This window comes from Dendropsophus ebraccatus, chromosome 14 (genome assembly GCF_027789765.1).
Source record: "Dendropsophus ebraccatus isolate aDenEbr1 chromosome 14, aDenEbr1.pat, whole genome shotgun sequence".
Lineage (NCBI taxonomy): Eukaryota > Metazoa > Chordata > Amphibia > Anura > Hylidae > Dendropsophus > Dendropsophus ebraccatus.
In genome coordinates this window covers 52256510-52400688 of record NC_091467.1, presented here as the reverse complement: position 1 = coordinate 52400688, position 144179 = coordinate 52256510, and the positions used below count along the sequence as shown (strand labels likewise).

Sequence of the window (144179 nt, the reverse complement as noted above, 5' to 3'; positions counted from 1 at the left end):
CTGAATAATGCTGCCTTCTTTGCATTAACATTAGCATTTACGAAGACACGGGGGGGAGAGGGGGGGCGGTGACTGCAGGATTTCTGACAACATGATCTGTCAGCTTCTGACGGGCAATGGTTATAGAAACCAGCACTGAAGTAATTAAGAGATGTGAAGTCTCCATAAATACCCTGTGTGTGAAAAGGCAACCCTCCCATTGCCCATTGAGATTATTGCCACAAATCCTTAAATGTATCACCTTCTGTATTATGTGTCATGAACAGACAGACACTGGGTAACTGTAAAACAGTGGCCTTTATTTGGCAGTCTCTTAAAGGCCCAGTACACTGTTTAATATCTGCATGAGATACCTTGGCACCTGATCAGAACTGGAGTGAACTTTTATAGGGCTGTGATAAGCCCAGAGGTAGGGAGGTGGTTGGAAAACTTCCTCTCAAGCAAGTCACATATACACTTAACCCCTGTGTCAACATTTGCTCACTATGGAAGAAAACAGATAGTGACATCTAGGGGCCAAAATGCAGTATAGCAATTATACCCACAGATACATCAGTGCCAACCTACATACATGTATATGCAGCAGTGGCACACGGGATCTGAGACACTGCAGTTATAAACATCTTTAGAATAGAAGACAGGAAGCCTAAAGCGACTCTGTACCCATAATCTGACCCCCCCCCCCCTCCCCAAACCACTTGTACCTTCGTATAGCTGCTTTTACTCCAAGATCTGTCCTGGGGTCCGTTCGGCAGGTGATGCAGTTATTGTCATAAAAACAACTTTTAATCCTGCAGCGCTGTGTTTAACGGCCGTAGCTTACATTTGTATATGTATTAGGCTGGCATCACCTCTCTGTACTTCCTCCCCACCTCCTCATCATTAGGAATGATCCAGGAACATTTACTGCTGTTTGAGCTTTGCACAGGTGTATTAACGATCCAGCCCATGTTCATTATACACACAGGTGGGGAATAAGAAGCAATCTGCCTGGAGCATTCCTAATGATGAGGAGGGTGGGGAGGAAGGACAGAGAGGTGGTGCCAGCTTAATGCATATACAAATGTAAGCCCCGGCCGTTAGACACAGCGCTTCCGGATTAAAAGTTGTTTTTATGACAATAACTGCATCCCCTGCTGAACGGACCCCAGGACAGATCTTGAATTAAAAGCAGCTATCTGAAGGTACAAGTGGTTTGGGGGGGGAGTCAGATTGTGGGTACAGAGTCGCTTTAACCCCTTAACGACCGCGGGCGTATATTTACGCCCTGCGGTCGGTAAGGACGTTCAGAGCGGGGCCGCGCGGCGGCCGCGCTCTGGACCGCGGCGGTCCCGGGTGCTGCTTGTAGCCCGGGACCGCAGGTATTAGCGGGCACGGTCAGATCGCCGTGCCCGCTAATACAGTAATCGGATGCAGCTGTCAAAGTTGACAGCTGCATCCGATTACCGTTTGCAGCGTCATCCCTGGTGTCTAGTGGGGAGATCGCTCCTCCCGATCTCCGTTTCTGAAGCCGGCCGGGGACCGCTCCAAGATGGCGCCGTCCCCGGCTCGGCACTCGTTTACTTCCGGCTGCAGCAGCCGGAAGTAAACGAGTGCCTATCTCATGGATCTCTGCAGCATATCTATGCTGCAGAGATCTCTATGAGAGATTAAAGCACTTATACTAGAAGTCCCCTAGGGGGGCTTCTAGTATAAGTGTAAAAGTAAAAAAAAAAGTGTCATTATTAGTAAAAAGCCCCCTCCCCTAATAAAAGTCTGAATCACCCCCCTTTTCCCAGGTTATTAATAAAAGTAAATAAACAAATAAATAAACAAACATGTTTGGTATCGCCGCGTGCGTAATCGCCCGTACTATTAATTAATCACATTCCTGATCTCATACGGTAAACTGCGTAAGCGCTAAAAAATCTCAAAGTGCAAAATTGCGCATTTTTGGTCGCATCAAATCCAGAAAAATGTTAATAAAAAGTGATCAAAAAGTCGTATATGCGCAATCAAGGTACCAATAGAAAGAACACATCATGGCGCAAAAAATTGCACCTCACACAGCCCCATAGACCAAAGGATAAAAGCGCTATAAGCCTGGGAATGGAGCGATTTTAAGGAACGTATATTTGTAAACAATGGTTTTAATTTTTTACAGGCCATCAGATACAAGAAAAGTTATACATGTTATATATCGTTTTAATCGTAACGACTTGTGGAACATATATAACAAGTCAGTTTTGCCCCAGGGCGAACGGTGTAAAACACATATCCACTAAAAACACAAAATGTGTTTTTTTTTTCAATTTCCCCACACATTGAATTTTTTCCTGCTTTTGCAGTGTACTTTATGCAAAATTCAGCCTGTCATTGCAAAGTACAATTAGTGGCGCAAAAAATAAGGGCTTATGTGGGTTTCTAGGTGAAAAAATGCAACTGCTATGGCCTTTTATGCACAAGGAGGAAAAAACAAAATCGCAAAAATCTAAATTGCCCCGGTCCTTAAAGGGTTAATGATGGGGGTCTAAGTGCTGGGGTCCCTCTATATGAAGCTACAGAAACTGCTGCCTTCCTTCCTAATGTGGGTAAAAATAAGATTGCTATATTGTTCCTTCCTGATTTAGGTACAGATAGTACTGCTTCCTTGTCTCTCCATGTATATGATGTGGATGCTAATAGTTCCATCTCTGTATATGAATTAGGTACATATATTGCTCTCTCTCTGAATCAGGACTTAACATCTCATAAACAGTTCAATAGCCCAGTCTTCTTTGCTTGCTATTAATCTTTGTTTGTGCTACGTTTCCATCTGGCATAGGAAGGGGCCGTCGCCAAGTTGTCCTCTACGGCTTAGGGTAGCTGAGACAAGTAGGTAGAGACATCGTGGTGGGCCAAGCATTAGGGCTCACTGTCCTTGTCTCCCCTTCCTCCCAGGTTTCCAGCAGTAGCTATTGGGGTGATCTATGATAAGCTATAGGGACCCATATACAATGTTTGTCCAAGGGGCCCTCTTTAGTCCACCGCTACCACCAAGAACTCCTTTCTCAGTCCTCCAAAATAAAAACAACCCCCTCCTATCTTCTTTACAGATATTAACATGCGTCTTCTGCTAACCACACAGAGATGTTCTTTGGGAAGTGACTTCTGCCAGTTATAAGTGGATTTTAATGTGGGGATAATGGTCAATCCAGCAATTTCAGGCAGAAGGTTATCACATATCTATGGCCATTCCTAATGACAACTAGTAAAAAGTCTCCCAGGTTGACTTGTTCTCCAGCTCTGAGCTGAGAGCTATCACCGGTCACCTCTCTAGTCAAGTAATTGCCATAGGATTTGATGTTGTTTTACAGATTACAAGTCCATTGTTCAGAGGTCTGTATGACAAAGGGTTAGGTAAACATTTTGGATAGATAAGGTGCCCCTGCTGACAACTTCTAGACCCCAGTGCTTCAAGCAGGGTCTCTTCAGCTCAATGATAAATTAGGAGAGTTTCAAAAGAAAACCAGAAGACGCCAAGGAGGACAGGAGGAGGAGGGAGAGACTGTCAGGAAGAGTCTAGTGAACACACACACAGGGGCTGTTATCTGCACTCTCTGCTGTGTAAGAGACACTGAGGTGTCAGTGAAAGTAGAATGGCAGGGCTACATTGAGTGCCAGCGCTCAGTGCACTCTGCTACATACACAGCTCAGCTCCCACTCCTCTTATGCTACACATGTATAAAAGACTGTATAACAGGATAATGTATCCAATCACTGTAGACTGAAATAAAGAGGATACAATGGACAGCAAACAGCAGCTTCAATGCTTAGGAAGAAGCTGGAAAAACATACAAAGGTATCAAGTAAAGAAATGCCAAAAATACTGAACAATATGATACACATACGCATTTCATTTTCTTTCCTTATTTTATATACACAACAAGAGAGTCTTAAAAAAAGGAATAAGGGAAACTGAAGGTTATTGGAGGAAAAATCAAAAGCAACATGAGAAAATATTACTTTACTGAAAAAGTAGTAGATGCTGGGAACAAACTTCCAGCAGATGTGGTTGGTAAATCTATAACAAATGAATGTTAACCTGCCTGGGATAAACATATATGTATCCTAAGATAATAAGGAGGGAAATGATATACGGGTGGTCTAGAAGTCTATGGAAAAGCAGCCGTCTGTGAACACATTGTGAAATATATATATATTAACAATCCATAGACTTCACTCTTGCATATTATTAGATTCAAAATATGGCTGCATTTTTTACCTATATTACTATATTATTTTTATTTTATTTTACTGCTTGTGAACATAACTATAACTGCTCATGGCTCCTTCACATACTTTCTTTCTGCCTTTTTGCCCTTAAATAATTATTTGGATTTCAACAATTTTTCATAGCCTTTTAATTTTTGGTGGCAATTTGTTACGTCTTGATATCGTAGCATACTTTTTTTTTTTTGATGTTTTTACAATCATGTTGGACTTTAGGGGGGAAAAAAAACACCAAAAGAACAAAAATATATATATTTTTTTAACAAATGTGTTTGGAGAAAATAAAAAAAGCAACCAACACCACCCAGAATGGGTAAAGGAAAAGCCACCAAAACACCATATAAAAGCAGTTTGTACTAGATTTTATATTTCTGTTTATTTATGTTCTTTTATAAAAAAAAATATTTTATAAAATATATAGATTGGCTTTTTTGGGGATATTTTTTATTATTCGTAATTAAACAGTAATAATATAAATAACAATAATAGAAAAAGTAGCTTAGAAAAACTAATATTTATAATGCTTTAAAAACCAGCGCTGTCTATTTTAGTAAAGTAAATAAATGTAAGTTATGTGCATTTAGTTTTTCTGGAGTGTATGTTGAGGAGAAAAATGGTTGTTAAAATACATTGAATTTAATGGGAAAACACTTGACAGTTCACATTTTTTCTTTAATAGCCATAATTATAACCGCTATAAAAAAAAAAGTGCATCGTACTTATTATGGACATAACACAGCCGTTTAATGCATTAAAAAATGCATTTTGACTTGTTTTTGGTGCATTGTACTTTTTTTTTTTTTTTTTTGCAAATTAACACTTAAAAAATTGCAAGCAAAGATATGATTTTCATAAATTTCCCTGTAATGTGCCAAAAAGTATACAAGAATCAGTAAAACAAAAAAGTGCATAAAAGCACTTGAAAGAAAAAGTTTTTTTTTAACTATTCGGTATTTAAAAGGAATCATACTGTATCTAAGCCGTATGCAATTGAATAAAAGTTATATTTTCAAACATGTTTCAGACTCTGAATAAATCATAATTCATTTCTTTTATTGCTCTCACACATTTAGGCTATGCTCCCACTCCAGGATCTCATTGGGAAAAGGCGGCCGTCTATTGGTAATGATGGTCACAAATAATGCTCATTGTCTGCAGCCGTCATTGTGAATAGACGGACGGCTTCTCAGCTAAATGACAGAATGTAGCCTCAAGATGTAGATAGAAAATATAAGGATGGAGTAAAAAAATAATCCATCAGTATCATTTTTAAAAAACTATTTTTTCTGCCTTTTAGCTGAGTATTTACCACTGTGGGTTTATATTGCAGATTTCATAGAAAATTTTACAATAACTTAGAAATTATGCAACCAAAATCCACACCTTACAGGAACAGAATAATTTTCTATTTTCCAAATTTATACCATTACTGTTGAAGAATTTGGTTATGTTCAAACACGATAAAATAAAAGCCAAATATGACAGTAAAATAGATATAGGCTATGTATTCTCTTCAGGAACATATCGTTAAAAGGTGGCTGTCTCATAATAAAAACGGACGCTAATACTGATCATGATTACTATACAACAAGACGGCCGCCTTTGCCTGGTATGTTTCAGAAGAGCAGTAAAATACGACAGTAAAATAGATATAAAACGTGGACATTTTATATCTAATAACGTGCTACATTATCGTCTATGGGAAAAGAGTGTAAAAAAGTTATTAAAAAACAACACCTTTTTTACACTATGGGCACAGATTACTGTTTTTCTATAGCCTTTAAGGTAGCACATTATTAGATTCCAAATATGTCCACATTTTATATCTATTTTACAGTCGTATTTGGCTTTTATTTTACTATGTGTGAACATAGCCTTAGATGTAATAGAATATCTGAAGCAGATTCTTTTCATGTTTTCTTCTATGTTTGAATTCACCCTTTACCATCAGCACTTTATATCATAGCAGATAACATAGTAATAATACTGGATAATAAGACCGGATGCCTATAAGAATGTACACAAAAGCTGTGCTGTCTTATGTGAATAGGACGCAGAAAAAAGAAACATTTTCTTTCTGTAAAACAATTATTTATTAAAACTTATATCAATATAAACATGGCGGGTAAGTATAGGTTGGGTATAGGTTTTTTATTTAAAACAAATGCAACACAATATATTTTTGCACATATGAAGTTTTATACCAATAATAATGTTTTTTTTAAATTAATTTAAGATTTCTTTTTTTTTTACCTCCTTAGGCTATGTTCACACAACGTCTTTTCATCTCTGTTTAAAATGACATCTGTCATTTAGAGTCTAAAATAACGGACGTTATTTAGCTGCCTGACCTCCCCTTAGTGCACTGATGGGTGTTTGTACATTATACTAGTTTGGGATTACTAATTGGACTTTGGATGCGGCTTAATTGAAAAGTCCATTGAATTTAATAGTAAAAATGCAGACAGAACTGTGACAAAAGGAAAACTGTGTGTGAACTACAAATAAAAAACGTCTGCTGTTTGCAAAAGACGCCCGAAAATAATGATCATGTTCATTATTTTGGTGCCCGCAGCAAAAACAACCATTATTCAATACGCGGTGTGCATTGGACGTCCGTCTTCCCATTGACTTCAATGCATTGCATTGCAGTCAGTTAAATCTCGGCAAAAACGGATGTCATTTTATATATGAAAATCGGACACCTTTTTAATATTATTGATGTTGGGTGAACATAGCCTTAAAGGGTTTTGAAGTAAAGAACGGACGCTGATTGCAATTGCCTCAGCGTCCGTTCTTTACTGCAGGGGCGGCATTGCATTGAAGTCAATGCAATGCCGCCCGCTGTGTTCAGACATCGTTATCCTAACGCCCGATCTTTAGATCGGGCATCAGAATAATGTGCCTATACATTATTTCCGGACGCTGCTCACTGAACAGCGTCCGGAAACATCAGCTGTTCACACAACGCAATGTGCAGCGCATATTGCCGCACATTGCATTGGTTAATTGATTTGCGGGCACAGCCACGGGTGCCCGCAAATCAATGGAGAAAAAAGAACGTGCCTGCAGCCGATACGGAGGTATCGACTGCAGGAACGGCTGAGTGCAGCCCGGCAGCCGACTGTTTAACAGCGTCCGTTGTTATGCAACGGATGCTGTTAAACGGTGTGTGAACATAGTCTGATACAGTGTTCTCTGCTGCCACCTCTGTCCATGTCAGGAACTGTCCAGAGCAGTTACAAATCCCCATAGAAAACCTCTTTGCCCTCCAGACTTGAAATAATACACCACTTCCTGCAGGACATACAGCTGCTGATAAGTACTGGAAGATGTGAGATTTTTTTTAATAGAGGTAAATTAAAAATCTCAGACACCAGTTGATTTCAAAGAATTTTTGGGGGTGAACTACCCCTTTTAAAAAATAAATAAGTAAACAAAACAATATTATTCCTGTACAGGTGAATTTATTCCAATCAATGTCATCATTGATATCACACAAGAGATCCTATTATCTAGATTTGAATGATTGATGATCAGCTAGTAAAATATAAAGGAGAATTAAAAGGGTTATCCAGTGAAATTTTCTTTCTTTCAAATTAACTGGTTTCAGAAAGTTATATAGGTTTGTAATTTACTTCTATTTAAAAATCTCCAGTACTTATCAGCTGTTGTATGCTCTGCAGGAAATTTTGTTTTGTTTTCAGTCTGACACAGTGCTCTCTGCTGCCACTCCTGTCCGAGACATGAACTTTCCATAGCAGGAGAGGTTTCCTATGGGGATTCGCTACAGCTCTGGACATTTCCTTTCTCGGACTGAGATGTCAGCAGAGAGCACTGTGTCAGACTGAAAAGAATACACCACTTCCTGCAGGACATACGGCAGTTGATAAGTATGGAAGGACTTGAGTTTTTAAATAGAAGGAAATTACAAATGTATATAACTTTCTGAAACCAGATGATTTGAAAGAAAAAGATTTTCGCTGGACAACCCCTTTAAAGGGGTAGTGCGGCGCTATAAGAAATTATTTACAGAATAACACACATTACAAAGTTATACAACTTTGTAATGTATGTTATGTCTGTGAATCGCCCCCTTCCCCGTGTCCCACCACCCACGCACGCGTACCCGGAAGTGTGTGGTGCATTATACATTACCTGATCCATGTCGCACATGTCCGCCATCTTGTGCCAAACGTCATCTTCGGACGGACGGCCGAATCGCTGCCGCCGTCCCCCCTCCGCCGCGTCATCAGCCGCTCAGCCGCGATTGGCTGAGCACAGTTATGACGTGGCAGAGGAGGGACGGCGGCAACGATTCGGCCGCCCGTCCGAAGATGACGTTTGGCACAAGATGGCGGACATGTGCGACACGGATCAGGTAATGTATAAAGCACCAACACTTCCGGGTACACGTGCGGGGGTGGTGGGACACGGGGAAGGGTGCGATTCACAGACATAACATACATTACAAAGTTGTATAACTTTGTAATGTGTGTTATTCTGTGAATAATTTCTTAGCGCCACACTACCCCTTTAAGGAAGATAAAATGGCAAAGAAAAAGTAGCAATGATTCCTTAGTAACCAGGCTGTGTATTTCCTTTACTGTTAAATCACAGAGAGTCCACGCAGCTCCTTGTTTTTGCATATAATTCTCTGTAAGGCTCCATATATCAAAAACATATTCCCCCATAGATGCAATGCTTGTCAAGGTGCACCTTCCTTTTCATGCAGTTTTATCCCAATATGTCAGTTATTCTGATTTCTATGAAAAATTCAATATGCTACTTCCTCCCTCACTGATGTCACTAGTGACCTACACTTCCCAGCAATTCACCGTTCTTAGCATTGATGAGGGTGATGTGATGGGTCTCACTATCCGTGATCAACAAACAAATAGCGACTAAAATAAGAGAAGAGAAGTATAGACCCTGTGACCGGGTGATAGTAAACATGGCCCCATAAGACTCAGTATGGCTGGCAGTGGTATCTATCAGAGAGCAGCAGTTCTGGCATTGTCACTGGCTGTCGAAAGGAAAGAGATTGGCCCAATGACTAGGTGTCAGTAAACACAAAACCAATATGGCTGCCAATAGTATCTGAGAGGGAATAGTTCTCATACTGTTATTGACTACCAAGAGTAGGGAGGACAGTTCTCTGGGTAACAGTTTATACAGCCCCATGAGGGCCAATATGGCTGACAATGGGAGATATGAGGCCGGAATTGGTTCAAACATTGTGATTGCTAAGGAGAGATAGGCCGACCCTCTGACTGGGTGACAGTAAACACAGCCCTATGAGGGACAATATGGCCGACAATGGTAGATATCAGACAGCTACTTCCTATAGTAGAATTTGAGGGCAGGAGTACAGTATTAAAAATCCATAATTTCCATGTGATTTTGGGGGTTACTGTGTTGCATATGATGATCATGAAGGGAAATGATGATGAACTGACCCACCATGATAAAACATGGGGAAGATGTAGTGACTCTGTGCCTCAGCTCACACCATTAGCGTCTCTCCCTATATTAGGCACCTAATATGATGGGGGCTGCGGGTCTGTAATAAGGAGATAAAGAAGGGAGTAAAAGGAAGGGTGAGTTGGGTTGGAACGTGAAATGAACTAAAACCGGGGGAGGAGATGAGGTTTTTATGTACTAAATTCCAGGACTGGTGAAACGATACAAAGAAAGTTCTTATTCCAGGTCATACTAGAGAAAGGGAGAAGAGCGCAAGCTACAAAACAGCAATTGTGCTACATCCGTATAATCTGCATTCTGTCATAGGGATCACCCAGCTTTTCTAGGCTCCTGAATGATAACATTTTCTACAATTTTCCATTGTTTTTATTTAAAGAGTAGTCTGGGCAAAGCTATTTTTTAAGTGATGGAGAGGATAAAAGAAGTAACATGCTCTTACCTCCCCAGCTCCAGCGCTGGTGACCCTGTACTGCCGCTCTGGTCCCTTATCGCTTACTAGTCTGAGCCGAAACTCGGGTCGTAATGTGTGTTGTCTGCTCAGTTTGGACCCAACTACGGCCGCTGAAAGACTGATCGACCTGAGCGGACCGCAACGTCGCGATCCGGGTCCTGGCTCGGACCAGGAAGTGGCCGGGGACTGGAGCGACGGTACACTGCCACCAGCACTGGAGTGGGGGAGGAAGAGCACGTTATTACTTTTATCCTCCCCGGCACTAAAAAAAAATAACTTTGCCCGGATGTTTCCTTTAAGGATATACATACCAGAGTATAAGTATAGCATTCTCATGTCCAATACACAAAGGCACAAACGATACTCTGCAGAAGTCATGTACAGAATGCGAACCAAACAATAGCAAATAGAACATGTAGAACCGAACCAGTGGTCAACTTAAACCAAGGACTAAGCTTCCATTTTAACCAAACATTGTAGTGATAAGCCAGGGATAAGGCACTAGTAAGAAACCTAAGAGACCATTTAACTAGCGGCTGTATCTGTTCCTTAATATCTCAGCACCCATGAGTCTATGTGGGGCCCGTGTCTGGGGGAAGTGTCATGGTAAAATTTTTAGGGCATTTTCGATGCAAATAAGAACTAAGTATCGGCATTTCGAACATGTAGGGGCAGGAATACGGCCCATACAGTGCAAGTGCAAATGCGTTTAATATGCCTGGTGGGTGTAATAAAGCTGTTAACAGCTTTTTGTGGGACTCCAGTAGGGATTCACAGTCTTCATCATCCAACTCAGGGATGGGAGACTTCCATTTGTCTAGTGCTGGAAGAGGATTGGACGCCACCATCGCTGTATGGAAGCCAAGTCCCCTGGGCCCTGCAATCCTATTACCCTATCAAGGGATATAAGGAGATATCATTAGACAGGGAGGGAAACTGCACATTTAGGGGGGCATTTATTAAGTCCAGCGTTTTTTACGCCGGACTTAAAAATGCCCCCGCAGCTCCGGCGCTACGGAGATTTATGTAGAGGCGGATTGCCTCTACATAAATCCTGTGTGCGCCGGTGCGCACCCCCGAAAACCTACGCCAGCTGAGGACTGGAGTAGGTTTTCGGCGTATATTTGGGCGGAACGGATGGTAAATCGCGCGGACTATGAGTCCGCACCCTCCGTTCCGCCCACTACACGCCCCCTTTCCGCCCCCCTGGCGTACTCGGCGGAAAGTGCCGATTTGCGAATTTTTTATTCGCAAATCGGCCATTTGCGTATAAAAAAATACGCAAATCGGCACTTTCCGCCAAAAATCATCCGTACGCCGGATGATACATGTGGCCCTTAGAGTATGTCGCAGCCGCAGGTATCGATAGAAGGTTCGCAGTGCACCAAAGCTATCTCTCAGAGAATAATAGGTGGGGAAGGAATTTTTTCCATATAAATCTGAGACTTACAAGACTCCCGTCTGGAGACAGTACTTAGATAGTCTTGAAAGTTTGCTAGTTCCAGTAGAGTTTGGTTTAACCATAGAGAAGCCTTTAGTGGTGTACCCTGAAATCCTAGGGTGCATTTAGTAGTCTCCCACACCACTCGAGCAACAATGTTAAAAGACAAACAACTGCAGCGATCAGCCGACATCGTTCATGTCGGCTGATCGTTGCCTTCTATTACACGGAACGATTTTATCGGCCGTAAAGGCCGATATCGGCCAAATATGGCCTATAATCGTTCTATGTAATAGGGCCTTTACATCTGGGATACTTTAAAGAGTCCTCAGAGACTGGGAAGTATTCCCAGTAATGTGAGCAGCCAGACACCCCATGGTTCCTGTCACTGTGCAATTAACTTAGCATGTGGCGGATTATCAGATATTCTGCATTACAGGACAGTCACTGAAGAGTATGGGACACTCATCTGTAATGGTGTAATGCTGCCCTGTCCTTTTGTTCTCAGATAGATAATCCACATCTGAAAAGTCAGCCATCAGCTTTCTCTTCTCTCCCCATTAATATGAAAAGCATGCATGGAGGGATCAGGAGATATAGGTGTTGGAAAAAAAAAATGTCAGTGCCCATAAACTTTGGATCTAGGCTATCAGCTACTCCTCCCCTTACACATACCAGCTGGGTTTACCTTAGATATTACTGGGGAGAAGGGCAGACACCCCTGCTAGACCCCTTTAAAGTGTACCTGTTGTTTCATAGAGACATGTCAAAAGTTTTGATCGGTCCAGGTCCGAGTGTTCAGACCCATACCGATCAGGAGATAGAGCCGGGAGAAGACCAAGCTATCCTCTCCCAGCTCTGTGTTATGTAATCAGTCAGACTTATAATGGAGCCCGACTGATGACGTGACACAGAGCTGGGAGAGGACCGCACTTAGCACGGTCTTCTCCTGGCTCAATCTCCCGATCGGTATAGGTTGGAACACTCAGACCCGGACCGATCAAAACTTTTCTCTATGACATATCAAAAGTTTTTTGAAACGACAGTGACACTTTAACTCTGGCTTTTCTCCTGTTAAAAGACAAAATGGCTGATCCTTATTTCACCACTTATGCCACAACACCCCATTACATATTTGCTTGAACCCCACAATCAGACTCTCCTTGATTGTATATCCTCTTCATAACATAATATTCTAGAAGAAAGTTTTTTGTTTTTCTTTTACTAGTAATTAGCATTAGAATTTACTAATTTCCCATCACACTTCATTGCAATTTTTTGCAGAAAAAAGTGCCGGATTATCAAATTTTCTGGATTATCCAAAGCAGGATTAAAAGGATGTCATTTTCCCTCATATAACTACATATTTAAAGGCTGTTTATTGCCGTTTTTATGGCTGTCTCCGACTCTTTGACACGGCAGCGCCTTCTCCCAAGGTGAAATGAACATGCCCCCACCTAACGTTCCACAAGTATCTCGTCTTCTTCCCATGTGACGTCCATTGTAAAGTATCTGAGTGGGCCTGGCTTTCCCTCAGCAGCCCTGGTCAGTGTCCCCCTGTCAAAGTGTAAAGTAATTTATGTCAGGGAAGCTTATCTTTCTCCAGTTAGCAGATCTTGCTGCAGTCAGACTGGCTCCTCCATAGTCCACCAGCTCTTTCCTGCTGGTTGGGAAAATTGGGAGCTGAAGGGGCCTGTTACGAGCCTGACCCCCCCTTCCCCTCGTGTCTCGGAAAAAACAACACCAGTTCTGTGTGATGTGGTGCCACAGAGAACAGGGAAAGTTCTGGTGTGTAACCTCAACTTGACATGGGAACACTGATAGCTGTTGGTATTTAGAGCCGCAGCCGCACCAGCTCTGATTGTTTTCCTGAACAAATTGTCTGAGATCATTGGCTATTAAAAACTGTCCAGAGCCCTTCAAGTGTCTTTGGTTTGTCCAGAGCCCTTCAAGTGTCTTTGGTCTCCTCAAGATATTTATCAGATGGGATGGTACATCCAAGCAAAGCACAAGAACGGGTGTTTAATGGGTTAATAGAAAAGGTTACCTGAAATGCACATAAGGACTAGACCCCAGGGACCCTGCGTCCATAGTGAGGTGACTTCCAGTCTCTGCATGACATGTAGACACTGGCAATACCTGGTGCAGCAGAAATTTGGCTCCACAAGTGGCAAAATTGTTGCAATAGACTGGAGACACATCCATTACACTGTGTGCCTCCTCAAGAGGCCTACAGACAAATGGGTGTGGCATATGTGGGAGGGGCGTGGTCTAAATACCATGTGCCAAGATAATACACCAAGGTTTTGGACCAACTAATAGTTGGTCTAAGATAGAATTCAGCAGTGCAAGCTTAGACTAGACAATCTACAGATGCGTCCGATTCATCAATCAGCCTGACACATTGTGTAAATCTGGGGTATTTGAAGTTTCTGGTGACATTTGCACATTTGTTTAAAGGTTTTAGTAAATGTCCCCCATTGTGTTCATAGTGAAATCCCACCACAGAGACTGGAGCACATGGACACCTGATGTTACTATAAAGCTTGGTCCATGCACTGGCCCACCAGGGACCACAAGAAATCATATACAATAAATGGTTTTGTTTTATAATCTACTAGGCTAAAATTTGTACATTTTTGTATCCCCCATTGTGAGCCCTCCCACACATTCATACAGAATTGAGTCCTGCTCCCCCATCCACTTACAGAAAAATCCTGTGAGTCCTGCCCCCTCACTCATAGAGAAAGCCTGTGAGTCCTGCCCCCTCACTCATAGAGAAAGCCTGTAAGTCCTGCCCCCTCACTCATAGAGAAAGCCTGTAAGTCCTGCCACTTCACTCATAGAGAAAGCCTGTGAGTCCTGCCCCCTCACTCATAGAGAAAGCCTGTGAGTCCTGCCCCCTCACTTATAGAGAAAGCCTGTGAGTCCTGCCCCCTCATTCATAGAGAAAGCCTGTGAGTCCTGCCCCCTCACTCATAGAGAAAGCCTGTGAGTCCTGCCCCCTCACTCATAGAGAAAGCCTGTGAGTCCTGCCCCCTCACTCATAGAGAAAGCCTGTGAGTCCTGCCCCCTCACTCATAGAGAAAGCCTGTGAGTCCTGCCCCCTCACTCATAGAGAAAGCCTGTAAGTCCTGCCCCCTCACTCATAGAGAAAGCCTGTAAGTCCTGCCACTTCACTCATAGAGAAAGCCTGTGAGTCCTGCCCCCTCACTCATAGAGAAAGCCTGTGAGTCCTGCCCCCTCACTTATAGAGAAAGCCTGTGAGTCCTGCCCCCTCATTCATAGAGAAAGCCTGTGAGTCCTGCCCCCTCACTCATAGAGAAAGCCTGTGAGTCCTGCCCCCTCACTCATAGAGAAAGCCTGTGAGTCCTGCCCCCTCACTCATAGAGAAAGCCTGTGAGTCCTGCCCCCTCATTCATAGAGAAAGCCTGTGAGTCCTGCCCCTTCACTCATAGAGAAAGCCTGTGAGTCCTGCCCCCTCATTCATAGAGAAAGCCTGTGAAGCCTGCCCCCTCACTCATAGAGAAAGCCTGTGAGTCCTGCCCCCTCATTCATAGAGAAAGCCTGTGAGTCCTGCTCTCCCTCCAACTCATAGAGAAAGCCTGTAAGTCCTGCGCTCCCTCCAACTCATAGAGAAAGCCTGTGAGTCCTGCTCCCCCTCCCATACACTTATAGAGAAAGCCTGTGATTGCTCATCCCCCCACACACTCTTAGGGAAAGACTTTTAGTCCTGCTGTGCCACCCATTCATAAAGGAAGCCTGTGAGTCCTGCTCTCCCTCCCACTCATAGAGAAAGTCTGTGACTGTCCTTCCCATACACTCATAGAGAAAGCCTGTGAGTCCTCCTCCCCCTACCACTCATAGAGAAAGCCTGTCACTTCTCCACCGAAAAAATCTTACAGAGAAAGGCTGTGAGTCCTCCCCCCCCCTTTTCCCTCATAAAGAACGCCTGTGAATCCTGTTCCCCCTCCCATTCATAAAGAAAGCATGTGGTGAGTCCTGCTCCCCTTGTTTCCTCATGGAGAAAGCCTCAGAGTCCTTTTTCCTTTATCTACACACAGTAATTAATACTAGTTTTCTACATGAATAACCTACAACCTAGGACAAGTAACCTCAAACAATGTCTAGAAAGCTTTATTAATTGATTCATAGATAAAAAAGAAATTGAAAGAGAAGTGATACACAATTCAGAAAAACATATGCTGTTTGCTAAAACATATATTGCAGACAGGATCACAACATGTAGTACAAAAACTACAAGAGGCTACAGGGTAATTAATGACAAACACAATTTCATGGAAATAGGAAAGAAACTGTGAGTTAATCGAATAAACAGAACCTAAAAATAAGTACAAGTGCAGATAATATGCGAGTTTCTTATAAAGCTTCTTCAGGGGGACCTGCATCTATCAGACATGTACCACAAATCAAGAGTCCGTTAACTTTGATTGTCGGCTATTACACATCATGTATATAACTAAGTTTTTCATGGGGCCTCTGTACCCCTTCTAGTTTCGACCCCGGTACTAGCAGTGGACAAGTCTGTTCCAATAAACATAACCTAAAAAATAACGCACAAGTGCAGATAATATGCGAGTTTCGTATAAACCTTCTTCAGGGGGACCTGCATCTATTAGACTCGTACCACAAATCAATAGTCTGTTAACTTTAATTGTCAGTTATTACACATCATGTATATAACTCATACGGCCTCTGTACCCCTTCTAGTTTCGACCCTGGTACTAGTAGTGGACATGTCTGTTCCTATGGGCCCCTGCCACCCAATATTGCGTGTGATACCTCTGGCCTCCCATCCCCTTTGTGAGGAATCTCCCTCTTTATGCCAAGTATTCTCGGAATGATAGAATCTCCTAGACCACCTCAGTCTCCAAAATATTTATAACGGTTGAAAGAGAAATGTATTATTTTATTGTTTGTATTAATCTCATCATTGCAACAGAATGTTTCCAGCCCACCCTCTCCCCAAACATACATTGCATCTCTATCTGCCCTATTCTTTGATGTACAGTACAGTCCAAACTCTTCCAGCTCCGTCATACATCCTCCATGTCCTGGGCAGATGTTTGTTAGCTGAAGAATAACTCAAAAGCATGTCAAACACTGCACCGATAGAACAATGTTTATTAAGTGTTATCGTGGTTTACTGAACGCTGCGTGTTTAGGAAACAGGGAAATATATGTAAGTGGACCACACACCGAATGTACCGCATGCTTACTTATACCAAGTGATTGCAGTACATCGCCTGCAACAGGACTGCAGAGACAAAAGCCACTGCGGAGTGTGCACAGAGACAGGAGACAGGTGCCAATAGGAGCAGGAGGAGTGCAGGTGGTTTATATGTAAAGGAATTACATCTACTATGTATGGAGGTATCAACAGCTCTTTGCCCACTGCCCCAAAACCCAAGACCATGATTCCTTGCAACTATGTTTATATTCAAATAAATAGAGAGCAGTATTATAGTTGTTATATTCTTGGACATAGTAGTTATATTTTTGTACAAAGGTGGCAGTATTATAGTAGTTATATTCTTGTATATAGGGGGCAGTATTATAGTAGTTATATTCGTGTATATAGGAGACAGTATCATAGTAGTTATATTCTTGTACATAGAGAGCAGTATTATAGTAGTTATATTCTTGTACATAGGAGCAGTATTATAGTAGTCAAATTATATACAGACACCCTGGTGCTGGCCGGGTTCTGGTGGGGCATTTTGGGTTTGGTCCTGTGACATTGGGGTTGCAGGGCCATTCCATGGCCTCCCTTCCCTGCATGTGCACGTTTTCCGGGGTTGGCAATCACTGACCGACACGGTGTGGAGTTAGCGTAGGGACCTATGTGAACGAGGGGACCTGCACGTGGTACACGGGGCTATTATGGTTTGATCAAATTATATACAGACACCCTGGTGTTGAATTTTAAAATAGGCCTAGCGGCATTAGTATCACCCATAGATGGGATGTGCAGCCGTTCCTTTCTCTCCATGTCATGTTTTACAGTTCTCCCTTTTCTGAACAGCTCACACTCCTTTATAAGACCCACATGACCAAAATTAGCAGGATATGCCTGTGCTCACATGTCTGTACCTTATGTCTTCCCCATTCTGTGAGAGCAGCAATGGTAAGTGTAATACCATATCCATACTTGTGTTGTTTGGGGGCAGCCTTCCCCGCCGGTGGTGCAGGCTGGGTTCTGGTGGGGCATTTTGGGTTTGGTCCTGTGACATTGGGATTTGCGGGGTTGGCAGTCACTGACCGACACGGTGTGGAGTTAGCGTAGGGACCCGTGTGAACCAGGGGACCTGCACGTGGTAAACGGGGCTATTATGGTTTGATCAAATTATATACAGACACCCTGGTGTTGAATTTTAAAATAGGCCTAGCGGCATTAGTATCAGCCATAGATGGGATGTGCCGTTCCTTTCTCTTCATGTCGTATTATAGTAGTTATATTGTTGTACATAGGGGGCAGTATTTTAGTAGTTATATTCTTGTACATAGGAGCAGTATTATAGTAGTTATATTCTTGTACATAGGAGTAGTATTATAGTAGTTGTATTCTTGTACATACAGAGCAGTATTATAGTAGTTATATTCTTGTACATAGGGAACAGTATGATAGTAGTTATATGGCAGGTGATGCTGTGGTGTCCCACCACAGGTGTTCCTTGTATGGCACCTGTTGCAAAAGCCTTGTACTCAAAAGAGAAGTGGTGATGAAGATATTTATTAGTTCGCCACTAGATGTCAGTATTTTATGTATGAGCGTTTATGTATATGTTGCACAGCTGTAGCTGTTACTGTTTTTCCTTTGTATTCTGTGATCCTGTGGTCCAGTGGAGATACTTCTTTTCTTCTACCCATTGCTGTACCTCTTTCTTTGCGCACTCTCTACTTCACCACTTACAGGAGCTTTTACATACCCTGGTAGGAAGTAGTCACTTGGGGAGAGGAAGTATAGTGTCAGTTTCTCTCTGATTATGAGGAGCAGGACACACACAGAACAGGCATCCCTGCTGAACTTAGCCAGGGCCTGGCTCTGCCAGGATCCCTTTCTGGGACTGTCCACCTGTGTAAGTCAGAGACACATGTGTATGGAGAACCCAGAATGTTTTACTTTTGAGAGTATAACTACAGACGCTATGCAGTATTAGACCCCAACGAAAGGACAAGTCAGAGATCACCCCAGCCCATGCCGTGAACCTCTCTGAACAGTGCAGGGCAGTGTCCTAGTACAGAGGAACTGATAGAGCAAAGCAACTGTACGAAGGTCTACGTATCTCGCAGCGCAGATGACATCGGATAATTTCGGACACTTAGCTATTCTCAGGTAACCAAGACTGGGGCTTGTGTCCCCCTTATAGGACAGGTACCCCGACACGGTAGGGCAGAAGGTGGTTTAGATGAAAGACGGGCACAAGTATTCCTTTCTCAAGTATCTCTCTCAAGTTGCGGAAAAGCACACTACTACCCTGGGTTGGGGCTCTCACAACAAACTCCTCTTCTCTTCGCTGCTCAACACTAAGCCACACCAGCATCGCTATTCTACCTCAGCACTTAAAGTATCTCCCAGCATAGATCCAGTGAACACAAGTCTGTACCAATGAAGTTATCTGTTACCAGCATATCCTGTATCACAAGAGACAATTGGTAAAGCCATTTTATTTTTTCTACTAGGACTCAGTGATCATTGCACCAGCACCTACACATACCGGCTACACACTCCTTGGGCTACTCTCCCCTTTCTGTGGGTGGCGGTAACGAAAGTCCAGGTGGCTCATCCCTCCACTCTTGACCACTGTGACAAGAGCCCAAAGGCCCCATCACCGACCATTTCAGGGGGGTACAGCCAGCCACCCCTTAAAGCAGGTATACCACCACACCTGGCGTCACGACAGTACCACCACTGGCTGAGCTGTACCACAACCACCAGCACAACATCTACATGGTGGTCTACCACAATGCAGTTATTGACCTAAAAATCAACTTTTAAACTTGCAGCCCTGGGTCAAATTGGCGTGGCCTAAAGTGTCTGTGATGCCTCTCCATCCTCTTCATAATTCATCACCTGTCTGAACACTGCATATTTGCCTTAACAATAAAACACATGTGCAGTGTTTAGACAAGTGATGATTGGGAGAGATAATATGCCTGGTGTTTCTAATGGTTAAGAGGGCGGGGAGGAGGGATGAAGAGGGTTTGCAGGCATAGGGCACAGACACCTTAGGCCACGCCAATTTGACACAGGGCTGCATGTTTAAAAGTTGTTTAGGACAATAACTGCATCACCTGTTGACGGGACCCCAGGACAGATTTTGGATTAAAAGCAGCTATCCGAAGGTACAAGTGGTTTGGGGGAGGGGGAAGATTGTGGGTACAGAATTGCTTTTAGGCTGGGTTCACACTACGTATATTTCAGTCAGTATTGTGGTCCTCATATTGCAACCAAAACCAGGAGTGGATTAAAAACACAGAAAGGATCTGTTCACACAATGTTAAAATTGAGTGGATGGCCACGATATAACAGTAAATAACGTTGTTCTAAAATAACAGCAAATATTTGCCATTAAAGGGCGCCCATCCACTCAATTTCAACATTGTGTGAGCAGAGCCTTCCTGTGTTTTCAATCCACTCCTGGTTTTGGTTGAGGACCACAATACTGACTGAAATATACGTAGTGTGAACCCAGCCTTAAGTAGTTATATTCTTGTATATTGTGTATTATAGTACTTATGTTCTTGCATATATGAAGCATTATTATTTAAAGTGACACTGTCACCACAGTTTTCATTTTTTCATAATTTTTAAGGTTTAATTTACTGATATTGCTGTGTTCATAGCTTACTTCAGACAAATGATCAAGTTGCTTGTTCAAGAGAAAAATGAACTTTTATCACCTTGTTATTGCGCCACCAGGGCGGGGCTAGTCCACGAAGCGCCACATCGCTCCGCCCACTCCACCGCCGTTGACTACACCCCCTTTGCTACGTCATTTCTTCAGGCCACTCTGCTGCAGCGGCCTCCGTCTTTTTTGGCCCTCCCAGCCTGTGCAGGGACGTTGGGAAGTGCGCGTTCACATCACCCAGAGCGTGATCTTCTCCTGCACCAACCAGCCTGGCTGTGCTTGCGTTCGCATAGCCCGCGGCTGTCAGGTGCAGGCATGGTGGGGCTGTGTGCATTCCATCTATGCCCTGTTGTCCCCCGGACCTCTCGCTGCTGGCTGTGCCGACGTCCGCACCGCCAGCAGCAATCTGATGCAGTAGTGCACAGGCGCAGTCCGAACAGCTAGTAAAATTGTTGGCCGCCCGCAGCTTTCTTCTCTGTCACACACTGGCCACCACCGCCACAGTGCAAGCAGGACGACCGCACTGCGCCTGCGCACTACCGCATCAGATCGCTGCTGGCTGTGCAGACGCCGGCACAGCCAGCAGCGAGGGGTCCGGGGGACAACAGGGCACAGATGGACTGCACACAGCCCCACCATGCCTGCACCTGACAGCCGCGGGCTATGCTAACGCAAGCACAGCCAGGCTGGTTGGTGCAGGAGAAGATCACTCACCCAGTGAGCCTGTGCGGTAAATGAAGGGGACGCACGCGCATGACGCTCTGGGTAATGTGAACACGCAGGTCCCGACGTCCCTGCACAGGCTGGGAGGGCCAAAAAAGACGGAGGCTGCTGCAGCAGAGCGGCTTGAAGAAATGATGTAGCAAAGGGGGCGGGGTCAATTGCGGTGGAGTGGGCGGAGCGATGTGGCGCTTCGTGGACTAGCCCCGCCCAGGTGGCGCAATAACAAGGTGATAAAAGTTCATTTTTCTCTTGAACAATCAACTTGATAATTTGTCTGAAATTAGCTATGGACACAGCAATATTAGTAAATTAAACCTTAAAAATTATGAAAAAATGAAAACTGTGGTGACAGTGTCACTTTAAATGCCCATAGCTGCTAGTCTTCCATTATTTAGAATGTTCATGAAGATAAAAGGGAGTAGGATCTCATCCTCTATGTATGTGCAGTGTATGAAGACATAATAGCAGATAGTCTCCTGATTCTGAGGATGTGCTATAGAGAAAATGGGGGACCAGGATCCCTCTTCAGTTTGTGTGCAGTTTATGGAGAGGACATAGCAGATAGTCTAAGGTTATGATATAGCGATATAGCGGAGCAGGATCTTGTCTTCTTTCTGTGTATGTGCAGTAATTGCAGACATCATAGCATCTAGTCTCCATCCACTGGCTAAGGGCTAATGGGAATTTAAAGATGAAGCCTGCAGACGGCTAAAAATGGCAGCTAGAAATTATACAATGAACAGGAAAAGCACTACTTGTCATGTACACACAGGACAGCTTATCCTGAAAAATGTTCTGATGTATAGCTTTTAATCCGATACTTAAAGATATTATTTTTTTTTCCAATAATTATTATTTTCTGTACAATCTGTATTTTTTTATTACACTGTTGTTTGTGTATGGTCATGGAGTGGCCATCTTGCCCAGAAAGTAACTTGTGAGCATCAAATATTGCCAGTGGTGGCCAAAAAAATTGGCCAATCATGAACCCAATTATTGTACAGATATTTATCTATGTGAACTGTTTGGAATTATGTATTGCCTATAAAATGTGATCAATCATTTGTTCATATGTTTTATCGAGCACGCTGAGTAAACATCCACAGGCCCTGAGGCAACAAAGCAGCCCCAAACCTGGATGCTCCCCCCACCAGGCTTCTTCATGTCTATGACGATTCAATTTTCCTCCAAATACAGGGCTGTGCATTTGTGCTAAATAGTTTATATTTTGTCTCTGCCATACCATAAAAATTGTTTGTGCAACATTTATATAGTCTTTGTGGGCTAATTTAAGAATGGGGCGTGGCCTAAATTAAGACTGGCGTACGAGTACTATGCTCTTGATAAATCCCTCCACCTTTGTGCAAAAAAATTTGCTGAAATCGGGTTCAAAATTCTGGATCACTTTAAGGAAACTAATAGCTGGCCTACGTTTAGAGTGGACAGCAGTAGTGAATTATAATAGGGGCGTTTCGGGCGGTGGCCCGGGGCCCTGAGCTCCTAAGGGGGCCCATGACCACCCAAAAGACTTATACTTTCAGTGGTGTACTGTCTCCTGGATACACTTCCGCCATGATTTGCAAAAAATCATTTTTTTAATGGCAATTTTGCACAAATCAGGACATCATGACATTATCTGTTCTGTACTATGAACGCCAGGCTAGTGCTGCCATATTTACAGTGGGGTTTGGGGGCCCAGGCTTGGTGAACAGCCCGGGGCCTATGGTAAAGTTAATCCGCCCCTGGTGGACAGTCTTCAGAATTATTGAAGAGCCTGCACCACATTGGTAAATCTGGTGCATTTGATAACTGTCTAGTCTATGTTTGCACATAGGAAGTACATCTGGGCCATTGTGTGTCTCAGGCTACACAGTAATTTTGGCCACAAAGATCTGCATGTTGCTCTCAGTGGATTGTGCTGTGTTGTAAATAGGGAAAGTCACAAAATTTCTTTTTAGATAGATTTATTGTGTCGTTTGGTTTTAGCCGACACATTAATCCTTGGTCGCACAATCCCTGTTGCAGCCTTGTTGTGATACTATCAGACCACATTTTACTAGTAATGCAGAAGTCCAGGTAACACCAAAGAGGTCACTTACATTTTCTTGCCTCCATCTATTTCTCTTTTTCATATACTTCAGTCTCAGCCGTGTGATATGCAGGGCCGTATTAACAGATGCTGCTGCCCTAGGCACCAAACCTGAAGAAGCCCCATCTTGGGGGAGAGTGGTTTCAGAATCGCATTTTCTATGGTTTTTAACTGCTTAAAACATAAACAAATTTCCACATAGAATCAATGATTAGAGCATATTGTCTGAAGGAATTCTCACCACAGGATTGGTAGATTGGTAGGTAGTAGCTCCAGGCGTCACATTTTAACTCCACTATCCCAGACCTAAACAATACCGCCATACTGTGACTGGATAACACCGCCACACCATACCTGAACAATACCACCATACTGTGACTGGATAACACCACCACATCAGACCTGAACAATACCACCATACTGTGACTGGATAACACCGCCAGACTGGATCAATACCACCATACTGTGACTGGATAACACCGCCATACCAGACCTGAACAATACCACCATACTGTGAATGGATAACACCGCCATACCAGACCTGAATAATTCCACCATACACACTCCCTCGAAGAGACACCAGATTTACTGGCAAGTCTGAACAGGAGGTGGGAGATTAAAAAAATTAAAACAAACAAAAAAGTTGTTTCCTTGCTCCCCCTGCTCCCTGGTGCTGCCCCCCTGAAAAGTGCTGCCCTAGGCGCCTAGTGGTAAATATGGCCCCAGTGATATGAAAAAACACCATTTCAGTACTATAGTCGCAGTCATTCAGTATTCGGTAACCTTATAACTCAGTATTGTTTTTGCTAGTTAACATTTTTATTTCTTCTGAACTGATAAACTTTTGCCTTCCCATGTTTAAGAAAAGCTCCGTCACTCCAGAAAATTAAATATTAGTATTTCATGAGACAAAATATACCATCAATCTGTCGTTTACGAGGTGCGGGTGAGTCCCCGCTCGGCGGACAGGTTCTTTCCATTGTATGTCACCCTCGCCATCATCAGTTAAGACGTTTTCTTTCTGGCGTTGCGTAGTCCCAGTCCGAGCCCTTCATCTGTGATTGTGCTGAGTGCCAATAAATGGCTGGGCTCTGCGGTGCGGCGTAGCGGCAGGCATCAGACACGCACTCTCCGCTTAGTGCCTCTCACTCCACTTTATAAGATGAATCGAGATACCCAGAGTGACAAAACCTTCCAGACCCCATTAAGGCTCATATAAATTCCAGTGGATCAAGGATCCCTGTGGTGTGTTATTTCCAGGCTCAGCTAATCGGTCTGGGAGATTTGCCACCGACTGTTTCTGTGTTGTGTTTATATCTGTATGAACAAGCAAGCAATAAAAGCCGAGCTGCCAAGTCTATTAAATCATTACCGAGATCCCACACTCCTAGGAAATGTCTGAATGTGGAGATGAAACCAGAAACCCGGCCTCCTTAGAACCCACTCCTCCGAGATGGCGAGGGGCAGGCTAACAAATCAGGGGAAGGATAGTCGAGAAATACAAGGTCAGACTGCGGGCAAGATATGGGGTCAGACATGGCAACTTACACAGTATTACCAGGAATCATTGATTTTCAACCATTCACCTCCCTGAGGGAATGTATTTGCATGCAGATGAGTGTAGAGATGAGCAAACCTGACTTGAAAAGGTTTTTATCGAACACAGTGCAAGATGGCAGCCGCACAATTTAATACACATAGAAAACAAAAAATGGTATGCTCACCTTTCCGTGCTCCCCTGGTATTCCCCTACGGGTATCCAGGGTCCCCTGCTGATCGCAGCCGAGATGAGAGTGTCAGCCAATCACTGGCCGTGGCGCTGTCCCACCCCAGTTAGTTATTGGCTGAGCGGGCTGTCACTCCCAAGAAGAGAATGAGAAGAAGTAACATGCTGATCCCATACTATCCAAGATTTATCTCTGTCTCCACAACTCTCTTATGATCAACAAGTTTTTATTTGAACTACAAATCTCAGAATTCCCTAAACCTATAAAATTCTCTGGTTATGCTGGGTGTTGTAGTTTCTGAAAGAACAAATGGGTTCTCCAATTAAAACCTATATCCACAGGATCAGGGACAAGTAAGAGATTGTGGGTTGTCCGACCTCCATACCTCCCAGCGAACTCTCCAGATCGGCCCCTGGCTCCTTTCTTTTCAATACAACCACGGGTTGGCTCTATTTATTCTCTACCAGAGTACAGCATTCGTTTCTTTTTGGCGGCTCCTTCATCTGTCAAAATCCTGTAAAATCTTTCAAGAGAACCAATCACAGTGGGTTTTTTTTATTCTTTAAATTTTACTGCTACTTAATTTAAAAAAAAAAATTCTAAATATAATAAACTATTTTTCTGGCTGCGTTTTTTTTTTAATTTCTACTTTGTTTTATGGGCTTGCGTCGGTTCTTTACTAAAGAGTCAGCGCAAGCCTGGAACTTCCCAGCATGCAGAGAGGCGGGTTGGGATCCCATGATCCTTTGTCTGCCACTCTGTCCATACACAGTGATCTTGTGCTGTGTACTATTAAATCTGTGTCCCTAAGTTTACTTATAAAGATGTATACCAGCAGTGGATTGCACCGCTGGAACGCAGTGACGTCACCAAAATGGTGGCGCCAGACGGTACAGTCCGGGGATGGAGGATCAGGTAAAGTATTAGTATTAGCACAGTATACACTCACCGGCCACTTTATTAGGTACACCTGTCCAACTGCACGTTACCACTTAATTTCTAATCAGCCAATCACATGGCGGCAACTCAGTGCATTAAGGCATGTAGACATGGTCAAGACAATCTCCTGCAGTTCAAACCGAGCATCAGTATGGGGAAGAAAGGTGATTTGAGGGCCTTTGAACGTGGCATGGTTGTTGGTGCCAGAAGGGCTGGTCTGAGTATTTCAGAAACTGCTGATCTACTGGGATTTTCACGCACAACCATCTCTAGGGTTTACAGAGAATGGTCCGAAAAAGAAAAAACATCCAGTGAGCGGCAGTTGTGTGGGCGGAAATGCCTTGTTGATGCCAGAGGTCAGAGGAGAATGGGCAGACTGGTTCGAGCTGATAGAAAGGCAACAGTGACTCAAATAGCCAGCCGCTACAACCAAGGTAGGCAGAAGAGCATCTCTGAACGCACAGTACGTCGAACTTTGAGGCAGATGGGCTACAGCAGCAGAAAACCACCCGTTACTAGCATGGTGTACCTAATAAAGTGGCCGGTGAGTGTATATATATATATATATATATATATATATATATATATCTTACACATCACCCCATACTGTCACACTGGTTCTTACCAAATTCAGTAAACCACAAAGCTATAGACCCCGACAACACACACAGCTATACACTCCCAACAGACAATTACAGACGTCCAAAACACACACACACCTAGACCACTGCAACAGTGACTGCCATTAAACAACTATAGCCTCTCTATGGTGCTCCCCATACATAACATGGCCGCAGTATCAGAGAGAGTATATCAGAGATACAGTATCTCACCTCTCATAGAATCTGCTCCAAGGAGAAGGCAGCAGCACTACATGTACTAGGCCTGTGTGTGATACTGCCACCTGCTGGCTGCCCCAGTCATAACTCCACTGGGCTGGACCTACAGAGAGGTGGGGAGATTTATCAAACAATCCCACATTAAGAATATTCTCCACTTTGCTTGAAGGATATTCCTAAATGAAATGCATTAGAAACGCCTGCGTGCGACTCAACATCGTTATTGATGGATATTGCTCTGTATGTTCCCTATTTTAAATTGCCACCAATAAAATATATTTCCAAAAAAAAGAATACTCTCTATAGCCCATAGCAACCAATCACAACCAATTTCACAAGTGCTCATGAATTTTTGAATGCTGAGTTGTGGTTGGTTGCTATGGGCAACAGAAAATTACTGTAAGGTAAGGTTCACGCTGTGTGTTTGCAGTCCTTTTATAGGATCTATTTTTAATTGTTTAAAGGGAATCTGTCACTAGGTATATGGTGCCTATGGTGCCTATGGGGTTATCCAGCGCTACAAAAACATGGCCACTTTCAGTGTCGGACTGGGCCACCGGAGGACCGGAGGATCCTCCGGTGGGCCCCTCCCCCACTCCCGCTGCCTGTCCCAGCTGCAGCAGGAAAAAAACATGGTTTTGCAGGGTTTGCCCGACTCTGAGGAAATAGCCCCGGCAAAACCATGTCCTGGGTAGTCCCGGAAAGCTCCGCCCCCCCCCCCCCCCGCCACGGGAAGCACCGCCCCTTCTGGCGTTCACGATCTCACTTAAGCAGAGCAGGGAGAGGAGTCGCTGGGGCACTAGAGGAAGCATACAGGTGAGGTAAGTATAGTTGTTTTTTGTTTTAAATACAGTTGGAGGGGCTGGAGAATGATGAGGGAGGTACTGGTATGCTGATGAGGGGCAAAAGGATGAGAGGGTACTACTATGATGATAGAAGGGCAGGAGAATGAATTGGTAGTAGTATGATGGGGTAGGAGGATGATGGATGGGTAGTAATATGATGGAGGAGCAGGAGGATGAGAGGGGTAGTAGTATGATGATGATGGAGGAGCAGAAGGATGAAGGGGGTACTGGTATGATGATGGAGGAGCAGAAGGATGAGAGGGGTAGTAGTATGATGATGGAAGGGCAGGAGGATGGAGGGGTAGTAGTATGATGATGGAGGGGCAGAAGGATGAGAGGGTTAGTAGTATGATAATGTAGGAGCAGGAGGATGAGAGGGGTAGTAGTATGATGATGGAGGAGCAGGAGGATGAAGGAGGTAGTAGTATGATGATGGAGGGGTAGGATGAGAGGGGTAGTAGTATGATGATGGAGGAGCAGGAGGATGAGAGGGGTCGTAGTTTGATGATGGAGGAGCAGGAGGATGAGAGGGGTAGTAGTATGATGATGGAGGAGCAGGAGGATGAAGGAGGTAGTAGTATGATGATGGAGGGGTAGGATGAGAGGGGTAGTAGTATGATGATGGAGGAGCAGGAGGATGAGAGGGGTAGTAGTTTGATGATGGAGGAGCAGGAGGATGAGAGGGGTAGTAGTATGATGATGGAGGAGCAGGAGGATGAAGGGGTAGTAGTATGATGATGGAGGAGCAGGAGGATGAGAGGGTTAGTAGTATGATAATGTAGGAGCAGGAGGATGAGAGGGGTAGTAGTATGATGATGGAGGAGCAGGAGGATGAAGGAGGTAGTAGTATGATGATGGAGGGGTAGGATGAGAGGGGTAGTAGTATGATGATGGAGGAGCAGGAGGATGAGAGGGGTAGTAGTTTGATGATGGAGGAGCAGGAGGATGAGAGGGGTAGTAGTATGATGATGGAGGAGCAGGAGGATGAAGGAGGTAGTAGTATGATGATGGAGGGGTAGGATGAGAGGGGTAGTAGTATGATGATGGAGGAGCAGGAGGATGAGAGGGGTAGTAGTTTGATGATGGAGGAGCAGGAGGATGAGAGGGGTAGTAGTATGATGATGGAGGAGCAGGAGGATGAAGGGGTAGTAGTATGATGATGGAGGAGCAGGAGGATGAGAGGGTTAGTAGTATGATAATGTAGGAGCAGGAGGATGAGAGGGGTAGTAGTATGATGATGGAGGAGCAGGAGGATGAAGGAGGTAGTAGTATGATGATGGAGGGGTAAGATGAGAGGGGTAGTAGTATGATGATGGAGGAGCAGGAGAATGAGAGGGGTAGTAGTATGATGATTTAGGAGCAGGAGGATGAAGGGGTAGTAGTATGATGATGGAGGAGCAGGAGGATGAGAGGGGTAGTAGTATGATGATGGAGGAGCAGGAGGATGAGAGGGGTAGTAGTATGATGATGGAGGAGCAGGAGGATGAAAGGGGTAGTAATATGATAATGGAGGTGCAGGAGGATGAAGGAGGTAGTATGATGATGGATGATTTGGTCAGTAACAGTGTGATGGTATGTTGAGAGGTACAGTGAGTGGACGTACAGTGAGGGAGGTGAGTGGACGTCTTTTATTTCAGCCACCTCCTCCCCGGTCCCCCCCAAAAAGTGCCCCCACACTGGATAACCCCTTTAACTAATTTTGGGGTGCTGAGATCAAGAATGATGTTCAAATTTTGAAATTGGCTCTAATTTTCAAGATATAGACGTACTTTCTATATTTCTCACAGCCTGTGATACAATACTGGGAAAAGTTTGCATCATCAGTATTGCATCATCAACTGGTATATTGTATCATCTTAGAATGACCAATATGGAAAAAAGATATCAGGGTAAGGCTAGGTTCACACTGCGTTTTTGCAATTCGTTTTTTTCATCCGTTTTTTTGCAAAAAAAAACTGACGAAAAACAGATGCATTTGTGTGCGTCCGTTTTGATCCGTTTTTCCATTGACTTCCATTATAAAAAAAAAAAACGGATCCGGTTTTTTTAACGGACACAAAAGTAATGTCAGCTACATTTTTGTGTCTGTCAAAAAAACGGATCTGTTTTGATCTGTTTTTTTTTTTTTTATAATCGAAGTCAATGGAAAAACGGATGCACACAAATGCATCAGTTTTTCATCCGTTTTTTTGCAAAAAACAGATTGCAAAAACGCAGTGTGAACCTAGCCTTCATTGAACCCATCAATGCTTGCAGATTACTGTTGGACAGTTATCAGAGACAATCCCATGTATGAATACAAAAGACGTGTACATGTACCGAGTAGCCATTGAATAAGGACCTACATTCCAGAGTTCAATAAACATAATAATTTGTAAAACTTGTAAAAATTTGTATACAGTATTCTATACAATTCACAAAACAGTAACATGAGAACTCTTCCATATCATAGAAACTAGAGCCAATTATCATTTTCCTTGTAATATTTGAATTCAGCACATAAAAATCATTAAGAAATGGATCATTTTATTTCTGAACCAAACAACTTTTGAAAATTTGTTGGTTCAGAAATAAAGGTTTGTTCTGTCTGAAACTGACTGAAAACATGTCATTTACAAGGGAGTTATCACAGATCCAGATGAGTCCAGGATAGGGCCGGGTCAGTATATCACTTTTTACCGATTCTTCTTTGGTGGGCCCCAAAGATCATTTCCTCTGGTGGGCCCCAGGTATCCCAGTCCGACACTGGCCACTTTCCCCCCTCTCCTGTCTCCAGGTCAGGTGTGGTTTGCAATTAAGCTCCATGTACTTCAATGGAACTAAGTTTAAACCCCACCCAATCTGGAGACAAGAGAGGGGGGGGGAAGTGGCCATGTTTTTGTAGCGCTGGATAACCCCTTTAAATGAGGAGATGTGTATTACTTACATCTGTCTGTTCAGCTGTTCTCCTAATATGCAGGAGAATAGGATTTCCGCTATACCCCTCCCAACGCCCTCCAGCTGCTGATTGACAGTTGACTGCCTATACACAGCATGGATAGATAACTGCGAATCAGCAGCTGGTGGGTGGAGTTTTCTGCTTCTCATGAATATCCAGGACTACTGGGCTTATGCACATAATGGAGACAACTACTTATTGCCTATGTTGTTCAGGAGAATATCTCTGAATCAGCTGCAAAGAACAATGTAAACAAAGTGATACATCATTCTGCTTAGCATCTCTGTCACTAATTTATGCTACCCCTAGAAAGGACAGCATAAACCCACTGACAGAGTCTCTTTAAGTTTAACATACTGGCATACAACAACTGCATCTGTTTTTTCCATAAAATGGATATGTTAAAAGGACAGCAAAACACAGTATGACCCTAGCCTACGACTGCCGAATAAGCAGTCTACTAGATCGGCCCTTGTTTACTGAGCCTCAATGAACGTTTAGCAAGGGCTGCATGGACATCGTTAGCGATGTCCATGCAGCCCTTGCCCTAAATTGTTATACAATACCTCTCCACGCTCTCTGTCTTCTCCTACCCTCTGCTTCCTTCCCAGCGCTGCACGCTGCAGCTTCAGAGCTTTAGCTTTTGAACGGCCTGTCAGCTCAGAGACCGCTTTGAAGCTGCAGCAGCTGGGAAGTGAGCAGAGGACAGGAGAAGACCGGGAGCATGGAGAATTAATGTATAATAGTTTATTCAGTCATCAGCCATTGATCTTGCATCACTATTACACATAGCGATGTGCAGTCGCAGTCGGACCTAAAGGCACGATAAGCCAATCCTTAGTTACTAGTATGTCACACCCCTCGCAAAAGCCTATACTTCAAGTAACGGTGGTTAAACTGTGGTCAAAAACTGATGCGTTTTGATCTGTTTTTTTATCCTTTTTTAAATAATGTAAGTCAATGGAAAAATGAATGCACACAAATACTTTCATTTTTTAACAGCAGAGGCCCTCCCTCATCTAATGGCTTACGTGGTTAAAGAAGTTATACCATGATAGAAAAACACGGCTGCTTTCTTCAAACAACAGCACCACCCCTTTCCTCAGGTTGTGTGTGACTTGGCTCCAGCCACCTCAATGCAACTGAGCTGCAATACCACAACCAAACTGAAGAGAGGGGGGCGCTGTTTGGAAGAAAGCAGCCATGTTGTTCTAATTCCAGATAACCCCTTTAAATGGCCAAGATCTGAGTCCTCTCCAATACCAGCTGTTGCAATTGTATGACAGCCATAGTAAACAGACTGCATGGACTATAAAAGGATGAATTATTATTATTTATTATTAATTATTACAATAGGATGTGCACACAATGGGGGAGATTTATCAATCATGGTGTAAAGTGAAACTGGCTCAGTTGTCCCTAGCAACCAATCAGATACCTCCTTTCATTTTCCAAAGAGTCTGTGAGTAATGAAAGGTGGAATCTGATTGGTTGCTGGGGGCAACTGAGCCAGTTTCACTTTACACCATGTTTGATAAATTTCCCCCATAGTCTCTGACTGGCACCACCATGGGCAAATGATGATGGTGTGTTTGGTGCTGAACAGCGGCTCTGACACATACCCAGCATCCAGAGACGTCTCTCAGATAGGGATAACCAACTCATAAACTAGGAGCGACTTTCTGATCTCCTTCCAACAAAAATATAGACAAACTCAGAGCTTCAAAGAAAACCCGTACATTACAGCGAGGCCGGAGCGAGCGGAATCCGAGGAGCGGGCAAAGGAGGGAAAATGTTAGGACGCCTTGTTTATTTTCTAAACCACAGGAATGACACAAATCTGTGACTGCTAAATGTCCATGGACGTGTAAGGGAGGAGCGGCCGGCCAGGGGCTTGAATGACTGGATTGGGGGGGGGGGGGGGGGGGGGGGGGGATTTACAGGAAACGTATCCTGGAATAAATGATCTGTACGGAGAGCGTTCATGTAATATGGCGATGCATAAACAATGGCGCTGGAATAAATGATCCGTAAGGAGAGAGTTCATAGTAATATGGCGATGGCGATGCATAAACAATGGCGCTGGAATAAATGATCCGTAAGGAGAGAGTTCATAGTAATATGGCGATGGCGATGCAGTGACCAATACTGGTTACATCTATATGGACGTCATGGGACGTCTCCATACTATGTATAATTTTCCTCCAGAGCACACGGAATTCTAACTTCTGGTTCTCCAGCTGTTGCAAAACTACAACTCCCAGCAAGCCCTGACAGATGTAGGCTAGGTGGCCGAAGGCTGCCTATCCCTCATCTATTTTGCAGAGGGGGTATTAGCCCTATAGAAGTATTTAGAGGCACCAATGGGCTGAGAGAGTACACTCTCACCTTACTGACTGCAGCATCCAAGGGGTTAACTGATCGGAGACCAGATTTATTGGTCTTCCATTGGAGCCCTGATTTCCAAGGCTGTTTCTAAGAAGGATTACAGCTCACATAACAGTACTGTACAAACACTATAGCACTATGACTACTACTTCTTATAGTTATGCCTATGGAGCTCCCACAATGCACTTCTCTCAGGTAAAATCCAGAAGAATTCTCATCCTAGTTTTCTCTCTGAATGGAGAATTGTATCATTCAGTGTGTACAGAAAGTATCTACATGGATATTGCACATTTTATAGGATAAGAATACTTCTACAGTAAATCTCAGGGCTGGAAGGTGGATTCTCCTTTAACTGTGTTATTACGCCACCTAGTGGTCACAAAATCAATTACTTTTTTTAGATTTCTTTGAGAATCATAAAAATTTTTGTGCAGATTATTGAAAGGCAAAGGCGGAGGCAGAACGACCTGGGGTCAGGCCTCCTTCACAGCTCTGGCTGCTGAGTATACAGATACAGATTAGTTGACAATTAGACATTTGATTGAGATATGAAGTAATAAGTCAGCCATTGATCTGATAGGAGAAGTGCTGCGGTCGGGGATCTCCGGGATACAATGCAGTTGGACAATGATCCTCCGTGTTATCTGCCAAATCGCATTACAAACATTTATGAAATGACATTTTTCGTGGCTTTTAAAAGGTGTATTTAGGCTGTGTAGTGTTTGAAGTCTTATCTCGGGGAGTGTTTCTGGCCTGATAATGCCTCATTTAGGTAGATCTCAAAGGACAACAAGAAAAAACCTCAAAAACCCCACAGACTGCCAGTGGTAGCCGGACACAGATGTGCAGAGCGGACGGACAGAGGCAGAAATTATTCCCACACCTGCAGACAACATGGCGGCAGGGTGCAAAGTGCTCGACATACGTCACCTCGAAGAACAATGACTTATTCAGAAGCCTGGTTCTATGTGCTATACTAGTATATGGGACAATGGCCTCAATAGCAACTCCACAATAGGCCCACTGCATGTGTGTTATTCTTTTATAGCAAAGTGTTTAGGAAGAAATGGGGAACCTGCAGCCCTCCAGCTTGTGCAAAACTACAATTTCTACCAGGGGTGTTACTAGAAATGGCTGGGCCCCATAGCAAACTATTGATGACTGACCACAAACCCATCAAGTGTAGTCATAACCTTTAACATTTACCTGCAAGTTCTTGTCAGGATATATGCAGCATTCTGAAGGCCCACTCGGCCACCAGGGGCTGAAAATTATGACATAACAGGGAGCCCAATTTATTGTAGGAGTGGCCCACTGGGCTTCCTGGTGGGGTAGGCCCTGTAGCACTTGCTATGGCTGCTATCGTGGTAGTTACACCCCTGATTCCCATAAAAGCTTTGGCTGCCCAGGCATGATGGAAACTGTAGTTATCCAACGGCAGGGGGGCCGCAGGTTCCCCATCCCTGTGTTAAGGATTACTGTGAAAAATTATTCGCTATCTACAGTACAGGGGATAACTATTTGATTATTGGAGGTCCAACGGCTGGGACCCCCACCAGTCCCAAAAACATAGAACAATTGTCCCCCAAATAGATGGAGTGGCAACACTGATTCCCAACCACTGCTTATATTATTCTCTATGGAACTTCTAAACAATGGTGATCACTACTGATAAGTTATCCCCAATCATGTTATCCCCTATAGTCAGCATATCCACTACAACTGCTGGTTTATTGTACATTTCAACATCACCATTGAAGTTGTACCCTAAGGCTAGTTTGACTATAGTATTTCTGCGTCTATTTTACACTGCAAGATCTTGCAGAAACAATTGCGCGGACGGCTCGCCCACAATCACCCGTTCAGTAAATCTTTGTCTGCTGCACATCACCTGTTTACAGAAGACAAAGTGTGGCTGACAACAATGCATATAGGTGGTTAAATGACTGACATCAGCACGATTGCTGATGTCAGTCATTTGCAGTGGGAGCTGGCTAATGATAACAGCCAGTACTTACCAGCATGCTGTGCTCTGTTGGACGGCAAGGACCTCACTGTATGTCACTTCTCAGCCAGCTCTTATTTACCAGGTAACATACATGTTTGGCTCCTCTACATGATTTCTGCATGAAAGCTAATTTGTTATACCTGATATGTGTAAATGTGGCCACTAGATGGCGCACTTTCTGCATGTGAATCACACGACTCCTCTGTTAGGGTACAGACTCACACAGCAGTTTTCACATACAGTGGTGCCTTGGATTACGAGCATAATTTGTTCCAGGGCTGTGCTTGTAATCCAAATCCACTCTTAAACCAAAGCAAATTTTCCCATAAGAAATCATAGAAATGCAGACAATTGGTTCCACATCCCAAAAATAATGATTTCTTATTCTGAATAACATGTAAAACAGATGAAACAAACATTCAGAAACAGCAGAATCTGTGATATTATAAGTTACTGTACAGTAATGGAGAGGATGGGAAACACAAGGACTGACAGAGACTGCAGGGAGCAGGAAGGAATGAGCAGGACAGATGTGGGCACATACATGCAGCACTCTCTGTCCGGGGAGAGAGGGGTTACAACTATGGAGAGATTACCCCCCACAGTCCTGTCCCCTGATGCAAGCCCCAGCCTGAGGTGGATCTGCTATGATTTGGAAGGTGAGGGAGACTTCCTGGGACAGAGTACAGTGCTGTAGATCCCGCTATACAGACCATGCCCCTCCTCCACTCGCGTTCCCACCCAGTCCTGGGAGCTCTTAAACCAAAGCAATGCTCTTAAACCAAGTCACAGTTTTGAAAAACTGTGAGCTCTTAAACCAAAACGCTCTTAAACCAAGTTACTCTTAAACCAAGGTACCACTGTATATTGTTAATGACCGCAGAATTGTAGAAAAAACACAGATTTGTTGCAGAAAGTCAGTTTTATACATGTAAATGGGATAAGGGACTTGGAATTTACCAAATAATAAAACACTAGAGGAAATCGCAGTAAGGGGTCCTAAATTGGTAAAGAGGTACCCAGGTCTTAAAGGGATACTCCAGCGAAAATCTTCTTCTTTCAAATCAACTGGTTTCAGAACGTTATATAGATTTGTAATTTACTTCTATTTAAAAATCTCAAGTCTTTCCATACTTATCAGGTGCTGTATGTCCTACAGGAAATGTTGTTTTCTTTTCAGTCTGACACAGTGCTCTCTGCTGACATCTCTGGCCGAGACAGGAACTGTCCAGAGCAGGAGAAGTTTTCTATGGGAAGTTGCTACTGCTCTGGACAGTTCCAGCAGAGAGCACTGTGTCAAACTGAAAAAAAAAAAACATTTCTCGCAAGGCATACAGCAGATGGTAAGTACTGGAAGACTGGAGATCTATATAACAAATCTATATAACTTTCTGAAACCAGTTGATTTGAAAGAAAAAGATTTTCGCTGCATAACCCCTTTAAAGGAAAATCACTATCATGCTGATATGATCCTATAGCGCACAGGGTACTATAACTTGCTGATAGTTTCCCTTTAATACATGTACTTGAATTTGGCATACGGATAAATAAAATAAAATGTCAGTACCACTTTTGGCCACTAGGAGTGCAGTGCAGAGAAACCTCTAGTAAAGTTCTATTATTACCAAAAGTATGAAAACAATGAATTCCAGACGTTAGAAGACACTCACACAAAGCCTCTGACCCAGTATTATAGGGGCATATAGGGTCATCGTGATTTAGCCTCAAATCTACAGCCATGACCAAGAACTCAACGGAGCCAAACAGGGGGTTATTTGTGGTCAGGGCATGTCATTTATTTTTTTATTTATATATCAGTTAATGCATGTGTACATACTAATCTAGTGCAATATACTGTTAATCTCGTATTACACACTATTATGGAGGACGCCCCAACCTTTTCCCGATTATTTGGATGCTTGGATACACTTGGATACTGCAGTTAAAACTACTGCATCTAGGGGGTTACATGACAGGATCAGAACCATCTGTATGCCAAGTGTGAGCTAGAAGGCCTGCTCCATATGAACCTAGCTCATACCAGGTGTACGCCGGATATCACAATGGGCTTTACCAAGTGAGGAAATAGATATATACTGTATATTATATAGTCTAGCTAACATATTTGGTCAGATAGAACCATTTGATGAGTGGCTAACAATGAGAAGTGTAGCTGACCTGTAATACCAGACACAGCCTGTGTACAAGAGTGGCGCTATTTATGGAGAGTGGGGAGTCAATTTTTCTAATTCTGAACATCCCCTTTATATAAGGTGGCAATGTGACTATAGGGTTATAGGTGCTGGATAGCAGTGACATGACCATTGAGGGCCTCTGCTGGCAGTGCCGGACTGGCCCACCAGAGGATTCTCCGGTGGGCCCCTAGCTCAGAACCTGCAGTAACACTGACTGACATGTCATTTCTCACTGGTTCTTCATTGGTGTGCCCCCCCCCCAGGATCATTTCCTCTGGTGGGCCCCAGATACCCCAGTCCGACACTGTCTGCTGCAGATTGTAGACTGGGGCCCCAGTGTTTTAGGCTGCACCCTGTAGGGTTCCCCCTTGCTCTGTCCCCCAGAGATGAGTCCTTCTTAGCGTGCTTTGGTTCCTGGCTGCTGTGGTGGTGACGGCATGTGGTTGGTGCAGTTTGTAAGCTGTTATGTTGCTCAGATTTATGAAAGATGTGTGACAGACCGGTTCCTGCGAGCAGGGTGTGAGTATGTGAGTGTGCCGGGGCATCACCTTACAGTCTCTGATGCTCAGCGGCACCTCACATTCATGGAGCGAATCTGAGACGCAAGCTATATGGCCCGGCCCAACCCTCACTGAAGCCACCCTCTACTGTAATCCCATTATATTACAGCTCCTTGGACCCCGAGGCTACTAGACTTATCTACCAGCCAGCCAACACCCCTGAAACATGCTAAACATATGACGACACATTAGCAAAGGAAATCCTATAATGGCTCCAATTATTTATCTGTGGTCGCAAGGCGTCACTGAAATCCAAAACCGAAATCCAGGCCCTAACCGATCCTATCTCCATATAATCTCTTAAGAAACTAAAGGGGTGGTCAGGTTGAGAAAACTCATTTACTGACATCCTGGTAGGAGATTGTGAATTGGGTCCCATGTAGAGCGGCTATGGAGGACCTATCTTACAGGGTAGTAATATGGTAAATGTGTAATGCTTATTTTCTCCTGCAGAGGCGCTGCAGGTTAACGGATCACTTGCTATCCACTTCTCCCCAACAGATTTCAGCTGATGGCTTCAGTCCTTGGAGTGGGATACCCTGTCATCAGCTTGTTTTTAGTGCTTCCTTCTAACAAGATGGAATATGCTCAACAGATCTACCTCCAGCCTAAACTAATACCCTATGTAAAAACCAGCACAGAGCCTGCAATTGGCCTAGAGATCTTCTCATTGGAATCCCAGTGTCAGGCCCTGTCCAGACATGATGGGAGTTGTAGTATTGCAACAGCTGGAAAGTCACAGGGTGGGGAACACTGATGTAGCAGTTTTGCCCGGAGTGTTTTATTGAGATATTATATAGTGATACGACTGATGATGCCGCACATGTTAGTATGGTTCTTTTGGGGCCATTAATGCTACCTTCCCAAGCCACATGTGTTGTCTCCCAACATCCTTAGCTTCCAGAATTTTAGCACTGCATAGCAATATAGTAGTATGGCAGCAAGCCTCATCCCCTCAGGCCCTGCACTACACCTTATATGATGTATTTGTTTTAGCTTAAAGTATCGCTGTCGTCATTTTCTTTTGTCTTTTTTTTTTTTTTTTTTGTAGAAATCAATAGTCCGGGCGATTTTAAGAAACTTTGTAATTTATTTACTAGGCAAATATGCCATTATCTGCATTTAAAAAGACTTTCCCCAGGTGCCCCCCCCTCTCTCCCATTCACTGCTCATTATCAGGAAATCTCCACTCTTTTACATCAGTCGGGCCCTGTCTGTTCTATGGAGAGGGGAGGGGGAAGGAGGGAGATTAGTCGGCAGCAGAGAGTAGAGAACAAAGGATTACACAGCGGGACCTGTGTGAAAGCCCCTATTCAGAGCTCAGAGAGGTCAGTGCTGACTTTGAAGCAGCTAGAACTTTAGATGTAGCTGTAAACTCTTTGTTGTCCTGTTTTGGTGCCTCATCTCCCTCAGCCCCTCCCCTCTCTATAAGAGAACTATGAGGGTGGGGGGGGGGCAGCTTCAAACTGCTTTTTCATTATAAAAATGCATTTTTCGGCTAATAAACCCAATCACAAAGTTTCTTAAAATCGCCTTTACTATTGAAGATAAGACTGAAGATGTCATCAAAGGTGCCATGTGATAGAGCTTTTTGATTCAGAATCCTTTTTGAGGTCCCCAACAACACTGGATCCAGGTGGGGACTCAACCTCCTCACCTCTTATAGTTAACCCCATAGATGCTGCTGTGCTCATGGTTATAGAAGCAAATAGGACTACTTACAGGTGTACCAGCAAAAAGACTTCCACATTGTCTCACTCCTGAACGACAGATCTGCATAGTTACATATTAGTATGGGAGGAGCAGGAGTGTACGCCTTTACTGCCATTCAGAACACTGGGAAAGATGGGTTATAATGCAACCGTATGGCTTGTTAGGAAGACATTTTGTGGCTTATATTTAAGCTCTTTAATGTATAGATTGAATTACCTGTGGACAAACTTTCCCAGTTGCTGCTTATACACAAAGCCTCCACCTCTAGATTCCCATACTACAATCGTATCTCTATTTCATCCAGCACTATACAAGTTCTGCAGCTTTGTTGGGAAACAGCACGACCGGTCTGTCCACTTTGACTATGGTTTGCCTCGTTCCTGCTGCAGGGATGAAGGAACTTAAACCTGTTCAACGGGTTTGTCAAAAAGAAAGAAAAAAAAAAAGAAAAGAAAAAAGACAAATTTATTTTATTTGTGTGTTTGGTGTCTGTGCGGTCGGACTGCCGGCTTATACCAGGCTGCCGAGACTCTTCCAATTTCCCAAATTTAAAGGTGGACGACAAGGCCTGGAGCTGTGTGCGAAGAGAGATATGTAAGTGGCATGTGCTGTGCATTTACTGTTATAGTCTGCAGCTACATTGTGACTGTGCAGGTACAGAGGACACCAGGAGTGCAAGGTACGGCCTGAGATCACAATGTAAGGGAATAGGATGAGATGGAGAACACAGACCTGTGCACTGGGGGACATGCAGATGATGCATGAGCCTGATAGAGATGATGCTAGAACTGAATTTTGTAACTCAATGTATGCAGAGCTTGTGTATAGGTGACATGTGCCATGTATCTAGTCATAGGTATACTGGTGGAAGAACAAGGTTCATGTATTATGTGGAAAGATGGGGACTAGATAGACAGATATGTGATAGATAGATATGCGATCAATAGATAGATAGATATGCGATCAATAGATAGATAGATAGATATGCGATCAATAGATAGATAGATAATAGATAGATATGGAATAAATAAGATATATATATATATATATATATATATATATATGAGATAGATAGTTAAATAGATATGAGATAGATAGATGATAGATAGATAGATAGATAGATAGAATGAAGAAAATCATTGTGAGTTCGAAACGTTGCGGTTGGTGGGCAAATAAACCACAAGTTTTTTCACTATTTTCGGAGTGCCACAGTGATCTTCTTCATTGTATATTTGAGCACCTATTGTCACAAAGGTGTTTACTGTTTGGCACCAAATACGTCTTATATAAAGGAGTGCTGCGCCACAGAATATTTTTTCTAGATAGATAGATAGATAGATAGATAGAAGATTAAGGCGGACATTTATTAAGGTACCAGTAGCTGCGCCTGTCGCAGGACTTGTGCAGAAATCTACGCAGGTGTAGATTTCTGCATGGTTTACACCTGTTTTCAGGCATAAACCCTGATAACTTAGGCCACCTCCCACCTTGCCGTGCTCTCCCTGGCATACGCCACCAAAAAGGTAAGAAACTGCGCCTTATCTATGGTGTCTGCTAGGGGCGCATCTTTTTATAAATGTTCCTTCTAATGTATAAAGATTCTATACAGAGCACTGTTCCCCAATGTGTCTTAAACAGCGCCACACCTGTCCACAGATTGTGTGTGGTATTGCAGCCATATTCAGGTCAATGGTGAATACCAGACCTATAGACAGAGCTGGTGCTGTTTCTAAAGGAAAGCAATGTGTTTATAATCCTGGATAACCCCTTTAAGGAGGCATTTCCATCCCATTAGGTTACTTAGGATATGGGGTGACATGCTGATCGGTAGGCTCCTCACCCTTTCTATGATATAATTGTCCTTGAAGTTAATGGAGCTTGCAGTGTGTGGGTGGCAAGGACTCTATACACAGATTATGAAGGTCATGAATAAAATCTTTTGACATGTCACAGACACATGTGAAAAGTTCTTATTGGTCCGGGTCTGAGGGTTCTGACCTTGATTGATCTGGAACATGAGGTGGGACACGCTTCTCTCCCCTAGGTCTGTGTGAGCGATTTTGGCTATATAGACTTATGTGGCCTTTTTGGTCATGTAACATGGAATCTGCATGGAATCTGACCACAATGGTTATTAGTTGTTGGAGTGGGCATCTCCTCTCTCCTCTGTGGGCATCTCCTCTGAGCAGGAAGTAGAAATCAGCTGGGACCTGGACACTGTCAAAACACCAGTTCTTTTTTTTTCATCCCACCCTGGGCAGCATAAAAAAGACAACAAAACCCACCAAAAATTAATGTCTTCCAATACTTATCAGCTGCTGCATTTCCTGCAGGAAGTGGTGTATTCTTTCCAGTTGACACACTGCTCTCTGCTGCCACCTTTGTTTGTGTCAGGAACTGTACAGGCCGGAAGGAAATCCCCATTGAAAACCTCTACTGCTCTAGACAGTTCCTGTCACAAACAGAGGTGGCAGCAGAGAGCACAGTGTGGAAAGAATACACCACTTCCTGCAGGGCAGATAGCAGCTGATAAGTACTGAAAGACGTATAGAATACATTTACAAACCTCATAACTTGCTGTCACTGTTTGATTTGAAGACAATTTTATTTTCTCTGGAGTACCTCTTTAAGGCCATCAATAAAGGGTTAACAATTGTCTAGGGTAATGGCTGCAGAATGTGACTATACAAGTCTGTGAGGTTGGCAATGACTTCTCCAGTGTTACCCCACAGGAATGCAGGAGTATGGGCCGCTACATAAAAGAATCTTTGTCCTCACACACCAGCAGGTGGAATGTCTCGGAAGGAATGGCATAGCCCTGCCACACAAGCTGGGGAGAATAGACAGGTCTTTAACATATAATCAAAGAAACATAACGATACAATATGTCCTCCACGACTTTCTCCAGCCGCCATGCCATAAGATAGCTTCCCCCTGAGCTGGACATAGACGTAAGGAGAATCAGCTGCGACCAATCACAATCTGCTCCATTGTGTTAGATTACACAATCTAATGGTCCGTTTACACAAAGTGATAATTTGCCCAATCGATCATTTAACGATTTTGAAGAAACGATTTGGTTTTTATAATGATCAGTGTTTAGATGAATAAATCGTTAGAAATATCGTTATTGTGATTGTTTTTAACCGTTAGGGGACCAGGCCAAGTTCAATTTTTGCGTTTTCGTTTTTTCCTCCTTGTGCTTAAAAGGCCATAGCAGTTGCATTTTTTCACCTAGAAACCCACATGAGCCCTTATTTTTTGTGTCACTAATTGTACTTTGCAATAACAGCATGCATTTTTTCATAAAGTACACTGCGAAACCAGGGAAAAATTCAATGTGTGGTGAAATTGAAAAAAAAAACAAATTTCTTTAATTTGGAGGGTATTTTTTTTACGCCGTTCGCCCTGGGGTAAAATTTACTTGTTATATATATTCCTCAAGGTGTTACGATTACAACCATATATAACATGTATAACTTTTATATTATCTGATGGCCTGTACAAAATTCAAACCATTGTTAACAAATATATGTTCCTTAAAATCGCTCCATTCCCAGGCTTATAACGCTTTTATCCTTTGGTCTATGGGGCTGTGTAAGGTGTCACTTTTTGCGCCATGACGTTTTCTTTCTATCGGTACCTTGATTGCGCATATGCGACTTTTTATCGCTTTTTATTACAATTTTTCTGGATTTGATGCAACCAAAAATGCGCAATTTTGCACTTTGGGATTTTTTTGCGCTGACGCCGTTTACCGTGCGAGATCAGGAATGGGATTAATTAATAGTTCGGGCGATTACGCATGCGGCGATAGCAAACATGTTTATTTATTTATTTTTACTTATAACATGGTAAAAGGTAAAACTTTTATTAGGGGAGGGGGCTTTTCGTTAACAATAACACTTTCTTTTTTTTTTAACACTTATACTAGAAGCCCCCCTGGGGGACTTCTAGTATAAGTGCACTAATCTCTCATTGAGATCTATGCTGTATAGTTATACAGCATAGATCAATGAGATAGGCACTCGATAGCTTCCGGCTGCTGCAGTGCCGAGCCGGGATCAGCGCCATTACGGCGCAGGCCCCAGCCCGAGACGGGCGTGTGGATCGCTCCTCCGTGACAACGTCCCGGAGGAGCGATCCACCCCACTAGACACCAGGGAAGGGCAGCATAAGGTAATCGGATGCAGCTGTCAACTTTGACAGCTGCATCCGATTACTTAATTAGCGGTCCTGGTGATCGGACCGCGCCCGCTAATAGCCGGTTGTCCCGGACTACATGCAGCACCTAGGACCGCGGCGGTTTAGAGTACGGCCGCCGCACGGCCCCGCTCTGAACACCCGTAGGCGTCCAGGGTCGTCTAAGGGTTAAGATTGCTTAAGCCCATCTCACACATAGGGTGAATCCTTGAAAGACTGTTTACACAAAGCGATCTGCGAATTTTTAGCGAACGATCAACGATTTGAGAACATGTTGAAAGATCACAATGAACGATTTCTCGCTCGTCACATAGAAGATAAGGGAATCGGGGGCTTGACTGTTTTCTGTGTTTACACTAGCTGAATGCAATCGTTATTGCGAAAATTCGAATGATAATCGTTCCGTGTAAACGCACCATTAGTCGTTTGTCTTTCAACATGTTGAAAGACAATGACAGACACCAGACAATTATCGGGTGTAACGGCCAATATAATCTGAATACGGCCAATAATTGTTTCGTGTAATAGGGCCTTTAGATGCTTTCAACCTGCTGATAGTTTCCCATTAACATTCAAAGGGGTCTAATTTTATACAACTCCAAAATCTATGGGGCCCTGATAGAAACGTGTAGACTCACCAACAGTGGGCCAATACAGTAAAGGAAGTAAAGTGATTACATAAATGCATTGCCTCTGTATACCCCTCTAAGAGATCTCGCCAGCGGCGCACAAGTGGTGTAAAACAATCCTTTTCAATGATGAAAGGATTATGTAATCCCTGTCATGTTGGAAAATTTCCTTCTGAGATGGCAAACACTTCCTGCCATTGATACCGGGGATTATCTTCCCCCTGTCCGTTCTCATTTTTATACATTAGGCTGGGCAATAAGCGGTTGATGTGTGGCGAATAGAGATGAGTGAATTGATACTTTAATGGAATTGCCCCGGATTTTCCTAAAAATGTAGATTAGCCTAAACATGAAACTTTTAAGATATGTTTCCAGTGAATTGCTTGTAAGGAAGCAGGGAACCCTATCAAAGACAGGAGTCCCTGCTACTGTACACTGAGTGTCCCTCAAATTTTCATACTGTACACTGAGGCTCCTAGAGGTAATGTCACTGTATGCATTGCCCCTTACACCTACTACATTTGCAAGGCTAGGCCAATAAGTGTGTATGGCCAATCAATGTACACTTTATGGAAGCAGGAATACCTGACTATGACAGGTGTCCCTGCCCCTATACATAGTTTGCATTGTACCTTGTAGGGCAATCAGTTTACTTCTGAATCAAACCCAAGTGTGCATGTGTATTCAATGGAGAGATCAGTGTATTACGTTGCTCTGGTTGCAGCTATCTCACCCTGGCTTGAGCAGTATTATACACAGTAACCACGGTCTGGCCACTTATAATGAGCCGCGGTGGTGACAGCACAGTCACACCCTTATACTGGTGGAGTAGAATTCAGCTCCTCAGACAGGAACATCTTGTATATACAACATTTATTCAGCACTGAATCAGCTCTGTTTTGTACACCGGAGAAGCTGTTTATTTTCAGGGTGGTAATACTGGCAGCTATTACAAGTCTATGCCAATGCCGGACATAGTATATAAGGTATAGGGTAATGATGTAAGGGCCATCTGCCATATGTGACAGAGATGACCACACCATGTCAACGGATTGTACATCATCAATGTAATTCAATAATGGCTCGTGAACGTCTGCCCCTTTAACACTATGGCCAGTCATGTCCAGCTATAGGGGGGTTCTTAAGGCCCTATTCCACGGAACGATTATCGTTCGTTTTCGGACGATACCGACCGCTACGGACGATAATCGTTCCGTGGAATAGAGTGCAACGATCAGCCGACATCGTTCATGTCGGCTGATCGTTGCAGTCGCTTGTTTTTCAACATGTTGAAAAAAAAGCGACTGATATAGCAACGATCTGCTGCCGTCGCTCCGTTGAATAGGAGCGTCGGCAGCAGACGCTGCTATATCCTATGGGCTGCCCGGACGATCAGCGATCCTCCGAGCAGCCCCCCCCGCAGCACCCCGCCGCCCCTCCCGCACTCACCCGCTCGCTGCCGACACGTTGAATAGCGGCGGCAGCGAGCGGGGAACGAGGAGCAAACGAGCGCTGATAGTGCTCGTTTGCTCCTCTTAACGACCCGTGGAATACGGGCTTTAGTCTTAGGGCCCTATTCCACCGGACGATTATCGTTCAAATTATCGTTAAATCGTTTGAATCTAAACGATAATCGTTCGTTGAAATGCAGTTAACAATTAACGACAGAACAAGAAATCGTTGATCGCTTTATAAGACCTGGACCTATTTTTATCGTTGCTCAATCGCAAAACGTTCGCAAATCGTTCGCATTGAATAAGACGTTGTTCGGTCGTTCGCAGTAGATATGAACGCAATAGCGAAGAAATAGCGTAGAAAAAACGATCGCAAATACGATCATAAGTAACTATTATTGTTCCATGGAAATGAGTGAACGTTTTCAGATCGTTAACGATTATGCGAACGATAATCGTCCGGTGAAATAGAGTTCCCACTGAACCTCACTGCTCTTGTTTCTTAGGTTGCATCCTTCCTAGGTATTGTGAACAGAACAATGGCAGCCTGTTGTCTTACTAGTGTTGGAACGACACATGTCTGGTGCAGCAGCGGTTGTGTGCGGTTCAGAGATGATTTTCTATAATTGGTGACCCAGAATCTTCCTTGTGTATGTATCTGATGCTAGTAGATAGGTCTGATGTCCTCATGTCAGTGCGAAATCAGGAATGTGATAAATTAATAGTTCGGACGATTACGCATGCGGCGCTAACAAACATGTTTATTATTTATGGGAAAAGGGGGGTGATTCACACTTTTATTAGGGGAGGGGGCTTTTTATTAATAATAAAAAAAATTTTTTTTTACACATATACTAGAAGTCCCCTGGGGTTAGGGTTATTACCCCCTGGGGTTAGGGTTATTCCCCCTGGGGGACTTCTAGTATAAGCACACTGATCTCTCATTGAGATCTATGCAGTATAGTTATACTGCATAGATCAATGAGATAGGCACTTGATTGCTTTCCGCTGCTGCAGCTGAAAACAATAGAGTGCCGAGCCGGGATCAGGGCCATTACGGCGCAGACCCCGGCCCGGGTCAGAAGCAAGGATTGCCTCTCTGACAGCTTTGACAGCTGCATCTGAAAACTTAATTAGCCGCTAATAGCCGCGGTCCTGGGCTACAAGCGGCACCCAGGACTAAAACTGTTCAGAGCAGGGCTGTCGCAACGCTCTGAAGTCCCCTAGGCGGCCCAGGACTTCTGTGTACGCCCAGGGTCGTCTAGAGGTTAAAGTGTCACTGTCGTATTTATTTTAATTTTTTTTTGCAGAAATCAATAGTCCAGGCGATTTTAAGAAACTTTGTATTGGGTTTATTAGGCAAATATGGCGTTATCTGCATTTAAAAAGACTTTCCCCAGGTCCCCCCCCCCCTCCTCTCTCTCATTCACTGCTCATTATCAGGAAATTATGTCTTGTTGCATCAGACATGCCCCTGTCTGTTCTATCGAGAGGAGAGGGGGGAAGAGAAAGGAGGGAGATAAGTCAGCAGCAGAGAGCAGAGAACAAAGGATTACACAGCGGGACCTGTGTGAAAGCCTCTATCCGGAGGTCAGAGAGGTCAGTGCTGACTTCAGAGATGATAGCCCTGTGATGTAGCTGTAAATTAACTCTTTGTTGTCCTGTTTTGGTGCCTCATCTCCCTCCACCCCTCCCCTCTCCATAGAGAACAATGAAGACAGGGGGGAGAGCTTTAAACTGTTTTTTTCATGATAAAAATGCATAAACCCAATTACAAAGTTTATTAAAATCGCCTGTACTATTGATTTCTGCAAAGGGTGATAGAACCACAATGATGGAGCGGGGTTTTCAGAACTGTGCTCATCTTCATGCACTAGATCTGAACTAGAACCAACAATATTCGCCACTGCGTCTCTAAGCAGCATCTGGACACCAGATGATCCAGAATAAATCTGGATACACACTAGATATGAAATATATTATAATGGCAGCTATAGTAGATATCTGATATTGGAGAAATGCTGCCTGAATGGGAACCTCCTGACCCTCTCCTGATGGCAGGGATGTGGGGAGATAAGGGTCGGCATGTTTAGAGTTCAGCTTCCTCAATCCTTATATTTTTGGAGGGATAAGAGGAGTGACCGGACCTGCTCATCACTATGGTCTCTGATTGCTGGGCTTATTACACAGGGAAATATTGGACTATTCAGCTAATAATCGCCATGTAAAATATGACCCTGTATTAATTTAGGGTGCTGCTAGATGAGAGGATGGGTAGAAGCATTGGTGCGCAGAGATGGCCTGCTCTGGAGCACCATACTGCCAGCTGCCTCATGTACATATTGATAAAGCTGCTGCTTAATACAAATGGCGTCATAATAAAAGGACCGCATGTTTGTGTGTAAGGTCGGCTATGAGAATCTACAACAGCTTAGCATGCTAATTCCCTCTAATATAGAACAGCAGCAGGTAAAGGTGGAGAAGAGGAAGCTATAGTAAAGCGGGATTCTTGTGGGGTTATCTCCATAAATTATGGTATAAATTTTTGTTTTTAAATACAAGGCGTAGTTAACCTACAGCGCTCACAAGTTCAACCAGACAGTCAACATAAAGTGAAATAACAAGTTCTCTGCTATGTCAGCTTTCTTTACAATGGGTCAAATGACACACAAGGGTGTACAGGACAAATACTCACCTGCTCCGAACAGCTTACAGTCATAAGCCAGATAATATTACAGCCTAATAATCAGGAGTTCAGTTTCTCTAAGGAAATTGGATTCTTGAAGATGCCTTTCTGATATCATTAGTACGAGAGACTAAGAAGAAGAAAAGCTGGAGTGAAACGCGTTGTGCTCGCATATATCATGTGTTGGTATGAATCCTATCTGTATGTTACATAAAGATGTAAGAGTCTTGGAGGTGTCTCAAAAACAGTACTTCTGATACCGCTAGACTAAAACAACCCAAGGACAGGGGTGGCACCATACACCACACTCTGAGGACAGGGTCGGCACCACACACCAAACTCTGAGGACAGGGGTGGCACCACACACCACACTCTGAGGACAGGGGTGGCACCATACACCACACTCTGAGGACAGGGGTGGCACCATACACCACACTCTGAGGACAGGGGTGGCACCATACACCACACTCTGAGGACAGGGGTGGCACCATACACACTCTGAGGACAGGGGTGGCACCATACACACTCTGAAGACAGGAGTGGCACCATACACACTATGAGGACAGGGGTGGCACCATACACACTCTGAGGACAGGGGTGGCACCATACACACTCCGAGGAAAGGGGGGGCACCATACACACTCTGAGGACAGGGGTGGTACCATACACACTCTGAGGACAGGGGTGGTACCATACACACTCTGAGGACAGGGGTGGCACCATACACACTCTGAGGACAGGGGTGGCACCATACACACTCTGAGAACAGGGGTGGCATCATACACACTCTGAGGACAGGGGTGGCACCATACACACTCTGAGGACAGGGGTGGTACCATACACACTCTGAGGACAGGGGGGGCACCATACACACTCTGAGGACAGGGGTGGTACCATACACACTCTGAGGACAGGGGTGGCACCATACACACTCTGAGGACAGGGGTGGCACCATACACACTCTGAGAACAGGGGTGGCACCATACACACTCTGAGAACAGGGGTGGCATCATACACACTCTGAGGACAGGGGTGGCACCATACACACTCTGAGAACAGGGGTGGAGCCAGGGGCGGATTAACTTTACCATAGGCCCCGGGCTGTTCACCAAGCCTGGGCCCCCCACCCCACTGTAACTATGGAAGCACTAGCGTGGTGTGCATAGTACAGGACAGATAATGTCATGATGTCCTTATTTGTGCAAAATTGCCATAAAAAAACCTGTGATTTTTTGCAAATCATGGCGGAAGTGTAGCCAGGAGACATTACACCACTGAAAGTATTTTTGGGTGGTCATGGGCCCCCCAGGAGCTCAGGGCCCCGGGCTGCCGCCCGAAACGCCCCTATTATAATCCACTACTGGGTGGAGCCATACACACTCTGAGGACAGGGGTGGCGCCATACACACTATGAGGACAGGGGTGTCCCCAGTGTGCTTGATGTGAACCTTTTAAATAAAGGAAAACATTTGTTAAGACAGGCGTACTCCTACAGCGGTCTTTAATTAGGCCCCGCCCCCTTTGCCCCAGCTGAATTCACTACGAGCTGCACGAGGAAGCCGGTGCTTTTTTTGAACTGCGGCGGCTGGTTTCTGCGTACGGCGCCGTTCTATTCTTGGGCACTGGTCGGGGCAGAAGCACTGGAGGCGGGCCAGCCCGCCCCCAGTGGGAGGAAGCCCCCACCGCTCTAATGGAGCCGGGTCATAGAGGGGCAGAGGTTTTCTCCCACGGGGGATGGACCGGCCTGACTCCAGTGCTTCTGCCCTGACCTGTGCCCAGGAATAGAACAGCACTGTACACGGGAAATAAAACACGCTTTATATGTAAGAATAATCTATTCGTCAGGGTACTGATGCCCTGTTAGTGCCAGAATATTACTTTTAATATAGTCTACTATAGCTGCCATGTCTTGGCACCCTCACCGGCTTGTTCTAATACAAAATTTCTGGCAACCTAGCAGGGTCTCCACCAAACACATTCCCCCAGAGCCATCACTGAGTCCCTAAGCCACAAGGTGGTTTTTGCTTAGTGCCAGGCTAACTTTTGATTGGACCCCCCCAACTGACCACTAAACGGTCAAGTGTAGTCATAACTACATAACTGCAAGCGCTGGTCAGGGGTGCTTGCAGTTAATCCCTAGCTGCACCAGGACGTTACTGAACATCCTGGTGCCACTAGGAGAGAGCAATTTTAAGGAACATATTTTTTTTAAAAGGTCTTAATTTTTTTTTTTCTTTTTTCAATTTCACCCCACTTATAATTTTTTTCAGTTTTACAGTATATTTTAGGCAAAAATTACATTTGCCATTGCAAAGTACAATTAGTGGCGCAAAAAATAAGGGCTCATCTGGGTCTCTAAGTGAAAAAAATGCACGCGCTATGGCCTTATATACACAGGAAAAACTGAAATCGCAAAAATGAAAACTGGCTGTGTCCCCTAAGGGTTAAAGGGACATTTGCAAAACCCAGGAGGCCAGCAGGGACACTGGGTGCTACAAATGATGACGTCTCAGGGAGCCCAGTGTATTGCAGGAGCAGGCCATGGGGGCCCCCTGATACGGCGGGCTCCATAACAGCGCGCTGTAGCTGCTATAGTGGTAGTTACACCCCTACCTGTCACCAGGAAATGGCTCCCCAAGGGGGGGGGGGGTGTCAAAAAATGTCATCCCTGTCCACCCCTAGATTTTTTAAAGCTGCTCCTTCAGTCCATTGAAATCAATGAGTTGTCTGTGTAATGCAGAGCAGGTCAGGTCCTTTAGCACGCTCCACTTTGGCCAAAAGAGGAGGATATTAAAGAGGACACTCTCAAAATTCTCTAAAAGAGGGAATGAAAATAATTTAAAAAAATAGAATACATACCAAGAGCATTGGGGCCCTCAGGATGTTTATGAGCTAAATGTGGCTTCTAATTTACTGCTTAGAAACAATAATGTAGTTTGCTGTCAGTATATATAACTTTATTCATCTCCTTCTGTTTTAGGGCAACAGCTGAACCGAGAATCTGAACAATAAAGTGTGACGTGTCCAGTCAGCAAAATGGCAAATGAAAGCTTTACCGAAGCTCTGCACCGACTGAAAGAGATCCATGACAAAGAGGTGCTAGGTGAGGCTGGGTATATACCCATACCCGTAGTAGCTACCTATAGAAAATGGCTCTCGTGCTAACATTATGTTAACACATTGTTATTTAAAGGCTATGTACAGTGGTACCTTGGATTCAGAGTAACGTTTTGGTTTAGGAGCTCACAGTTTTTCCAAATTTTAACTTGGTTTAAGAGCTCCCTGTACTGAGTGGGAGAGGAGCAGGCGAGGGGCATGGTCTGTATAGTGGGGTCTACAGCACTGTATTCTGACCCAGGAAGTCTCCCTCACCTTCCAAATCATAGCAGATCCACTTCAGGCTGGGGCTTGCATCAGGGGACAGAACAGCGGAGGTAATCTCTTCATAGCTTTAACCTCTCTCCCTGGAGAGAGAGAGTGCTGCTATACTGTGCCAACATCTGCCCTGCTCATTACTTCATGCTTCCAGCCATCTCTGTCAGCCCTTGTGTTTCCCATCCTCTCCATTCCTGCTATAATGTGCCTGCACTAACATTCAGCTATACACACTTCTGCTATAATGTGCCTTCACTTACACTCAGCTATACACACTTGTGCTATAATGTGCCTTCACTTACACTCAGCTATACACACTTCTGCTATAATGTGCATTCACTTACACTTAGCTATACACACTTCTGCTATAATGTGCCTGCACTCACACTCAGCTATAAACACAGAAAAACCTGCTTTGGTTTAAGAGTGGATTTGGATTACAAGCGCGGTCCCGGAACAAATTATCCTCGTACTCCAAGGCACCACTGTATATTGTTGCAACCATTTTTTATGTTGCGTTTCATCCCAGATCAAAAATGAAGCAATTTTACAAACAATCTGAAAATCCATAGTTTTGTGTCCACAGCTCCTTGGCAGAGCATTCCTTTTCTATGTAGTTTTCATATAATCCGATCTTGCAGCCATGTGGTAGGGTGGTATTACATGGCCTAAACTGCTGTGTAAACCAGCTAGATCAGCGCTCATTTACAGATCCTATTACACGGGGAGATGTGCAGCCAATGATTTTTTATAGGCTCAAAATGACACCATCAGCCGCCACATTTTCCAATGAACTTTTTGTGTCTGTGGATTTCTGTGCTGCACATTCGTCTAGCAACTTCTTAAAAAGTCGCGAATACTAAATACATGTAAAACCTATGACAGATTAGCAGAAGTCGCGCCCCTTTATCAGGTGGAGTGGAAAGACATAGTATGTGAGCATATTGGAAGCAAATTGGGCTGTCATTTTGGCTTATTTTAGTAGATCTGTCCCAACATTGTCCTGGCCATCTGGCTTTGCAGGGAGCCATAGCTGGGCCTATTACTGTCCCCTGTATACCCCATTTATCAGTTTCCTATTACCTTTGTATATTTTTGTACAAAGTTTGTGCATCCAGCACCTCCAGAATCATCTCTGAGGCCACAGGCGGGATGAATGATTTGTCTTGTCTTTAAGGGACGAGATGAGACACGTCTGAGAACCCTGAGAAAAATGTCCTGGGAAAGAGAGAGTGAAATGGGCTGCGTTGGTTAAACGGGTTAGGCCGGTGGTGAGACGGCATTGTTCTCCAGGTCGGAGGAGAGCGGCTCATGAATAGACTTGTCTCACAGCTCAGTCACATGCTGTATGGAGCTCTGGCTTATAAACATGCAGCTGTGACACTGTATCATGTGTTCATAAGGGCACTGAGTGGCTGTCGGGGCATGATGGGGGTGGTAGCTTTGCCACACAGTTTGGAGACCACTGTCTTTAAAGGGGTTGGCCATAGTAAAATTGTTCAGTGTACAGTATTATTACCTGTACTCACTGCCCTTACTGACAGCAGCTCCCTGTGTACCCCATAGAGCTAAACTTAGACTCCCTCCTTCAGGCTGTGCTACCCTGCTCTGTGGTGAGTCTGTCCATAAGATGGCCGACATGGAGGGAGCAAAACCCTCATGTTTTGCTGCCGACTCTGGTCCCTGCTGCAGTGCCTATTCATACACTGCTGCCTGCATGAACCAGAAGTATCTTTCCCCATTTAAGTCTATGAGACGATTATAGACTTACATTAGGAAAGTGACTTCTAGTTCACACACAAACCTCAGGGTCAATCGGCCAGTCACACTGGAGAGCAGCTGGGAACAGGAGAAGCGATATACCAGAAAAACAAGAAGCCTGTTAAGTGGAGGGAGCAGGGGAGACTATTACGGTCATGCTTTTTCTGTCTTTATCTGACAATCGGTAGAGGTCTGGGCACCTAGACCTTGAACCAAAAAAACGTGACAAGCCCTTTCAAGAAAAAAACAAAAAAAAGAGTTGAGGCCTTGTAACATCTGACGAGCCAAAGGTTGTATTTATCTGCAATCCGCTCATCAGCCAGCTGCCGTTTAACTGACTGCTGCTCCCTGTTGCTTCTCCCTGGGTGCGCGAAAAAGCTGGATCCAGTCCTGGGAAACTTCTCCCAATTTCATAGGACTGGATCCAGCTTTTCCCAGTACCCTGGGAGGTGCGGCACAGAGCAGCAGTCAGTTAGAAGGCTAATGAGCGGATTGCAGATATAATAAAGCGCTTTGCTTTATTTTTACTAAAAACTCGCTCTTTTTTAGTTGCAGACCATTGACGTAGAAGGTTCCAGGTGTTCTTCAGTCTAGACTCCATGGGGGACATTTATTAAAGTGTCACTGTCGTGAATTTTTTTTTTGCAGAAATCAATAGTCCAGGCGATTTTAAGAAACTTTGTAATTGGGTTTATTATCCGAAAAATGCATTTTTATCATGAAAAAGCAGTTTGAAGCTCTCCCCCCTGTCTTCATTGTTCTCCTATGGAGAGAGCTAAAGAAAAGACCAAAACAGGACAACAAAGAGTTAATCTACAAATCCCTCACCCGTTATCTGTTCTGACCATCACCAGTGACCTGTCTGAGCTCAGATTACAGCTGTCACCCAGCTCCGTGCCTGTAATCCTCTGTTAATCTGCTTTCTGCTGTCGGCTAACTCCCTCCTTCCTCCTCCCCCCTCCCCTCTCCCTAGAACAGACAGGGGACGTCTCCTGCAACAAGTCACAATTTTCAGATTTTTCAGAGTGGATGAAAAAGAGGAAGGAGGGGGGGACCTGGGAAAAGGCTTTTTACATGCAGATAATGGCAGATTTGGCTAATAAACCCAATTACAAAGTTTCTTAAAATTGCCTGGACTATTGATTTATGCAAAAAAAAAAAATACGACAGTGACTCTTTAAGTCTGGCGTTTTTTACGCCGGACTTATAAATGTCCCCGCATCTCCGGCGCTACGGAGATTTATGTAGAGGAGGACTGCCTCTACATAAATCCCGTGCGCGTCGGTGCGCACAGCCGAAAACCTACGCCACCTGAAAGGTGAAGTAGGTTTTCGGCGTATCTTTGTGCGCGAAAAATTACAAATCGCGCGGACTCTGAGTCCGCGCCCCCCGTAACGCCCCCGGCACACCCCCTCCCCGCCCCCCGGCGTACTCGGCGGAAAGTGCCGATATGCGAATATTTTATTCGCAAATCGGCCATTTGCGAATAGAAAAATACGCAAATCGGCACTTTCCGCCGAAAATCATCTGTACACCGGATGATACATGTCGCCCCATGTCTTTTTCAGTCTAAAAGCCAGGGGATTGGTTTAGGATCATGTTTTTTCATCGACAATGTTTTGGCAGCTTTCACACAGGTTGGATTTACTGCAGATTTTCTGCTCATGCAGAAAATCCACATCATGTTACAGTATCAGCAATGTGAATGAGGTTACATGGAATAAAGTAACCTATGAATCTGTTTCCCGTCTAAGATATACAGGCTGTTTTGTATGCACAATGTCGGTCAATCATCGTGCAGTGTCCCAGAACAGGCCCTCTTATCCTCACACTTTTATTATAACCGTTCCTGTTCTGGAAAGCTGTGTGTATTGTGTCACCCCTCTCAGTGTTCAGGTCTGCTATTCCATTCATTTCTTGTATGCGTATTCAGGTATCAGTGCCTAAGGGTATTATGTCGCCCCCCAGTGTTTAAGTATGGTACTTCTCATGTATATTTCACTGTATATGCCTAATGGTGTGATGATGCAATGGCTGGATGTCACGTGACTGCCCCTGCTTCCATGGTAACTCCAATGGCCATCGAGCTTTGGCTGGGGAATACCATGTGACTTTCCCTCTGCCTCAGTCTGGTCCTCCACCATCAGGGGGACAGGTTCTGTGTGTGTTCTCTCTTCCCTGTCAGGAGAGAGATACGTGTGCTCTGCTGCTCCAGATTCTCATCTATTCTCCAGATCTGGGTGCCGTTCTTCAGTCGTTCCTCTCATCGTCTTCTCTGATCGTCAACAGCAAGTATTCATCTCAGTCTCATTCCGCCCAGCATTTTGTCCTAAGTGTCACTACTGCTCCCATCATTCAGCACGCCATCAGCACGGCCTGTTGCAGCGTCACCCATTGCTCTGCTTTATTAAAGTCTGCCTTGTGCCCGGTTGCATCCGGAGAGACTGTTGCTACTGGTTGCCACCGTTGCAATGAATATACAACTACCGTTGTTTCTGAACCTTGGCATTGGTGTGATGATTGGTGCCCTGACTAGGGACAGCGAGGGATCGCATGCCCGCCCTCCGTGTGGTCGGGAGCCCGGTTCTCAGCTGTGTTGCCCTCGTGCCGGAACTGTGATAATCCTCTGCTCAGCAGCTGCCCCGGTTCCTGACAGTAACAACACCCATCAGCGAAGTGGCCCCTAGGGGCCCAGGCATCGCAATCGTCTTAAAACATGAGCCACTGGGCCACCCAGATGATCTAAAGCCCCTATTGCACTGGGCGGCAAGAGGGAGCAAGCAAGCGCCGACCTGCTCCTTGTTCCCCGCTCGCTGCCGGAGCTATTGCACGCGCCAGAAGCGAGCGGGTAAGAGCCGGGGGGGAGGGATCTGCAGGGGGGGTGCTGCCCGGGTGATTGATATATTGTCCAAGTAGCTTATAGGAGATAGCGGTAGTCTGCTGCAGCCGATCCTATTCCACGGAATGACGGCAGCATATTGCTGTTATTATGATCGTTGATTTTTTAACGCGTTGAAAGACAACGATCAGCCGACATTGTGCATTACACAAGACAGTTATCGACTGTAACAGTTGATATCGGCTGAATACGGGTAATAGTGCCTTTAAATGATGGTCCTGCGCCCAATCCCCAAACCCCCCCCCCCCCATTCCACTTGATGCCTTTGTGTGTAATAGCACTGATGATCAGTAGGGGTCGAGGGATAGTGACCGGATGAGAGGATGGACCAGTCACCAGCATGTCCCCTGTGTATGCTGGGATCCACACACATCTCTCAGGTCATTCCACTTTTTCCAGCTTGGCCAGGATCGAGTTTGGTCAGTCTGGAGATGACCCAGGATCCTCCTCTATCTATGTCTATGCATAGTCTTATAACAAAATCCCTTTAACCCAATATTATCGGTGATGTGTGACCAGACGTTTCATCACCCTATACCAGGCCAAGGGACATGGAATTTAACAAGTATTTGGGACTTCTTTCAATGTCACATTTTCTCAGAACACAAACATTGTGTACGTTGAAGTGCAAATAGCTGTTGGAATTGTGTAAAAAGCCAGAAACGCGTCAGACCGGTTTGTCACGTGTCTCAAGTAGTCAGGTAGAGAATATGTTCTCAGTAATCAGCAATGTGTGTGGCACTGGGTATAAAACACTAGGTATACAGGGTATAGTTGTGTAACACATGACTGCCCGTATTATTGACAATAGAAGTCAAGGGATCATTACAGAAGTTGGCACACTCTCTAAGGCAAACAGCCATTCTCCTATTCCTGCCCTGCCAACAGGATTAGGTAGATCCTGCAAAATTATAAAATAGAACTTTTAAGAAAGAAAATAACCCTATGCATCCTGACCATCAAGGTTTTCAGCCTCTTCCAAAGAAACATAGAGATCTTCTAGTATCTCCAGGCGTCCCCAGGAGGTCCAGCAGAAGTCAACCCCATCTGGAGTTGGCATTGGCCAGTCACTTGCTGCTAGGCTCTGTTTCTTATGGGACCATTCACAAATAACCATTTCGGATGGTAGCTGGCCCTCAAAATAATTGTTCTCTAGTTGGCTCAAAGAGAAACTGACACGGATATGCACAGGATTACATACATATGTTTGGCGATGCTCTGTGATCCAGCGTCTTTGGTAAAAAGCATCTTTATTCCGGGTGGACAGTGTGACATTTAGCGCCCATCCTGCACAGCCTCAGCTTGCCCCGCTCACTATTCACTGCTGTATCTTCAGGCTGCCCCTTCAGGTATTCTGGAGGAAGTGGAAGATACAGCGGTGGCCATAGAGCGGGGCAGAATGAGGCTGTGCCGAGCACACCCAACCCAGCGGGCACCATTAAAGTTAACAGGGTCCATTGGAAGCTGTGGGTGTCTGGCCTGCAGAGCATCTGCCTGCTCCATTTTTTCCTTTCTTGAAAGTAGAAAACAATGCAAATGTGAACTTATCCTTAGACTGTGGTTCAACCAATATTAATGTAATGTAAATGGCCGTCTTAATGGACAATGTTATTCCCCATTGGAAAGAAACATAAGCCCAAGACACCAATGGCAGATCCATTTATGACAGCATCCTATTGACTTAGAATGGAGTCCATCATGGTTCCAGTCTAAAAACAGAGCTTTACACTGTCTGATGTCACATGTGAATTATATATAAGGTGAGTTTCAGTAATGCTTTATTTAAAGGTTACTCCGTCTTTCTTGCTTGAAGCAACATTGCTGTTACTCTAATTATTAACCACTCCTTCGATAAACAAGCAAGAAAATCTTCTACAGACTTCCACCTGTACACTCACCTACCTCATGGAACCCGGAGCCAGTGTCATCCAGATAGGTCACCCAGGATTTGGCAAACCATAAAGTGTTAGGTACTCTGGATGATCTAGACAACTAACCACTCTACAAATGATCATGGTACCTGCTGTGCACACAATACGACCATCAATGACACAATATGTTAAAATGTAATTGATTGTAATTTTTCTAGTAGTTATTGTATGACCAGGATGTATATTTGGTGCAGTAATAAGATACATTTTGACCAATGATTATAGTATAGGCCAAATCACTATGAGCAGCCAGGAGATTTTTGCTTCTTGTGTGCTATCTTGACCCCTTGTAAAAAAAATAAATAATAATTTGCACCTAGCAAAGAATAACTGTGACGTCTTCTGTTTCAGGTATGCAAGCAAAGCTAACAGAATTAACAATGGAAAAGTGTCGGTGAGTGAAGCTCTACCCTCTATTTCTCTCAGCCATCATACATCCATGGTTTATAAGTGTCTACTGATGTTTTTATGGAGGACACTATTACAATCTAAATAAATAAAGAACAGCTTGAGACTTACTGCAATCCTCCTGCTCCCTCTACCTGAAGGAAAGAGAACTGCAGGCATATTGTTTGTACCCATTACTGTACCTAAAAGCTTTTCGGTCCTGAAGAGTAAATTATTTTGTCAGGCAGTAAAAGTCACTTATTTTATGGTATAAAAGACATACAGTAATGATAAACTGTACAAATTACCTCAGTCAGCTGGTTGATGCTACAATATTTAGGATAGTATATACATGGAGATGCTAAAACAGGCAAAGGGTAACAGGGTACTGACTTTTTGATTGATTTTTAGAGACTCACAACGGATTGAAGAGTTATTTTCTAAGAACCATGTCCTAAGGGAACAGCAAAAAGTCCTCAATGAAAACATCAAGGTGCTTGAAAACAGGTGAGTTTGCTGTTCATGCACTTATCAGTGTTGGGCTAACTTGTTCTAGGCTCTCTTTTCATACACCTAAAATAATATATGTATTAGGCTTTAGCATCAGATTTTTAATTATTTGCATTTGGTTTTAAGGTTAAGAGCTGGTCTGTGTGACCGATGCACAGTGACCCAAGAACTAGCAAAGAAGAAGCAACAGGAATACGAGAACTGTCACTTCCACAATCTGCAGCAGATCTCGTCCCTAAGTGAGTACATTCTGAGCGTGATGACCCTCCACTAGATGCATCCTCTAGTCTCCTCTCTATAGCTCATCCCTAGGCTAAATAATAATTCTCTCTTTATGAATAGACTTGATGTATTTACCTTTCTGTTATTCATTGGGGTGCAGTACTAAGCTGATAAGTCAGGGCACAATTTTTGGTGTTTAGGAAATGGGCTATAGCCAGAGGAGATGACCAGAGCTTAAAGAGTTTGAGTTGGGTCAGAAAAACCTGAAAAAACTTGGTTGTTCTTGAAGTGAATAGGTCTGAGGTGCAATAAAACCTGTGGACAGGTGTGGTGTTGTGAGCGATAAATGGTCGAATCAATTATTTCTCCGTGTAATAGAGACAACAACCAGCCATTGAAACGATCATCAGCTGATAATTTCTTTAGACCCTGACCTAAAATCATCGTCCGCCAACTGCGCATCACTACATGTAACAGTGATGCGCGGCCAGAGGCTGACAACTGAACAAACAGTTTACATTACCTATCCACGTTCCTGGTCTCTTGCTGCACTCTGCATGCTTCCTCCCTGGTCCTGCGCGCTGCAGCTTCAGAGCGGTCCCGGCCAGTAATTGGCTGAGAGGCCTGTAAGCTGAGACAGGCCCCTCTGAAGCTTAAAGGAGAAGTCCAGCGAAAATTTTTATTAAAGTATTGTATTGCCCCCCAAAAATTATACAAATCAGCAATATACACTTATTACAGGAATGCACATAAATAGCTTTTTCCCCTGCACTTACTACTGCATCAAGGCTTCACTTCCTAGATAACATGGTGATGTCAGGACCCGACTCCCAGAGCTGTGTGGGCTGTGGCTGCTGGAGAGGATGATGGCACAGGGATGCTCAGTGTCCCTCCAGTGCCCTGTGTCCCTCAGTGACCCCCTGCCATCATCCTCTCCAGCAGCCACAGCCCGCACAGCTCTGGGAGTCCGGTCGTGACATCACCATGTTATCCAGGAAGTGAAGCTTTGATGCAGTAGTAAGTACAGGGAAAAAAGCACTTTATAAGCATTTCCTGTAATAAGTGTATATTGGGGATTTGTATAACTTTTGGGGGGCAATACAATACTTTAATAAAAATTTTCACCGGACTTCTCCTTTAAGCGCGCAGGACCAGAGAGGAAGCATGCAGAGTGCAGCAAGAGACCGGGAATGTAGATAGGTAATGTAAACGGTTTAGGCAAAGTCGGTACGGACATCACTAACGATGTCTGTGCAGCCCTTGTTAAATGATTATCGGGCTGTGTAATAGGTCCAGTAAACGAGCACCAATCTATAAGATTACCACCACCATTACTGTACTTTTTTCATCCTCAAATGGTTAAAAAAAACATGTTAAAAAAAGTTTTCCTAATTATGTAAAAACCATTTAAGATGTGATAATTGGCCAATTATTGGGTCATCTATTGCCACCTACACCCCACATTACAGCCCTACATATTATGTGTGTATTCCTTATGGCTTTGCTGGGGTAGTAGCAATAATTATGGTGTATAAACCCAGTACTGGGACTGTAGTTTTCTGTGTTCTCTGATAAGCTGCACTTATCCAGAGTCATGTGTTTGATGAAGGACAGAAACAAAGGCGTATTGTCACTACAGGAAAACCATCTCAGTGCCACTAAGAATCCCTTGATTCTGAAGAGTAATATTTAAGTTAGCTCTCTTCCAGATGGACAAAGGGCTGCTCTCCAGTACCAATATAACACCCCATTAGATTTGGACTTGCTGTGGCACCTAAGGGTCCTTTTACAAGTGTCAAGATGGGCCGTTAAAGGACGCAAGCGAGCGCTAATCAGCAAGATCAGAGCTTGTTTGCATTGTCTTTAGAAGGCACTAATAATCATGCTGCCCGGCCGCACAAACAGTCACTGCATCATTTGTGCAGCCATTTAAATGTATTGCTTTCGGCCACACATTTCCTCTTTACACAGATGTGTGGCCGATAGTGATACATTTTGAAGCTCTGCTGACACTTTTACACATGCCAGTTATTAGCCAGTGGAGTGTTTCTAGCAACTCTGCTTGCCAATAATCTGTAAGAATAAAAGGGCTTTTACTGGCATGACGTATAAACCTGGGCATGGAGTCTAAGTACCCTCTGGGTTTTCACCATTTATCCTGCACCAGGATGCAGAAGCTAGACTTCTGATCTTAGAGGATACTAGGGGAGAGCAGCCTTAAAGGGGATGTCCAGCATGACAAAGAAAGGAGGATTTCTATTGCTATTCTATTTGTTTTTGTTGTCTTCCTAGGCCAGCCTGTGGTACATTGCTGGTAGCATCAGGTATACAATGCAGATGTCAAGTCTTCAGATCCTGTCACTTTTATCATATGTTGTTATATTATGTTGCTCTTCGTTCCCCTTCATTCTGCCCTGAATACCCCATAATGACAAGTGAGAACAGAAATCTCGAAATCTCTCCAGGACTCTCAAGAGATGTCCCATTGTCTGTCTGGGCCACTCAAGGACAATCACAGAGTTGTCCCTAAGCTGCATATGTGTTGTCTCAGCTGTATGTTTAGGGTGGTGTCTTGTTGAAAGGTAAACCTTTACCTAGTCTGAGGTCCAAAGCACCCTGGATCAGGTTGATATTATATATATATATATATATATATATATATATATCTGTACTTTGCTCGATTAACTCTTCCATGTACCCTGACCAGTCTCCACAGTCCTGTCTATGAGCTCTACAGGCAGTTCTTTCCTCCTCATGGCTTGGTGTTTGCTTTGATACTTTGTCAGCTGTGAGGCTTTATATAGACGGGGGTGGAGTCTCTCCAGATCCCATCCAATCAGCTGAATTTATCACTGGTGTTTCCAATCAATATGCAGAAACCTCTCAAAGGGATAGGAGGAGCTGAATGCCTTGTGTCATAGCCTAGGCTGTGAATAGTGACATCCCTGCCAAACTTTAGTTTTTTTATTCTTAATAAATTTACAGAATTTTTTAGTTTTTACTTTATCACTATGGGGTATTGAGGTCAAAATAAGGGGAAACTTGGTACATCATTAAATCAAATCTATAGTACAGTACAGCTCTGGACGGAGAGCTGTGAAAGGGGAATAGGCAGGATGGGAGGGCTGTGATGAAGAGCTGAGGGAAAGCAATGCATTCTGGGGATTGCAGTACTAAGCAACTGCTCAACCAGGAAGTACAGAACATAACATTTGGATTTTGGTGGTTTCAGAAGTGGGACAGGCAGATAAGCAATGCTGTATGCATCTTCAGCTTTTCTTTTTTTTTTTGCCTGTTGTTGGAGTCCCCCTTTAACAAGTTCTCTCTCATTTGCAGCCAATGAAATTAATTTGTTAAAGGAGGAGAACAAGACTTTGCTGGATGAGCTGAGGAAGGTCAAATGTGCGGACATGAATTCCAGGTAAAACTTTTTCACCCCTCCATTGTGGGCCACTACTCATCTATGGGAATGATCAGAGACAGTTGCATCATCCATACAGATTTGATCCACATTGGCATGATTCTGAGGGACTAAGGATTAGCAAGAGATCCATATGGTGGTATATTGCTTAAGGCCCTATTTCACGGGTTGTATAGAGGAGCAAACGAGCTCCTCGTTCCCCGCTCGCTGCCGGCAGCAGCGAGCGAGTGAGTGCGGGAGGGGCGGCGGGGAGCTGCGGGGGGGGCTGCCAGGGGGATCGCTGATCGTCCGGGCAGCCCATAGGATACAGCAGCGGAGCAACGGCAGCAGATTGTTGCTGTATCAGTCGCTTGTTTTTCAACATGTTGAAAAACAAGCGACTGCAACCAACAGCCGACATGAACGATGTCGGCTGATCGTTGCACTCTATTCCACGGGACGATTATCGTCCGTAGCGGCCGATATCGGCCGAATACGGACGATAATCGTTCCGTGGAATAGGGCCTTTAGTTCCAGCACTATAGCCCTAGCTACCTCAGACGTAGCTCTATGGAAAATTCCCTGGACTACATCCATATGTGAGCATATAACAGCAGGAGAAGGGTGTGTACAAATTACACCGAGCTGGTCCTACCGGTCTGTAATGGGACAACGTTGGTTTCCAGTCTGATCACTTTGTTTTCAGGTGCTAAGACACTGTCATGAATATTCAGGTAGATGTAGTAGTAGATGAGATTTATATATGACACCCCTTATATTTATGTGCATGTTATTTCCCAGTGGCATAGGGTTCTCCAATATGGCAGATCCACTATGAGAAGCTGCACAGGGCAGATCCAAATATGAGAAGCCGGACAGGGCTGGCCACATAGTACATAACAACAACACTGTAGTGAGAATATTCCTTTAAATTTGTTCTTAAAGGGCTCATCCCCTATCAACAGGATATATGATATATAGCTAGAGGGTCTGACTGCTGGGTCCCCCACTGAGAACAGAGATCTCTTATCCCCCCTGAGTATATGGAGAGATAGCCCTCATGCTTGGCCAGTCCCTATTTACTCTGTGGGACTGGCCCCTTTAAGTAATATGCTGGAACTTGGGGCAAACTACATCTCCCAGCATTCACTGACAGTAGACGTTTTGCCAGTGCTGGAGAGCCGCAACTTGGGAAACAATAATCCCTTGAAGCAGAGGCTTAAGGCCCTGTTACACAAAACAATTATCATTTAAAAATTTGCTAAAGCGATCAAAATTAACGATTATCTGTCCGTGTAATAACACCCCACGATGAAACGACGTATGAAAAATTGTTCATTTTTGTCAACATGTTGAAAAATTATCGTTGGAAGTTCACTGATCATTTGCATATTTGTTCTTGTAATAAGCCGTCCGCCGATAAAACATATTGTGTGGGCTGTCCTGAGGAGAGATTAGCGACCATATAACGACATAAAAAACGATCGTTCATAACAGTAATCAGTGAATGTAATAACATCAGAATCATTCGCTAAAAATCGTTATAGTGAATCTTTAAACAATAATCACTATGTGTAATATGGCCTTCAACATCCTTCATAGACACCACAGGAAAGGTGATAACCAGCTGATCGGTAGGGGGCTGACCACTGATCATGAGAACAGAGAGCAGCAATGCATAGTCATGGCTCCATTCACTGGCTATAAGACGTCTGAACAGAGCACTATACTCGACATTGTTCCAATAGATAGTGAATGAAGTCATGACTGAGCATATGTATATGCCCCATTCACTCGGGAGACAATTTACCTTGTGATACGTGGTCGGACCCCCACTGATCAGCTAGTTATAACTTATCCTCCAGGTATTATATAATAATATGGTATAATATAACAATGTAACATAAGAGAAAAGAATAATAAATCATTGTATTGTTCTTATTAGTGAGAGGAGCAGATCCAGGAGTCTCACCCCAGAAAATATTGTTACCTCTGAGGTGCAGCAGCCCGGCCTCTCCACCATGAACCAGAAAAACAGCTCCGAAAAGACCAGCAAAGACAGGGAGACGCCAGAGATGGTCCCTGAACGTCACGTGCCTGAAGGTCAGTCATATGTTACCTGCCCCATACAGCACTGATATACACCATATATACATATTAATATGTTAACTATCAGATGTGCCTATGGAAGATGTTACAATACAGGATTTATAGGATTTGTTCTATCTGATTTACTGGAATTGGTCATAATCGCCGTGTTTTTAGGTCATGTAACTGACATTTGCATGGCAACAATAAAGGAACAGTCCTGACATAGCTGATACAATGGGCCTTATGCATTATAACAGTACAGAGTAGGACCGCCATCATTGCTCCTGGCAACCAGTTACTGCGCAGCTTTCATTTTTCCAGGGAAGTTCAAAAGATAAAAGCTAAGCACTGATTGGTTGCGCTCCAGGGGTTAACTCACATTGCCACTAGATTTAAGGCCATATTACCTATTACACATAGCGATCAATACAGACCGTTACGGCCGATAATCACTTTGTGTAATAGAAGACAACAATCAGCCATCATGCACAATGTCGGCTAATCAACAATCACGATAGCAGCGATCTGCTGCCGCTGCACCGTGGGGTAGGAGCACCAGCAGTAGACCGCCGCTATCTTCTATGGGCTGCCTGGACAGCCGGGCAGCCTCCCCACAGCTCACCGCACCGCATCGCTTGCTCCCTCTTTTCACCCCATGTAAGGGCCAGTTCACACGGAGTAAAACTGGCGGAATTCCATGGCCAAGGAATCCCGCCAACCTCCGTGTCATACAAGCAGTCTATGGAAGGGCTCACATGCCTCCTCTCTCCGCACCTCTCAGCCCGGAAGAATTGACATGTCAGAAGTGTTGATGGTGCTAAGACCCCAAGTGATTGCTAAAATGAATGGGTGCAAGCACCTAAAAGGCCTAAAAGGGTGGAGCATAACACTTGAATTTGCAGAGGGTGATGGAAGACAGAGGGATTCTCAGGGGGTGGAGTATAACACAGAGATTCACAGGGGTGGAGTATAATGCACAGATTTACAGGGGGTGGTGGAGGATAGAGGGATTCACAGGAGGTGGAGCATGACACAGTGATGCACATAAAATGAAACAATTCCTCCGCTCCACTCTGGGTAAACGATAGGCGCAGGTCCACGTAAATGGGTATAAAATCTTTTAATGGCATAAAAACACAACGCGTTTCGAAGTCGGACTGACTTCTTTCTCAAGTGTCTTTCTCAAGGAGACACTTGAGAAAGAAGTCAGTCCGACTTCGAAACGCGTTGTGTTTTTATGCCATTAAAAGATTTTATACCCATTTACGTGGACCTGCGCCTATCGTTTACCCAGAGTGGAGCGGAGGAATTGTTACATTTTAGTACCCATTTTTTGGTTGCTGGCAGTGGCTGCGGTCCAACTTATGCCTATACCGAGTGTTGTGCCTTGCATTTGCACAACACTATCAGGTGAGAGTCCTCTGTTTATTCTGAAGGATCTCACCCTTTACCTTGGATACTACACTATGGAGCGCTGTTCACATTTGTTCTTACAGTGATGCACATGACACCATAAATCAGTATTGCCCAGAGCTCCTTTAATATAGAAATTATATGGGGGTTACTGTTTTAGTTAGTAGGTGATCGTAAAGAGTGAAGGGTTCCGACCATAGGACCCTTTAAAACTTCAAAATCAAGTAACACCTATATACTATATACAAGCACCCTTCTGGGCAATAGGCTATACGATAGACTGTCAACGGAATTTATTAGCGACTGTGTTATTTATAAAAAATAGGACATACCGTAATAATCCAATGTGTTATAAAGCTTTGCTCCTGTATTTCTATGTTAGAAACATGCGCGGCCGTCTTAAAACTGTCACCGGCAGTGAAGAACTTGCAGGGATTGCAGAGTGAAGTGCGCCATGCTGACATGGTAAGATGTGTAATTGGAATAATCAGGAATAATGTTGTTTTATTCATTATCTGTCCCTAATTTTGCCAGGACTTATAGCACTGTTGATCCACAATAAATAGCTCATTAAGGCTGGGTTCACACTACATATATTTCAGTCAGTATTCCGGTCTTCATATTGCAACCAAAACCAGGAGTGGATTAAAAACACAGAAAGCATCTGTTTACACAATGTTGAAATTGAGCGGATGGCGGCCATATAACAGTAAATAACGGCCATTATTTCAATATAACAGCCGTTGTTTTAAAATACCAGCAAATATTTGCCATTAAATGACGGCCATCCACTCAATTTCAACATTGTGTGAACAGAGCCTTTCTGTGTTTTTAATCCACTCCTGGTTTTGGTTGCAATATGAGGACCACAATACTGACTGAAATATACGTAGTGTGAACCCAGCCTAATACTGTGAAGACTGACAGAGTGATAGATTTACATGCCATATGGGGTATCTGTCCCTAACCTATGGCCCTCCATATTTTGCTAAACTACAACTTCCATCATGCCAAGTTGTGTTGCAATGGCTGGAGACATATGGGTTGGGAATACTACATTATGGGCTTGCCTTGCTCATCTTCTATTGATGCCTCCATATGCAGTGCCCAAATAATACAATATATAACATAGCCCCTAGTAATAAGCCATCCACAGACCATCAGCACTAGTGGGGCCCCCTTTAATATCGATAGGTCATATATTCTGCATGACAATGTAGTCTGGGTCTAGATCTGATTCCTGAATGTTATATACGTTATTTTCCAGAATATGTCTGGGGTGCAGAAACTCTTTCTAAGCACTCACAACCAGCAGCGGATATCCAACCAGCTTCATGGAACTATCGCTGTAATGAGACCTGGATCCAAGACTGGGCACCATGTGCCACCACCACCCATGCATAAGCGCAGCCCTAACCATGAACTGTAAGTCTCCAGTTTCTTATATGACAGTTGTTGGGGTCTTACATGGATGCTTTGGTGTTAAAGGCTATCAATTTAGGCCTAAACAGTGACTATGGTGGCACTACTTGAAGATTACAATTCTCATCAGTTCTGAGCTTAGATGGGAGGGGTTGGAAACTAAGCTGCAATATTGTATTGTAATAAAAAAACTTTCTTTTTACATGATGTAAAGATGCAGAGTGTCCATAGGTATATAGATGATGTACACCAGGTCTTCTGTTAGTTGCATGCTGATTCTATATACTGATAGGATGAATGCGGCCTAATACGGCTTTGAGAAAGGGGAATAGCATACAATGAGATTTTCCATAGGGTCATTGTTTCATGATGACTGCTTCTCATTCATAGCCATTCGAAGGAGCTCCCTGTGGAGATGGGTGGACCCCCGTTCCCTCTTGAACCCTTAAAACATGTCCTCTCAGAAGAACAATTCACTCTTTTGAAACAACACTACATCCAGAAGCATCTGGCACAACGTGGTCCCGGACTACAGAGTGAGGGGGGGCCTCACATTTTGTTGGACAGGCATCGGGAGGCTCCTTTAGATAGGCGACGATCTGAGGATAACTGGGAAGAAAAGGTGGCGATGGCAGAACTGCAAGGAGCCATGTTATATGTCAGAGAGCAAGGGCTAAAGAACAGGATAAACCAAGCAACCCAAAGAGAAAAAATTCACTACTTATTAACCAAGCAAAGCCAAGGACTTAAGATACCAAACCCAAGAGGCGATGGCCCAAAATGTCTAAGGAGGGAAAGCCAAGAAGACAAGGAGATGTCCCTGATACAGGTATTAAGTGCACACTGGAGGAACAACAAGCAAATACATAGCCAAGAGGCGGCACAAGACTGGGAAGAGAAGGAAACCAAGTGTGCAGAGGCTGAGATGAGAGCTGAGGAACAAGAGGACGCTCCAGATAAACCACTGGACCTCTCAGACACCAGAAGAGGTCAACACACCTATCGCAATGACATAAAGAGAGAACACAGGCATAGCTATGAGGATCATACACCAAGCTCACCGTCCAGAGACAACACCTCCCCTCCCATCAGGGCATCATGCTCTGACCGCATACATGGGACTGGATTGGAAGATACCGACCTGGTGGCTAAGGGGGAACATGAGAAGGATGGAGAAGAAGACACTAAGGACAAAGTGACTGTAAGTTGTTAAGTGCCTATCATATCCAACTATTTAATGGAGTGAAGGTCACCTGTGGCAATGTCCATAACTGAACATTGAAAGCTAGAGGTTAGAGGAATAGGTCTGCTTCTTAGTAACAGCGCTACTCTGTCTGTGGTTGTATTTGGTATTGAAGTTCAGCCACATTTAAAGGGGTACTCCCATCTGAAGAAGTTCTGTCCAGGAGATGAGGAACAAACTGTCCCTGGGATGAATAGAGTACACCATGCGTTCATGAAATTCTAAAGCCTGATAGAGAACGAATAACGCTCTAGCCACCCATGTGTGGTGCTCTTTGTTCATCCCAGGAGGCATTTCACCTCTGTACTATACATTAGTGGGCGTCCCAGTGGTCGAACCCACACCAATCAGCTTGTTATTCCCCATTTTGTGGATAGGAGGTAACTATGTGAGATGGGAATACCCCTTTAAGTGAGTGTAGTATCAGACACAGCCACAGAGTGGTGCTAGAGAATGTAACCAGAAGAGGTAAACAGGGGTAAACAGAAAGCTTATCCAGCCATAACAATAGCAAGGTTGTCTGTATCAGTATTGGTGGCCACAATGTAAGCAATCCCGTACGTTATCTGTATAACCAGTTCTCATTTATTAGTTTTGTACCAACAAACTAAACTCACAAATCCCTAAAAACAATGTGAAAAGTGGTGCGGTCGGTCAATTTACACAAGGGACTATTGTTCCTGGCTGATACCAGCCAAAGTTCCCGACTACAGGTGACTAGCCAGCCATATTTATTTGCAAATCCCACTGTAAACTGTAGGTTAGAGTTATATATCTAATTCATAGGTATTTTATGTATAAGTAGTGCCAGATATGACTCTCTTCCACCTCCAAAGACCTATTATAGATGGTGGGATGTGCCCAAAGGTTCTATAGCTACAGGGGGTGTAGAGGTAGTGAATACGACCAGGCAATAACACCTGGAGCCCATAGTCTGCAATTAGAATATCATGGCTGTTTCTTTTAGAAATAGTGCCACATGAGTCCGTAGGCTGTGTATGGTACTGCAGCTCCATTTACTTCAAAGGAACTGAGCTACAATACCAGACTGAAGCCATGGACAGGTATAGTACTATGATATCCTAATTTTGGATAATCCATTTAAAGGGACTGTGTCTGATAATGCAGCATTTATATAAATGGGTCTGAGTTGCAATATCGTACACAGCAATGGACAAACAAGAGAAGAGAAATCTTGAGATTTTTATGGACTCTCTTGTGTTTCTGTGCAGGACTTCAATCTAGTCTCACAAGCAGAGAGAGAATTGTCTACTACAAAGAGATTAACAACGGGGCACAAGAGACACCGAGACTCGGGTGAGTAAATGGGAAATGTGGTTGCATAATCTTGCCAATAGAAACCAGTAGAGCAATCTGGTATGTTCTCACTACGGAATTAAACGCAAAATTCCAAGAAGAGGCCGCACTGTGGACTCCGCTTGAATTCCGCCTGTCCCATTGACTCAATGTTATTTCTCAAGTGCAATCCGCTCAAAGAATTGACATGTCAGTTCTTTGGCCAGACGGCAGATTGACCTTGAGAAATGGGACAGGCGCAACTTCAAGTGGAGTCCATGCGCTGCTTCTGCTTGGAATTCCTGTGCATATTCCATAGTGGGAACATACCCTGACTGTGGAACATGTCACCCTTCACAGTTTGGTTACTTCCAGTGTAAAGTGAGTTATATAACCTGTCTCTTCTGTCATTAGATGAAGAGCAACTGAGAGAAGTGATCTCCCTGCAACAAGACATGGAAGACGGATCAGACACATCAGACAGTGAGGTCTGGAAGCACGATGCCTATCATGTGTATCTGATGAGTGTGTATACTTCCCAACTTACTTACAGACCACACCATACAAACTGCCTGCCAGATATACAGTGCAGCCCCATGCATCACCCTAGAAAGTGACTGTATATTACACACCCCAGTATCAGGTCCCCCATATATTACACACCCCAGTGTCAGGTCCCCAGTACATTACACACCCCAGTATCAGGTCTCCCATATATTACACACCCCAGTGTCAGGTCCCCATTATATTACACACCCCAGTATCAGGTCCCCCATATATAACACACCCCAGTGTCAGGTCCCCAGTATATTACACACCCCAGTGTCAGGTCCTCAATATATTACATACCCCACTCAGCATACAAGCTGTGGCCCAGAGATAGCACTCTACTGACTGACTGTATATACTGGTAGTTTGTGGCTATATGATGCAGCTGCACCCCATATCATCATACTACTACCCCCTTCATCCTCCTGTACCTCCATCATCTTACTACTACCTCCTTCATCATCCTCCTGCCCCTACATCATACTACTACCCCTTCATCCTCCTGCCCCTCCATCATACTATCCCCTTCATCATCATACTACTACCCACTTCATCCCCCTGCACCTCCATCATCATGCTACTACCCCTTCATCCTCCTGCTTCTCCATCATCATGCTACTTCATGCTCCTGCCCCTCCATCATCATACTACTATCCCCTTTATCTGTAATTAAAACAAAAAAAGCTATACTCACCTGTATGGTTCCTCTAGTGCCCCAGTGACTTCTCTCCCTGCTCTGCATAAGTGACATTACCCACAAAGACAGGTGGCGGGGCTTCCCGTAGCCGGGGGGTATGAAATATGCCCGCCATATACAGTGTAGCCTCAAAATGAGGTCACATATCTCCCATGTACAATGGAGCCACATAAACACAAAACAAATCAATGCTGACACTGTCTATATCTGACACTATCTGCCCCGTCAGTGTGTGTAGTGTGTGTGTATAAGTGTGTGGTGTGTAGGATCTGTATTACCATAGAGGTGAGTTTCATATTCATCGCTCTGTTTTATAGAGAGAAATCGCATTATCAGAAATAATCCCAGCAGACAGCCCAAGGGAAAGCTACCCCAACGAGAGGAACCCTGACAAAGTCAGATGGAAGAAGAGACTGCCTCAAGGTAAGAGCTTAGAAAATGGCAGAAGAGCCATTGGTTTTCTACATCAATGTCATTTTGTAGTTGAGGCAGTTTATACTCTGGAGTACTGACTCAGCCCCGAGCCCATGTGTAGTCACCGTCAGCAGTCACCACAGCCATGGGCAGCTTCATCATCCAATGTAACCGCATGAACACCACGAGTATGATGACATTACTATGTTCTGCTTTTCCAGCATCCAAGAAATCTCTCAGGAAGAAGAAGAAAGTCAGAGAGCAGTCTACAGAGAGCGACACCTCCGAGGAGAACAACCCCAATGACCAACCTGAGTGACTGGACAGGGGGTAGAATGACTATGGTTACATGCGGCCGAGATACAGGACCGGGGAGCAGAGAAGACCAGGCTGGAGCCCTCATCCCTCATGTTATCTGTATATAAGACACACATTTGGTTGGGAGGGATGGAGAGGTCACACAGAGCAGTTGTGACGTTGTATATAACTTTTATTTATTTTGTGAGGTGTCAGACAGAGACATGATGTGATATGTAGTTAGGTCCTACGTATATATAGGATGCCCCACAGCTTGTGGCAGCACTAATATGGGGTGCATGCAGCACTCTTTACCGGACTGCCAGCCTATGCCGCCAGCAATGCCAGCTTTACAGGGAGAGTCCGAAAAAAGAGAGGTGGGGGAGGCACAGAAGGCCACAGGTAGGTAAATCCTGCCATAGCTGTGGGCAGTGTGAGGAGGCCAATAACATGGCTGTCTCAGGATACTCTGGGGACATATTGCTAGGGTATACCATCACAGTCCAATCGGGTGGGGCTGGTACTGGGGTCCATATGGTTAGTCAAGAACTATTATGGTCACCAGTTTTACATAAATGAGAGTCATACAGAGTGCCAACCTCATGCATCACCATAGAGAGTGTCTGCCACATACATCACCATACAGAGTGCCAACCTCATGCATCACCGTAGAGAGTGTCTGCCACATACATTACCATACAGAGTACATACCAGATGCCTCCATATACAGTGCAGCCACATACATTACCATACAGAGTACATACCACATGCCTCCATATAAAGTACAACCACATACATCTCCATAGAGTGCCTGCCACATGCCTCCATATACAGGGTAACCACATACATCTCCATAGAGTGCCTGCCACATGCCTCCATATACAGGGTAACCACATACATCTCCATAGAGTGCCTGCCACATGCCTCCATATACAGGATAACCACATACATCTCCATAGAGTGCCTGCCACATGCCTCCATATACAGGGTAACCACATACATCTCCATAGAGTGCCTGCCACATGCCTCCATATACAGGGTAACCACATACATCTCCATAGAGTGCCTGCCACATGCCTCCATATACAGGATAACCACATACATGACCATACAAAGTCCATGCCACATGCCTCCATATACAATACAACCACATACATCTACATACAGAGTACATGCCACATGCCTCCATTTACTGTCCAGCCACATACATCACCATACAAAGTACATGCCACATGCCTCCATATACAGTGCAGACACATACATCACCATACAAAGTACATGCCACATGCCTCCATATACAGTATAACCACACAAATCTACATACAGAGTACATGCCACATGCCTCCATATACAGTGCAGCCATATAAATCTACATACAGAGTGCCTGCCACATGCCTCCATATACAGTACAACCACATACATCTACATACAGAGTGCATGCCTCCATATACAGTGCAGACACATATATCACCATACAAAGTACATGCCACATGCCTCTATATACAGTGGAGACACATACATCACCATATAGAGTGCCTGCCACATACATCACCATACAAAGTACATGTCACATGCCTCTATATACAGTGCAGCCACATACATCACCATACAAAGTACATGTGGCATGCCTCCATATACAGTGCAGACACATACATCACCATACAGAGTACATGCCACATGCCTCCATATACAGTGCAGCCACATACATCACCATACAGAGTACATGCCACATGCCTCCATATTTAGTGCAGCCGCATACATCACCAGAGTGCCTGCCACATGCCTTTATATACAGTGCAGCCACATACATCACCATACAAAGTACATGTCACATGGCTCCATATATAGTGCAGCCGCATACATCACCAGAGTGCCTGTCACATGCCTACATATACAGGGTAACCACATACATGACGATACAGAGTACATGCCACATGCCTCCATATTTAGTGCAGCCACATACATCACCAGAGTGCCTGCCACATGCCTTTATATACAGTGCAGCCACATACATCACCATTCAAAGTACATGTCACATGCCTCCATATATAGTGCAGCCGCATACATCACCAGAGTGCCTGCCACATGCCTTTATATACAGTGCAGCCACATACCTCACTATAAAAAGTACATGCCACATGCCTCCATATATAGTGCAGCCACATGCATCTACATACAGAGTGTCTGCCACATGGCTTCTCTAGCACAACTGTCACTTCAGTTTGGCAATAGTCAGACGTCAACCAATCCGTCATGATGGTGTATTCCAGTAATGTGTCCTGACACATCCCCTACCCTGTGTCCACTATTGCAGGAAGAAGCCATTGTCCGTCCTTATGTACATGGATGTAATAGAAGGCACAGCAATGTGATGGAGCACAATACTTGCTGGCACCCCTCTCCTATCTCTATGATAATCTATACCTCAGGACACAACCTGTTCTCCTTCTTTATGCCCTTTGCACTTATTAGAAGGTGGACGTTCTAGTGCAGTACTCCTCCACCTGTGACACTCCAGCTGTTGCAAAACTACAACTCCCATCATGCCTTGTAGCTGCTTGCTCCCTGCAGTAAGAGATCAGTTCTCAGGTCTCCTCTAATAAGGTTCCTCATCCCATGTTATGCTTTTTGTGTATATAAATGTGTATATTTAATTAATTTAAGGTATACCTGCCATGTCCCTACACAGATCATTGTATGCACTTATTCATTACTATGGTGTCCCACCTTTACTTATTTTCTGCCCCTTGGCGTCAATGGCATTGTATCCCAAATAAACATGTAAACCTCTGACCAGTGCAAGTGAACCGAGCACAGACCACCCCCCTTCCTTCCCTCAGTCCTATGTAACATATCAGAACACAGCTGATGGTGGAGTCCCCTTTAAAGGGGTTGTCCAGCGATAATCTTTTTCTTTCAAATCAACTTGTGTCAGAAAGTTATAAAGATTTGTAATTTACTTCTATTTAAAAATCTCAAGTCTTCCCATATTTATCATCTGCTGTATGTCCTGCAGGAAATGTTCTCTTTTCAGTCTGACACAGTGCTCTCTGCTGACATCTCTGTCCGAGACAGGAACTGTCCAGAGCAGAAGACGTTTTCTATGGGGACTTTCTACCGTTATGGACAGAGGTGGCAGCAGAGAGCACTGTGTCAGACTGAAAATAAAACATTTCCTGCAGGACATACAGTAGCTGATAAGTATGGGAAGACTTGACATTTTTAAATAGAAGTAAATTACAAATTCATATAACGTTTTGAAACCAGCTGATTTGAAAGAAAAAGATTTTCACTGGATATCTGTGTGTGTAAAAGGACCCTATGTTGTAAATGTGTAATTCAGGCATCATATATCGCTCCCTCATCTTCATTTCATCCCATATGGATCACGTGACCATTTTCTAGATATATGTGTGTTAAGGCTAAAGGACGCTCTGATCATGTGATCGCTGTGTCCGCTGCTCTGTAATAAGCTGTGATTTCATATGTAAGAATAAATATGTCTTCTATAAATGACTGGTAAAGGTTACAATGTGGCAAACATTATCTGTAACATAGTGACAGAGCAGAGAAGACAGAGTCATTTTCCTGGGACGCAAAACCTCCCTCCCATAGAGTTCTATTTGTAATCCGTACTGCAATGGCAATCCGCACTTTTTTACGATAAAGATTACGAATCAAGATTAAAACGGACTGTGTTTGAATAGCCCAGTAGAAATCAATGTGCTCAAAGTTGAACCGTGATTACGGATCCACAACTACGGCCAACTTAACGGGATGTGTGAATAAGGCCTAAGGGGAAATTTCAACAAGAACTCAAGGAAGGCAATAGAGTTGTCACTTTTTGGCACTGAAGCAGCTGGTTTGCTGCCACCATTATGAGGAAGTAAATTGTGTCATGTTTGCCATGTACCCCAAAAGAACTTGTCCTACTGTGGTGAAAGCAATGTGCAAACAGTGAACAAGCAGGGCATGCTGGGAGAAATCAGCTTGGAAGCCTGTGGGATTGTAATTGCAGCTGGAGCATGTAACTCAGGATCAGTAATGCAATGTATACGCACAGTGATCCCACCAGCAGAATAGTGAGTGCAGCTCTGGGGTATAATACAGGATGTAACTCAGGATCAGTACAAGATCAGTAATGCAATGTATACGCACAGGGATCCCACCAGCAGAATAGTGAGTACAGCTCTGGGGTATAATACAGGATGTAACTCAAGATCAGTACAGGATAAGTAATGTATTTTATGTACACAGTGACCTCACCAGCAGAATAGTGAGTGCAGCTCTGGAGGATAATACAGGATGTAACTCAGGATCAGTACAGGATAAGTAATGTATTGTATGTACACAGTGACCTCACCAGCAGACTAGTGAGTGCAGCTGTGGAGGATAATACAGGATGTAACTCAGGATTAGTACAGGATAAGTAATGTAATGTATGTACACAGTGACCTCACCAGCAGAATAGTGAGTGCAGCTCTGGAGGATAATACAGGATGTAACTCAGGATCAGTACAGGATAAGTAATGTATTGTATGTACACAGTGACCCCACCAGCAGAACAGTGATTGCAGCTGTGGAGTATAACTCAGGATCAGTACAGGACAAGTAATATAATGTGTTTATAATGTAATTAAAACACATCCATAGCACTGTCCCCAGCCGTCCTCAATATGTTTGAATTTGCCCAGACTTCTTAATTTATCCATGCCGCAAATATAAACCTTATTATGGCTTGACGATATATGGTTTTGTATGAAGCCATAGAAATAAATGGGTCATTATTCTGAAATGCAGACAGAATAAGCAGATGTGTGATAGGGGTGCGATATTCTGTAGGTAATGAGGCGGGAGCTGTGTTGTGTAATGGTGCGTTTACACAGGCAGATTAATCTGACAGATTTTTGAAGCCAAAGCCAGGAACAGACCAGAAACAAGGAACGGGTCATAAAGGAAAGACTAAGATTTCTCCTCTTTTCAGATCCATTCCTGGCTTTGGCTTCCAAAATCTGTCAGATAAATCTGCCTGTGTAAACGCATCATAAATCCTGTACATCAGGTGACTTCATGGCTTAGGAAGAATGATTTACTTCTCACCTAACTGGCTCCTTGTAAACCTGGGTAGGTCACCTTGAATCTACTTGCCTGGAGGAGTGCGGTACTTTCCTATGTAATTACAGCGGATTAGACTTTATGAGGTACAATGATGAAATATATTAAATGTTATTGGGCTGATTTTATTCATTGATAAAAAATTTCAACAATGAGACATGGAGCTACAGCGGATTTAAGGGGTAACGCAGTCATGTGACCACTGCCCCCCTTGTCTTTAATGCTATTCATGTCAGGTGTTTACATGCTGTTCCATCTCATGTTCTGGTGTCAGAAAGTAAAAGTTGTAAAAGTTTTCAAGTAACATTGAAATCCCTTTAAATTGAAACTGTTGCTCATAGCAACCTATCAGATTACAGATTTACTGCTCTTAGTACAGCAATGTCGTAATTCGTCGCTCACGTCAGTCACGTCTTTCCCAGCAGAGTGTGCACACAGGTAGGGCCAGTCACACCATTGCTGGGCGGGTCTTCCGGATTCCATCCCCGCCCACTGAATAAATTAAAATACTAATGAGAGCGGACGTAATCACATCCTCAGACGTTTGTCCTTAGGTGACATGTGACCTCCCCGCCTTTTTCTATACGAACATGATTGACGGACTGCTCTTCCAATCAAGGGATTATTTTGCTGTTGTTACCCTGGCAGCAGCCAATGGGGAGGGAGAGTGGGCGGGACGGCGGCAGACTGGCCGTTCCCCGGCCCGGGGCCTCAGTTAGAGAATGGCCGCGGCGACCTGCGGCTCTCCCGGTGTGACGGGCCCCGGAGGCCGCTCCGGAGAGCTGCCCCATGGCCACGTACCACAGAGAAGGAAGCGGGGAAGTGACTCCCGGCGCCGGCAGGCCGCCCTCTTCTTCCTCAATAACATCTCCCTGGACGGCCGACCCCTGTGTCCCGCTCCGCTGCCGAGCTGTGAGCCTGCCCCGTCCCGGGATGTGCTGGAGCCGGACCCCGCCGCACAAACCCCGCTCACCCCGTCACCGCGGCTCCTGCCGACCAACGGACCCCGGATCGTGCTGCCCCGGGACTCCCCGCTGCCTGAGGGCAAGGGCGGCGTGTGCACCCCGGCCCCCGCCGTCCGCTCCGTGCCCTCCTCCCTGGGGCTCCTGCAGGGCCCGGGGGGCCCCAGCGTGGAGAAGCAGAGGTAAGGGGACACACCCCCCGAGTCCGGGGGAAGCCCTGCACTACTTCCGGGGAATCCCCTCCTCCCGGGGAACCCCCTTAAAGGGGAATTCCACCTTTACCCCTGTTTGTTGGTGGTCCCCCAACCTGTTGGAAACGTGATGTTGTCAGTATGTGGAGACATGACGTGATCACGGAGGTGTGACGTCATTATGTTCTGATAGATGACATCATAGAGATATGACGTCATTATGTTCTGATAGATGACATCATAGAGATATGACGTCATTATGTTCTGATAGATGACATCATAGAGATGTGACGTCATTATGTTCTGATAGATGACATCATAGAGATGTGAGGCCATTAGGTTCTGCATAGATGACATCATGTTCTGGATAGGTGACATCATGCAGATGTGAAGTCATTATGTTCTGGATAGGTGACATCATGCAGATGTGACGTCATTATGTTCTGCTGACATGAAGTTGTGTTAGAGATGTGATATTATGATGTCATTGCTGAGGTGTCCTGGAGATGTGACCTGGTTGATGTGATGTCATATGACCTGTAGGGATGTGATGTCATCGCTCAGGCGTGTTGTTATGATGCAGATGTGATGATGTGTCCTCACACAGACACGGTGTCATTATGGAGTTGTGATGTCATTGTATTACCACATGACCTCATATGACATTTAAAAGTTCCCATGATAGAAACAATTGGGGGGGGGCTACATTATATGGGGAGCACTGATACCCCTGTCTATGATTTGCTGAGATGGATTGTGTGCTTTATCTGTGAGGGTCCATCCTACCATGTGATGCGGCTCAGCTAGTGAGATGAGAGGACCTTCCAGGAGGTCTGCACTCTTATAGGGTGCCCCCCCCCCTTTTACTTTACAGTCTCCAGAATCTACTACCATAAACAGCAAGTGCTGACGGATCTGCAAAGGAGGTCACTGGGGGTCACAGGGGCACGGCAGTAGGGAATTGCTATATATGGGCATCTTGGGTGCAGGAGTGATCAGCTGATCCTGTCAGCTGCTGGGGCTCTCTGTAATGAGGTGGTCACATGACTGTAGCCCGGGCTCCCCCCACCCCTCTGCTGTGTCTATACACTGATCCTAGGATTGCCTCACTTGTCTGATCCTGTAAGGATTTCCTGTCCAGACTGGCCGGACTGACCCTGCCAGGACTGACCCTACTGACCCTGCCAGGACTGACCCTACTGACCCTGCACAACACAGACTGATTCCTCACCTCTTTCTGCAGCCCTGAATTTAACCTTTTCCTGTCCTGCAACCTATAGACCAGGGATGGGGAACCTTCACCCCTCCAGCTGTTGCAAAACTACAATTCCTATCATGCCTGGACAGGTTAAGCTTGGCATTAGCTGACCAGGCATGATGGGAAATTTAATTTTGCAATAGCTGGAGGTCTGGAGGTTCCCCATCTCTGCTATAGGGCTACGTTCACACGTAGTAAAAGTGTCAGAATTGCAATGCCGCCTGCCTTCCTATCATAATGACAGTCTATGGGAGGCTCGCCCTCCTCTTTCGGCGCTGAAGAATGAACATGTTCGAGCCTCCCATAGACTGTCATTATGACAGAAAGGCTGGCGGGATTCCGCCACTTTTGCTATGTGTGAACGTAGCCTAATAATGTAGTGATTTGCCCAGACTGTTAACTGTTGCATTATTCAACCTTATAGAGTAGTGTTCTCCAACCTGTGGTAAAACTACAACTCCCAGCATGCAGTGACTGACACTTTTGCAACAATTAAAGGGGAAGTCTGATGATTATAAAAAAAAAACAAAAAACTGTCAGCTGGTAGGGGAAAAATTAATAAGCAAGCACTACTTACCTCTCCCTGTGCCCGTGAAGCACCGACTCCCGCTGGACCCCTGCCAGAAGCCATTCCCCGCCTCCAAGTTGAAATGATGTCATGGCCGTGTCAGGGATGCCTGACCCCGCCAATCAGTCGGGTGGTGACATTGGCTAAGAGGATCCCGGAGCAGCGATGCCGCACTGGACAAGCATGGGGACAGGTGAGTATAGGTGGTTATTATGTTCCCTCCGCCCCGCCCCTGCATTAAAAAAAAAAAAAAATCATGGCAGCACTGGACTTGAATCATGGCACTCCTTTAAAGAGCCCATGTTGGAGAACACTACTGTCTTCATGTAGAGGCCCTTCCCTCACTCAGGCTGTCGGGGAACGTGCACCAGATCCCCATTTTGACAACTATTTGTGACAGACGAGTCACAGCGGCCGCTGCTTGTTATCCCTGAGCCCGTGCTGTACCCTGGAAATAGATGAGAGTAGCTGCTGGGCACAGATCAGGGCATTATCTCAGTGAGAGACATGTGCTATTCCCACTCACTTATGAGTATATAGTGTATGGAGGTCTCCTGAGCCTCAGCTGATAGGGGTCAGATTTCATGGAATTCCACTGCTTAAACTCTTACTATAAAGGACACAGGAAGGTCAGGCTGTGCTGGGGATAGGTTCGGGTTCCAGGGGTAGTATCATGTGGGTATGCCAGAAGTGTCCCAGATATGTCATCAGGGCCAACTACTGCTCACATCATACCACCATATAGTTCCCACATACTACCAACTACTGCTCACATCATACCGCTATACAATGCATACATACTACCAACTACTGCTCACATCATACCACCATACAGTGCTCACATACTACCAACTACTGCTCACATCATACCACCATACAGTGCATACATACTACCAACTACTGCTCACATCATACCACCATACAGTGCATACATACTACCAACTACTGCTCACATCATACCGCCATACAGTGCTCATATACTACCAACTACTGCTCACATCATACCGCCATACAGTGCATACATACTACCAACTACTGCTCACATCATACCGCCATACAGTGCTCACATACTACCAACTACTGCTCACATCATACCGCCATACAGTGCTCACATACTACCAACTACTGCTCACATCATACCGCCATACAGTGCCCACATACTACCAACTACTGCTCACATCATACCGCCATACAGTGCTCACATACTACCAACTACTGCTCACATCATACCGCCATACAGTGCTCACATACTACCAACTACTGCTCACATCATACTGCCATACAGTGCTCACATACTACCAACTACTGCTCACATCATACTGCCATACAGTGCTCACATACTACCAACTACTGCTCACATCATACCGCCATACAGTGCTCACATACTACCAGCTACTGTAATCCCAGGATAAATGTGTCGCCCGTCCCAGCATTGCCTCTTGTTCTGATACCTGCCTCCATCTTACAGGCGACGTCACCTGTCTCAGCGCTGCTCCCTAGAGTTCCTAGAGGATATTGCAGAGTTTACACCACTGCAGAGGTATTACTGCCGCCATGAGACGCCCGCCGCCTAACACTACTAACCGATCAGCTGCTCCATACTAGCATCTCACTAATATTTTATAGTGCCAGGCAGTGTTGTCAGGGGAAGGCTTAGGAAGCAGACTCTTGGGCTGCTCTTGACAACGCTGCCTGTACAGTGTGCGTGGAGGGGGGGGTCAGCTGCTGTTTATGGATCTTATAAATACCCACTGCTATGCTTATCCACGGGATCCCACTGTCATATACTAACTCTATATTGCCATCACACCAACCTGACCATTCAGCCAGAGGCGCTCATGGTGTCTCCATTGTATTGCAGGTCCAAGTATGTCCCTGAGTCCCCCCGACAGTCCGTCCTAAGGAAGACGCACTTCATCAAAAGCATGAGGCAGTACGACACCCGCAACAGCAGGTAAGTGTGATGACCAAGCTCCTGGTTTATATATGACGCATACACATACACACATACCTCGCTGTCATCTTAACCTTGTTGTTTTCTTCTAGGATCGTCCTCATCTGCGCCAAGAGATCCCTGTGCGCCGCCTTCTCCATTCTGCCCTATGGCGAGAGTCTGCGGATCAGGTGACTGCTCTGTCTTATAGGATTAATATTTATTACATAGACTGTATACAGGGGTCATCGTCCTCCTACACCAAATATAACGGGATGTGAGTGTGCAACAAAAGAGTCAAGTGCCCTCCAGGTAGTGGTCATAGAGATCAGACATTGTGCAGCCATAATGTGAGCCATGCTCTGAGTGATAACCAGGCAAGTGAGAAGCAGCACAGAGGATGTCAGGAGAGGAGTGTGCTCGACCTGTCCAGTCGTTATGTAACTGAGGACATAGCTGCAGGTGTGAGGAGGAGAATAGAGACAAGGGCAGGCTTTAGCAGCACAGAGGATGTCAGGAGAGGAGTGTGCTCGACCTGTCCAGTCGTTATGTAACTGAGGACATAGCTGCAGGTGTGAGGAGCAGAATAGAGACAAGGGCAGGCTTTAGCAGCACAGAGGATTTTAGGGGAAAATAGGACTGACTCTATAGGAGGCACTGACCTGTCCACTTATGTGAGTGTTGTATGTGACAGAGGAAGACGATTTTAGACGAATAGAAGGAGCCGGCTGCCCCAGCAGCACAGAGGGATTCAGGTGTGGAGTGTGCTGATCCTTTAAAGAAGCAGTTCACAAAAAGTTATTATTGGCCCCCCCCCGGTAGGCACTGGCACGTATACTCACCGCAGCTGATCAGTGTCCCGCGCACGGCTTCGTTCAAAACCGGCGTGCACTCACTTCAGCTTCTGCTGTGACTCCTCTTCTGTCTCCTGTGATTATACGCCAGAACTCACTCGCTTCAATGTATTCTCTATGGAAGTGCGTGACTTCCGGCGTTCAATTACAGGACAGAGAAGGAGTCACTGCAGAGGCTGACGTGAGCGTGCGCCGGATTTGAACGGTGGCGCGGGACACCGATCAGCTGCGGTGAGTATACGTGCCAGCGCCTATTGGGGGGGGGGGGGGGGCAATAATAATTTTTTGTGGACTGCTTCTTTAAGAGGAAATGACCTGTCAACTCAATGTGATGAAGTAATTGAGGACAAGGGCACAGTCAAGAGGCGGGAAGGAGACAGAGAGGCAGCTATCTGTCCAGATGTGATGGTTTTATCGAGATGGTGCTGGCTACTTTGGCAGCACAGAGGATTTCAGGAGATGACTATTGTTAAAGGCCGTGAACTGTTATACAAGGACTGAGCTGCAGGTCGCATCTAATCTGTCTTGTGAATAGTGCCAGTACACACACAGCTGTATTGCACAGTTAGAGTGACACAGAGCAGACATTTACTATCACTGTTAAGCAGACATACTGTTTGTGTTATATATACACATCAATAGTGCAGGATTTGTACCAAGCTGTCACCTGACCTTTTCCTATTGTGTCCAGACTTAGCATGTACAGTATACTTATACTTTGCCCTTTGTGTTGTTCTCGTAATAATTTGTGGAAGAGCAGGAAGGAAGGGGAAGTTTGTGGCAGTGGAGCCTGCATTGTCCCTTATAACAACGTGACTGTCAGGAGCGGTGGAGGACAGGGCAGAAGTCTGTGCCGTCAGATGATGAGGGGTTCTGTGCCCATAGCCGGGCGAGACGATGTGGGGTCAGTCTGGGAACATGGCAGCAGCTCTGTGATGGGATGTGGAGGCTTCAGCTTCTGGTGCCGTGTGATGTCTCCTCTGGTTATAATGCTGCCTTATACTTTTGTTTCACAGTGATCTGCGAGTGGAAGGGACAAAACAGCGACATCCATCCGGAGGGGCCCTCTCCACCACAGACCCGGCGTTTGGAATGGAAGGGGTGGAGCTGGGGGCCGAGGGGGAGGTAAGAATGGGATTATTGATGAGTAATATCAGGAGAGGTCGTCTTTGTAGTTAGTAGAGGGATGGGATTGAGCATTTACAAGGATTCACTCACCCGGTGTTTCAGGTATTGGTTCCCCTAAGAGGGACGTCTGTTCACTTGGGGCCCCAGCAGCGTGATCCTGCACAACTGGCCCATGATTAAAGCGTTACTGTCATTTAAAATTACTCTTGACTTCAATCCAATCAGAGTCTGATGGGATTGACTTCCTGGGAGAGACACTTGCTGCTGCACTTCCCCAGGCTGTATCTCAGGGGATCTCTGATGTCAAAAGTTACTTTAAATGAAGTTGGGCACTGTCACTATAAAATAAGAGTATTGACATGTCATAGAGACATTTCAAAAGTTTTGACCAGTCAGGATCCAAGTGGTCATACCCCGACCGATTGTGAGAACACACATTCTCTGTCTGCTCTTTGACACGTCAGAATCTGTGTACGGTGACTTTCCGTACACTGTCCATGTATACGGAAGGTGTGTAACGGAACAGAATGTTAAGTTTCTATTATAGGAAAACTGCCTCGTGCCGACCTTTATTCTGGTATAGAGGGAGCTTATCAATCCCTATTGCAGTCCAATAATCAAAAGGATACCAGAGATTGCAAAAGATATAGCAGCTTTACTTATCCAAACATGAACGATACAAACTTTCCACCACTAGTCCATGTTCAGACCATACATGTTCATCATAAGGCGGCACAGTCTCTTTTCATTTCGCTCAGCCGAGCTTCTTATGGGACATCCAACCGGAGGTGTTCAGCGTCAGCCGATGCTGCTAGGTCTGTGACGTTTCGAGAACTGAATCTCTTTGTCAAACTAGCCTCACGTTGTGTAAACTAGCCCTACGTCTGACACCCAACTTATTAAAATATTTGATCAGTCACATGCAAAGGGAGAGCAGCATAGTTGGTCATAGCTATTAGATAACTGCATATAGTAATAAATAGCCCATATCCCCTTCTTCACACGCATTTGAAGCCCAAGCAGCTGTGTATTTTAATCTGGAGGACTTAGTGGTTGCCAGACATATCTAACACTGCTTATCGTGGTGGGCTATAGTGAGAGATACATGGCAGATATAGAATTGAGCAGACGCCCACTGTAGGTTGTGCTGGTGGGGATACATTGTAGATATACTAGAATAGGTCACTGGATGTGGGTGTTGTCATATTCAATATATATATATAGCTGACAAGTGCACCTTATTTTGGCCAGGTGGATAGAGCCATATTGTGCTGTTATGAATAGTGGACAGCTTTTTCACTACTTTCAGTCTGTAGCTTTTATGTTTTTTTTTTTTGTTTTTGTTTTTTTTTCCAGGTTGTTTCTTATGCAAAGTTTTTATATCCGACAAACGCTCTTGTCAGCCAAAAAGAAGACGGCCAGCCGCCACAGGTCAAGATTGGTCCCCATGATGCTTCCAAACGGGCTTTCTCTAGCAGCCGGTTTACTTCAGTGTCTGCAGCAACAGATCATGGTAATAGCCCCGGGTTTCCTCTGTGTTGCCATTGATGTTTGCCGCAGTCTTCCCGTTCCCTATTAGCTATTATTAGGAAGAGTGTTCTTTTACTGGGACTTGTGAGAACCCTGCACTTACACAGTATTTTCTTGGCCCATGTTCTTTCTTGGAGGGCCACATCCTCCTGGGGCAAGAGTGCAGCTCCCTTTAATAAGGTTTCATCGACTTTACTGTGCTTTTCTCTGGAGGGGAATCCGCTGCTGCCTGGAATAGAGGAATACGCTCAGGGGACATATTGCTCACTTTTGGGAGACTTGCATAGTTTTCAGTTGCTATTGTGTAAGCCATAACACATAAACCACCTGCCTAATATTACTGTATGTAGGTTATGTACTGAATGAACCTAGCTACCCCAAGAGCTGGTCACAGGAAAAACAGCGGAGGGCTTCAAAACAGGCCAAACTAGACCAAACTAACCTAAATGCATATGTATAGAATATAAAATCTCCCCATCATGCATCCCCTCCTTGGTGGAACTTAATAGATGTGTCTTTTTTCCATTGTAGGCACAGAGTCAGAAATCATTGAATATAATCCGGATATCCTGGATGATCCTCAGTGGCCGTGTGGAAAACACAAGCGTGTTCTCATCTTTGCCTCCTATATGGTAATTGTGCTTCATATCTAAAGATTAGGATGTCAGGATGATACATATAGTAGTAGTGGGGGTCATATACCATGTACAGTGGGGATTGTGGGTGTCATATACCATGTAAAGTGGGGATTGTGGGGGTCATATACCATGTACAGTGGGGATGGTGGGGGTCATATACCATGTACAGTGGGGATGGTGGGGGTCATATACCATGTACAGTGGGGATGGTGAGGGTCATATACCATGTACAGTGGGGATTGTGGGGGTCATATACCATGTACAGATATTTACATGCAGTAAAGCACACTTATCTCCTGTACACAGTAGAAATGGTATTTCTCTCTATTACTTGTATCTTGTTTTACAGACAACAGTTATTGAATATGTGAAACCGAGTGACTTGAAGAAAGACATGAACGAGATGTTTAAGGAGAAGTTTCCTTATGTAAAGCTGACGCTGAGCAAGATTAGAAGGTGAGGCAATCTCTCTTGAACTTTCCTGCTGCTGCCGCCATCTTTCCTCTTTTTATGTGCAGCTTGATTTTATTCCCCCCCCCCCCTTTCTTTTTTTGTCATCAGCTTGAAGCGTGAGATGAGAAATGTGGCACAGGAGTGCAACATGGAGCCAGTCACAGTGGCCATGTCCTACGTTTACTTCGAGAAGCTGGTCCTGCAAGGAAAAGTGAACAAGCAGAACCGCAAACTGTGTGCTGGAGCCAGCGTGCTCCTAGCCGCCAAAATCAGCAGCGACTTTAAGAAGCCGGAGATGAAGCATCTTCTAGATGTAAGTGTAGAGCCTGCACCAGGCTGATGGGTTGGGCGGACCTGGCTAGCTATTGTGTGGCTCATTTTGGCACCATTGTTGCCCTCTGTTATTGCAAAATCACATGAGCCATTAGATTATTTCTTTTTTACATATTGTGCAGCAGAGTAAACTGTACGGGCCCTTGTAATGCATGGAGCTGGTTTTCTGGGGTCTTATGACACACTTTGAGGCCAGGAGTATTGAGCAACCTCTGATCCTGGGCATTTAACCCCCACTGTCAATTAGTTGCCATCCATATGATGTAATCATGTGGTGTTGGAGTTAATGGGCTTACAGTGATCCCCAGTATCGCTAGGTATGGAAGCCTATCAGGCCGCCTTATGTGTAGGACCATATAGTCTTACTGTTAAAATAAAATAATAATAAAAATGGTATAGCCAAAATCATACTAACCCATACAAGTAGATGGGCACTGTTGTTTTAACCACTTGGCGTCCGTGTATTGCACAGCTGCCGTACATGTATGTACATATATGAAGTGTGCTCAGGAGCGGTGTTTTTTCATAGATAGTGAGTACTGGCTAGTGGCTACTATGAGCATCACTTACTGGTGGTGACAGACATCAGCAAACATTTATCCTGATATGCTGCTCTTTCCCAATGTTGACAGCTCATTGTGTCAGTCTATGTATGTATCTATTACACACACCAGCTAGACCACTGCTTTTACAGCAGAGTGGTGGTTGGTAAGTTATATAATGAACTGTCAGCAATGGTAGGGAAAGAGCAGCATATTAAGAGGAGGTAAGCTTGCTAAATTAACATATTTGTAAAGATATTTAACATGACTAGTCTTACACAAATACCTATAGAAGTTGAAATGAGAATACCTCTTTAACCCTAAATTGTTTCATTCTATAGCAGTTGGGGCATTTAAGTGTGTCAGTGACAGGACTGGTGCCTGTCACTGCTGATAGCTTTTAATTTCAGCCTTAGACAGGCTCTACTAGTAGAGCACCATTCTCACTGATACTATGCAGTACCCTAGCACTGATCAGTATAAGCAATCGATGATTGCTTTATATTTTAAAAATATAAAAATTAAACAGCTTCTTGTTCAATAAAAGTTTCTTTTTTTAAAAAAATTTAAAATAGAAAATGTGGAAAGAAAAAAAAAATCTAAACTGTTAAAGCGAACCCGAACGTTCGGTATTTGATTAGCTGGGGCTGCTGAACTTGGATAAAGCTCTAAAGTTGTCTGGAAAACATGGATACAGCCAATGACTATATCCATGTTTTCCACATAGCCTTAAGGCTTTATCCAAGTTCAGCAGCCACCGCTAATCAAATGCCAAAAGTTCGGGTTCGGATGGACTTGAGCATGCTCCAGGTTCGCTCTTCTCTAGTTAAAATATAACAAAATAAAATAAAAATAAAATAAAGTTGTAGTGGTCACAATAGGGCAGTCTTAAAGGGTTGTTCACAGGAAAAAAAATTCTTTCAGATCAGCCCGTGCCAGAGATACTGTATGTAATTTACTTCTACTAAAAAATCTCCAGTCTTCATGTAGTTATCAGGTGCTGAATGTCCTGCAGGAAGTGGTATACTTTCTAGTCTGGAGAGCAGGAGAGGTTTTCTATGGGGTTTTGCTACCGATCTAGACAGTTCCTGACAAAGACAGAGGTGGCAGCAGAGAGCACTGTGTCAGACTAAAGAGAATACACCACTTCCTGCAGCTTATACAGCGTACATACATACATGATTACTGGAAGTACTGGAAGACTTGACAAATCTCTGGCACTTTCTGATACCAGTTGATTTAAAAGAAAAAGAAATTTGGTGAACAACCCCGTTAACCATATTTATTTTTGTAGAAATGTATCATGCGATCAGGGTGAATTCATAATGTAAGTCTATAGGATTGTCCTGGTGTCATAGACAGAGTGGGAAGAGCAGTATGTTGTGTTCTTGGTTTCAGTCGGGGTCTGAACATGACCCAACCAAATTAAGACAATAAAAAAAAAAAACACAATGGCAGCATTGATGAAAAATGTAACATTTATGGCTGTTGGATGGTGGGGGTCAAAACCTGTAATAAAAAAAAATGGCCAAAATGACATTGGCCATGTCATTGACAGGTCTTGTTAGGTCACATGACATCACAGGGGTTCCTTCCTATTTTTGTTGCTTGCTAGTGGTACCTATGATGTATATAGCTGCTGTTAAGGACCCTACTCACTTTTTCCTTCTCCTTTTTCCAGAAGTTAGAAGAGCGCTTCCGAGCCAACAGACGGGACCTGGTTGCATTTGAGCTGACTGTACTGGTGGCCATGGAGCTGGCACTTTACCTCCCCGAGGCCCAAGTATTACCTCATTACCGCCGCTTGACCACGCAGCAATAGATGAGATCCAGACAGAGATGCTGCGCTTCAGAGCTTGTATGGCGGTCAGGGAGCTCCTCCTCCTCTCCTGTTACATCGTCTATGGAGCTCAGTGTCCGTCCACCCCACAGCGGAGCAGTACTTTACTTCACTATGGGAAAAACACAGCCTAGTGGGAGTAGTCTGCTACTAGGACAGAGGGTCCGGATCTGCTACATACATCTCCTCTTCACCTAGTCGCATATTGTAGAACCGTTCTTCCCTTTTACCAGCCCAGAATTATTCATTTTAACCCATTAGATTCTGAATTTTCAGATTTCTTATTTCATATCTGGGTGGTAAGAATTATAGGATTAGCTTCCTATACATGAGGTGTTGTATGTGACACCCCAGAAAGACAGAGATGGAGACTGAGTGTCAGTAAAAGGGGGGCTTTTTTTTTTTCTTTTAAATCCTTTCGAGGGATTAGAAACAAGCACAATTAACCCTTCAGTGCCTTTGTAATGTCTCACAAGTCACTCTGGCATTGAGGATGTTAATGTGAATCTACACATGGTTCCCATTGGACAGTACTGATGTCAGGGACATATCCTATTCTACAAGATATGACCATGTTACAGAGCATTACACCCTAAAACCAGTAATAATATGACAGTAAGTATACGCTCACGTGTCACCCACTTCTTAGCTATATCCATTTTCGTCATAGCTGCCATTACAGCATTACATTAAGCTTTCCCAGACCCAAGAACAGCAAATCTCTATAGTAATATATGACGATCTGCTGAGGTATCATAGTTTGTATTTAGGTTTGTTTGCCCTTCAGGGTTTCTGGAAAAGTTGATTGATTGAAACCTACTGCAGGCGTAAGGGCAGCCATATTGGCTCATATATCTAAGAAGCCTCTGAGGACTTCTTAGATATAGAACTGAGCTCTGTTTTTTGTGGACGATGCTCTATAAGGAGCCTGCGTCGTCTCGAGATGCTGAATATGTACGTTCTGACGTACACGAGCCAGGAAACAAATCTATAGCTTAGACACAGTAGGCAATAAGGAGCGCTGCTCCCTAATTTCCTGTATATGGAGCCAGCGCACAGATATATCTGCAGCTTCCATGTAGTCTCATTCCAAAAAAAAGGAAAAAAAAACCTTTGTAAAGTAATATGCATACTTTAGTTTTAAAGCAACGTGCCTGAATTTTCCCTGATCTGGTATCGGGATTTATTTTATTTATTTTGTTAAGTTTATGATCCGCTAAAGTGCATCCATTATCTGCTGGGCAGCCGCAGCTCTGTGACAGTGCTGGGTGTGGTAGTGCTGTTCACATTGCACAGTCCAGGCGTATTCTGCTGCATGTATGTGTAGCCTGGGAGACTACCAAGTGAGCCAATGAGGCTGTAGATAAAACAGTGGTCAGGTTCAGACCCTGCACCATGCATATGACCATATTATAGATCGGTGTCCTTCACTGACACTTATGGCTGAAGTGTTGGCACCTAGAAGTGCTGCTTATTGAGGGGCAGCTAGAGTGCCTATAAGTGTGTAATACAGTCCAGCAGCCATCTCATATGGTGTATTACAGGAGCCATTCACACGGCTTTAGGGTACGTTCACACGTACTGCATCCGCAGCGGATTTTACACTGGATTCGCAGCGAAATCTGCTGCAAATACCTGCCTATTCACCTCACTGGGATGACATACTGCTTTGGGGGTTCCCGGCGCTCAGCCAATCAGTGAGCTGCCCCACTGCAGTGCACTGATTGGCTGAGTGCCAGGAGATGCCGGGAACCCCCCCCCCCGAATCAAGACTGAGCGGGGACCTGGTAAAGTATGTATCCAGGCGGCGGGGGTTAAGCGTGTAACTAACACCTATGAGCTTTGCACATACCCCCTGAATACAAAGTTTGCAAATTACTCTCAACCAGTTATGTAGGTGTTCCTCAGCAGCAAAATAGTCACCCAGGCGCACTCGAGTTGGCTGCAATCCCTCCACTCTGGGAGCATTGGTGCCCAGGGACAGTTCCTCTGGGCATGATTCTCAATGCAGGAGCCTGCTGTACATCACTGAGGGGCCGTCCCTGGGCCCCAAAGCTTCTAGAGAGGTGGGACTACAGCCAACTCGAGCGTGCCATCAATGACTTGTTTGCCTCTAAGGAACGCCCACATGACTAGTTTACAGTAATTTGCATACGGCACAGGGCATTTACCAACTTTGTTTTCAGGGGTGTATGTGGTGTTGGTCACATTTTTGCAGGGGGCTTCCTTACACAGTAAGTATAGCTTCCTGGGCATTTTTGGAGTGACTGGTTCCCTTTGATGTACTCTTCCCATTGTGTTGTGCAGCAGCCTCCATGCTGACAGCCCCAGAGCCTCCTGATCCTGTCCCGCTTACAGGCGTATGATCCCATTGACTTCTATGGGCAACTCTTTTCTACAGTGCAGGTCGTATTTTTTTTTTTTTTTTTACCTTTTGCACATTCAGATCTGGATTTGTAAAAACAAAACAGATGTGTGCATGGGGCCATAGACATCTATAGGTCTGCATTATGTCTGTAGTTGTAGAACCGAAAATACGGTGGGGTAAAGGAGCCCTAAGACACAGTGTATTCTTAGGGTCCATTTACACAGGAAGATTATTTGACAGATTATCTGCCAAAGATTTAAAGCCAAAACCAGTAATGGATTTGAAAAGAGGAGAAATCTCAGGCTTTCCTTTATGACCTGATCTCTGTTTATAGTCTGTTTCTGGCTTTGGCTTCAAATCTTTGGCAGATAATCTGTCAGATAATCTTTCTGTGTAAATGGACCCTTAGTTGTTGTGACCACAGGCCGCAGCCTGCACTGTACATAGTGGATGCACTTAAGTAGAGTGTTTTTAAATTTTCTATGTTCTTTATAGTGGAGAATTGTCGGCAGTAGTGACAGTGGGGATAGTAAAGGGGTTATGCAGTGTAAGAAAAACATGGTCACTTTCTTCCAGAGACAACTTGACTTTTGTCTCCAGTTTAGGTGCGGTTTACATTTAAGTTCCATTGACTTCAATGGATCAAAGTTGCAAAACCTGCACCCAACCTGGAGACCGGAGTAGTGGTATCTCTAAGAAAGTGGCCATGTTTGTTTTTCTAGTGCTGGATAATACCTTTTAATACCTAAAAACATCACAATAGTTTCTTCCACAGTGAATGGACCACATGCAGCCCTATGTGTGTTATAGGATGGCTGGTTACTGCTACTCCCCCAGCCCATCCTTTCTGTTTTTCCTATTGTTGGTGACTCTGCAGGTAACTGTGTTTGTTTGCATTAAATCTAATCAGTCTGCTGTGTTACCAAATCCAGACTGCAGGGCGGCAACACTTCATTATGATATAGATCTGCTGGTCTAAGCTGTTGTGAAACTACAAATCCCAGCATATGTAAGTCACCAGTGAGGTGTATTTTATTTATTTTTTTCCCCTTTCTCCTTGTAACCACTGTGACGATCTCCTAAGATAAGGCTGGCATTTGTATGAAAGCAAACCTCTATATTAGAGAATTATTTCAGCACGTGTGTGCTGTATGTAGAGAGTGGTGTGGATGATGATGGCCAGCTGCCTATCCCTCCTAGATGGTTAGAGAGGTGCCCCAATGACATCACTGAGGCATCAAGCACCTCATGGCACGGAAATAGTTTATGCGGGTATTATCACTGTGATGAGTTGTCTGTGCCATGCTACAGGGCCATTCCTTTGCACATGCTTTTTTTTTTTTTGCTAGGTTGTTTTCCCTAGAATGCACAAAAAGTATGGAGGTGAAAAGGGACGTAGCTCTGCCGATGCCTGGTCCTGACCCAGGACAATTCTCTTATATAGGAGCAGCTGCCAATCCGAGGCATCCTGTGGGTAGCACCAGCTCTCCCTACCCTCCTGTATGTGCCCACGTGGCCTATGTTTTGTTGCCCTGCAGTAATACCCGTTACATCTGTACCTGTATATGTTTTTATCCTGAGAGGACATTTCTAAGAACTTGCCCATGGTTGCCATTCAGGTTGCGGTTTTCCTTTCCACCCTGTTTCTGCGATGGACCTGGTGGTAGAACTAGGGTACTGCACCCAGGCTGGACCCTATGGAACAATAGTCATGTTTGTAATTTATATTTATCACTGTTTTCCGTCCGCCATGGAATTTTTGTTTTATTTAATGCCGAAGCAAAGCTTTAACCGTTTGCAAACTTGACTCTTACAATGGAATAAGCTGCATCCACGTCCAGACTGTAACACTGGACCAGACTGTGCCACGCTGAACATCCTGACGTCTGCATCTGGACCATTGAAGGGCGAGGGAAGCTGGATTAGCGACTGTTCTCCGGTCACTTGCAATAAAGCATCAAGCGTCTCCTCTTCCTGATCGGTCCGCCTTGCGATTTTGAGATGATCTCTAGCAGCGGAGGAAAGAGACGTGGATTACTGTAGACTCATCGTTGTCTTTCATGTAGGCCTTGTGTGTGCGTGTACTTCTGTGTAAAACCAGGATTAGATGATATTTTTTTATATTCGAGTATTTTTGTTGCCAATTTGTCACGTTTTCTATTCGGGTGAATATGTGGTGTAAGGCGACCTGTGGCCTCCAGGTAGCAGTATTGGGGGTAAATAGGGCAGTAGAGACATTATGGACTTGCCCGTGATTCAGCCGATTCCGCCCTGAGAAGGTGACAGGTCCCTCTCCAATGCCAGTGAGATTCTTGTTGGTTTATAAGCTCATATACCTGTACACGTTTTGCAGTAAATGGATACAAAGCACCTTGTTTGTAATCTCATTCCAATGTGTTCCTATGGACGATGCATTTGTGACATTACAATCTTGATGTGATTAAAGTGATTTGGGTTTCCCTCCCTTTTATATTTGGTCTGTTGTTTTAATACATCTGAATTGTTGTAATCGTGCAAGGAGAACATGACTGGGATGGACTCCGGGGGAAGGGGGGGGGGGGGGTTGTCAATTTACAAGCCACTCTCTACAGTCTAAGGCTGCATTCCCACGTTCCGTGATCCTGACGGATCACGGACGTGGAATGCATGTACCGGAGTCCCCCCGCGCCCGGACAGCATCTGTAATTAGATGCTGGGAGCGGGGGAGACTGTATTCATAAGCGCCGCGCAGTAGTAACAGCACCGCGCGGCTGATTCATTACAGTGCAGCGCTTATGAATACAGTCTCCCCCGCTCCCAGCATCTAATTACAGATGCTGCTCGGGCGCGGGGGGACTCCGGTGCATGCATTCCACGTCCGTGATCCGTCAGGATCACGGAATGTGGGAATGCAGCCTAAGGGTAGTATTATACGGGCTGATGGGGGCCCGATAATAACTGTAAACGAGCGCCGATCTGCTAGATCAGCACTCGTTTACTGGGCCTATTACACGGCCTGATAATCGTTTAACAAGGGCTGCATGGACATTGTTACCAATGTCCTTGCAGCCCTTGCTTAAACTGTATACATTACCTGTCCATGCTTGCGCTCTGCTTCTCCCCGGGTCCCACGCACTCCAGCTTCAGAGCGGCCTGTCTCAGCGGCGGTCCCAGCCTGTGATTGGCTGAGCGGCCTGTCAACTCAGACAGGCTGCTCTGAAGCTGGAGCGCGCGGGACCTGGTGAAAAGCACAGCTGCAGGGCGCAGCATGGACAGGTAATGTATTATTCTTTGCATATCGTCAGCCGCCGGCCGCGCACAGCTATTACACGTAGCGATGTGCGGTCGTCTCCCAACAATTATAGGTCCAAACCTATACCAACTATCAGCCGATGACAACGATCATTGGCTGATCGTTGTGTTTATTACACGGAACGATAATTGGCTGGATAGGGCCGATTATCGTTCTGTGTTATAGTACCCTAAGGGTGGGTTTACGCTACGGAACCTGAGCTGAGAATTTCCTTTGGATTCCGTAGCTTGTACCTGCTCACAGCCGCGCGCCTCTCCGCATTCCGTAATGTCACTTCTTTAAGTGGAGAGCGGCGGCTGCGGAGGAGCGCGCACTCTCCCATAGACGAGCTATGTGACACTGAGACAGGCGGCATTCTGCGGCGGAAAGCCGCCTGTTTTACTCAGTGTGAACATACCCTTAGAGGTGAATTCCTCTTCAATTCCTCACCTTTTCCTCAGTGTGCACATTAAAAAAAAAAAGATTTTGTCAGGCCCATACATCGGAAAGCAGATTAGCGTGCATGTCTGACCACCAAGCCCCTGCGTCATCTTAAGGCTGGTGGGCGGTTTGGTTGGATACATGTGGTCCTTGTCCCTATGATTGCTGGAGGTCCCAGCAGTCATACCCTCAATGATCAGACACTAAGGGGGGCATTTATTAAGTCCGGCGTTTTTTACGCCGGACTTATAAATGCCCCCGCAGCTCTGGCGCTACGGGGATTTATGTAGAGGCGGACTGCCTCTACATAAACCCCGTGTGCGCCGGTGCGCACCGCCGAAAACCTACGCCAGCTGAGGACTGGAGTAGGTTTTCAGCGTACATTTGGGCGGAACGGATGGCAAATCGCGCGGACTCTTGAGTCCGCGCCCTCCGTTCCGCCCACTACACACCCCCTTTCCGCCCCCCCTGGCGTACTCGGCGGAAAGTGCCGATTTGCGAATATTTTATTCGCAGATCAGCAATTTGCGTATAAAAAAAATACGCAAATCGGGACTTTCCGCCGAAAATCATCCTTTCGCCGGATGATACATGTGGCCCATATTCTCTATTTTGCAATCTCCAAAATGGTGTCAATAAAAGCTACAGCTCACCCTGCACCCATAGCTCTGGAATCATGTAAGAAAGTCACAGATGGAGGGGCTGAAGCAAAGCAAACTTTTAAGTTGTGGTTTTTTTTTTTTTTGTTTTCATAAATAGTTTAAAACCATTACACAACTATTACAGAGGGCTGTCTGTATATTCCTACAGGACAAGTACTAGGCCAGCTTTACTGGATTCATTTCTTCTCCCTATCCATATTGCTTTGTGATACATTGTCAGGAATGGGGGAATCTGCGGCCCACAGCTATAGTGATGGATAAACAGAGAGGTTATAGCGCTTACAAAGTCAGAAGGGAAACTACAGAACAGTCACCATACATTACTGGGATAAGAAAGGGACAACAATGACTGCCTTTATTTATTGTTACTCTCTCTAATAAAACAGATAATTCTCTTAAATTATAACCTACAAAAGAATCTGTCTCAACGTCACTTTAATAAGAGGCCATTTTCCTGTAGCCTTATAATAGTTCTCGTTATAGTTAGCTCACACAAAATGGCCACTGCAGGCTCCAATTACACGTACAGGTACCGCTCTAGTGTTTCTAATTAAGCGTTACCATGACAGCGGCGCCGATTTCCGGTCCTCCGGGCTTTTACCCGGAAGTGGTTCTGTGAAGCGCTTTGACTTCTCTGGTTCCGGGGCGGCGCTCCCTCCTCTTTCGTGTCAGCCATTACGGTGAGCAGGAGGTGAGCTCTGGAGCTGCGCGGTGTAGCGGGCCCCGGAGCCGGTTTAGCTGCATGTATTCTGGCTGTTCTTTATAGTTGTGGTCTGGGAAACATCGGTCTACCAGAACTGTAGCCGCCGCTTCGTCTTCGCTGCAGGACTGGGCGCATAGAGCGGCACACACGTGTCTGGGGAGCCCTGCACTCCTCTGGCCGGCATCCTAGCACTGGCCAGAGATTAGTAGGCCGCGCTCGCATGTGAAGGGACGATGGTCACGTGCTCCAGCTCGCTGTGTGACAGGGCTGGTGCCTATACGTTACCGTGCTCCTAGTGATGGGAATCTCGTCGTGTGGTCACGTGCTCAGCCAGATGGGCAGCGATAGTAACTATGGATGTTCTGTCCTGTTCTACCAGACACCGGTGTCCCATCACACATCTCTGTAGCTGATGCTACATTCTGTGTTATACTCCAGAGCTGCGCTCACTGTTCTGCTGGTGGGTGTCACACATATTACATTATTACTTTACTCATCCTGAGTTACATCTGTAGGTTCTCTTCATACTTCAGAGCAAATGCAGTGTGGACTACAATACATGATATAACTCAGTAGTGGGTAAGGAATGTATGTTCACAGCAGAATAGTGAGTGCAGCTCTGGGGTATAATATAGGATGTAACTCAGGATCAGTAATGTATGTAAACAGTGACCCCCACCAGCAGAATAGTGAGTGCAGCTCTGGGGTATAATACAGGATGTAACTCAGGATCAGTACAGGATAAGTAATGTATTGTATGTACACAGTGACCTCACCAGCAGAATAGTGAGTGCAGCTCTGGAGTATAATACAGGATGTGACTCAGAATCAGTACAGGATAAGTAATGTATGTACACAGTAACTCCACCAGCAGAATAGTGAGTGCAGCTCTGGAGTATAATACAGGATGTAATGTAGGATCAGTAATGTATGTACTGTACACAGTGACCCCGCCAGCAGAATAGTGAGTGCAGCTCTGGGGTATAATGCAGGATGTAACTCAGAATCAGTACAGGATAGGTAATGTAATGTATGTACACAGTGACTCCACCAGCAGAATAGTGAGTGCAGCTCTGAGGTGTAATACAGGATGTAGTTTAGGATCAGTACAGGATCTGTTATGTATGTACACAGTGACCCCACCAGCAGAATAGTGAGTGCAGCTCTGTTGTATAATGCAGGGTGTAACTCAGGATCAGTACAGGATAAATAATAAATGTACACAGTGATCCCACCAGCAGAATAGTGAGCGCAGCTCTGTTGTATAATGCAGGGTGTAACTCAGGATCAGTACAGGATAAATAATAAATGTACACAGTGATCCCACCAGCAGAATAGTGAGCGCAGCTCTGTTGTATAATGCAGGGTGTAACTCAGGATCAGTACAGGATAAATAATAAATGTACACAGTGATCCCACCAGCAGAATAGTGAGCGCAGCTCACTATTCTGCATTTTGGGGTACGTTTATTAAACATGCGCCCTTGGTGTACGCCACGGAAAAGTGCTGATTTTGGCTTTTTTGGTGGCATACGCCAGGCATAAACCTTGCAGAAATGTTTCAGAGCTGGTGTAGGTTTCTGGGCAAGTCCTGTGACTGGTGCAGATCCCACCGGCTTTGCCAAGAGGCGTGCGCCTCTTAGTAAATCCTGCTGGGTAAATGGGGGCGGGTCTTTATCTAAGACTGGAGTGCGAGTACACGAGTCTGGATAAATGTCCCCCTTTAAGGTTTCAATTATAGGTCTGAGATTGTGGCCACGTTATGGGGTCAGCAGCCTTATTTTTATTGGAATCATGTACTGTAAGAGCTTGAAAAGTTAAGGCACTCACCACCGCGTCTTCATAAAATAAATAGCTTTATTCACATAAATACAGGGACATGGGTACAGATGAGTGAATGGGCGACAGCCTGTTTCGCGTGTCTAATCACCACGCTTCCTCTGGGCCGAGCGAAAGTGTGGTGATTAGACACGCGAAACAGGCTGTCGCCCATTCACTCGTCTGTATCCATGTACCTGTATTTATGTGAATAAAGCTATGTATTTTATGACGACACAGTGGTGAGTGCCTCAACTTTCCAAGCTCTTACAGCTTGTGATTCTTCTACAATTTATCTGTTGATTGAACACCACCTGCGGACATTAAGGATCGAAGGGACTGTTCACACTGTGCGGTTTTCCCTCCGGTGGGAGTGCCGAGACTATCTTTACTGCTTTGTTGCTTATTTTTCATGTTCTTTGTTGACAGGTTCGCCTGACATCAGCAAAGCCTCAACATGCAGAACGACGCTGGTGAATTTGTGGACTTGTATGTTCCCCGCAAATGGTATGAAATGTCTACATTTTCCATCTGCATATTTGTTGTGGTTTTTTTCCTTTTTTGGACTATAGTTGACGCATCTTATATGTGTGTTTGTAGTCTCTATTTTCCAGCATTGATCTTTTTTTCTCTGCAGCTCTGCTAGCAACAGAATCATTGCGGCTAAGGACCATGCCTGCATTCAGATGAATGTCGCTGAGGTGAGTTCTGACACATCCGCATCCCTGCCCATGGTTGCAGTATTGTCACTTCCCATCTTGGCAGGCACCCCTTCAGTCTGTAGAGGATAGGAATGTAAAACCTTCATCCGCCACTCGTCTGGAGAGCAGCGTGTATGATACTTGTCTGCCAGCAGCTGTAATCACACGTCCTTACATCATCCATTAATAATGCTTTTGCTGCGTCTTATCAGTTTGGCTCTGACCTCGGTGGCTTTGTTGGTTACCATGTTTGGAGTAGAAGCTTGTTTACCAGCTATAAGTAAATTATGTCTTAACCCTATGCTGGTAGCAGAACATTGGTTAACCTCAGGGTTAGTGTCTGGCTGCAAATAGTCAGCACCTGATGAAGTAATCTTTCTTTTGTAGGTTGATAAGGTCACAGGCAGAGTCAACGGCCAGTTCAAGACCTATGCCATCTCTGGCACCATTCGTAGGATGGTAAGTTCTCTTACGTTCCCCCCTTTTACATGACACAGTGCGTCATTTTCGCATCTCAGTTGTGCAAAAATGGAATTGTACTTAGTCACTTATAACATTAAAACCACTGACTGGTGAATGAATAACATAGATTTTAATAGGGGCAAATGTAAGCATCCGAGGTGGTTAGTACTGACCAGTGGTGTCCAAGAAAGGATGACCAAGGACAGTGTCATGGGATCCAAGGCTCATGGATGTCTGTGGGGATAAAGGCTAGCCTGCCTGGTTTGATTGCACCGGACACGCCAGGTTGCTGTCTAAGGGGCACTGCAGACCCTTTAGAACATTCATGAGACCCCTGTCTACTACAAAAGTGTCTACAAAGGGCATCAGAACTTGAGCATAAAGCAATGGAAGAAGCTTGATCTGATGAATCATCTCCTTTATGTGGACGGCCAGGTACTTGTGCGTCACCTGGTGGCACCAGGATGCTCTGGTGGGAAAAACGCACGGGCAGTGTTCTGCTGCTGGAAACCTTGTATTGGCATCATGTGTATGTTACTGTCACATGTACCACCTACCTAACCTTTGTACACACAAAGTTGCCACCTTCATAGCAGCAGGACCCCCTAATGGCTGTAGATAATGCCCTGGGGGCTTCACTGCAGACATTGTTTAGGAATGAGGAACATGACAAGAGGTCAATGTGATGACGTTGGTGTCCAGATTCCCTGGCTTTCAATCCGATTATCTGTGGGATCCATGGAGGACGCTCCTCGCACCTTACAGGATCTGCCAGAGGAGACATCACAGGTCTATGGAGCCTAGAAGTGAACAGATAAGCGGCCCTCAGAATAGTAGTTGTAATCTTAGGGCCAATTGGGGTAAATTGTGTAATGTTCTCCCTACTTGAAATTATAAGGATGTTAGAAGGAGCAGAGGAGTCAGTTAACCCCCCAGTGATGCCCTTGCTAGTCATAGTTAACCCCCCAGTGATGCCCTTGCTAGTCATAGTTAACCCCCCAGTGATGCCCCTGCTAGTCTAGCTAACCCTTAGTCATGTCCTTGGTAGTGTACTTAGCCCCCAGTCTCTGTCCCAAATTAAAACATAAACATCCCACTCACATTTCCTCCGCTCCGACGCTGCCCAGGTCCTTCTCTCTCTCTCTCCTAGCCTGTGCCTGTCTTCTCCTGCAGGTGGCGCATGATGAAATGACGTCATCGTGCGCGGCCTGCAGGAGACGGAAGATGTGCACCGCTCTGGTGGGGAAGGAGCACAGACAGCATCTTCCTGTGTCTGGCAGCTGTCACAGAGGATGCTGAGTATGCCGGCTCATTCCCCACCAGAGCGGTGCACATCACAGGAGAGTCGCGGGCCGCATCAGGAGGTCTCAGGGGCCGGATGCGGCCCGCAGGCCGGAGGTTCCCCGCAACTGATCTAAAGGCGCGAGATGAGATCGTGCCTACTTATAGTAGCTCAAATTACTGTGGGATGACTATCATATTCTGTTATTCCTTATAGCAGACTCCTCTGTGACTGCGAAACCTCCCTTTAATTCCTATAATTCCTATAAGTATATATGTATCTGTCCTTTCCTAATGGTTTAATCGTTTTGTTCTGCTCACAGGGAGAATCTGATGACTCCATTCTGAGGTTGGCGAAAAATGATTGCATTGTTTCAAAGTAAGTGAATTGCATAGTATTCCGGTATTCTTTACCTTGCTGTACACATGAATCTAGGCTCCTCCCGACGGTGAACGTAAAGGGTGGCCGAACCTGCTGTATGGAAGGGTTGGCTGACAATCTCCGTATGATGCAGTCATTCCTTGAGGGTTTTCCGTTGTAGGAGGAGAATGGGTCTAATGTGTTAAATCTCAGCTTGTCAGGGCTTGGGAAGAGCTGCTTCTATGGGTCTCTGACATTTAATTCTCCTGGAATATTTGCTCATCCTCATGTGTATAGAACAGTATCAATGCAACCCTTGCCTTATTGCTGTGTTAGGTGCTATGGATGTCTTTGGGGTTGAGGTTTTTCTTACATGAAGCGGACCAGAGCTGCTGACACATGGCTGCTGTAAGGAAAAAATAACTAGACATCCACTTAACCCCAGAGGGATGGGAATATTGCTGCACCTCCAAGTTAATAGAACGAGAAGACCCCTTTAGAGATATGCTGAGCTCCCCCCCCCCCCCCCCCCCCCCATGTTTGCAACCCTATGAATGTAAAACTGTATAGACAGGTGACATCTGGTCAGGAGTCACATGGCCATGTCATTTAATGGCTGAAGTGCTGTCCAATGTGTCACAATCTGTTGTAGTGGTATCATAGGGCCTCAGGCCATAAATGTTTCCATACAAAGTCTTGTCAACATCTACACTGCACTAACACATACATTTTATGTATTTTTTTCCCCCCTAGGAACTTCTAAATGAAGAATCCTTTGGAATTGCTCAGTCTTGTAAGAAAACAATAAAATGTAACAAAAAAGAGATCTGAAAATTTTGTAGTTTTTTCCACATTTACTTTGTGGCCTACCAATGTGCTGCAATTTTAGGGTTTTGGTCCCTGCTGGATACAAGTGATGGTCCAGCTACTTGGTATACAATGAGAATCTGAGAGGTTTTTAGTAATCAGTGTCTGAGGTGAGGCTTGATAAAACTTGAGCCAGAGGGCATGGGCTGTACCCCTGAGATATTCATATCACATGTAGCAGCGCCATGTTTAAAATTTGCCAATTTTAGTCACTTCATATCCCAGAAATTTTTTTGTAAAAAGTGATCAGTTATAGGTGCAAACGTGGTAACGATGACAACTATTAAGTACGGCGCAAAAAAATGGCCTACAGGCAGAAAGGAAAGTTACAGGAGTAAGATTAGGGTTATTTTAATTTTATTTTAAAACAATTAACTTTTTAAATAATAAAAAGGTTCATAAATTGTGTATCTAATAGAATGGACATGTCTGATTTGTTACAGTTGACAGCGTAAAAGCAGGCTGGGGGGGGCTTTTTTTTTCTTTATCCAGAACTAGACAAAAAAAACAGCTACTTCCTTTCACAAACAGCACCACCCTTCTCCCCAGGTTGTGTGTGGTATTACCTCTTGGCTTCATTCATTTTAAAAGAACTGAGCTGCAAAAACACACCCAAACTGAGCGCAAGAATGGTGCTGTATCTAGAAGAAAACATATTTTTTAACCTTGACAATTTAAATTCATACATTCCCCAGTTTATAGAGAACAAAACAATCCTTTTTTTAAATTTAGTCTGAAACTTCAAGGAATTATCCCCACTCCTGTGGAATAATTTGCGGATCACTGCTAGGGCCTCCACCAATCCCAGGAAAGGAGATGTCAGATGCTCCAGTAAATAGAGCATACAGCACTCAGACCGCCTAGAGAATGACTGTATCTCTGGCAACACATGTAAACTACTGTGCCATTCATTTAGTTCTTAGTTGCCCCCTGTTCACAGGATTGGTGCTGCGCCTGTGCCACTTGTTCTGGGTTATAGTGGCTCCAGTCACAGACTGCCTCTTCTCCGAGCACCCTCTTTCCAGGCTTTCCCATTGCTCTCACTGCGGACTACCATGCTGCAGCGTTTCCAGTACACGCTGGCTAACCCTGGGCACAGTAACAGTAAACATCACCCATGGATGTAGTAGACAATTAACCTGTTATGTGATGTAGTCTTTAGCAGCTGCAGCATGTAGGTGGTTTGATAAAGTCAAGTTGGCTTCCTCTTACCCATTGATACCCTGTGATATGGGAAAACAACTGCACCCATGATCCATAACAGCCAGGGTCTATTGGGTGTACCCAGGCCTGCTAGGGACAAGGTCTCATACGTTGTGAGTGTAAGCGGAGTATACTGATGCATTAAGTGATGGAATGATCACACTGCAGTCCCCTAGAGGGACTACAAAATGAAAACAAAATTTTTTTGCAATAAAAAATATCAGAAGTGTAGGGTAAAGTTAGGGTAGGGTGTAACAAGCTGATTGGTATTTGACCACTAGGACCCCCACTTATCTTCTCAACAGGGATGAAATTGTGCTGGGAATGGATGTAGGATGCTGTGCATGCATAGCCACCATTGCCTTAACCCTTAGACGACCCAGGGCGTATAGTTACGCCATGGAAGTCTGTCCCCAGATGACCTAGGACGTGACTGTGTACGCCCTGGGTGTTTCTCCGGCTATGAAGCGTGCTCCGGAGCGGAGCGCGCTTCATAGCAGGTGGGGGCCTGCTGCAATCAGCAGCCGGGACCTCCCCGGTAATGACACGCTGCAGCGATCGCGCTGCCGCGTGTCATTAACTCCTTAAACACCGCGATCGCGGTGCGACGTTTAAGTGTAAGTGACAGGGGGAGTCCCCTGTCACCGATCGGGACCCCCGCAGTGTGACTGCGGGGGTCCCGATCTGTAAAACGGACCGCCGGAGGTCTCTTACCTGCCTCCGTGCAGTCCGATCGGCGCTCTGGTCACTGAGCCTGCACAGGCAGGCTCGATAAGCAGAGCGCCGATAACACTGATCAATGCTATGCCTATGGGATAGCAATGATCAGTGTAAAAATCAAAGTACGGGATGTAAAAGTCAAAGTTCAAATGTGTAAAAAAAAAAGTTAAAAACACTAACACACTACCCCAAAACCCCTCCCCCAATAAAAGTTAAAATCACCCCCCTTTCCCATTATATAAATAAAACCTATAAAAATAAATAAACATATAATATACCGTAGCGTGCAGAATTGTCCAATCTATTAAAATATAGCAAGCGTCATTGCAAACGGTAAACGGCGTACACGAAAAGAGGGAAAAAAGTGCGCAGATTACCGATTTTATGTTACATTATTTATTTTAAAAAATTAATAAAAAGTGATCAAAACGTCCGATCTTCACAAATATGGTATTAATAAAAACTAGAGATCATGGCGGAAAAAATGACACCCCATACAGCCCCGTAGGTGAAAAATTAAAACTGTTATAAGCGTCACAATAGGCCCATTTTATTTATAATTAATTGCCAAAAAAAAGGATTTCATTTAAAAAAAATAAATAACATTAGAGAATCTGTGTAACCTGCATATGGTTGTGTTCGGGCTGACCTATAGAATAATTGTATCATGTCGCTGTTACCATATAGTGTTCTACGTAGACACAGGAACCCCCCAAACCTTACCATATTGCATTCTTTTTTACGATTTCACCAATTTATATCTACATAAATAATATATTTGGGATTCCATCATACATGTTATGGTAAAATAAAAGACTACATTACACAGTACAACTATTCCTGTAAAAAACAAAGTGCTAAAGCTCTTAGAAGGGGAGGAGGGAAAAACGAAAACACTAAGATCAAAATTTGCGCGGTCCACTGGGTCATTTTGGGCCTGGTCCTCAAAGGGTTAAAGGGGAACTCAACATAAGGAAAACTTGTTTTCTATTAAGTTATATAGACTGTTCTGCCACACTGGTAGTTGATTGAAATCCAGAAAGTGAAGAAAAATAGCCTCTGTGCCAATCCACATTGTCTCCTGCTCCCACTGCTCTCCTACCTTAGGAGAAAATTTTTTTACATGCCCCTGTCTCACATTGTGTGTGTTTGTGGCAGGATGTAATGTCCTAGGAGGCTTGGCTGGATCCCCCAGTCCCCTGAGTGATTCACCATCTCTAATGGTGCGTTTACACAAAAAGATTATCTGACAGATTATCTGCCAAAGATTTAAAGCCAAATCCAGGAGTGGATTTAAAAAGAGGAGAAATCTCAGGCTTTCCTTTTTGACCTGATCGTTGTTTATAATCCGTTCCTGGTTTTGGCTTCAAATCTTTGGCAGATAATCTTTGTGTAAACGCACCATAACTGGCCAGAAGCAGCTGCTGCAACTTTACTGATTGTGCAAAACTCTGCAGTGACATTAGGGCTATGTTCACACATGTTGAAGTGTCATTGCAGTACTGCAGCGTATTCTCAGAGAACAGAGCATACAAGGCATAAACAGTATATCCCATGTAAGATGATATCGGATATTGTGGGGCTCAACTTCAAAGATAAAAGATGCTTGATCATATGTGCGTGGAGATTAAAATAAAATTTAAAAAGTTCTTTACTTCCAATATCTGCATTACAGGTAGAGAATACAGCGTGCTGTGTGGTGTTACAGGTAGAGAATACAGCGTGCTGTGTGGTGTTACAGGTAGAGAATACAGTGTGCTGTGTGGTGTTACAGGTAGAGAATACAGCGTGCTGTGTGGTGTTACAGGTAGAGAATACAGTGCTGTGTGGTGTTACAGGTAGAGAATACAGTGTGCTGTGTGGTGTTACAGGTAGAGGATACAGCGTGCTGTGTGGTGGTACAGGTAGAGAATACAGTGTGCTGTGTGGTGTTACAGGTAGAGAATACAGTGTGCTGTGTGGTGTTACAGGTAGAGAATACAGCGTGCTGTGTGGTGTTACAGGTAGAGAATACAGTGGTGTGTGGTGTTACAGGTAGAGAATACAGGGTGCTGTGTGGTGTTACAGGTAGAGAATACAGGGTGCTGTGTGGTGTTACAGGTAGAGAATACAGCGTGCTGTGTGGTGTTAAGGGAGAGAATACAGTGCGGTGTGGTGTTACAGGTAGAGAATACAGAGTGCTGTGTGGTGTTACAGGTAGAGAATACAGTGTGCTGTGTGGTAAGGGAGAGAATACAGTGCGGTGTGGTGTTACAGGTAGAGGATACAGTGTGCTGTGTGGTGTTACAGGTAGAGAATACAGAGTGCTGTTACAGGTAGAGAATACAGTGCTCTGTTGTGTTACAGGTAGAGAATACAGTGCTCTGTTGTGTTACAGGTAGAGAATACAGTGTGCTGTGTGGTGTTACAGGTAGAGAATACAGTGTGCTGTGTGGTGTTACAGGTAGAGGATACAGTGTGCTGTGTGGTGTTACAGGTAGAGAATACAGTGTGCTGTGTGGTGTTACAGGTAGAGAATACAGTGTGCTCTGTGGTGTTACAGGTAGAGAATACAGTGTGCTGTGTGGTGTTACAGGTAGAGAATACAGTGTGGTGTTACAGGTAGAGGATACAGTGTGCTCTGTTGTGTTACAGGTAGAGAATACAGTGTGGTGTTACAGGTAGAGAATACAGAGTGTTGTGTGGTGTTACAGGTAGAGAATACAGCGTGGTGTTATGGGTAGAGAATACAGTGCTGTGTGGGTCGGACTACAAGGAAATGATAAAGTACTGCAAATCAGTAACACAATGAAACTGCAATGTGTGAACACAGCCTAGATGTTCTGTAACAGCTTTGGGTGGGGAATGGACAGGGTGGGGGACTGTGATGAACAGCTAAGGGGAAAGCATTGCATTCTGGAACCTGTAGTACTGAGTGCATCTACTCAAGCAGGAAGTACAGAAACGATACAGAACAAAGACCCCCAAAACAATTGGATTTTTGGTAGTTTCAAAACTGGTTTCGATAGGTAAGTAATGCTTTATGCTTTTGCAGACGGTAATTTTTTTTTTTAACCTCTACCTGGAGTTCCCCTTTGATTCTGTTTGATGTCTCGGATCATTACCTAGCACTGTGCAGTTGGACATATTGTATAATTTTATATCGATTCGTGTCCGCAGCTAAGGTAACCGTCCAGTATATCTGCGGCTGCATATAAGCCCTACATGCCTGTGGCTGGTACTAGCTCAGGCTTCTATCTCTGCATGGCTGGATGGGAGCTTTGCTTTCTGTCATTGCTTTTATCTGGAGTGTGACAGGCTGTTTATTATATGGCGGTAAGCACAGGGTCATGTCGGAGGTGGCGGCCGCAGCCTCTGATGTGTATTCACTGTTCTTTCCACCTTGCTCTGATCACTTAATCTCCTGTACATATTCATGTAGGGGTCAGAGCCAGGACAGAGGCTCTTATCTCCTTGTTTATGGGGCTGGACAGGAGGCAGCGCTTTTGCACTTTTGAACCTGACGCTTTAACTTGGAGATTACTCTAAATTTCTCCATCCAAAAGTATCAGATTAAATTGAAAGGTAGAATAACTACTTAGGGATTCATAGTTCTCCATTCAGGAGGGTCTAGGGGCTCTTCATTTAGCAGATCCCTAGTTGGGTCTGTTTTCTATTTGGTACAGTCCTGGATGGTGGTTTGTTCCAGCTGCTTGTTTCTTGGTGGTTGATTGAGATAGCTAGACTAATATATTAATTTATTATATATATATATATTATATAATTACATTGCTCTATGCTCCGGTGTTGGTGGCGATTTGGGATTGCAGCTGCAATTCCCCACTCTTAGGGATAAGTCCTCAACACCGGAGCATAGAGCAGGGTATGAGCCTGCACAGTAGGACTCATACCCCGCTCTGGTGACAGCTCTCATGATCCCAGCATAATGATGCGTCGTCGGGCGGAGGAGGCGGGGCTGTGCGGCAGGCAATCCTGCATTAGAATAAGAGGCGTGCTAGCATAAACAGAGGAGGCAAGTCACGGAGGGGGGTGGAGATTGGCTTGAAATTCAGCCGCTGGGCCGGCCTCCGGAGCTTCGCTGTGGCTAATTAGTAAATCCATATATCGGCATAATAACGGGAACTGGGTGGCGCATTAAAAAAAGCTCCATGGCGCCTGACTGTATACTGCAGCGCCGACTGGATCCTATGTATAACTCATTATTACTATTTCCATGGTACATCCGCTTTAATTGCAAACCACACCTGAACTGGAGACAGGAGTCGTGTTGTCTCTGAAAGAAAGTGGCCATATTTTTGTAGCACTGGATAACCCCTTTAAGGCCTTGTATAGCCTTCCTGACAGGGCTGTGGAGTCGAAGTCGGAGTCAGAGCTAGCTTTGGCTGGAGTCGAAAAAAAAATGTACCGACTCCAGCTTTAAAAAAATCTTTAAAGAATGTAGAATTGAATTTTGATATGAATTTTACAAGTTTTGCTCATGAATATATATTATGAGCAACATAAGGGTGGTCATGGAAAAGTTGTCGCTCACTATTTGGCAGTTTGTTTCTGAGCTGGAAGAGTCCATTGTGTGGGGGAGATCTGTGCTGTTCTCTTCCTGAATGCTGGATGACTGTATATGAGCAGCAGTGTAATATGAAGATATCCTGTGTAATATAGAGGAGGAGGAGAAGGCATAAGTAGTGTAGGTGTAACTTCTGTCCTCAGTGTGGTGTTTTCTCTCTGGGAGAAGACTGTGTTTTTCTTCAGTGTTCTATGGTTGCAATAGGCTGTGTGTGCTATGACTACAGCAGGCTGTGTGCGTGTGTGTGTGCGTGCGCGCGCGCTATGACTGCAGTAGGCTGTGTGTATGTGTGCTATGACTACAGAAGGCTGTGTGTGTGTGTGTGTGCGTGCTATGACTGCAGCAGGCTGTGTGTGTGTACACACTATGGCCGCAGCAGGCTGTGTGTGTGGTTTTTTTTTTTTTGGTTTTTTTTTTTAAGTATGGTGACTATTTAGTTAGAAACATAGAAGACTGTCAGCAGGAAAAGATCACCTGCTCCATCTAGTCTAGTTCTGAGTTGTTCAGGACATGGAGGCTGGAGACTGGCTGCATCCACTGCACACAAAGGAGAAGCTTTCTTTGTATGTTTCAGAAGTCGCCCCAGGATCATGTAATACATTAGGGAGAAGCTGCTGAGCCAGTGTGATAAATAACTCCCCTGGTACATGACTGGCCATTTATGAAGGAGCAGGAGTTGGGAGTCTGAGTCGGTCCTGATAAAATTCAGGAGTCGGAGCTGCAGCTTACAGACTCCACAGCCCTGCTTCCTGAAGGATCTGCTGTAGACATTATCATGCGATCCCTCCTTATCTGTCAGGATCGGGTTATCTTGCTTGGACAACGGTTCATGTGCTTTTTTGCTTCTCGCACTTGAAGGATTTTCTTGCTCCCTGATAAGCTTGTGATTTTGTGTCTTAGTTTTGGTGACTGGTTGATGGGTGAATATCTGGTGGATGATGTGGATCACACAGACATAGGACGGGGACTGCAGAGGTGTCGGTGATGACCTGTGACGGAAGGCTTTGTGTCTCGTTCCAGGATGACGTGGCTTTGATGGAGTCCGCAGCCTCTGGCTGTCCTCCTAGATGTTTACATGCCTCTCCTACAACATATCCGCAGCATTCCACCACTCCTGAGCATCTTATCTGTCAATATAAAACTATACAGTCAGGCTCAGAGCAGATTCCTGTGCCCCCTGCTCCCAGAATAGACTCTTCTTACATCATCATTTGTCTTATAAAATATTTCAGCTTAGGAGGATACAATATATCAGGTTTACTTTACTTTTTATCTTGTTTAAAAATTTCCATTAACCAAGCCATATGAGGGATTGCTTTTTTTTTTTTTTTTTTTTTGCAGGAAGGACACGTTTCTTTGAAATTATTTTACCATAAGGGATAGAGTAACAAGAACAAAGAAATGGTGGGATGGATCTAATTTTTACTTGTTTTATTGACAAGTAGCAAAACAATCAAAGCACTACACGATCTTCAAACATATTGAAATAATGCCAACATGGCAAAAAGTATAAGTCAATTACAAAGATACATGCTTTTATAACATAGCTAACTAACATAGAACTCTAACTCTAGATAGAGTTAGAGATCGAGTGGTACCCAAAACACTAACAGGCAATACAGGCCACGATCAGTCGTGTTACAGTCTCAACCTATTATCGGCAGGAAGGAATAGAAGATGCAGTCAGAGTAGACTGAGTCCACAGGTCCCATATTTTCTGGTATTTATTAGAACCATATAAACTACTTTCTTATACAGGGTGATGTTATTGGATTCTTCCACATATCCACGGTGGGTGGTCTGGGGTCTATTCACCGCAATGCTATAGCTTTCCTAGCCATAAATAAGGTTTCGCATGAAAGGATGCGAAGATAATTAGCCCACTCGTCTTCCAACACGCCAAAAAGGCAAATAAGGGGGTCTTTTGGCACTGGTATTGATATAATGCCGTGTTTCCCCCCCAAAAAACACAGCGACTTATCTTAAAGCGACTGTACCCACAATCTGCCCCCCCCCCCCCAAACTGCTTGTACCTTTAGTTATCTGCTTTTAATCCAAGATCTGTCCTGGGGTCCGTTCAGCAGGTGATGCAGTTATTGTCCTAAAAAACAACTTTTTAAACTGGCAGCCCTGAGTCAAACGGCAGTGGCTTAGAATATCTGTGCCCTAACTTTGCACCACCCCTCCGTCCCTCCTCATCATTAGGAATGCTCCAGGCAGATTGCCTCCTATCCCTCACCTGTGTCAGCACGGCACATGGGCTGGATTGTTAAGCCACCTGTGCAATGTTCAGACAGGAGAAAATGTTCTAGGGGCATTCCTAATGATGAAGAGGGTGGGGAGGAGGGACGGAGGGGTGGTGCAAGGTTAGGGCACAGAAACTCTAAGCCACGGCCGTTTGGCACGGGGCTGCCAGTTTAAAAGTTTTTTTAGGACAATAACTGCATCACCTGCCAAACGGACCCCAGGACAGATCTTGGATTAAAAGCAGCTATCCGAAGGTACAAGTGGTTTGGGGGAAGGGGGTCAGATTGTGGGTACAGAGGCGCTTTAATTTCTGCTCACAAAGACTCTTTGTTCAGCAGGCCGTGGCGTTCAGTGGGATGTGTGGCAGGATATGAGGGCCATAGACCTGCGGTATGCCTGTGGAGGGGCTGGTGGTGAAGAGTGGCAGAGGGTAGCGGAGGTCTTTCAGAGCAGTGATTTTCAACCAGTGTGCCGTGGCACACTAGTGTGCTGCGACACATGGTCGGGTGTGCCGCGGGGAAAGTTCCCCAAACTATGGTGCCTCTGTGAAACAGGAGAAATCAATGGGGGAGAGAAACCTGGGGATGGGGGAGAAGCAGGGTGGAGAGAAGCAGGGTGGAGAGAAGCAGGGTGGAGAGAAGCACAGGAGAGAAGTAGGGGGGAGAAGTATGGTGGAGAGAAGCACAGGAGAGAAGCAGGGGGGAGAAGTATGGTGGAGAGAAGCACAGGGGGGAGAAGAAAACAGGCCCAGGTTTCACACTGAGTGAGTATAAATACATCTAGAATCTATATTATTAACTATATGTATAATATACTGTTTTATTGTCATTTTGTGCCATTTTGGTTGGTGGTGTGCCCCGGGATTTTTTAAGTATAAAAAGTGTGCCGCGGCTCAAAAAAAGATTGAAAATCACTGTTTCAGAGGATGCCTTATTTTAAGGCGTGGGGTGCCTTATTTTTGCTATCCTGTAAATCCTCCCATGTGTCTTATTTTTGGGGAAACACTGTAGTAGACAAAAGCTACACCACCTCTGCCCAGAAACGGGCAATGGCTGGGCAGGCTTATATCATGTGCCAAGTCTGTGGATGAATGATGACATTTTGGACAAGAAGGCATTGGTTTACGCCCCATGCGACATAGACGGACAGGTGTCAGATATGCCTGATGGACTATATACTGTTATTAATGGCCGGGGTGACAAAACTGTGAGATTCCAGGAGGGCTTCACCACCGTCCTCATCCAGGCCAGGAGTCAACAAATTCCACCTGTCCATAGCTGGCAGAGGTGTACTAGCTACAGTGACAGCAATACCAGATTTATAGAGGGGTTTTTATGTTAAAGTATAAAAAAAAAAAAAGTTTTAACCTCCGTAACTTATTCATTTTCTGTCTACGCAGCTGAATGAAGTCTTTGTAAGGATGATCAGGGGTTGGCACTGCTTGATGGATATCAGTAAAAGCATTCAGAACATACATTTTGTTGCTTGTGTATGTGTTTTTAGTTTAATATAAAATAACTTGTTCAGGCTATAAATGGTGGATGTATCGCCCCTCTGTATAATCAATGACAGGCACTGTGTGTACAGCACAGTTAGGTATAGAGGTCCTAAGTTTCAGAGAACTATAGGCCCGCCCCTTGACACTATTCACAGCCCAAATAAGAGTTTTCGGTTTCTAAAAATACCAAGGAGCAACAAAGGTGTGTTCTCATGAACAGTACTGCATTACTACTCTACTACAGAGTATTCTGCTGCTCACATAATGGGTACATACTGTCCACACTACTTACACACATTACACATATCAGTCATCAGGGCACACACTCTACACACATACAGAGCTATACTCACCTGCTTTCTTTCTTGGTTGATTGATGGATCTTGTAGCTGAGGAGCAGCAGCTGGCAGGACACTGCACCTGCTCCATGCACAGTAGATGCAGCAGCTTGGCCTGCTCTATATGTGGGGAGCTCAGAAGCTGAGCCCAAGGCTGCCTTTACACAGATTTATATGGCAGCGTTTTAAAGCCAAAACCAGGAACAGACTGGGATTTCTCCCCTTTTCAAATCCATTTGTGGCTTTGGCTTCAAAAATCTGTCAGATAAATCTGTGTATAGGCACCAAAGGTTTCCAGCCCTGCCTAAGCCCCACCCCATTCAGACCCACAATTTTTAGATTTAAAAATCCTGTTATTATCCCCCATGAGGAGGTGGGGGCTTGCGGGGGGCCTGTAGAAGGGTAATATTGGGCTGGCTGGTTACTGTCCTGTCTGCACTACACTGCCTCTTATACCCAGTGATTTACCAGGCTGTAAAGTGCAGGGGAACAGGAGACCGGCCCACTCAGCATTTGCCCAAATTGCCAGATGCCCAGTCCGGGCCCTGACGGTCAGACAGCTAATCTTAAGTAAGTCTTCTAACTTTAGGCCTTCTGCGATCACCGATGTTTTCACCAAAGCTACTTTGACCACCTGGAAGTCTGTGCCCCCTTCAATTAATTGGATCTTGGCCAACTTTTCTATGTTATCAAATAGAGACACCCTGTCCTATACTGAGCCTCTGCAGAAAAATAGCTATCCCCCATCCCTAAATAGTAATAACCTCTTTCAGTTCTGTTTCAGGATGGTCTCCTGCCTCCCATATCTGAGATGTAATCTATAACTAACACTCCACACAGGGATGTCATATCCTACAACAAAATATCGAAATCGCTCAAAAACTTCAACACTATTCACTTATGTTCCCTCTCCTGGTTTGATAAACTTGTAAACTCCCCCACAGGTTTCCTCTTAATCTTCTATAGACAACTCATCTCTGAAGAGTTCCTATTGTAAAGCTCTCCTTCATTCAGGCCTGGGAAAGGAATCATCAGACGTCTTTGTCACAGATCTAGCCTCCATACTTGAAGCCCCAAAACAGTTTTTTTCATTGTATCAGACTCCAGGAAATTGGTTCTAAAACACTCACTAGATCCGGATACAGTGATGGTTGTATATCACACCTGTAAAGCTTAATAAAATAGAAAGCTCTAACCCGGCTCACAGGATAGGGGGCAAGTAAGAGATTGTGACCTCCGTACCCTCCACCAATCTCTGTATCGGTTCCCCGGCTTCTTTGTTCTGAATAGAACTTGCAGCTTACTTGGTTCTTCCAGTGGCTCCATAGGAATAAATAGAGTTGCAGGTGAAGTGCCGTACCCGCAGCTCTTTTCATAACAAAGAAGCCGGGAGATCAGATCTGAGGTCGGACCCCTGAAATCTCTTACTTGGCTACTATCCTATGGATAGGGGACATGTTAATTTCCACTGGACAACCGCTTTAAGTGACTAAGGGTGGTATTGCACGGGCAGAGCAGGGCCCGATAATACCTGTAAACGAGCAGCGATCTGCTAGATCGTTGCTCGTTTACTGGACCTATTACACGGCCCGATAATCGTTTGACAAGAGCTGCAAGGACATCGTTACCGATGTCCTTGCAGCCCTTGCTAAACTGGCATACATTACCCATCCACGTTCCAGGGCTGCTCCTGCGTCCGCTTCTCCCGGGGGTCCCGCGCGCTCTCTAGCGTCACAGCAGCCTGTCAGCTGGTAGGCCGCTCAGCCAATCACAGGCCGGGACCGCCGCGGCCTGTGATTGGCTGAGCGGCCTATCAGCTGACAGGCCTCTGTGAAGCTAGAGCGCGCGCGGGACGCAGGGAGAAGCGGACGGCAGGAGCAGCCCTGGAACGTGGATGGGTAATGTATATAGTTAGCCGCCGGCCACGCACCGCTATTACACGCAGCGGTGCGCGGTCGGTGCCCGACGAAAATAGGTTCTAACCTATATCAACGATCAGCCGATGATCGTTGTCATCGGCTGATCGTTGCATTTATTACACGGAGCGATAATCGGCCGAATTGGGCCAATTCGGCCGATAATCGTTCCGTGTAATACCACCCTTACAGATGCTGCATACTGTAAAGGAAAAAGAACCGGTCACCTGTCAAAATGATGGTGTTTAGCTCCTGTTTTGTTTTTTTGTCTCTTTTTCAATTTTCAGATTTTTATTTTCAATAAAATGGTCAATGAAAAGTGTGGGAGTGTTTTTATTTAAATAAAAAAAATGTTTTTGTTGTGTTGTTAGGTTGGTATTATTAGGCTAGGGAGGACTAAAATAAAAAGCCCTTCCCACCCTGGTACTACTAAGCTGCTGCTGCTCATTGTTCTATTATCTGGCTAGTTATGGAAGAGAGAAAGAACCCTAGAATACCAGCCTGCTACTGCCCAGTCCAGGAGCCCCATTTTATGGTGCTTTGGGACTACTGGTACATGGCTCTTTCTAGTACTTTTTTTTTTTTGGTACCCTGAACCTGGAGGCACTGCAATACCAGGTCAATTCCTGGAGAGCACAGAGCAAGCTCCTCCTCCCTCTCCCTGTTTTAAAAATCCATTTAATATATGGTCCCCAGATAGGGGACGTATCAGATATTAAACTCATAAGAACAAATACTACACTTGATCTTAGCCAAAAAGCCGAGAAACAATTCTTCCTAGTACTTCTGTGGCGGTGGGTGTTAGCCATTTCACAGGCTAACACTAAGTCCTGGCTTAGTGATAGATTAATAGTTGCCATTTATCAGACTGCTTCCACTACTAAGCCTGTACACAATAGAATTTTTTTTTATTGAAATAACACCCCACGCTGCTGGTCATCAATGTTGTTCAACAAATCCAATGTAGTCCCCAGGATATCAATATCTGAAAAACAAAAAGGAGAGAAAAAAAAAGGAGGAGCAGGACACCCATCATTTTGACAAGTGTTGTGCTCCTATGCATCCCCACTTAACCCCATGGTGGCCAGACTTTTCTCTGTTGGGAGAGGGGGAGATATATTTTACCTTTACTCATGTTGGCTCCTGTTGTGTATGCTGCAGTGACTGACTGGCTGAGCAGACGCCCCTCGCCCAACAAAGCACAATCTGGCCCCAAGGGGGTTAACTGGGGATGCTATGTATGCCACTTAACCCCCTGAAGGCCAGACCTTAACTTTTTGGGCCCAAAAATTCGGGTCTCTTGATTTTAATAGGGTTTGAGTTCAGTCCGGTTACCCGAGCCACACTTTTTTTTTCGAAGTTTGAACAAACTTCCACGGATTTGCTAATCCCTAGTAGGGGCAATGATGTTGATGACCAATCATTAAGATCTATCATGGGTTTACCATTTGGGGACCTCTGGGGTACCTCACTGACTAACACAATAAAAGGGTTCCTGCAGATATTGGGATCTTTACTTTCAGCTTAATAATTTGTTCTATACACAAAAAACAAGGTAGTAAGAGGTGTCCCGCGGAGGAGAGCAGCTTGTGGGTGTTCATGCATTCTCAACTCTTTATGTATCTCCCATAGAGTATGAAGCTTCATATATTGTAAACTTTATATGTTTCATTTAGAATAATGATTTGATGGATGTTTAATCCCCTTATTTTCAGCAACATGGCATATGCATTAGGAGCCAGTCATCCTCATGGATAATGTACTAGAGGACACACGAGCAGTAGAGATGGATGGTTCTCATCAGGTCTCATATGTTATATACACAGTTGAGGGCTGTGATGCCTCTGCTTCATCCACTCAGTTTACAGAAGATCCTTGTTATGTTTACTGACCTGCCCCGAGTTATTCAGGCCCATGAAAGGGAATAACGTCTCCCTGTGTGTCGGGCTGCCCTTACATGGCTCCATTACACTAAACTGCCAAATTCCTGCTCTCCTTAGAAGACATTCTCACCTTCTGCCTCCTCCTATGGAGGATTACCCTCAGCCATGACTTCATGACATACAGCACTTTGATTTGTGTCAGGTACATCATCTCCTGGGTGTAGTGAGTATATTGTTGATTAAATATAAAGAGCAATCCAGACTGGGAAAGTACCAATATGGCTGCCAATATACCCTCTAACTATAGTAGCATGTATTCAAGCCTAGTAGTTATATTCTGGCATGCTCTCGGCTAGACGACAGGCCCCAGTGGCCAGAAACGGCCGTCGCCAATAGAGACATGTCACGCACCCTTCCCCTCCCTGCCGCTTCACATTTATGAAATAAAGATTAAATAGATCTGCCATCAAGCAATCGGTGAGTGCTGGACTTTCTTCTTTTCCTTCCATATATCACTACATTGCTGTTTACCGATCCGTGCACCACTATGCAGATGTCTTTATCAGAGTAGCCACCCACCTGCATTTATCCTGAGCTCCTTCTGAATCGGCGAAAGTGATTACTGCTCCGGCTGTGCTGAGGTCTTTACCCGCTCTACCACTATTATAGTAGTTATATTCTTGTACATAGGAACAATATTATAGTAGTTATTTTCTTGAACATAGGAACAGTATTATAGTATTTATATTCTTGTACATAGGTGGCAGTATTATAGTAGTTATATTCTTGTACATAGGAGCAGTATTATAGTAGTTATATTCTTGTACATACGGAGCAGTATTATAGTGGTTATATTCTTGTATATAGGAGCAGTATTATAGTGGTTATATTCTTGTACATAGGAGCAGTATTATAGTATTTATATTCTTGTACATAGGAGCAGTATTATAGTGGTTATATTCTTGTATATAGGAGCAGTATTATAGTGGTTATGGTTCAGGGAAGAAACAGAGTGCTGCACCTCACACCTATGGCTGATACTAGTGCCGCTTGGCTAAATAAAAAACACATCAGAATTTTGTGTATGAATTGATCAAGCCATACTGCCCCATGTACCTCGTGCCGGTATCTGATACACATGGGTCCCTACACTAAGTCCACACCGTGCCAGTCAGTGGCCACCAACCCCGCAGGCGTGCACAGCCAGGGAACGGGGGCCATGGGACGGCCCTGCGACCCCCATGCCACAGGACCAGACCCAAAAACACCACACCAGAACCCGGCCAGCACCGCCGGCGGAGAAGGTCGCCCCCAAGCAGCACAAGTCTGGATAAGGTATTGCGCTCACCATAGCTGCAGCAAACAGAATGGGAAAAAACAGGAGGGATTAAAACCATGTGCACTCAGGTGTCTCCTGCTAATTGCGGTCATGTGGGTCTCACCAGGAGGAGTGCAATACACGGAGAAAAGAGAGAAACAAAATGCGGTTCAGGGAAGAAACAGAGTGCTGCACCTCACACCTATGGCTGATACTAGTGCCGCTTGGCTAAATAAAAAACACATCAGAATTTTGTGTATGAATTGATCAAGCCATACTGCCCCATGTACCTCGTGCCGGTATCTGATACACATGGGTCCCTACACTAAGTCCACACCGTGCCAGTCAGTGGCCACCAACCCCGCAGGCGTGCACAGCCAGGGAACGGGGGCCATGGGACGGCCCTGCGACCCCCATGCCACAGGACCAGACCCAAAAACACCACACCAGAACCCGGCCAGCACCGCCGGCGGAGAAGGTCGCCCCCAAGCAGCACAAGTCTGGATAAGGTATTGCGCTCACCATAGCTGCAGCAAACAGAATGGGAAAAAACAGGAGGGATTAAAACCATGTGCACTCAGGTGTCTCCTGCTAATTGCGGTCATGTGGGTCTCACCAGGAGGAGTGCAATACACGGAGAAAAGAGAGAAACAAAATGCGGTTCAGGGAAGAAACAGAGTGCTGCACCTCACACCTATGGTTGATACTAGTGCCGCTAGGCTAAATAAAAAACACATCAGAATTTTGTGTATGAATTGATCAAGCCATACTGCCCCATGTACCTCGTGCCGGTATCTGATACACATGGGTCCCTACACTAAGTCCACACCGTGCCAGTCAGTGGCCACCAACCCCGCAGGCGTGCACAGTCAGGGAACGGGGGCCATGGGACGGCCCTGCGACCCCCATGCCACAGGACCAGACCAGATTATAGTAGTTATATTCTTGTATATAGGAGGCAGTATTATAGTAGTTATGCGCTATGGAGAGAAGGGAGCTACTACACATCACACCTATGGCTGATACTAATGCCGCTCGGCTAATTTTAAAAACCAACGCCAGGATGTTGGTATATAATTTGATCAAACCATATAATTTTGATCCTGGTTTACACGGGTCCCTACGCTAACTCCACACTGTGTCGGTCAGCGACTGCCAACCCCGCAAAGCGTGCACATGCAGGGAAGGGGGGCCATGGAATGGCCCTGTAACCCCAATGTCACAGGACCAAACCCAAACTGCTCCACCAGAACCCGGCCAGCACCACCGGTGGGGAGAGCTGCCTCCAAACAACAGAAGCATGAAGTGTCAGCCACAGGTGTGAGGCGCAGTGCTCCTTCCTCTCCTTGTCCGTATTATAGTACTTATATTCTTGTATATAGGGGGCAGTATTATAGTAATTATTTTTTTATATAGGAGCAGTATTATAGTAATTATTTTCTTATATAGGAGCAGTATTATAGTAATTATTTTCTTATATAGGAGCAGTATTATAGTAGTTATATTCTTGTATATAGGAGCAGTATTATAGTGGTTATATTCTTGTATATAGGAGCAGTATTATAGTAGTTATATTCTTGTATATAGGGGGCAGTATTATAGTAGTTATATTCTTGTACATAGGAGGCAGTATTACAGTAGTTATATTCTTGTACATAGGGAGTCAATATTATAGCAGTTATATAAGTGTACATAGCTGCTATAATACTGCCCCTCTATACAAGAATATAACTACTATAATACTACTTTCTATATACAAGCCTATATACTGCCCCTATGTACAGGAGTATAATTACTATAGTAATACCCTCTATGTACAGTACACATACCTAAGCTATTAATTGGAGCACTTCATGTATCAACTATGAATTTCTCATCTTTGGAGCCAACCAACTTATATTATACCCTGTTTTAATTCATGTGACTGTGCACAGCGGTGGTGTCATCCAGCTGTGCTTTTGATGTACAACTATTATAATACTGCTCCCAGGGCCGTTTTAATACATTGGTGGGCCCGGTGCACAGCCCTCAAGAGTGGGCCCTCCCCCCCCTCTTCCCTTTCGGCACATGGTATAATGTACTAAATTTGCCCCCACACTGTATTAAGATCCCCAATACATACAGTAGTTACCTTATAACACTATTTCCACCATACAGTGATTACATATTACATGAAAACTGCACTGAACAAAACAAAGATATCACTAATGATACCATTACATAATACTGCCACACCATGACCCCTTCACTACAGACCCTATAACAGAGTTCAGTTACATCCAGTGACTCACCGGGGAGTCTTCTCCGATCAGAGTCTGTCACTTTTTCTTTTTCTCTCTACCCAGCCTGGGCCACCTTGAAGTCTTCTCCTGGCTGGGAATCTTCTCTCCAGAATCTGCCAGACAAATATTTTAGGCTCCAACACATACAGTAGTTAGGTCCCTTGTACCCCTATATAGTAGTTACACCCCTCTGTGCCTCCATAGTTTTAAGGTGTCCCTGTAGTATATAGACCCCCTGTGCTCTCCCTAATAGTATATAGCCCCCCCCTGTGCTCTCCCCCATAGTATATAGACCCCCTGTGCTCTCCCCCATAGTATATAGACCCCCTGTGCTTTCCCCCAGGGCCGCCATCAGGAATTTCGGGGCCCTATACAACCAAAGTGTCTGGGCCCCCCACATTAATAAAAAAAAAATTGTGTGTTCGACTCACGCCTTGCTGGGAGGTATAATTTGGTTCAGATCAATTCTAGAGAACTGGCTCATATATTCCATTTTCCCCAGTGGCTTAAAATATAACCTCTGTTATACAGTTATAAAATTGTAGAAACTAAATGTGAACAAGGTGCAATTTAAATGTCACCATACAGACACTTACTTGTATAGCTGCCTCTTGTGCTCTGTATGCAGTGCATTATATTCACCCTTGCAACGTACAATTTATAGCGTGTCTACAAGCCCAGCGGGGCTCATTATGATGGAGACTAAAACTTATACAAGTATTCCTGCATGGGGTAGGGGTTCCCCTGTATTCAGAATGCTGTTGAGTACTAGGCAATGCCCCGTTTGGGGTTATTGAATTTCGAGGGTCTGGGGGGCTGTTTGATTTGTATATGTTCACCAATATTCCCCCCCCCCCGGTATGCTCACTAACATAGAATATGTTGATAAGGCTAATATAATGAGGCTGTTCCATGTTAGTGAGCATATACAAATCACCCCCCCCCCCCCCAGGCAGACTAGTTTAGCTCACCCAAGACAGTGATAGCGAATACATGGCGGTGAGAACGCTTTCTAGGAGATCCTGTTTGTGCAGCAGAGGTGTCTTTATCCTGCTCTGCATAGACCCTCGAAATTCAATAATCCCAGCCGGGGCATTGCCTAGCACTCAACAGCATTCTGAATACAGGGGAACCCCTACCCCACTCTTGTATAAGTTTTAGTCTCCATCATAATGAGCCCCGCTGGGCTTGTAGACACGCTATAAATTGTACGTTGCAAGGGTGAATATAATGCACTGCATACAGAGCACAAGAGACAGCTATACAAGTAAGTGTCTATTTGAATTGCACCTTGTTCACATTTAGGTTCTACAATTTTATAACTGTATAACAGAGGTTACATTTTAAGCCACTGGGGAAAATGGGGTATATGAGCCAGTCTCACACACAGACACCAGCACACATGTATACAGACACCAGCACACATGTATACACACATACAGACACCAGCACACATGTATACAGACACCAGCACACCAGGGCACAATGAAGTTTGAACTTCTGCAACCTGGAGAAATCACCACAGTGGTATCTCTGAGTACAGATAATGTAGTAGATTTCACCTGCAGTCCCATGTAACAGCACAGATAACACAGTGATATCTCTGAGTATAGATCATGTAGTAGATGTCACCTGCAGTCCTATGTAACAGCACAGATAACACAGTGATATCACTCTGAGTACAGATAATGTAGATGTCACCTGCAGTCCTATGTAACACCACAGATTACACAGTGATATCTCTGAGTACAGATAATGTAGTAGCTGTCACCTCGGGGCGCCCCTACTAAATGATGTTCTACAAAATAACAAAAGTGTCATACAGTGACTCACAGGTGACGTCTTCTTTGATCTGAGGCGTCACTTTCCCTTTTCCTCTCCATCCGGCCCAGACCTCCATGATGATTCCATCCAGATATGTTTCATCTTTTCAGAACCTGCGAGACAAACAATTTAGGCTCCGCACATTTCTAGCAGCTTCCTTTCCTTTCTCCCCCCTGTAGGCTCCCATAGTAACTGCGCTGTTTGGTGTTATGTGCAGTAAAGCGAGTAGGAATGTGGGATGCCCCCTGTATGTAGGATTCCCTGCTGTGCCCCCATGAGCTAATAATGCACCTAGAGGTGGCCCCCATGAACTAATAATGCCCTGAGGTACCCCCATGAGCTAATAATGCCCCCAGAGGTGCCCCCATGAACTAATAATGCCCCCAGAGGTGGCCCCCATGAACTAATAATGCCCCCAGAGGTACCCCCATACACTAATAATGCCCCCAGAGATGCCCCCATGAGTTAATAATGCCCCCAGAGGTGCCCCCATGAACTAATAATGCCCCCAGAGGAGCCCCCATATACTAATAATGCCCCCAGAGATGCCCCCATGAGTTAATAATGCCCCCAGAGGTGCCCCCATGAACTAATAATGCCCCCAGAGGTGCCCCCATATACTAATAATGCCCCCAGAGGTGCCCCCATATACTAATAATGCCCCCATATACTAATAATGCCCCCAGCGGTGCCCCCATATACTAATAATGCCCCCATATACTAATAATGCCCCCAGAGGTGCCCCCATGAACTAATAATGCCCCCAGAGGTGCCCCCATATACTAATAATGCCCCCAGAGGTGCCCCATACACTAATAATGCCCCCAGAGGTGCCCCATACACAAATAATGCCCCTAGAGGTGCCCCATACACTAATAATGCCCCCAGAGGTGCCCCCATATACTAATAATGCCCCCAGAGGTGCCCCCCATGAGCTAATAATGCCCCCAGAGGTGCCCCTAAAAAAACAAACATCCTACTCACTTAATCCGCGCTGTGGCTGCAGGCAGCAGCTCTTCCTCCTCTTCGGGCTCCATCTTGCGAGCCGCAGGGACGGGACTTCCGGCAGGTGTGATGACGTCACATCATCACGCCTGCCAGAGAGGTCACGGCCCGGCCTCCCATAGGCTGCTGGTATGAAGTGCCGGCAGCCTATGGGAGAGAATACAGGAGTAGGACGCTGACAGGTCCTGCTCCTGTATTCTGATCACTTTAATGTTCCGCCCGCTCACTGTGCGATCAGTGCATCCCGAGAAGCTGCGCGGCCGCAGTTTCTCGGGATGCTCAAAAACAGGTGGCAAGGGGGGCCGTGCGGGCCCCCCTAGCGTAGCGGACGGGGGGGGGGGCCCGGCGGGCCCCCCCATGTCTCTTAGGGTCCGGGCCCCATACGGCAGTACCACTTGTACTGCCCTATCGGCGGCCCTGCTTTCCCCAATAGTATATAGACCCCCTGTGCTCTCCCCAATAGTATATAGCCCTCCCCCTCGTGCTCTCCCTCATAGTATATAGCCCCCCTGTGCTCTCCCCCATAGTATATAGCCCCCCCCCCCATGCTCTCCCCCATAGTATATAGACCCCCTGTGCTCTCCCCAATAGTATATAGCCCCCCTGGGCTCTAACCAATAGTATTTAGACCCCCTGTGCTCTCCCCAATAGTATATAGCCCCCTTGCTGTGCACCCCCTCCGCCCCCCATATGCTCCCCCTCCCCCGTGCGCTCCCCCTCCCATATAACATAAAAAAAAAAAACAATTATTCTCGCTTGGGTCCACGTGTTCCTCTTCCCTTCCCTCTTGTGGCCGCACTACAGTGTTCACAAGAGGCTGGACTCCTTTTACCCTCGCACCGACGTTCCAGTGACGTCGGGCGCCAGAGGGAGAATGCTGCCTCTTGTGATCGCCGGGAAGTGCGGCCACAAGAGTGACTGACAGGGAGGGAGCCAATGGCGCTCTCTCTCTGTCAGTACCGCTGGTGCTGCTGAAGCGCAGCAGTGGAGGGGGGGGGCCCTGCAGGGGGCGCCATGGATGGGTAAGTACCTATCCATGGCGCTCCACTCTGACAGGTTGGTGGCCAGAGACCTGTGCGACCGCACTGGTCGTACATAGCAACAACCGGCCTGCTCGGGGGGGCCCTTTAACCAGTGGGCCCGGTGCACATGTGCCCTCTATGTTACAGTAGTGACAGAATTGTAGATAATTCTGGTTTCATAGTCGGTGCTGTAATTTTGACTATTGTCCTCTAGGTGATGCCAGAGAGCTTCTTAAATGCCTGAAGACAGCAGTACCACTGCTCCTTACCTCTTGCCCTATGTTCTCATCATCTCCATTAGCCATTGTCCCAGAGAAATAATACGTCTAAGATGAGTTATGACCTTATTACCATATAGACTTCATATTATTGGAGAATCAAAGGTCCCAGCATATGAGACATGTTGACCTGCTGAATCCTGTAATTTCACATCGGTTAGAGAGGCATCCATCACCTCCCCATTGACTTCCGGGGATTCTTAAGTGTTTTTCAAGTGTGTGGAATTCAAGGGTTAATGGAGGTGTAAGAAAGCCGCAGACCCTTGCTAATTTTTAAAGGGCAAGTCCTAGCCTGCAACAGGGCACTGTGAAACTATCAGTGTGACTACAGCCTGGGGAACAAATATTTATTCTCAGTAATAGTGGCGGAGGCTTTCCATGAGTATTTGTCATAATTTTAGAGGAAATTTTAGTTGGCTCTGATGTACCCACAACCCCTTTAATTCTTGCTTACAGTATTTGTATATAGGGTCTGAGACCCCTGCTACCCTATGTACAGCAGCCCCTGAGCAGAATGTGAGGCTTCAGATTCCTGTGGCCTCCTGTCACCTTTCACCTCTTCCTGTGACCCCAGCACTACACAAGGTAGATGACTTGGTAACCCATTGTTGAGTTGAAGTAACAGCAGTGCAAGGGTGCACAACAGGATTCCGCTCCAGGTATCAAAAACAAGATCCGGCGTGTCTGGGGCTTACCATCATTTTACGTCTGACTGAGATTTCTCTCTCCTGTAATTAAACTTTGTCTTGTCTGTTCTCACAGTCATCCATCCTGGTGCTGGGGACGCCACACAGGTTAATTCCTATTGTAACTGCTACCCTTAACCCTTTATAGACTTTGATACTTGCTTTAGTAACTTCTCTGGGCAAGAGAATCTTAGGCCTTCCTGTACTCATCAGCTGCTGTATGTCCTGCAGGAAGTGGTGTAATTTTTCCAGTCTGACACAGTCACACTGCTCTCTGCTGCCACCTCTGTCAAGGTCAGGAACTGTCAAGAGCGGCAGCAAATCTCCATAGAAAAGCTCTCCTGCTCTGGACAGTTCCTGTCACCAACAGTGGTGGTAGCAGAGAGCACTGTCAGACTGGAAATAAAACCCAGTTTCCTGTATTATTACCACCAGATTCCACCTTTCATTTTCCAAAGAGTCTGTGAGGAATGAAAGGTGGAATCTGATTGGTTGCTAGGGGCAACTGAGCCAGTTTCACTTTACACCATGTTTGATAAATCTCCCTCAGAGTCCACCATTTTGGACCTTCAGTGTCTCACTGTGGGGGCCAGCTCTATTGTACATGACATAAATAGGTCATTGTTTGCAATGCACTGTGTAATGCATCAGTCTTGATGTGATGGTGCTGTAGGGATCACATCTGTTCATACCCAGACCATTCAGTTATATCTGGGTTACATAGAAGGGAGAACCGACTGTAATGATCCTGGACATCTTGTTGTGTCTATTCCTCCATATAAACTCTTTGTGGATGAGTCTGACGCACTCTGGAGGTCACACAGAGCGGTGCAGCCATAATAAGCGATTTTGCGTAGATCCAGAGTCTGGGGAGGAATGCTGGATTGTGCAGCGTCAGCTCCGGTCCCCGCATGACAGCGGATGTTTCTGTTTGGGGGAGTTTATAAATAGAAATTATGCAATTTCCCGGTTAATGGTGCAATGTATTTATAGTATCAGATGTCAGACGAGCCAACGAAAGGCATCACCGCCGCCACCGGCTGACCACATTGACCTTTGTATGGAGAGAGGGTTGCAGAGGTGTTCTAGGAGGTAGAGGTGAAGCACTGTGTTATGCCCAGTGCGGTGCCTGGGGGGCGGAGCAAAGGACACTACCATGTGTCATGCCCCACCCCCCCAGGCCATGAATTGGTATGTCCATTATCATTCTTGTCAGATTTCCAAGTAAGTTCAAAAGACTTAAGAGAAAAAAGGAGACAAGCAGAAGACAAGTGCAGGAAATGGACATCGGTATGGGTGGTCAGTGGTCTGTATACTAGAAGGGTCCTACTGGGGTCTGTATAGATAAGGGTCTTTTTAGACAGAAGGTTCTGGTCCTAGGCTGTTTGTACTAAGAGGGTCGTGTCTGGGTCTGTATTAAGGTGAGAGGGTCTGGCATGGGGACTGTATAGAAGGAGGCCTTGACTATGTGTACAGATGGTGGTTGGGTCTGGCATCTGTATAATTGAGGGTCTGTAAAAGGGGTTTTGTTCTCGGTCTGTATACAGAAGGTTCTGGTCCTAGGCCCCTTGTACTGAGAGGGTCTTGTCTGGGGTCTGTATAAAGGTGAGAGGGTCTGGCATGGGGACTGTATAGATGGAGGCCTTGACTATGTGTACAGATGGGGGTTGGGTCTGGCATCTGTATAATTGAGGGTCAGTATAAGGGGTTTTGTTCTCGGTCTGTATACAGAAGGTTCTGGTCCTACGCCCCTTGTACTGAGAGGGTCTTGTCTGAGGTCTGTATAAAGGTGGGAGGATCTGGCATGAGGGCTGTATAGATGGAGGCCTTGACTATATATGTACAGATGGGGGTTGGGGCGGTTTGTATACAGGAGGTTGTGGTCTACAGTCTTTCTTTCAGGGTCTTATATAGTGTCTATAAACAAGCATCTAGTCTGCGGACTGTATGAAATGGGGGCTGGTCTCAGTTTGTGTGCAGGTGGGTACAGGTGGTTTTGATCTGGGGTCTCTGTACTGAGTAGGTCTGATTTAGGCTGTATGAGCAGGGGTCTAGTCTTGTTTAGTCTAGGAGGGTCTTGATCTGGGGTCTCTATACTGGGGGGGGGGTCTTACTTGGGGTCTGTATAAGGAGATTCTAGTCTAGGGTCTTTATAAGAGGGGTCTGGTCTGGGTTCTCTATAACTTGAGGGTCTTATCTTGTTTGTGTAAATGGGGGTGGCTGTATAGATGGACTGTGCATATATATGGAGCAGGTGACTCTGGTATCTGTATAAATGAGGGTCTGGAAGGCCGGCAACACACAAAACGCCTGAGGATAATAAATCTGGGGGTTCCCATAAGATGGAAGAGACGCAGGGAGAGCTGTCATTGTCCCATGTACAATGCTTCTTACATCTACAACAAATATCTGTATTTATACAGCTGGCTACTTTCAAGACAGACTTTGTACATATGTATCTGGGGAGCATATCACTATAGAAAGTGCAGAGGAGTAGAAGACTATTAGTGAGGTGCTTAGGTCAGTGGTCTCCATTCTATGGCTGTCAGCGGCTTTCAGGGCGTGCTGGGAGTTGTAGGTTCCCGATATGCTATGGGAAGAATTAAAAGTTGTCACACGGTGGTGGGCCTTGGTATAGGTGAAGCAGAGGGGCCCCAGATCAGACACATGGACTGTGTACATTACATCTTTCATCTTTGGATTTGGAGAGCTCTAGGAGTAAACAAATATTTGCCCTCACTTCTCCGCCCGCTGGCTCTTCTCTGCTTTGATAGTGAGTGGAGCAGGTGAGTGTTGGAGATGTGATCTCCGGCTCTTACAGAATGCCTTCATTATTGAGCACACCACACCCCAGGGTTCCCGCATTCCTACCCAGTGATATCAGGTGGGGAGGGGGCTGGGGTTACATGTTACCTGTACACATAGCCTGAGGCTGGATACTTCATACACAGCCCCTGGGCATGATATCTCACCTGAGATAGAGAGGCAGAGCACTATGTGCAGGGACAATGCCAGGCTGCTGCCTGTAAAGGGGTCATGTAGGGTTAGACTATATTGTAATGACAGAATACGGAGTAGCTGTATGTACATATATAACTAGAGTGGATAGTCACACCCAAAAATCCCTCAGATATCAATATAATTTGCTTCTATAGGGAAACTGAGAATAATAATATTCATTTTTATAGCGCCAACTAGAGATGAGCAAATTTACAGTACAAACAAAGCAAATCGCTTCCTTAGCTCGGCAATCTGATTATCAGCCTGTTGCTTTTGAAGTCCATGCTGCTCCCTGCCACTCCACCCTGGGTGCCTGGAGAAGCTGGATCCAGTCCTGGTAAACTTCTCCCGGGACTGGATCCAGCTTTTCCAGGCTTTACCCAGGGCAGAGCAGCACGGACTTCAAAGGCAGCAGGCTGATAAGCAGATTGCCGAGCTTCGCTTAATTTGTACTGTAAATTTGCTTATAGAAAAATAGAAGATTGTCGACAGAAAAAGACCACTGGGTCCATCTAATCTGCCCTTTTAGTATTTCTCTTTTTATTATCTTAGGATAGATATATGTATACCCCAGGCACGTTTACATTCTGTTATTGTAGATTTACCAACCACATCCGCTGGAAATTTGTTCCAAGCGTCTACTACTCTTTCAGTAAAGTAATATTTTCTCACCTTACTTCTGATCTTCCCCCCAACTAACCTCTCACTGTGTCCTCTTGTTCTTGAGTTCAATTTAAAAGGTTTTGACCATGTCCCCCCTATCTCTTCTTTCCTCCAGACTATACAGATTCAAATCTTTAAGTCTTTCCTACCACTCCTTGAGCTTCCTAGCACTTTGAAATCTTTGCTTTACCCTGATCGGTAGGATTCTCAGCATAGAAATAAAAAAAAAAACAAAAAAAAAACTTTTTTTTGTTAAAGTCTCTTCATCGTGTTACTTTGGAGCACATGTTGTATCACTGGGGGAGATATGAAGTGTGGCTGGAGTTACACTTTACTTCAGGTGATAGGATGAGGCCTTATTCCTGGTGTCATACCTGTGGAGGATACATGTAGCGGTTCCATCACACATGGAGCAGGCATAGACAGATTTCTCCCCTAACTATATATACATTCCTCTACAATCACATTCCTGCAGTGTTAATTCCCAGAAGCGTATCATGTCGGCCGTGAGTCAGTGCTGAAGGCAGCGAGGAGTACACATGGCTCACTGTATACACACTTGTCTGTACTTCTGATCCTATCGTCTCTGTGGAGTCTGCCATCTTATAGGGACTATTTTAGGGACGTCACCATTGTAGAAGGCTCTTACAGATTTGATCACTCAGCAGACTCTTGATAACTAAAACCATTAATAAAACACAGAATTCATCCCCTTTAAGGGCAAACTGTCATCACTTTCATGCTGCCCAAAGCAGGAGTCATTGGGGCAGTCCCAGCAGCCTTCATTGATAGACCAGACCCTGTTTGGGTATAGGAAGAGATCTATCAATCAAGTAGACACCAGGGACCTGTTCATTGAATAGTACCAGGTGTGTGTATGTGTGTGTGTGTGTGGGGGGGGGGGTAGCACTCCAGTAGGCACCATGTCTCGTCATTGTTTGCCAGACACCATGCCATTCTTGTGGTTGTGACAGGCATTGCAGCTCAGTCCCCCACCCTTGGTATGTCAATCTCTATTGACTTCAGTGGAGGTATCAGAAAAAGCCCAACTCACTCATTTTGCAATTTCCAAAAACTCTCATTGAAGTCTTTAGAGGGGGTATCGCATTCTTGGCAAGGCTGGGGGGCCCAGCAACCAACATTTCTTTCTATGGTTCTGATCATATTCCCAGGGAGAAACTTGATTGATACTTGTACTATTATATGACCTATTATGCTTATTGTAGTTATTAACATGCTGTTTGTTGATATAGTCATTATTAACAGCTACATGGAACACCCGGCTACAAACGATGGACGTCTGATATATCATTAGCTTTTCTGTCGTGTTTTGTACCTGTTGAACGTTTTCTTGGTCCTGTTGTTAATGTGCCCTTATATAATAGAGATCAGAGAGGAGCACATTAGAGAGTACACAGGCTTTATGTGACTTTAACACACATCATCCCTGCCCCCATGCTTTAATTAGGATCAAAGGTCCCTAATGTAAGAGGTGCAAGGAGGGCCTGGCATTGTGTTTGCCTGTGCGGGGTCACCTGGATGAACTTCACTAAGGGTGACAATTGCACACCTGCCCTATTCATGTGTTAAGGTCGAATACAATACATGGCTGGAACAGCTGCCCTGTCCCTTTAATGCACTCCGACCTAGGTCCTAACCTGGGGTCCTTCATCTGGTACACTACACCAAAACTACAACCCCCATTAGGCCTTCATGATACAACCCTGCAGGTACATCCTCTAAGACCGAGCTTTCCCGCTGTTGTAGTTTTCCACATCTGGGTGCAACAACTATAACATAACCCAGCGTTCTCCAACCTGTGGTTCTCCACCAGTTACAAAGCTGCCACCCCCACCTGTCAGAGCAGGCTGAGAGTCTTTATGGTGGATCTTCTGCAGCGGATATGAGGAGTATGTGATTACTTTACGGCCCCTATACAACATGCTTCTTTTAGGATGGACATAGCCTCCATTAGGATAATGATAGTTATCAGCCGTATTATGGGGTCATCTATGGGGTCGCACTGCGCTGCAATATACGCTGCAGTTATAGGAGTAGCCTGTGGGTTAGGGCACAGCATGGTACTAAGAATTCCAGCTGTTTCATGGCGGCTGTAGGTAACGCCCCGCCTTTTCCATACAGTGTGAGAACCCTGAGCGGTGGCGTCTATCAGTGAACCACCTGGTCCATGTATGCCCCCACACCCACCCAGAATGTCAGGAATGTGTCCTCCCTGCATTACTCTGCTGAACGTGGGATTCTCCTTATTCTCCCATCACATCATTACAGCAGTGGTTCAAACTCCTTGTGTGTCCTTGTATCAGTTCTGGTCCAGAAAGTACTTTCACACTCTCTGCACTCTCCTATGGTACTGCTAAGATCAGGGCAGATCAGATTGGCATCTGCCATAGGAGACTGCCACGTCACTGCTAAGATCAGGGCAGATCAGATTGGCATCTGCCATAGGAGACTGCCACGTCACTGCTAAGATCAGGGCAGATCAGATTGGCATCTGCCATAGGAGACTGCCACGTCACTGCTAAGATCAGGGCAGATCAGATTGGCATCTGCCATAGGAGACTGCCACATCATTGCTAAGATCAGGGCAGATCAGATTGGCATCTGCCATAGGAGACTGCCACGTCACTGCTAAGATCAGGGCAGATCAGATTGGCATCTGCCATAGGTGACTGCCACGTCACTGCTAAGATCAGGGCAGATCAGATTGGCATCTGCCATAGGAGACTGCCACGTCACTGCTAAGATCAGGGCAGATCAGATTGGCATCTGCCATAGGAGACTGCCACATCACTGCTAAGATCAGGGCAGATCAGATTGGCATCTGCCATAGGAGACTGCCACGTCACTGCTAAGATCAGGGCAGATCAGATTGGCACCTGCCATAGGAGACTGCCACGTCACTGCTAAGATCAGGGCAGATCAGATTGGCACCTGCCATAGGAGACTGCCATGATCAGGGCAAATCAGATTGGCACCTGTCACAAGAGAGTGTCATAGCACTGCTAAGATTACAGCAGATCAGATTGGAACCTGCCATAGGAGAGTGCCACGTCACTGCTACAATATGGACAAATCATATTGGCAGCTGCCATAGGAGAGTGCCATGAGACTGCTATGATCAGGATATATCAGATTGGCACCTGCTGTTTTGTGTGTAGCTCAGTATAGGGTGGACTTCTGTTGGGATCCACCCACCAACGTAATTGTATTGTTTAATCAACCTTTGCATAAGAACATGGTCAGCTATATGTATGAATGGTATTTGTAAATAAAATCGCTCCCATCATTGCTAACATTGCCCTGGCTTAGTAATGGATACGCTTGTAAAGTTAAAAAAAAAACAATACACATTTGAAAAATATTTTTGATTCAGACAAAAACACCCCCACACCCCTCGTTGACCATTTAAAAAAATAAATAAATAAATACAAATAATAATCCGCTGGTCATCAACATAGTCCACAGAATCCAACCTAATCCTTATGGTACCAACATCTGAAAAACAAAAAGGAGAAAGGCAGAAGCAGAACACCCAGCATTTTGACAGGTGTTCTGCTCTTTATAGCATGCAGCATCTTTACAGATAGCTGCTTACAGTCTGGCATTCAAGGGGTTAAGTGAGAATGCATTGCATCAACACTTAACCCTTTGGGTGTTTTACTGAACAACCTGGCCCCCAGAGGGTTAAGTGACCCCCAATCAGCGGCTCAGGTACAACCGCTGCACCCGCTGATTGGCAGAGCTGAAACTGCAGAAGTCTCTGCTCAGCGACTGATTCAGTAAAGACCCGCCAGACACCAGGAGGGTAAGTGTAACCCCCCCAGCAGAGCACAATCTGGCCTACAGGGGCTTTACTTAACCCCCTGGGGGCCAGACTGTCAGTTCTTGCTCCCTCCTTAGCAACACTGAGCACATGAAGGGAAATTTATCAAACATGGTGTAAAGTGAAACTGGCTCAGTTGCCGCTAGCAACCAATCAGATTCCACCTTTCATTCCTCACAGACTCTTTGGAAAATGAAAGGTGGAATCTGATTGGTTGCTTGGGGCAGCTGAGCCAGTTTCACTTTACACCATGGTTGATAAATTTCCCCCACTGTGCTTCCTGTGTGCCGCGCCTGGCGCCTGCTCCAGCAAAGGTCAAAACCCCTTCCTTTCTGGCGTGGGTGCGTTTGAGTTCCGTGTTCGCGTTCAAACTCTGACACGAAAAACGTTAAAGTTAGCAGTTAACACAATATACACGTAAACACAAAAACGTAAAAAAAAAAAGCCAAAAAACTTAAACGTTTGACAAAAACGCCACGCACAGCATTGGTATTTTTCTGGCTTTTTATCCATAGGTAAGAAAAACTCCACACAAAATCTGTGTCTGGAGGCACCCTGAGCAGTTTTTAGCATTGGTCCTTCCAGGCAGTGAAGTGTTAATGTTTCGTCTGATACTGTACACTCACAGGAAAAGTTTTTCTACTGAACAAATACTCATAGAAGAGCGGGGGTCCTCTGGGATCCAGGGATTAAATATACATGGGCTGTCAGTGGATGAACTCTGGTCACCCTGCACCCCCTCCCCAGCTAATACAGGTGCCCTCTGCCCTCCTGGCACTGTGCCCACTACTCCATACAATGCACCATATGGCTCCGCAGTCTATGGACATGCTGCGTATATAAACTAAAGGATCTTGTGGTCCCAGGCTGCGACTAGTGATGGGGCCAATGAGGTCCTGCCCGAGACAATCCCATCTGATCATGATGGTGAATGTTCTGAATGATTATTATACAATGAAAAGTTCTGCAACTTTCTAACATTCTTCGTATTTCAGTTCCTCTCCTTTTCCAAGATCTCTGCTTGCTGTGAATAAATAGGAATACTCTTATTTGTGTCCATTTCTGTTTGCTGTAATTGTTCCCAGTCTAGACAATCCTCCCCAGCATGGTCTCCATTTTACCTGCGCTGATACAGGATACAGGATAACAGGATACAGGTTGTAGTTTTGCAGCCGTGGGGTGAATATCATTATCCCATTGAAGAATAGCAGCTGCAGAGCCACAGGCTGGGGATCAGTGTCCTAATACTCCTTACAGCCAGTATTTGCTGCAATATCCAGGGTAGACAATCCTCTGACTGATACGCTATAACAAACTATCAGGACAGGTAAGCTGTATTCAGGCTAGGTTCACACTGCATTTTCAGCATCCATTTAACGGATCCGTTTTTTTTAACGGTCAAAAAAGTAGTGTCAACAGTACTTTATTGTGCGTAAAAAAAAACGCATCCGTTTGGATCCGTTTTTTTTTTCTAATGGAAGTCAGTGGAAAAACGGATAAAAAACGGATGCGCACAAATGAATACGTTTTTATTGCAATACGTTTTTTTTGCAAAAAACGGATCCGTTAAACGGATGCTGAAAACACTGTGTGAACCTAGCCTCAGCTGATGTGCTAGGCTAGACCGACACATACTCCAGCTCTGAGAAGTATTAAGTTTTTACTGGATCTGGATTAGGTATGGTCCGAAACTGCTGAGGTTCGGGTTCGTACGAACCCGAATGCTCGGCATCGGATTCCCGCTGTCTGCCCGCTCCCTGCAGCGGGTGGATACAGCGGGAGGACCGCCTGGAAAAATGGGATACAGCCTATGGCTAGGGCTGTATCCACCCTCTCCACGCAGCGGGCAGGCAGCGGGAATCATTGCCGAGAGTTCGGGTTCGTACGAACCCGAACCGAACTCTGTTCGGACCATCCCTAATCTGGATGTAAGCAAGAACACTTCCATTTACTTGCAGCAAGCAGAGATCCTGAAAATGGCGCCGCATAGTTATATAGAGTAAATTACATTCAGACAATGGCAAACAGAATAAATCTTGTAATATTATATTTTTCAAGAAAAGCATCCAGGCCTCCCTTAAACTTATTTAATGAATTGGCTATGACAACATCATGTGGCAGAGAGTTCCACAGTCTTACTGCTCGTACAGTAAAGAATCCGTATCTGTGCTGATGGTGAAAACTTCTTTTCTCTAGACATAGAGTATGCCCCCTTGGACCTAGGTATAAAAAGATCACTGCAAAGACCTCTGTACTGTCCATTCATATATTTGTACATTGTGATCAGATCGCCACAGTCTTACCGCTCGTACAGTAAAGAATCCGTATCTGTGCTGATGGTGAAAACTTCTTTTCTCTAGACATAGAGGATGCCCCCTTGGACCTAGCTATAAAAAGATCACTGCAAAGATCTCTGTACTGTGCATTCATATATTTGTACATTGTGATCAGATCGCCCCCAAGCTGTCTTTATTCTAGACTAAATAACCCCAAGCTTGATAACCTGTCTTGATACTGTAACCCACCCATTCCCTTAATGACCTTGGTCGCCCTCCTCTGCACCCACTCCAGTTCAGCTGTGTCCTTCTTATATACCGGTGCCGAAAACTGTACACAGTATTCCATATGTGGTCTGACCAGTGATTTATAAAGAGGCAAAACTATCTTTAGCATCTATGCATCTATGCCTCTTTTGATGCATCCCATTATTTTATTAGCCTTGGTAGCTGCTGCCTGGCACTGATCACTCAAGTTCAGTTTACTTTTACCCAGTGTTTTATTATTTAGCACATATTTATACATAGTATTTGTACAGTCCAAATGCATAACCTTATATTTACTAGATTAAACCTCAATTGCTATTTCTCTGCCCAAGCCTCCAGCTTCCCCAAATCCCTCTGTAATATTATGTTATCCTCCTCTGTGGTGAAACTTTTTAATGTGCAATATATCAGTATACATATGGGTCTTAGTTAATTGAAGTCATTGGAATATATGGAAAAGCTATAGTATATACCTTGATATAAATCTCAGCAATGTCAATGTAAAGTTTTTGTTGCTTTCACAAATAAACATAAAGGCTTTTTATAGAATCCCCTAGACAACCATGGAATAGCGCCCCTAGAGGCTACATGTTGTTGGAAGAATTACATCTATGTCCAGGATTATTATCCAAATTCCGCTCTCCTGAGAACGTCTTATGTCAGGGTAGTCATTATCAATCTGATGTGCTGTTATAGTGACGTCCAGGACTAAGGATTCCATGCATTGTGGATTTGGCAGCGTGACTACTCGAAGGGCGGCAGGGAAAGGAGCACATTAAGCAGTGATGATTCTATGTGGGAATGTTTCCGCCGTCTGAGCTAGATACTTCACTCTTTAGAAATCAGCAGATATCTATATACCCCCTCCCCTTCCTCTGAAGCCCCTGTGGGATGCAGCCCCCCCCCCCCCCCCCCTTCGCTCTGGCTGCTGTAGGGGCTGCAGGCTGCTCGGTTCCCAGGCCCAGGCCATTTCACCTGTTTCATTAGTCAGATATAACATTCCCCCCAGGAATCTGGAAATGTGAAACGAAAGCGATTTACTCAGAGAGAAAGTGAAATCATCCAGAGCTGCCCTGTTACTGTAAAGCAGCGGTCTTTAGCCTGTGCTCTCCAAATAAACTACAACTCCCAGCGTGCCCTGACATGCGCCAGTGGCCATTCAAGCCATTGCAAAAGTACAACCCTCCAGTCATTGTGAAATTACATATTACACAGTATGGCTGGACAGTCTCTCATGGCTCATCAGCTACTGCAAAACTACAAATCCCAGCATGCCATGACAGTGATTCTTTTCACAATTGCAGAGAAGAGCATAGGCCTCTCTTTGTACACAGCAGTGGTTCTCAATTCCAGTCCTCATGGCCCACCAACAGGTGATATTTTCAGGATCTGACAGGTATGTCACAGGTGATATAATTATACATCAGGTATTATCACAGGTGATCTTTGTATGGCATATCTTCAAAACATGACCTGCTCGTGGACCATGGGGACTGGAATTCAGAAGCACTGGCGTACAGGACACAGGTACATGGCCTGCACAATAGTAACACTCCTACATAAACCTCTCTATACAGGACACAGGTACATGACCTGCACAATAGTAACACTCCTATATAAACCTCTCTGTATACAGGACACAGGTATATGGCCTGCACAGTAGTAACACTCCTACATAAACCTCTCTGTATACAGGACACAGGTATATGGCCTGCACAGTAGGGGGACACTTGTATACAGGACACAGGTGCATGGCCTGCACAGTAGTAACACTTGTATACAGGACACATGTACATGGGCTGTTCTCTGTATACGGGACACAGGTACATAGGCTGTTCTATGTATACGGGACACAGGTACATGGGCTGTTCTCTGTATACAGGACACATGTACATGGGCTGTTCTATGTATACAGGACACAGGTACATAGGCTGTTCTATGTATACGGGACACAGGTACATGGGCTGTTCTCTGTATACAGGACACATGTACATGGGCTGTTCTATGTATACAGGACACAGGTACATAGGCTGTTCTATGTATACGGGACACAGGTACATAGGCTGTTCTCTGTATACGGGACACAGGTACATAGGCTGTTCTCTGTATACGGGACACAGGTACATAGGCTGTTCTATGTATACAGGACACAGGTACATAGGCTGCTCTCTATATACAGGGCACATGTACATAGGCTGCTCTCTATATAGAGGAGACAAGTTCATAGTTATTGCCTCCAATAACAGGTGTCATAAGCCTGAATGCAGCAACATCTGTGCAGGGGGGCACTGTCTGTCCTCCTATAATTACATATGACGGTACAAGGAGGTAATATATCAGGCGTCTGGCCGTACATATTTGGACCACCCCCATCTCATTATGTCATTATCAATGAATCTTAATTGATTAACCCAGAGACTTGTTACATGTGGTCAGTCTGACTTTACCCCTTATCCAAAAAGCCTCTGTATAGATAGTATCCTCTTCTACCCCAACCCCAGAGATCACCTATACTTCTCACAAACCTCAGATCAGACCTGTGTGTAAGGGAAATGGTAGGAGTAGAAGCCCTCCCCCAGGCCGCATATAATAAGCCACATTCCCTTATTAATGACCAGAAGACTCCTTTAGTGCTGTAGACGGCCTGATCGATATAGTAAACGAGCGCTGATTGTTTACTTATCCTATTACACAGCTCAAGTATTGTGCAGCCCTTGCTTTAAAAGTGTAAAATAAAAGTTTATACCTTACCTCCCCTGCTCTCCGGTGTTCTATTCGTTTCTCCGCGCTCCCTGAAGCCGACCATTCCTGGCCAGTGATTGGCTGAGCAGCCTGTCACTTCAGAGGCCGGCTCTGAAGTTGCATTGGTGGCTAAAGGGAGAAGGCAGGAAGACACCGGAGAGCAGGGAGAGGTAACTATGAACTTTATTATTTTCATTACACTGTCATCAGCCGTCTGACTCGCATAGCTATTACTATGTAGCGATGTATCATCTGATGATCGTTGTCATGGGTTGATCACCATTTTTACATGGAGTGATGGATGATCTGCGGAATCGGCTTGGTTTGGCAGATTACTGTTCCATGTAAAAGGGCCCTTAGCCATATACCAGATTAAGATACGTGGGCAGATGATGATTTAGGGTAGGGCTACATGGGGATGTTATCCTCAACACAAATTGTGAAGGCAAAGGGAATTCTATGGGCCTGGCGAAGATAGCCAAGCATTGTACTTTAGAGTAAAGAAGGATCGGACATTCTGGAGTTTAACTGTCCATTCTGATGTTATTGGGAAGATGTCACAAGTCTTCTAACCATGTAGGTCCCCAAGACACCACATGTAAGATTGGTTATAAGAGTGAGCATATTTCCAGTGATTGAGTTAGAAGGACACTTGAGCCCCAAAGAGTTTTATTGACTTGGCTTCTATTCTCTGTTTACTTCTTCAGATCTGTTTTTCCACATGCAACAGTTTACAGCTCCCAGACCCGAGACCCCACAGACCTATGTTGTATCTGTTAGCATGTTTACTGGGGTGGGGGTGGGGGGGGGGCCTGAACGTGTTTAGGTCTTCTTTAAAACATAAGACTTGTGAAGGCACCAAAGAGTGCTGCAAATAGTTGTTTTTTTATCTCTTGGATCAGAAATCTCGGTGTTTTCCGCAGAACACACGGCCTGCAGGCTTGTGGCTGAGGTCTCAGATCTCCCCGTCACATCCACATATAAACAAGAGGATTAAAAGCCGTGAGCTGGAGACAAGCTTAAAGCGAACCCTGAGGAGAACAGCAGAATACATACTGGGAGCCTGTTGTTCCTTGGGTTGGAAATATCCATGAGAATTTTAGAAACAACAAATATATAAGTCAGAAATGGAAGACGTATGTTTTAAGTAGTTGTTGAACAAGTCGTAGAAGCAGATGGGTAGTTGGGTAGTGCAGAGTGGGAGCTCTGGTGCCAGAGGTGTTACAAAGGTCCCTCTGCCTCATACAACACCAATATGGCATATGGTAGACATACCTTAGGGCCCATTTACACTATATAAATTCCGCTTATAACCCCCGCCCGTGGCAAATTCCGCCCATCTCTTTCAATGGGAGGCCTTGGCACTGATTCTGTAGTTTGAACGGCCCTTAGAGTAGAGATTCGACCAGCTTAGAACAGTTCATAAGAAAAGACCTTTATTTTGAGAATCATTAAAAGGATGGATGGCCCAAACATCAGACTTTGGAAGCAGGACTTAAATCCTGGTTCTTTAGAAGAACTTTGAGAGTCTCGTAGCCATGAAGGATGACCCAAACATCAGACCTGGAAAATAGGAGGACAGAAGGTCTTGGTTCCTTGGAAAACTTTTAAAAAGCTTGTAGATATCAAGAAAAAAAGTGTTTGGACCAAATCTGACCCAACATTCTACTTCAAGTACTAATGACTAGGGATGAGCGAACCGGCCGAGGTTCGGGTTCGTATGAACCTGAACTATCGGCTTCTGATTCCCACTGTCTGCCCGCTCCGTGGAGAGGGTGGATACAGCCTGAGGACCGCCTAGAAAACTGGAATACAGTCTATGGTTATAGCTGTATCCTAGTTTTCCAGGCAGTCCTCAAGGTTGTATCCACCCTCTCCACGGAGCGGGCAGACAGCGGGAATCAGAAGGCGATAGTTCAAGTTCATACGAACACGAACCTCAGCCGGTTCGCTCATCCCTGCTAATGACCACACTGACCCTTATCTAATAAGGAGGTGTCATGAGAAGGTCTAGATCCATGGAAAAGTACAAGCTGGATGGAGTGGATCACAGCGATCATGAAGATATCACAGAGAAGTCTGAAAAGACCCTAATTGAAGATGAGGGAACCATTATATGGTCACCAGGAGCCATATTATCCAGCATAGCCCTTGAGTTCCTTGGGTCCACCAGAAGTAAAGGTCCTAAGACTCACCCTGTACCTATACAGTACATAAACAAGTCCACCATGATTATCAGTTAAGTCTAAGGGGTTATTTGTTAAGGGATTTCTCCAAAGTCATCTGTAAATAGGTTATTTTTAGAGATGAACGAAACGGCCGAGGTTTGGGTTCGTATGAACCTGAACTCTCGGCTTCTGATTCCTGCTGTCTGCCTGATCTGTGGAGAGGGTGGATACAACCTTGAGGACCACCTGGAAAACTGGGATACAGCCATAGCCATAGGCTGTATCCCAGTTTTCTAGGCAGTCCTCAGGCTGTATCCACCCTCTCCACGGAGCGGGCAGACAGCGGGAATCAGAAGCCGAGAGTTCAGGTTTATACGAACTCGAACCTCGGCTGGTTCGCTCATCTCTAGTTATTTTCTGCTGCGTCTTTGGGGCCCACCAGAATGGCGTAGTTTGGGCCCTTTGGAAGGTAGTGTGCTAGTCCAGCCAGACCCTGATATCCACTTATCACATGCCACTTAGCACAATGGGGGGCTTTGTACTCTATTAATGTTTGGACAATCCAAACCCCATTGTACTTTCCCATAACGTCCTTCCTCCACCATTTCGTAAATGTGACAATGTTATATCTAGTTCCCACCGTAGCCATAGTACAGAAGGACAACTGCCCCAATAGCTCCATGCAGTGCTGTAATAGAAGTGTGAACAGCATCTTAGCATTTGATACCTGGCTGATGCTGATCCTATGCAGTGATAACAGAAATAAATGATGTCAGCGGTATAGCATGCTAGTAATATCAGCGCCAACTGGGCAGCTGTTCTCCAGCTGGTAGAGCCCATTCTGTAACCTGAACTCCAGAGGGAGATTATTAACAACTGTACTGAATCCGCCTCCAAGCATATTACACTGGTCACTTGTCTTCATACTGTAGAATCAAAATGTGATCACTTATGGAGTAACTCACCAGTACACTAGCTTCTGTACCCACACCAGATCATTAGTGCTGGACCCAGACCACTTATACTGTGGTGGATCCTCATTTGTGTCTTTATGGGAATGTATTATGGTAATGTTCTTGTACATAGGAGCAGTATTATAGTAGTTATGGTTCAGGGAAGAAAAAGAGCGCTGCACCTCACACCTATGGCTGATACTAGTGCCCCTAGGCTTAATAAAAAACACATCAGAATTTTGTGTATGAATTGATCAAGCCATACTGCCCCATGTACCATCGTGCAGGTATCTGATACACATGGGTCCCTACACTAAGTCCACACCGTGCCAGTCAGTGGCTACCAACCCCGCAGGCGTGCACAGTCAGGGAACGGGGGCCATGGGTTGGCCCTGCGACCCCCAGGTGTGAGGTGCAGCGCTCTTTCTTCCCTGAACCGTATTATAGTAGTTATATTCTTGTACATAGGAGGCAGTATTATAGTAGTTATATTCTTGTATATAGAAGCAGTATTATAGTAGTTATGGTTCAGGGAAGAAACAGAGTGCTGCACCTCACACCTATGGCTGATACTAGTGCCGCTAGGCTAAATAAAAAACACATCAGAATTTTGTGTATGAATTGATCAAGCCATACTGCCCCATGTACCTCGTGCCGGTATCTGATACACATGGGTCCCTACACTAAGTCCACACCGTGCCAGTCAGTGGCCACCAACCCCGCAGGCGTGCACAGCCAGGGAACGGGGGCCATGGGACGGCCCTGCGACCCCCATGCCACAGGACCAGACCCAAAAACACCACACCAGAACCCGGCCAGCACCGCCGGCGGAGAAGGTCGCCCCCAAGCAGCACAAGTCTGGATAAGGTATTACACTCACCATAGCTGCAGCAAACAGAATGGGAAAAAACAGGAGGGATTAAAACCATGTGCACTCAGGTGGGGTTGGCGGTCGCTGACCGACACGGTGTGGAGTTAGCGTAGGGACCCGTGTGGACCAGAGGACCTGCGCGGTGGTACACGGGGCAATATGGCTTGATCAATTCATATACAGACACTCTGGTGTTGATTTTTAATATAGGCCAAGCGGCATTAGTATCAGCCATAGATGGGATGTGCAGCCGTTCCATTCTCTCCAGTTCGTGTTTTGCAATTCTCCCTCTCTGAACAGCTAGCACTCCTTTATAAGACCCACATGACCAAAATTAGCAGGAGAAGCCTGTGCTCACATGTCTGGACCTTATGTCTTCCCCATTCTGTGAGAGCAGCAATGGTAAGTGTAATACCATATCCATACTTGTGTCGTTTGGGGGCAGCCTTCCCCGCCGGTGGTGCTGGCTGGGTTTTGGTGGGGCTTTTTGGGTCTGGTCCTGTGACATTGGGGTTGCAGGGCCGTTCCATGGCCTCCCTTCCCTGCACGTGCACGCTTTGCGGGGTTGGCGGTCGCTGACCGACACGGTGTGGAGTTAGCGTAGGGACCCGTGTGGACCAGAGGACCTGCGCGGTGGTACACGGGGCAATATGGCTTGATCAATTCATATACAGACACTCTGGTGTTGATTTTTAATATAGGCCTAGCGGCATTAGTATCAGCCATAGATGGGATGTGCAGCCGTTCCATTCTCTCCAGTTCGTATTTTAGTAGTTATATTCTTGTATATAGGAGCAGTATTATAGTAGTTATATTCTTGTATATAGGGGCAGTATTATAGTAGTTATATTCTTGTATATAGGAGCAGTATTATAGTAGTTATATTCTTGTATATAGGGGCAGTATTATAGTAGTTATATTCTTGTATATAGGAGCAGTATTATAGTAGTTATGTTCTTGTACACAGGAGCAGTATTATAGTAGTTATATTCTTGTACATAGAAGCAGTATTATAGTAGTTGTATTTTTGTATATAAAAGCAGTATTATAGTAGTTATGGACAAGGAGAGAAAGGAGCTGTTGCACCTCACACCTATGGCTGACACTAATGCCTCTTGGCTACATTTAAAAACCAATGCCAGGATGTTGGTATATAATTTGATCAAACCATATTGCCCTATGTACCACGTGCCCTGGTTCACATGAGTCCCTACACTAACTCACCACTGTGTCAGTCAGCGACTGATAACCCCGGAAAGCGAGCACAAACAGGGAAGGGAGGCCATAGAACGGCCCTGCAACCCCAATGTCACAGAACCAATTCCCAAGGGCCCCCCCATAACCCAGCACGCACCGCCAGCAGAGAAAGCTGCCACCAAGCGAACAAAAGTGTTAACATGATTGTATAACTCACCATAGCGCATGCAGGTAGAATGGGAAAGATAGGAGGTACTAGTCATGTGTGCACAGGTGTCTCCTGCTGATTGCGGTCACATGGGTATTACCAGGAGGAGTGCAAACACTGAGAAAAGAGAGAAACGTAAAATACGGACAAGTAGAGAAAGGAGCGATGCACCTCACACCTATGGCTGACACTAATGTCTCTCGGCTATATTAGTATTATAGTAATATTCTTGTACATATGAGCAGTATTATAGTAGTTATATTCTTGTACATATGAGCAGTATTATAGTAGTTATATTCTTGTACATATGAGCAGTATTATAGTAGTTATATTCTTGTACATAGCAGGCAGTATTATAGTAGTTATATTCTTGTACATAGGAGGAAGTATTATAGTAGTTATATTCTTGTACATAGGAGGAAGTATTATAGTAGTTATATTCTTGTACATAGGAGGTAGTATTATAGTAGTTATATTCTTGTACATAGGAGCAGTATTATAGTAGTTATATTCTTGTATATAGGAGCAGTATTATAGTAGTTATATTCTCGTACATAGAAGACAGTATTATAGTGGTTGCATTA

At 44.9% G+C, this 144179-nt stretch overlaps 3 protein-coding genes and 1 non-coding gene across 8 annotated transcripts; 3 read left to right on the top strand and 1 right to left on the bottom strand.

Moving 5' to 3' along the window:
- Positions 1–39954: 39954 nt before the first annotated feature.
- Positions 39955–75305, top strand: RBBP8NL (RBBP8 N-terminal like). 3 transcript variants are annotated; one of them, XM_069952031.1, is made up of 14 exons: positions 39955–40058; positions 51417–51539; positions 58754–58796; positions 59201–59296; positions 59426–59538; positions 62858–62942; positions 64867–65024; positions 66808–66890; positions 67693–67850; positions 68238–69048; positions 70323–70407; positions 70801–70874; positions 71950–72055; positions 72268–75305. In XM_069952031.1, exons 2-14 carry the CDS (start codon positions 51473–51475, stop codon positions 72363–72365), a joined length of 1977 nt encoding a protein of 658 aa, XP_069808132.1. In that variant the 5' UTR covers positions 39955–40058; positions 51417–51472; the 3' UTR covers positions 72366–75305. The 3 variants fall into 3 exon arrangements, with proteins under 3 accessions (XP_069808132.1, XP_069808133.1, XP_069808134.1); XM_069952032.1 differs by lacking the exons at positions 39955–40058; positions 51417–51539 and adding an exon at positions 55810–55864; XM_069952033.1 differs by lacking the exons at positions 39955–40058; positions 51417–51539 and adding an exon at positions 58147–58231.
- Positions 75306–78035: 2730 nt separating this feature from the next.
- Positions 78036–94526, top strand: CABLES2 (Cdk5 and Abl enzyme substrate 2). Of its 2 annotated transcripts, XM_069953775.1 has the most exons (10): positions 78036–78602; positions 81906–81977; positions 82299–82391; positions 82484–82561; positions 84241–84349; positions 85709–85865; positions 86414–86514; positions 86870–86976; positions 87082–87286; positions 89530–94526. In XM_069953775.1, the coding sequence occupies exons 1-10, from the start codon at positions 78181–78183 to the stop codon at positions 89668–89670; spliced, it is 1485 nt and encodes a 494-aa protein (XP_069809876.1). In that variant the 5' UTR covers positions 78036–78180; the 3' UTR covers positions 89671–94526. The 2 variants fall into 2 exon arrangements, with proteins under 2 accessions (XP_069809876.1, XP_069809877.1); XM_069953776.1 differs by lacking the exon at positions 81906–81977.
- Positions 94527–97019: 2493 nt separating this feature from the next.
- Positions 97020–102589, top strand: RPS21 (ribosomal protein S21). 2 transcript variants are annotated; one of them, XM_069953777.1, is made up of 6 exons: positions 97020–97121; positions 99380–99457; positions 99588–99651; positions 100039–100110; positions 101718–101773; positions 102509–102589. In XM_069953777.1, exons 2-6 carry the CDS (start codon positions 99408–99410, stop codon positions 102516–102518), a joined length of 252 nt encoding a protein of 83 aa, XP_069809878.1. In that variant the 5' UTR covers positions 97020–97121; positions 99380–99407; the 3' UTR covers positions 102519–102589. The 2 variants fall into 2 exon arrangements, with proteins under 2 accessions (XP_069809878.1, XP_069809879.1); XM_069953778.1 differs by having other exon boundaries at positions 97087–97110.
- A 13100-nt stretch (positions 102590–115689) lies between these two features.
- LOC138773426 (U2 spliceosomal RNA) lies at positions 115690–115880 on the bottom strand. Its single transcript, XR_011360126.1, has one exon. It is a non-coding gene; the product is annotated as a U2 spliceosomal RNA (small nuclear RNA).
- Between the last annotated feature and the right edge of the window lie 28299 nt (positions 115881–144179).

Excerpts from the sequence above, each read along its gene's own strand:
- RBBP8NL (XM_069952031.1), top strand. The coding sequence starts at position 51,473 with ATGGCAAATGAAAGCTTTACCGAAGCTCTGCACCGACTGAAAGAGATC. Across the intron at positions 62,943-64,866 it reads TGTGCGGACATGAATTCCAG|TGAGAGGAGCAGATCCAGGA; the intron begins GTAAAACTTTTT and ends TGTTCTTATTAG. Across the intron at positions 69,049-70,322 it reads ACACTAAGGACAAAGTGACT|GACTTCAATCTAGTCTCACA; the intron begins GTAAGTTGTTAA and ends GTTTCTGTGCAG.
- CABLES2 (XM_069953775.1), top strand. The coding sequence starts at position 78,181 with ATGGCCGCGGCGACCTGCGGCTCTCCCGGTGTGACGGGCCCCGGAGGC. Across the intron at positions 82,562-84,240 it reads GGCGAGAGTCTGCGGATCAG|TGATCTGCGAGTGGAAGGGA; the intron begins GTGACTGCTCTG and ends TTTGTTTCACAG. Across the intron at positions 87,287-89,529 it reads AGATGAAGCATCTTCTAGAT|AAGTTAGAAGAGCGCTTCCG; the intron begins GTAAGTGTAGAG and ends TCCTTTTTCCAG.
- RPS21 (XM_069953777.1), top strand. The coding sequence starts at position 99,408 with ATGCAGAACGACGCTGGTGAATTTGTGGACTTGTATGTTCCCCGCAAA. Across the intron at positions 99,458-99,587 it reads TTGTATGTTCCCCGCAAATG|CTCTGCTAGCAACAGAATCA; the intron begins GTATGAAATGTC and ends TTTTCTCTGCAG. Across the intron at positions 100,111-101,717 it reads CTGGCACCATTCGTAGGATG|GGAGAATCTGATGACTCCAT; the intron begins GTAAGTTCTCTT and ends TTCTGCTCACAG.